Source organism: Gymnoscopelus microlampas, assembly GCF_963454915.1.
Source record: "Gymnoscopelus microlampas genome assembly, chromosome: 19".
Classification (NCBI taxonomy): Eukaryota; Metazoa; Chordata; class Actinopteri; order Myctophiformes; family Myctophidae; genus Gymnoscopelus; species Gymnoscopelus microlampas.
In genome coordinates, this window is record NC_139956.1 from 44,819,190 (window position 1) to 44,963,368 (window position 144,179).

The 144,179-nt window shown below is 40.8% G+C and overlaps 2 protein-coding genes across 2 annotated transcripts; both read left to right on the forward strand.

The window, feature by feature from the left end:
* Window positions 1–22,128: 22,128 nt before the first annotated feature.
* Window positions 22,129–93,170, forward strand: LOC311034540 (uncharacterized protein; the record flags this gene model as incomplete). Its single annotated transcript, XM_084042419.1, has 4 exons — window positions 22,129–22,250; window positions 26,212–26,674; window positions 77,570–78,160; window positions 92,507–93,170. The coding sequence occupies exons 1-4, from the start codon at window positions 22,145–22,147 to the stop codon at window positions 93,168–93,170; spliced, it is 1,824 nt and encodes a 607-aa protein (XP_083898545.1). The 5' UTR covers window positions 22,129–22,144.
* Window positions 34,495–37,937, forward strand: LOC311034669 (uncharacterized protein). Its single transcript, XM_084042606.1, has 2 exons — window positions 34,495–34,720; window positions 36,719–37,937. Exons 1-2 carry the CDS (start codon window positions 34,605–34,607, stop codon window positions 37,635–37,637), a joined length of 1,035 nt encoding a protein of 344 aa, XP_083898732.1. The 5' UTR covers window positions 34,495–34,604; the 3' UTR covers window positions 37,638–37,937.
* Window positions 93,171–144,179: the final 51,009 nt, after the last annotated feature.

The window sequence follows — 144,179 nt, forward strand, 5'->3', positions numbered from 1 at the left end:
ATATAACACCCCCACCCAACATCTGACCAAGTACGGACAGTCAGGCGTGCAGGAGCGTCCAAAGAAAGTTCTGAGACCACCCATCCGAAGTTAAAATGGTAAATGGTGCATTTATATAGCGCTTTTTAACCAAAGTGTTTTACATAGATTGTGCATTACATTCACCCATTAACACACACATTCATACACCGATGGCGGAGGAAACCATGCAAGGCACCAACCTGCTCATCGGGAGCAATTACAGTTCAGTGTCTTGCTCACGGACACTTCGACACTAACTCTGGGGGAGCCTGGGATCAAACTGGGAACCTCGCGGTTCCCATTCGGCCGCTCTACCGGCCACACTACCCCTGAGCCACTGCCGCCCCAAGTTCTTATTGACCTCATTTTGTTGTTATAATAACCTACCTAGTCCGGACAAAGTTCTGACGTCAGATGGAGCTATTATATATTTTTTCATCAATCATTTCATTAAATTATAATCGATTAGTTCAATTAAGTGTTATTACACCCCTACACTCAATGTCTGTCCATAGCGAGGTACATACGCACCAGTATCGAGCTCATCGTCTTCTTCGAGCTCATCTTCATGTTGCACTGGCTCCAGCTCCTCTTCCTCACACTCCATGACAAAAGCCGTCTCCATAATGCTGCGCGCGCGCACACACACACACACACACACACACACACACACACACACACACACACACACACACACACACACACACACACACACACACACACACACACACACACACACACACACACACACTAAGGTTTATAACATGCTGACATTGTATCTATCTATGCTAGTATGTTTTATTGCTGGTATTTTAATTGTGCTTCACACTCCTCAGAGCACAGGTCTCCACCAAGACGGGTAGGTTATTGTGGGCCAGCAATGTTCGGAATTTGCCAATCAGGATGGAATATGAAAGATCGGACGGATCCGTCTTGATCACTTGACTATAGAGATAATGTGTAACGATTTGCGTGATGTTTGGACAACATTACTGGGAATATTGAAATAACGAAGTTTTGCACAAATCGGCCACCTAGTGGCGCTATAATAGGGCAATGTTAAAAAGGTGGAATTTGTTCCTCAACGTAGTTCAAATGTGTGTGCAAAGTTTCACCGCTATCAGACGCTTGCGTTCATGATTTACGGAATTTTGTTCAAAACAAGCCACTCCTTCAAACTTTAGATGTCAATCTTAGCCAATCAGGATTGAATATGAAAAATCCAACAGATCCGTCTTGATCACATGACTATAGAGATCATGTGTACCGATTTGCGTGACATTTTGATAAAATGTGAAGGATTAATATCAAAACAAATGTTTTACATAAGTCGGCCTCCTGGTGGCGCTATAAAAGGCAGACGTGAAAAATACAGGGCAAATGTTTTATCTTGGACTCTAGGGAGTGCACATACAAAGTTTTACTCAGATCGGTGCAATCATGGGTAAAAACACGAATCGGCCTGATATAGCGCCACCATGAGGCTGATTAGAAAAAGTTCAAGTGGCATTTATTCCTCGGCCTAGTGGGAATGTGCATGCAAAATATCATGGTAATTGCATTCTGTGTTCATGATTTGAGGCATTTTGTCTGAAACAGAGCACACCTGCACACTTTGGAAGACATGTTTAGCCAATCAGCCAAACATCTGAAAGACTTCTTTTGTTTAAGGGAGACACGCCATGAATTTACTTTTTTTTATTTTTTTGGCTCCCCAGTGTCTCTTGTACCCCCAAAAATGTTTTTTTTTAACATTCCATCATTCATTCTCATTTCAGAGATTTTGAGAATGGGCGTGTCTGAACAGGCCATCTCAGAATGGCAAGTTTGCTTACCTCACAAAACTTTCTGCCCATGTATTTTGACAGGGGTGCTACTGAGCAATTCTGCTCAGTAGCACCCCTCTGCCCAACAGGACGTTTTGGTATTGCAGCTGAAAGTGCTTTATAAGCCTGAGAGAATTGACTTGGGATGAGTATATCTGAGTGTTGATTTAGGCTCAAACCTTTTGAAAATGGTTTGAGGGACATACACCATATGATATTAAATATCAAATATTTGTTTTAAATTCATGGTGTGTCTCCTTTAATGACTAGATCAGTGGTTCTCAACCTGGGGGTCGCGACCCCCATGGGGGGGGTCGCCAAATAATTTAGGGGGGTCGCCAGATTTTTGGGTGAATTAAAAAAAAAAAAAAAAAATGTTTACAAAATATTTCTTTATCTTATCATTAATTCATGTTTTATCATTTAATTTACTCAATTTACCCACTTTTTGCAAAAATATTTTGATAATAAACAATTATCAAATAACCTTTTATAATTAAATAACCTTTGCGCACGCGAACAGGACCGCGCGCGTGCACGCGGGGGGTCGCGGGAAATAATATCATTATTTTGGGGGTCACGGCCTGAAAAGGTTGAGAACCCCTGGACTAGATACTGTGTACCGATTTGCGTGATGTTTGGATAAAATCTGTAGGAGTACTGTCAAAAAATGTGTTTTGCAAAAAGTGGCCTCCTGGTGGCGCTGTAACAGACCCATGTAAAAAATTTGGGGCAGAGGTTCTGAATTGGCATCCGGGGACTGTGTGTGCACAGTTTCGCTGAGATCAAGCCAACAGTGCCGGAGATTAGCTGTCCAAAGACAGAATGACACACATACACACACACACACACACACACACACACACACACACACACACACACACACACACACACACATGGACGGAAGGACAGACGGACAGGGTGCAAAACATACTCTCTTGCCATGCACAATAACCACTTTAGCCCTATATTTAGGCCATTTGAAAATAGCAGATCTACAAGCTCTATCAGCTTAGCTATTTTCAACAAAAAAATGTATGCATTTTGAACTAGAACAAAATGAGTACTTTTACTTTAGGTAATTTAAGCAGAGCCGGTCCACCCTATACGCAGGGCCCCCTTTCCTGTATCCTGCTTAGGGCCCATGTGGAGTCTAAACCGGCACTGAGTTTAAGTATATTTTGATGCCAATACTTTTGTACTTTCAATCAAGTACATTTTGAATACCGGACTTTTATATGTAACGTATTAAGTATTTCTACATTGCAGAATTGATACTTTTACTTAAAGTAAAAAGAAAAAGTACTTTTTCCACCACTGATTTGAACCAACCTGCTGTATGTAGTTGTAGTTTGGATCCAGTTTGTTGTTGTTCATCTATCTCTCTGGAACAGGTTGCAGATCAGCTCCACAGCCACCAGGTGGCGCTCGCTGACAAACGCTCGCTGACAAACACTCTCTGACCCAAGCCTCAGCTGAGATGAATCACTTTGTTTCCCCAAAAAAACACATCATATCCTCTCTGACCGACGCCAGTAATTCATTTTCCGACGACTTAAGAGACTGTATTTTACACATTTTAAGTATTCTATTCTACATTTTCCACGTGTAAAGGTCTGTGTTAATAAATCCTCTTCATCAGAATCCACCAGAATGTAAACAAAACACACACCGACGCACAGCGTTCCGGGTCAACGTGTTTCGCGCATGCTCAACAGAATCCATTCCAGGCATGGTTGTGAATAGCCCTGAAACATGACTGTCATATCATGACAGGCATGGCGCAATTTGTTCCTGTTTTTTGTTTTATTTCCATTTACCACCCGACTTCTACATAAACGTTCAAATTCCAAATATAAAGTGCTGACCCCACGGCCAGAGATGTAACAAATTAAAACGCCTTGGTCTAAGTACCCGTATCTTCCGTATTGTTTAATAAAAAGCTTTTGAATCCGATTGGTGGCCATTTCCTCAAAATGTCCTTCAATTGCTTGCAACTACGCGACCTTGTCGGTTGGGAGGTGTATTGCACTCTGATAAATTATAACTAAAAAAAAAAAGGCCGCCAATATAATTAAAATATTTTGTATTGAACAATATGGAAGATACGAATACTTAGACCTAGGCGTTTTACTTTTTTACATTTGTGGCCGTTGGTTTAGCACTTTATATTTGAAATCTGGACGTTAATGTAGATGTACGGGTTGTAAATGGAAAACATTCAAAAGCCAGGAACAAGTTGCGCCATGACAGACGAGCGTCATGTGAACCATGGCTAGGTTGTGACATGTTGCCTATCGCCACCTGCTGGAAGAGGTAGGCCTATGTAAATATGACTGAATTACGTTTCCAACAAGGCTCTCCAAATGAAAATAGGACCGTTACATGAAAATACAGAAGCCGTTGTCTCTTCTCTATAGCAAGGGTTCCCAAACTTTCCAGGACCCCTTTTGCTATTAAGTGGCAGCGGTGGCCTTGATACCGGAAGGTCCCTAGTTCGATTCCCCAGTTCATCACATCGATCATGAATCACCGCTGAATAGCTCTTGAGCAAGGCTTCCATGCAGGGTCCGGCTGGAAACAAGTTTCGTACTTAGTCCGACACCCTGGGTAAACAACAAACTTTGCTTTGCTTTGCTATTATTTTAATGTTGTTTTATGCTTTTGCTTTTCTTTTTTTGCTTTATTGTTAAATTATTTGTACTTTTTCTGTAAAGCAATTGTGCTTTGTTCTTGCATTTCATGCCATGAAAGGTGCTATTCAAATAAAGTGTATTATTATTATTATTATTATTGTTATTATTATTAGTATTATTATTATTATTATTATTATTAATGGAAACAAGCCCCTAAATGGGGCTTTTTGTTGTAGTATTTGGGGCATTACATTTAGTTTGTTTGACTCAGTTCCACAGATAGATGTGAAAATAGCCGATATACAAGCTCACAACGCCTCGCACTTGCGAGGCGTTGTGAGCTTGTAGATCGGCTATTTTAACAACGTTTGCTTATTTCTTATGTAATATTTGTTAATTTGGCCAATTTATTAAAAAGGTCTTAAAAGACATTAAATTGTAACTTTAGAAATGTTGTTTGTTTACTGTTACTTGAGAAAACAATGTTATCATCTGGGGACCCCCCAAAATAATTTGGGGAATTGGGGACCCCGTTTGGAAACCACTGCTCTAGAGTATGCTATCCTAAAAGCACTGGTTCTCAAACCTTTTCATGTCCAGGAGGACCCCTCCAATTGACATGTATTTATTACAAAAATAGCAGATCTACAAGCTGTGCGCTTAGATTGGCTATTTTTGAATAGCCAAAGTATAACATGTCAACACATTTAGCTGGTGACCCCTGCCTGGAACTCTGGGGGGCACCCGGACCCTAGCCTGGTTCCAGACCATAGACCCCGCCCACTCTCTGCCACGCAGCTTCAGGCTGATAATCAGGCTACCCGGACCCCACTTGAAGAACCACTGGTTTGAAAAAAGAAAGGACAAATTTTTATGTCTTATAAAATAGCCTACTCTACCATAGTTTTATATAATTACTACTGTAATGTTATGCTTAACTGTATTTAAAAAAAAATGTAAAAAAAAAAATGTAAAAAAATCTATTTTACGTCTCACAAAAGAGTCGCAAGTCGCAAAGAAATTCACTTATGTTCAGAATGATAAAGGAGCCATACAGCTCTCATATCACTTCACTTGCTTGATTGCACAATAATGAAATACTTTTGTACTTAATGGACTTAAGCAATATTTTGAATGCAGGACCTTTAACGTAACCACTTAAGTTTTACACTGTTATTGCTACTTTTGCTTAAGATCTGAGAGTACTTCGTCCACCATTCGCAAACACTTTACTGAGTCTATGAAAGATAGCCAAAGTTTGGATAGTTGACGATGGCGGGTCGATTCCAAATGGCAACAGAATCGGACAGAAAAAGCCGCAATACCAATGGTGTAAAGTAACTACATTTACTCAAGTACTGTACTTAAGTACAATTTTGAGGTTTTTTTTTTTTACTTTAGTGGAGTATATCCAATTTTCAATACTCTTACTCTACTCCACTACAACTCAAAGGCAAATATTGTGCTTTTACTCCACTACAATTATTTGAAAACTTTAGTTACTTACTTTGCAGATATAAATTATCATATTACAAAACATACATTAACCACCTTAATGTTAATGTATACTACCCATATACTATACTACCCACGCTAGGGTAGTCTGAAAGGATGAAGATGGTGCTGGATGCAGCAAGATTTCTAAATGTTGTGGATGTCAGTCCAGTAGGCATATGCCTACTCCAGACCCAATTGCTTTTATGAACTTTACCATTCTCAAATCCAAACATTGTCCGCTCTAGAGCAGACAATGTTGGTATTTGAGAATAGGAAAGTTCATAAAATAAACCCACTTAGTCAATAGAATATAGGAGTTTTGTTTTGTTTTATTTTATTTTCTGCATAATAATAATAATAATAAGAAGAAGAAGACAAAGAAGAAGACAAAGAAGAAGAAGAAGAAGAAGAAGAAGAAGAAGAAGAAGGAGGCAGGAAGGGGGAAGGGCTGTAAACTGATCCTGTCGAAAATAGCAAATCTACAAGCTCACAACGCGCTGTGGAAGCGATGCGCTGTGAGCTTGTAGATCTGCTATTTTCAGCACGTAGAACTCACACAACAAACGCTGCCTCCCCGCCCCTGTTACCCAGCATGCATTTGTGCATTATGTTTTAGTTATTTTCTGTTTTAAATTATTAAATACTGTTTCATCACTTAAGAAGCAAATGTAATGATGCAGAAAATAAGCATGATTCAAACCATGTCCTTTTCACATTTTGTTTTCCCAATTGACACCATGACCTACATTGCTGTCCAGATAGAGACCAATATATAACTGTTTACGCATATTGTATAATGTGAAGTTGTTAAGTTGTGATCCCTGATGGTTAGTTACCAGTTGGTGAAATAGCCTGATGTGAAACTGACATGACTTTCCGTTGAAAACTCACTAAAAAGTGTGCATAGTAAGTTTGAATGAAGATGCATGTCATTCAGTGGAGGCTGAATGGCTTGCATATGCAAGCAAGTTTACTCTGTATCCCTTTTGACAGATTACAGTGTTCATTTTGACAGCAAATTTTGATTTAGTTTAGTCATGGTCTTTTGAATAAAATTTCATTTAGTTTTAGTCTACTTTTAGTCGACTAAATATCATAACATTTTAGTCGACTAAATTTACAGTTGATTTTTTTCCTCTTCTATAGACGGATTTCCGCGCGACGTCATCACAGAGCAGAATGCGCAATCTGCGCATGCTCGGGGGAAACGAATTGTTGCGCCGTTCACTCTGTTGTTATGTTCGGGAGTTAGATAGCCATAATTCTGCTATTATAGGCATAATAGGCATAATGCTGCTATTATATACAAACAGATCCAACTTCCGACAAATCATTTTTATTGAGTAAACAAGGTATTACAAACTGCATAATTTAATCTACTTTCATTAAACCCGGTGAAGATCATTTCTTTTATGAATGGACATTTGACCAGAGCTGCTGCGGGTAATGGCGCCCTCTATAGGCTTCCCCCTCCTCTGCGCGGTCATATCCTCTCATGTTTACTAACAGGAAACCTGTCTATAGGTGAACTTCAATCGTTTGATGTTCCAGGTCTTAATTAGGTCTGAAATTACTTTTTCTTTATCTTTTTTCTTTCAGTTTTTTTTTGTTGTAAATTCAAGTAAATTTAGCAATTTTCATAGTTCCATGAACTCTCACACACTAGTTTATGTTTCAGTTGTTTCACGTTTATATTTTACCTTCAGGCAACAGTCTTATCTGGAGCAAATTACACTGCAGTCTAACATAATGAAATACAACAGCCTACGGTATTTACTCCAAGTTTAAGTTAGATATCTATTTTTGAATATTTTCTTTATTATATATTTTTTGATTGAGCAATGAGCAATTTGCACATAATCTGGTGTGATTTTGTACTAATTTAGTATCATCCAGTAGGTGGCAGTGTTGGCTCATTAACTGGACAGTAGCTGTAACAGTGAAGGCACACATGAGCTGAATGAATGAGTCCAGAAATGCTCTTTTGATGATGATGATGATGATGATGATGATGATGAATAAGCCATTGGCATTTTTTCCATGTTGGTGTCCATTTGGTGTCTCCCCGGGAGCCTATTTACAAAAATGTATTATGAATGAATCACTTCAGTCCTAGTTTGAAATTAGTGTGCAACGCCTCGTGATCTCGTAGATCTGCTATTTTCGGGAAAATGTAGATTTTTGATTAATCATCTAATATCTAGTAACTAGTGACTAAAGCTGCCAAATAAATGTAGTGGAGTAAAAAGTACAACATTTGCCCCTGAAATGTAGTGGAGTAGAAGTATAAAGTATAAAGAAAGTGAAATATTCAAGTAAAGTAAAAGCACTCTATAGTACTTACTTTCCACCACTGGACTGTCTCTTTAGCTACTTGACATATCTGGGTTAACCACATGAACCCTAGCTTCCCTGTTCTGGACATGCCATAACAAAAACAACAGATCTACAAACTCACATGATGCTGTTTCCACCTGCCCATTAGACTGCTGAACATGGCCTGAACACACACACACACACACACACACACACACACACACACACACACACACACACACACACACACACACACACACACACACACACACACACACACACACACACACACACACACACAAGGGCGCCGATACCGTGGGTGCCTCGGGGCTGAAGCACCCACCTGAAATGAGGAGCACCCACTGGGTGCTGGTCCCAAAAAAAAAAAACGGGCCCGCGCGCGCGTGCATGTATGGCATGTTTGGGCACCCGCAGGTGTTTATAAATATCGGCGCCCTTGCACACACACACACACACACACACACACACACACACACACACACACACACACACACACACACACACACACACACACACACACACACACACACATTTTGTTTGATAATGCATCACACCATCATACGAAAAAGCATAGGGGAGAGTGGGGTAATGCGAGACATTTTTTACATTTTCTCCCCTCTAGGTGAGCTAAAATGTTATATCAGTAAAATGTTCACATTTCCCATACATTTGGGATGTTTCCTAACAATGGAAATTATCAGAATGTATTCAAGACAAAGGGCAGTGAAAATATGATTGTTTAAAAAAAAGTTTTTTGGTGTCTCACTTTACCCCAGGTCTGGGGTAAACCGAGACAAACCAGAAAAATCAATGGGGTAAACTGATCCACTTACTTTTTTCAGTTTAAAACTACCATAAAAACACATGTTCTAACAGTTAGAATACCGACAGCTAGCTTGACAACCACACATTCCAGAACTAATGTCAGACTAGTAACAGAATCATGGCAATTGGTCATTAAGCACATTTTGCTCTACACAATTGGAAGGTGTCTCACTTTACCCCAACCGAGACAAACCAGTTTTAACCAATCAAACCAATATTAGATTATCAAACCAATTGGATTATCAAACCAATATTAGATTAAACTATGTTTAAGTACTAAACTTAACTTTGAGACAGTTTCCCACTGTACCCCAAGCCATTTGTCTCACTTTACCCCACAGCCACATTTTGGTGAAAAGGACCACTTTTAGCAATTCTGGCTAATCTTCAATTAGCATTAATCACATGGATGTATAGGTTTGTAGTTCATCAACATGCATGACATACGTTTTTCTACCTGAATCAATTTTCTTTGACACAACAGCTGATTATGTTGACAGCCCAAAAAATTACTTTTACATGCAAAAAACATATTTTAGTGAAAAAAACATGCTTACTACAGCACAATGAGGTCCTCTCCTCCATGGTAAGTGGGAAATGGGAGGGGCTTCAACATCTAATGGTCATATGACCACACAGGTGTTGTGGTCAGGTGATAAGGGGGGTGTCTCACTTTACCCTGTGTCTCACATTACCTCACTCTCCCCTAACTTAATCATTAGTGTCAATCAGTGGTGTACAGTAACTAAGTACATGTACTCAAGTACTGTACTTAAGTACAATGTTGAGGTATTTTTTACTTTACTGGAGTATTTCCAATTTTCAGTACTTTTACTTCTACTCCACTACATCTCAGAGGCAAATATTGTACTTTTACTCCACTACAATTATTTTAAAACTTTAGTTAGTTATTTTGCAATTATCAATTATTGTCTCCGCCAGGCCGTAGGCATGGCGAGAGAGTATGTTTTACCCCCTGTCCGTCCGTCCGTCCGTCCGTCCGTGTGTCATTCTGTCATTCTGTGGACGACTTGATTGCAGCGAAACTTTGCACACACTCTCCCTGGATGCCAGAGCAGAACCCCTGCCCCACATTTTTCACATGGGCCTGTTGTAGCCTAACCCCATCCCTCAAAAAATGCAGTTCGCTGGGCTCATTTAAAACAGCCCTAAAAACTCATCTTTCTGGAGGCCATAAGAGGAGGTAGTACCATTTTCCCGGTAGACAGACAACCCCCCTCCCCCTTTTTTAATATATTTTTTATTTTTCATGATGCTTTTTTTTGTACATAGTGGTATTTTTTCTCTCTATTTTATGTTGATTTGAACTGTTTGGTTGCTACCATATATGTCTATGAAATTAGGCCCCAACGGAAACAAGTCCGCAAGGACTTTTTGGTAGGACCTTTTAGACAAAAGTATTATAAATGTAACTGTGTTGTTTTACATTCTTTTGCCTAATAAAAATTTCAATCAATCAATCAAAGCCTATGGTATTCTGTAAATAAATAAATGCATCACATCTTGACACATTGTGAGTTTGTTGATCTGCTATTTTCAAATAGCTTATGTATAACTGGTTTTGATTCTATTTTAACTACTGTAATCAAGGATCCCTGGGGGTCCCCGGACCCCACTTTACCACTTTGATAGGAGTGAGTCCATGGTTCCTTTCAACACAGACTGTTAACAGTCTACTAGCAGAGTGAGAACTGTACTTTTTAAACCAAACTATTATAGTGACACATTACAGTTGACTAGCAGAGTAACAACTGTTTTGGGGTTTAAAGATCAGTGGGTTAAATCATTGGTTCTCAAAGTGGGGTCCGGGGACCCCTAGGGGTCCTTGGGGGGATACCAGGGGGTCCCCAGCAAAATGTGTTAATATGGCATCACAAACATTTGAACCACTTTAACCATATTTCATACTTTAGCTATTCACAAATAGCAGATCTACAAGCTCATGCTTGTAGATCTGCTATTTAAAATCTTGAACATTTGTGCAAATCTTTGAATATATATATAAAGAGAACCTTTTAACTAAAATATTTGCTTCTAGTCTAGAGGTCCCTGGCACAAAACATTTTCAGATGGGGGTCTGCGGGAAAATATATATATCAATTTGGGGGTTCTTGATATGAATAAGTTTGAGAACCACTGGGTTAAATATCACTTACCAACAACAAAGCAGCATGCTATGTAAAGTTAGAAATCACTTGTGGACACGAATCCTAATTCAGGTGCCCACTCGTCCAGGTGCCCACATATCCCTAATGCCCAGATGGTTTTGGTGCCCACTTGTCCTGGTGCCCACCTCTCCAGGTGTCCAGTTATCTCCACCCCTAAGTTAAGTGCTCACTCGTCTAGGTGCCCATATGTTTCTAGTCCCCAAATGGTTTTGGTGCCCACTGCCCAGTTGTCCCTAGTGCCCAGGCGGTTTTGGTGCCAGTGTTGCCATGTCCACGTATTATACGCGACTTTGGGCTTATTTCTCTTTGAAGTTGCTTGTAAATACTGGTAGTTGTGGTTTGCGTTTTTTTGTCTCGTTTCTAAAGTGTAGTTGATTATTTGGTCTTATTTCTAAAGTGTGATTATTTGGCCTTGTTTCACATTTCTTTTAATTATTTTAACCAGTGGCTCTCAAATATTTTCATGTCAAGGACCCCAAATTAATATAATTTGTCTCGAACCCCCATCTAAAAATGTTTTGTGCCAGGGACCCCCGTACTAGATTTGTGGCACCAGATCGATTTTTTCTATCATTTTATAGTGTACTGTTCAAATCTTTTAATACTAGACTACTATATTTTTTTCTATCATTTTACAGTGTACTGTTTAACTATGTTTTCTCTATCTTAAAGGACAACTTTGTTTTTTTACAACCAAGGTTTATATTTTAGCTTGTAATTAAAGTAAATAAAAGATGAGTGTTATTTTTTTTTTCATTTACTGCTTTCTATAGTTTTAGCAATTTTCGCGATCATTTTTACAGTGGGTGGGGGCATTCTGTCCGGTGGCTAAATATGTATTTTTTTACACAATAAAAAAGGTCCTGTGGTCTTTGATGACCAGATGTGAGTTATTGGGGGCTAGAAGAGCTACTGTAAATAATAATAAAGAAAATGCGGGGTTATTGTGTAAAAAAAGACATATTTAGCCACCGGACAGAATGCCCCCGCCCACTGTAAAAAATATCGCGAAAATTGCTAAAACTATAGAAAGCAGTAAATTAAAAAAATATAACACTCATCTTTTATTTACTTTAATTACAATCTAAAACATAAACATTGGTTGTAAAAAAACAAAGTTGTCCTTTAACATTGATCATTTGACCTTTTTTTGGTATCCTTAATTATTTTGGGTATTTTCCCATTTTGTTCATGTCCCATTTTGTCCATTTTATTCTTTTTTTAACAGTACTTTATATTTGTCAAATAAACTCTTATATTGTGTTTTTGACCTAGTTGCTGTGTTGTGTTTGGGGGTTTAAAGAACAGACAGTGCCCAGTTGTCCTTAGTGCCCAGCTGTCCTGTTAAGTACGTTTCTGAACGTGCCACGGTATCGCGAAACAACCAAATCTCGTGATACGGCCGAGACAGAAACCAGTGTTGCCATGTCCACTTATTATAAGCGATTTATAATAGGCGGCTTATTTTTCTGTGGACTTGCTTATAGACCCCTTAACAGACGACGTCACACTGATAAGAACCAGTATGCGTGCAACCAGTATGCGCTAAATGAAACCCATTCTATCAGGTCTCGCCAGGACATGCCACACTAGCCAACACACAAGAGGGGGTTGGGGTGTGCTGAAACTAGCGCACCCCGAAACAACAGGTTGGAAATTGATTGCGTGAAACAATCACCTGCGCATCCAGTCTCAATGTTAGTAAACAATTAATTGGTCTATAAATATTGGCAGTTGCGGGTTGCGTTTTTTTTGGTCTCACTTCTAAAATGTAGTTGATTATTTGGGCTTGCTTCATATTTTTTTAAATTATTTTAACCAGTGGTTCTCAAATATTTTCAAGTCAAGGTCAAGGACCCCCAAATGAATATGTATTTGTCCCTAACCCCCATCTGTAAATGTTTTGTGCCAGATTTAAAAAAAACTTCCAAATATTCCACATTTTATTTCAAGGTTTTTTGAAAATAGCAGATCTACAAGCTCACAACGTGTTGCATTGCGACGCATTGTGACATTGTAAATTGTGTGAGCTTGTATATCAGGTTAAAGTGCTCATCATATCTTGCTTCTTTTGGGATTGTTTTCCTAGACCTAGACCTACCTGGTTGCTTATTTCTCTCACACAATCTGGCAACAAGACTAAAGAGTTTAGTCTTGTTTTGTTTCCTCGTTGCTTCAAACGGATTAAAACCTGGAGACTTGAAGTGGCGTCATTGATTGTTGAAGTTTATCAGGTAACATTCATGTTGTATCTTCTTGTTGTTTTCACTACAGAATGTGTGTTTGTGTTGAGAATGTTACTGCGTCACATATTAACCCACACCGTGGATAAGGACAATAAGCTAACCAGTTAGCATAGTGTGCTAGCATAGCTGCTACAGCAGTCCTAGCAGATCAAACGTGTGTTGTTGGAATGTGTTGTGGTCTTGTGGAATTCATGGTCATTGTAGAAGATTTTACAATAACATGACTGTTGTGACCTCATTAGGACCTACATTTAACACGCCATTCCTTCACTGGATGAAACAACACAGCCTCCCTTCACCATGGTTACTGCATTAACGTTAGCTGTAGTTTACAACCCTCGTAGACGTATTTACGATTCTGACGTCTTCAATCTACGAGAGTTGTAGGGTGCACCCCCCCATGGAGTCGAGCACTCTCTGCACTTTACCCCGTAGACACTCCAAACATGTACAAATTGAAAATAAAAGGTGCTTACCGCAAAGCCCCAAATGTTAACGACCTCGGCGGGGTAGTAGTGATCCCCGTCGAGGTATATCTTTCAATAAAGAAGTCTTTTAATCCAGCTTGTGTCGGAATCTTAACTGTTCTTCTTTTGTTTTAAATGAGTTTGAACTGCGCGGCAGCGATTTGGCGGTCGGGAGGTGTATTGCGCATTGAACACACAATGTATCAATACACCTCCCGACCGCCAAATCGCTGTTGCGCAGTTCAAACTCATTTTAAACAAAAGAAGAAGCAGTGCTTCTGTAAACTACAGCTACGTTAACGTGATGATCTGCCTCTCGCGAAACCCCGGTAGGCCTAGTGATTGCGCAAAAAGTTGTGTAATTACGGTAAGAGATGCTCAGTGGCCCGCGGGCTATGACAAAAGAGGGAAAGGTCCTGAAAGATACATGACGTATCTTATCCAATCTTTCTAATTCTCTATAATTTTTATCCCACGATTTTGTAACCCACATTTTTTCACCCAGTGCCAATTGCCTATGTAATCCTGGGCACTACCTACCCTCTGCCAGCCTAGGGAGAGCCCAAGCTGAAGCTCATGCCTCCTTCAATGCATGAGGAGCAAGCAGGCCGCTTCTTATCACCCGACAGGGGGGAGTTTCCCTGGTTGGACATAGCGCGTGGAAGGAACACGTTATTCCAACCAGTTCCCTTCTCCTCCATCAGGCGCCCCAGCTGACCAGGGGGAGGCAGTATAGTGACCAGGATTACTACATGTTTTTGTGAGGGTATTAACTACCCTAGGAGACACGGGGAGAACATGCAAACTCCACACAGAGTAGGCCCTTTCACCAACCCCACCTAGGGTATGGGCGCCGATGACGTGGAGGAGAGAACACGCCCCCAGCGCCCACAGCGTCCAATCTTTCTGTTTAACAACACTACATGCTGTACGTTTTACCTAATACTTGACCTGCTCTACAACAACCACAACAATATTAATAATTATTAGGCTATCACTTTGTTTTATTAAATCAGGGACATCATATGGATTGTATAGTCCTCATGTTTGACCTGTTTAATTATATATATATATTATATATATATATATATGTCATTTGTGTTTAAATTATTACTATTTTCACTGTACCAAGTGAAGGAATTAATCTTCCTCACCTCACCTTTATCACTGGTTCTCAACATTGGGTTCAGGGACTACAAGGGGTCCAAATGGACCCACTCTGAGAGTGTACACTTGGAACCAAATGGACCCTTACAGGTCTGTAACTCTGACAGAAATGGAACCAAATGAACCCTTACAGGTCTGTAACTCTTGAGTGTACAAATGGAACTAAATGGACCCTTACAGTTCTGTAACTCTTAGAGTGTACAAATCAGTGGCGTTCCCAGGAATTACATTTAGGGCAGGCGAGATTTTTTCTCTCGGGGGAAACAAGTTAACAACACTACACTCACTGACTACAAAACTGAAAAACGTTAACAAAAACTATATGCAAGTATAATCAATGTATGTATGTATTGCGCTGGTCCTGGCGCCGCCAAGGTCTTGGCAGCGGTGGTGAAAGCCTAAAGGTAGCGTCTCTTCATGTTGTAGTTTAGTAATGAATGGCTCAAGCTGCTCTCAGAGCCCCTTTTATGGCAGGTGAGTACAGGTGATGGCCCAGACCCCCACACCTGGCACTCCTGGCCCTCCATGAAGACAAAGGCATACATTTGCATCACTATAGGCGAGGGTCGCTCTGCTGAATGGATACGGTAGTGATTGGCTGCCTGGTGGGCTAATGGCCCGACGGACACTATTCTGTTAGGATTTTTTTCACTGCCTGTTTTTCAGTCAGTTTTTTACTTTATTTTCTAGGGGAGGCGATTTTAGTTGGGCAGGCGGCCGCCTGCCCTGCCTCTACGGTGGGTACGCCACTGGTACAAATAGAACCAAATGGTTACAGGTCTGTAACTTTTAAGAGTGGAGGCACGCATTGCTGCTTGTCTGACTGACATCTCGGAGTGGATGTCGACGCACCACCTGAAGCTCAACCTGGACAAGACCGAGTTGATGTTTCTCCCGGGGAAGGGCTGTCCGCACCAAGACATGGCCATCACCATTGATAATACTGTGGTGACGTCAACTCGGACTGCGAGGAATCTGGGTGTGACCCTGGACGACCAACTGTCGTTGTCGGCAAACATTGCATCGGTGATGCTGATTCCTCCTCTACAACAGTCCTGCTGATTCCTTCTCTACAACATCAGGAGGATTCGCCCCTTCCTCACAGAAAAGGCAGCCCAGGTGCTCATCCAGGCTCTTGTCATCTCCCGCCTGGACTACTGCAACTCCCTCCTTGCTGGTGCCCCAGCATCTGCCATCAGACCTCTGGAGCTTGTTCAGAAAGCTGACTGACTACATCTACAGACCTACTGACTGACTGACTGACTATACATATAGACTGACTGATTATTCTGTATATATTATAGACTGACTGACAGATTACTTTTCAACCAACCTTTTTTTCTGGTGCACTCTGTGTCGCTGTATTCAAGCAGCTAGGCATTGTGCATTTTATGGTATTGCTGCCGTACACAAAGTTATCTAGCTTTGTGAGGCTTCGCCTACGGACCGCAAGTCCCACTGGCTCTTTTCCATGATGCCTTGTGTCCGGTTATCCTGGGTGAACTTCTGCAACATAATATATTATAGATAAAAAAAACATAGACACTGCATCTATATCCTTTTTTCTTTACTTTTGCTGCAACCAGCAGCTCTTTAACTCACCATGTTGTTTGGTCGGTCATTCTATCTGTGGTTGGTTGGTCCAAAAAGATTCAATCTCTTTCACAGACACAGCTTTCACCCTAAGAAGCTTAAATGTGCCATGTAGCTCAAGTGTGTATGTGTGTGTAAATATATGTTTGTGTTCAGGCACATTTGAAAATGCAGGTTGTCAATGGAACAGTAACAGTTTTTTCCCTTGGAGGCTAAAGTTTGGCACAGAGGTCGATTGTGTCTGTGTGTGTTTGTGTTCAGGCCAATTGACTGGAGGGCCATCTGCTGTGAACTAATTTAATATAACATAATGAAATGCTGTATTTCCATTATTTGACATACTTTGTCTTTGTTACAGCCTGTGTGGCTGTCTGGCTGTATACGTGTTTATGTATTTCATAAAACATTGGGGCATTTCTTTACTTTTAAAATGACACATGCCCATTGTGGCTGATAATTATAATATTCTAATAGTATTATATTCGACAGAGAATTAAATGCTATCAGAGTGCCTTAATATGGTATTGTTACTGTGATAGCTACAGTATTTCAAATGTAGGTTGAATTGTATTTGTACTCCTATGTTCCACTGCTCCTATTGCAGTTTTATACAAATACTAGATGAATACATTTAGCAAGAAAGCTTTTTGCTTTATTCTTTTTCTTTTTGAAATGATAGTTAATTATTTCAAAAAGAATAAAGCAAAAAGCTTAATTCCTTTTGGTATCATTTCCCCATCATGTTCCTGGTAGAAATTAGTAATAAAATAATAGTTAATGTACAGCAGTGAATCTTTCTCTGAAGCTTCTGTTTTGCTCAGATATTGTTCTAATTTCTACCAGGAACTTGATGGGGAAATAATACCAAAAGGAATGTTGTTCCAGTCTTTGCAAAATCTTAGTGTGTGACAAATCCTTGTAAAATAGTTCCTTTGGATGAGGGCTAGGTAGACAGAATGACAAACCAAATTTTGCAATAATCCGGATTTATTTCTCTTAAGTTGTACAAAAATTATGTTCAAAAAAATAGTTTAAAAAAAAGTAATTAAAAAAAACACAAAACAATAAACTTACATGCTTCAAACAAGCAACAGTACAGAGAACTAACTGACTCTGTCAGACTGAGATAAAGGGCAGCGCCCTATCAGCAGCATTGTGCCCCATGACTTTTCCTAACCCAGGCCTGAGACTAGACTGACTCATATCATCTACCTGAATGGCTCTACTTAGTGGCCTCCACCATGTCCTAAAAGTTAGGTAACCTCAATCACATTCACCTAAAATACAAGTGAACTCAAACAAAGAAAACATTTTCCAAACTTTACAGAAATCATTCAAATCAATCAAAAGGTAAGTATTAATCATGTTTAACAACACACCAATTTTCAATCATAATATATCTTATACAGAAAATCCCACACTCCCCTGTCAAATGGTATGTCCCAATTCCCCTACCCTCCATATAAGGAGCACTGTGGTCATGTGTTACTCTTTTCAGATCCTCAGACCAGGAAATGGTCATGGCAAGTATGTGTGTTTGTTTGGTGTGGTGAGGAGCTTTAAACTGTTGAGATACAATAAAGTGGTTATGTTTTAAACAAACAATTGTCTCTGTGTTGTTTGTATAAATGAAATGAATATGAAATGAGTAGTATGATAAATGCATATATTAAACAGAAAATAATGAAAATAATGGAACATGTGAGGCTATAAAGGTAAAGTGTGAGAGTGTCGGACTTTAGTCATTTAACATTCTTGTCATTTATAAAGCACATTTAAAACTGAGATTGTAGTACATAGGAGGCATTATATGTCTCCATTATAGTGGATTAAAGCTTTTACACCACATTGTTAATAACTTTATTTATATAGCACTTTTCAAAAACAGGTTTACAAAGTGCTTAACAATACATACACTGGAAATATAAAGGCAATACAATAATGGAAAATTTAAAAACAAAAGGAAACCATACAAAAATAATAAGACCAAAAATAAGAGTGAAACCAGAGAGCTAGGTGACTATCTAGCTGAAGGCCATTCTAAAGTAATGAGTTTTTGAAAGATTTTTAAAAGTGGTCACCGAAGTGGCCTGTCTAATTTGCAGGGGGAGTTGGTTCCACAGAAATGGAGCCCTGGCAGCGAATGACCTGTCACCTTCTGTCACAAGGTTTGTTGGGGGGGGGTCAAGTAAACGTTTGTGTGCAGATCTAAGATTACGGGTGGGTTGGTGGGGAGACAGGAGGTCAAAAATATAAATAGGAGTCAGTCCATTCAGTGCTTTAAAAACGAATAATGTAATTTTAAAATCAATTCTGAACGCCACTGGTAGCCAGTGCAGTGAAGCAAGAACAGGGGTAATGTGATCAAATCTCCTGGTTCTTGTAAGGACTCTAGCTGCTGTATTTTGAATGAGTTGAAGGCGATTGATTGATGTTTTAGGGAGTCCAGAAAAGAGTGAATTACAGTAGTCCAAATGGTTTGTGACAAAGGCATGGATAAGTGTTTGTGCATCACTGAATGAAATAAATGATCTGATTTTAGAGATATTCCTGATTTGGAAGATGGCTGTTTTTGTAATGTTGGAAAAATGTTTAGAGAAATTGAGGTCTGAATCAAATATGACTCCCAGATTTCTCGCCTCATGAGTGCATTGTAACCCCTGAGAGAGTAATAACTGGCTTACACTGTCTCTATGGGTTTTTGGTCCAAACACAATTACTTCAGTTTTTTCATTGTTTAGCAAAAGAAAGTTATTTGACATCCATGACTTTATGGCAGAAAGACAGGCAATCAAAGGGGAAATAAGAGAAACCGGGGAAGCTGTGGATGGGACTGAAGGATCTAGGGAAAAATACATTTGTGTGTCGTCAGCATAAAAATGGAAAGAAACGTTAACATTTTGAATAACTTGGCCTAAAGGAAGCAGGTAAATTCAAAATAATAATGGGCCAAGAATTGACCCTTGGGGGACGCCACAAGTGACATTGGCCTGGCTAGAGGACGCGTTTCCGGCTGAACCCGTAAAGGTTCGGTCACTCAGGTAGGACCTAAACCAGTCCAGTGCAGACCCAGTCACACCCACCCAGTTTTCTAACCTATCTAATAAAATATTGTGATCTATGGTGTCAAATGCAGCGGAGAGGTCAAGCAACATTAATACGGTACAACGGCCAACATCTGAGTTCATCCTGATGTCACTTAGGACTTTCAGAAGTGCCGTCTCCGTACTATGGTGAGTTCTAAAACCATTTCAAAAAGTGAGTTGTCGTTTAAAAAAGTTAAAAGTTGAGAATAAACCACTTTCTCTAGTGCCTTTGAGAGAAAGGGTAGCTTGGAAATTGGTCTAAAATTGTTTAAATTGGAGATATCAAGGTTTGTTTTTTTCAACAGAGGTTTTACAACAGCTGACTTGAAAATTGAAGGAATAGTACCGGAGGATAGTGACTTATTAAATATTGCTAAAATATCTGGAGATAAAAAGAGGGAAACCTCTTTTAAAAATGTGGTGGGAAGAGCGTCTGCAGGAGTAGAAGAGGATTTCATGCTGTTAATGATATTCAAAAGGTCAGACTGGGAAACTAGATAAAAGGAACTTAGGTTTTGACATACCTCCCAGTGTGGTAAAATACACAAAGAAGGAATGATTTGAGCTCTAATATTCGAGAACTTGTCTATGAAGAAGGCCTGAAAGGCTTCACATCTCTCAGTGGAAATTAATTCACTGGTGTCAGAGGGACGACGTAAGAGAGAGTTGATGGTGCTAAAGAGAAGTTTTGGGTTATGGGGGTTAGAAGCAATAAGATGGGAGAAATAATTAGATCTTTCTTGTTTCACTGTGCTATTTAATTCTTTTAAAAGTGACTTCATGGTATTGTGATTTGAAAGATCATTAGAAGCCTTCCATTTACGTTCAGCCTGTCTACACGTCCTTCTTATGGACCGTACTCTGTCATTTATCCATGGAGGTTGCATCTTAGACAAGGATGAGGGTTTAGAGAGTTTGAGTGGGGCTACAATGTCCAGTGATGCAGTGCATCGCAGCATGAATTTAGCAGTCATCTCCTCAACAGAACAAGCTGGATCCAGCGGATCAAGCTGTTGAGAGGCCTGATAGGTGTTACAAAAGTTCTCCATGGTCTGAGGAGTAAAGGGTCTGAAATAACGAGGGGCTCTAGGGGTGGAGACCGCGGGCACTGAGGGAATCTTAAAAAGGATAGCAGCATGGTCGGAGACATGCATGTCCATGGTTTGGAGATTTACTGGGTTCAAACCGTAGGAAATGATTAAATCCAGGGTGTGACCGTGATCATGAGTAGGGCCGGATACGTGTTGAGTACAGTCAAAAATATTAATAAGCTCTAGAAAATCAGAAGCTAGCTTGTTGTCCTGAACGTCAACGTGGATATTTGTGTCCCCTAAAAATAGGGAGGCATGCGTTAATCCGACAGACCTTTTCTCCGACTATGTGGCATCCGCGTGCGGTTAGGGTTAGGGTGCGGGTTTGGTTCGGGTTTACTGTTTAATGTCGGAGCACTGCGCTGTCGGAGGAATGCGCTGTCGGACTAACGTATTGCACCCAAAAATATTGCTTTATTATGATTGGTAGTGATGATGTTGTGCTCTGCAATAGTTTGATTTGATTACATTAACGTAAAACTACCACTGTATTGTTGAAGCTCTTCAGTTATCTTCAGAATAAATCACACAGACACACAACCTCAGTTCATTTGTATTCAGGAAGTCCCATCCCAAACCCCAAATCCAGTCCACAGTTTCCAAAATACCAGTTAACGTCAGTTCCACAGTCAAGATTCCGTGAGTTGAAATGGTTAACTCCGAAAATACAAAAAGAAAAAGAAAACTCAAGTAAAATAACCCACGGCCTTTACCGTAGTGTGAGGCAAAAGTGTAATTGTGAGTGAGATGGGTTGGGCCACGCAGCCCAAGGAATCCACTCTGTGTCTTCCAAGCGACCGGCAAATGGTTTGTTTGCAAAACGGCTTGATCCTCTGCAACAGCGAGCCTCTGGGTGGATTTACCTCCTGATTAACTTGCTCGAAGTCCTTCAGGGCGTCGCATAGAATATCGCGGAGTTTCACTCGCGCTATGAGCTACCACTCTCGTCTCCACTACTATGACAGGATACAGAGACACGCCATGTTTGATTCAGTACATTCATAAAACGTAAGGTGAGCGTAACGTGGATGCAGGGGGTGTGTTGGGGACTTGCGCGTGCGTGTGCGTACGATAGCAGTTTGCTGAATGAAAACAAAATGTTTTATTCTCTTGGTGCTTTCCACAGATAACCACAGGGACAGAGGTGTACGCTATCAAGAGAGATGGCCTCCAAAAGATCATTAACAGAGGAGCGGAACGGCGAGATGAACCAGGGACATGGACTGCTTGATGCAATGCTGCAACCTGTAGTAAAGTTGTACAGGCTAGGTATGTACTGTTTTATTCACAGGTAGTTAAACTTAGAGTAAACCTCTTATAACAAAGACATAACGTGTCTCTTTTCGTCTTTAATGATTTAAGAACACTTCATTAAGTGATTAACAAATGTTGTTGGAAAAAACATTAAGTTACAGTTAAATAATGAAGAGAGTTGTAGTGTTACCTTGCGTTCATTCGATTCTCCTACACAAATCCTGACATTTTTGCCACTGAGCTATTACCCCCACCTGCTTACTCTGTAAAGACCTGTTTCATTTTATTTTGACCTTCAGGCAGTATCACTTGTCAACCAGTCATGTCAGACATAAGAGTTCTCAACAGGCCTGAAGGTTGCCAGTTGGCAGTGCCGGTGGCTCAAATTATAGCAGTGAGAGAGAACAGACTTATAGTTGCCGAAATGGCAACTTCACATGTCCAATAAAAATGTTGTAATTTATACTTAGATTTACAAACCCACAACACATAGCATCTGTGTTGCATTCTGGGCTTGCATATCTGCTATGTTCAGTGCGCAACACCGCCCTGTGCGGTGTTACGCACTGAACAAGTACAAATCAGGCTTTTGTCTGCCTCAGCGTCTGTCTGATTTATGACTCAAGTAAGTAACCTTTCACAACGTTAAACAGTACAACAGTCGCGCACCGAACACAGCAGCAGACCTGCATTCTGGGCTTGCATATCTGCTATGTTCAGTGCGTAACACCGCCCTGTGGCAAAATCCACTCAGGCTTTTGTCTGCCTCGGTCGGTGTCTGTCTGATTTATGACTCAAATAGGTAACCGTTCACAACGTGCTAGATCTCGATGTATTATGAGTTTCAGTGAGGTTGTAGATCAAATGGCTATTCAGTGCCTAACATCAGCGTACAATTAAGTATAAATCAGAACGAAGCTAGAGGCCCGGCTCGGCCCGACTAATTAGCGTACATTATCGGCCCGAAAACATTGGGTTCGGGTAGAAATTTGGGAACTCTAATCAGACTAGACCTATATAGATCTAAATGTCTCAATAGAAGAGCAGGGAGACCAAACACAACCACCCCAGTTGTATATGAATGAATATTTATTAATACATTTATTTCCGTGTCCACTGTCTAGACAATTTCTTCACCCATCCCACATGGGATTATCAGGCACATCAATTTAAAACAAATACAAACATTTCAGTGTATACCCAGCCAGCAACTCATGATACATAATGCAACCTGATTTTGAAGAAGACACATACAGTACATACATTCATATAGACCTGCACACGTATACATTAAGTTAATGAAAATGAAAGTTCATCTATTATAAGTCACCCTTCTCCTGTTACACACTTTTATAAAGACATTCTGTAAAAATATGACGATTAAATGTATTAAATTAAAGCACCATTCTCATAATCTATCAGGTTTAGATCAGGGGTTTTGATTTTTTTAAATAATATTTCTCTCAGATCATGATACAAAGGACAAAATAAAATACAATGGATTTCATTCTCGACCTCATTCAGATCACAGTATTCACATATTCTATCCTCAGCTACGCCCCTATATCTTCCTGTTTTTATATGTAGTGGCAGAATGCCACATATCTGCGCATAAAGTGACCTCTGACTTTTAGTAAAATTATACAATACATATTTTTCACATTTATAATCTTTTTTTAAACGGACAATTTGTTCTTAATTTTGGCTTTTGCCAAATGTCTTCTGCCCAAGCTTTTGCCCCCAAAAAACTAGAGATGCACCGATCAATCGGCCGCCGATTTAAAAAAGCAGGTTTTAGGTCAAACCGGCGGATCGGTGCTCGGCCGGTCACCGTCATAAATTCCGATTTTATGCCGGTCAAATTGATACTGCGTTGGCACTGCGCAGCAACAGCATGATGATCAAAGTCGTGCGAGTCGACTCAGTAAACATTAGCAAGAGAAGCCCACAAATGGTGCTGATTACCTTTGAAATATAAGGATACATATATTGAATATCTATATAATATGGAATATATTATATTCCATAATGCTGCGCGCAGTTATAGCCTTGTCAATGTCGTGACTGTCGGTTCGTCAATCACAGGGAATTTAAAGGCAGTAAGTGCGTCACCAGGCTTCTCAGTAGCTGCAGTATTCCTCCTACCTGCACGGTTACCTCTTATTCCAAATAAATTACTAGGCGCCATCTGAAAAGTCCTTAATGCTGTAAACAGCTTCCAACAACAACTCTAAAAGACGTTGTGATCATGGTCCACACCGCTGGTTTAATTCATGTGCCTACAGACGTCTTCTCGCCTATTAAAGCTTGTTAAGACTCGTCCGAAAGTTTAACAAAGTCCACTGAGCAACACAGAGCAGTGTAACATTTTTAGCCAGAGGTTAAAACAAGCCAAAACATTGACATAAGGTGAGCTGAGAGAGATGAAGCAGGGACCCCCTTCTATATTGTATGAAATTGAACTTTATTTTTTACTTGGTCTGCTCTTTTTCCCCCCCTCTACGCCTATATACCATTTTGCCAAAAATAGCAGATCTACAAGCTCCTGAGCTTGTAGATCTGCTATTTTTGGCTTTAGTCCTCCTCAGAAATGGGATGCTAGTGGTTAATGTAAAAAAATATCATATCACACAAAGATTTGGCGGCCCCCCCCTGTAGTAACTCTGAGGACCCCCTGTTGAAGACCCCTGGACTAGAGTGACATAAGATACATTTCTCACCTTGAAAACAATTAAATGCAGACATGTCCTGCTATGTGTCTGAATGGGAAAACCTTATTTGTTTATTTTTGCTTTTAGCGCAAATAAGAAAATAATTTTGCATTAAGATAAGATTTTTTTTGTTAAAAAATTACCATTTTTAATAAATAATAATTTCAATAACTGATCTCAATATGGACCCATAATAAGTTTTGCCAAAATCATGCAGCTCTATAACAGTGACAGCCATGACAGCAATAGTACAAATAAAAAAATAAAAATAAAATGATATAGGCTACAGTAGTATTCTTTTTTTTAATTCTTCTTGTTTTTGTAATGACTTTAGGCCTTTCGTTGCATAGTTAGGGCATCAATATTATAGCCATATCATGATATTAGACTGGATATCGTCTGTGATTTTGGATATTGTACTATTATGATATGGCATAAGTGCTCTTTTCCTTTTTTAATCTTATTGGTACTCTGTATTGGCAAATACACAAAACTAAGTACTACTGAAAAAAATCTAGTTAGAAAATAGAAAATCGGTAGGTCAGACTTTTAAAAAAACGGTAATCGGTATCGGCCAAGGATTTTGCAATCGGTGCATCTCTAAAAAAACATTTTGCACGTATTCTGTTTTTAAACTCCTCCACATTCACAGTTATTCTTTGGAAATACTATTCATCCAGACCACATTCCCGTAATAAATCAAAGATTTCAGAGACCCATTTATACTCGCCCCACCCCTCTCATCTGACCATGTCGGTGATGTGATGCGATGGTTAATAAAAGAAAACCTTTTTACCATGATTTAATTGGTTCTTGCCACAGACAGAAAGTGTGATCCCCAAGAGGAGCCATAGATTTTTACCGGCTTGCGAGCTGGTCTAAGAAGAGACTGACCACTAGACAGTCAACAGATTCTCAACAGATTCTCGACATGTTTTCAATCAGTGGAAATAAGCAAGAGGTCTAAGCCAATGGGTAGCCACTAGCAGTGTTGCCAGATTCTGCGAGACAAATCAGCAAGCTGGTATACATGACGTGTCATGTCTTGTTTTTTTTAGATGAATCATAGAATCAAAATTGAATGATGAACAGTTGAACCGTAATCAAATTGTGAGGCCAATTACGAAATACACCTGAAATACCTGTACAGAAATTAGTGTGAGATGCTTTTAATATTAGACCATTATCATTTGGTTATACAACACAACTTGCATGTTATTTCAAAACATTTTATGGTTTCCTTTTCCCCTCATTTTCCAATCCAGATATATTTAAACCCTACGACTGTGACCAGTGTGGGACAAGGTTCAAACAGAGCGTTGCTCTCAAACGTCACCAGAGAATTCATCATACAGGAGAGAAGCCCTACCACTGTGACCAGTGTGGTAGAACGTTCAACCGAAACTTTACTCTAAAATGTCACCAGAGAATTCATACAGGAGAGAAGCCCTACCACTGTGACCAGTGTGGGGAACGGTTCAGCCGGAGTAGTACTCTAAAAATTCACCATAGAATTCATACAGGAGAGAAACCTTACCACTGTGACCAGTGTGGGAAATGGTTAAGCACCAGCACTAATCTCAAACTTCACCAGAGAATTCATACAGGAGAGAAGCCTTACCACTGTGACCAGTGTGGGAAAACATTCAACCAAAACAGTCTTCTTAAACAGCATCAGAGAATTCATACAGGAGAGAAGCCTTACCGCTGTGTCCAGTGTGGAGAAGGGTTCAGCCAGAGCAGTACTCTCAAAGTTCACCAGAGAATACATACAGGTGAGAAGCCCTACCACTCTGACCAGCGTGGGGAAGCGTACAGAGAACGGAGGACCTTAAATAAGCAAATCCAAACAATTCACACTGAATTGAAGCCTTTCAGTTGGGAATAGTGCGAGAAGGGATTTAACCGACATAGTTTAAAGGCTCTTCAGCACATCTGTAGTGGATTTGCTGTTGTGAGCTTTGGAAATATTGTAATTTTTAATTGGTTTATTTCATGGACATTGCCTTTTGTGTGAACACTGTTCAGGAGGTGTTTGTTCCGCCCAGAACTCCTTGTCAAGAAGACACATTTAATAGTCACACTTCCTCCCTTTGGAAACGTTAAGTGGAAATGGATTTTTTTTTTGCATAACAAATATTATTGAATTGTCTATAAAGAATATTGCATTGTCTACATATGAATAATGCATAGCTTAAATATGAATATGTCTGCACTCGGGTGGCACACTGGTAAAGTCTGTTTGAATCCAACGTCGTGCATCCGGCTTTGTCAAGCGTATATACAAATACAATTGGCCAGTTTTCGGCTGAAGGGTGATATTTTGTCACTGCAAGTATTCCTACGGTCTGGAGTGGCACCTGTCAGCAGGGAGTCTTGGGCGGGAGGAGTAGGATGAAGGCTCTACAGCACCCTCCTGGTGGGGGCTCCTCACTGGCAGGTGAGTCAGTAGGATACAACAACAGTGACAACAAACACATGTTTGTAGGGGAGGAATCAATTGGTATAACGACTAAATTGGGAAGAAAAAGGGGCAAAAAGCACCATGCATTGTCTAAATAAGAATATTGCATAATCTCTTTATGGACATATGATTTGCAGACTAATTTCATTATAGTTGTAATCAGAAAGTAATGTTTATTGTGAGGTATATTTTCTTTTTGTGTGTTCATAAATGTTACACTACTGTTATGTTTATGTCATATGCATAATGAGTGAGTTCTTGTTTATTTTATATCTTTATGTATTAACAATTTGACGGTGGAATGAGGCTGATATAAGAATGTCGTGATTGAGCCAAATAAATCCATCAGCAGATGAAGAACAAGTGTGTTGTGTTTTGCCTGGAGGCAGTGATAATGACTCTCTGTTGATGAGCTCTGTGCTTATGTTTGTTGAAGCTCTTCAAGACAACACTGTAATGCAGTGCTTTTCATACTTTGTGTCCAAGGCAAGATCTTAGCACACACCTGTATTCACAGCTAAAATAACTGCTCAAGCTTGTAGATCGGCTATTTATTTTTTAAATTCTGAAAACAAAAGTAAATTAATAATTCAAATGTTCTGTTTATGACATGCCCAAAATAGGGTATATATATATGTATGTTGTATTACATTGAATTTACTCTTTTGTTGTAATATATCGGCCTTAAAATCCAGTCCTATATTGCGCTGATCAGAGCAATGGTCTCTTGGTTGTGGCCATTTGAAGTGTTAAACACTGCTGTAGCACTGTTGAGCAATGGTGTGGCTGTAGTCCCCGGGTGCCCCTGACGTGGTCCCTGGTGTCTATTCTCATGGCCAGACCCCTGAACAGTGTTTGTGGCACGTGTGGTGCGGATTGGAGTAACATGAGCCTGGGGACCCCTGAAGTGGTCCCTGGGGTCCACACATGGTCCCTGGTTTGTATTCTCATGGTAGACCCCTGAACAATGTTTTGTACCAAGTTTGGTGCGGATCAGAGCAACGGTGCGCCTCGCAAGTCCGGATCTTATGTTTGTGACACCCAACGGTCCACTGTCGACCCACCCTCTAAGCAATTAATATAAGATATTTTACACTAATAATATTGATAATATAAATCTTCATGGTATGGCATGGGTAAAATACATTTAGACAGGAGTCAAGATGTCCTTCTCTGTGTCAGTTTATTGTACGGATTGATCCGGGGAGTTCTCCAACAATCATAGAGCATACAGGGGATTATATACACCTCACTCACACATACAGGGGATTATATACACCTCACTCACATACAGGGGATTATATACACCTCACTCACACAAGAAGCTTTGTATCCATCTGGGATCCTCATTACAGGCTGGCCTTTACCTAACCTAGGTCGTATAAACAGACCTTTACCTAACCTAGGTCATATAAACCACCGGCTTCGAATGCTATCAATGCATTGAATGGGAGATTATCACGTTTTATCAGACCATTGAATGGGGCGAGTAGGTGAGGAGTAGGCGATACACGGACCTACCGCGATTTGTCAGACCATTCATTGGGCGTAATCAGGAGCTACTGACCTACTTTGGAGGCGGAGCAGTCCCCACAACAATATTTACGATTCTGTGCCTATCGGTACATAACTCCAACGGCGCTGAGTAGGCTCAGGCGAGCGTCGCACCGCTCAGGACGGCAACTCGGTCGCTTTAGCTCCCTCGGTGGTCCTTCCGCGGGGCTCCAGCTCGCCTGAGACTGCACGCCTCCGTCATGGTCCGAAACCAAAACAACCAAAAGCGAAACTGAACTATTTAAGTCGTCTCCGTAGGTAGGTCAGTATGTCTCGATAACACCCAATGAATGGTCTGATAAATCGCGGGTAGGTAAGTAGGTCGCCTACTTCGCCCATTCAATGGTCTGATAAAACGTGATAATCTCCCATTCAATGCATTGATAGCATCCGAATCAGGTGTATAAACAGACTTTCACCTAACCTAGGTCAAAGGTCATATAAACAATGAACTGTGTATCCTGAACTGAACCGTGTCCCATCAATGTGCTTTTTACTACCATGGCCGTGTTCGGCCGCTAGAGGGCAGCGTAAACCCATATAATGGATCAAGTGTATTGGTGGTTCCCAAACATTTTAGCTCAAGACTCAAAAGAGAAATGAGAGTTTGGCCCGGGACCCAAACTGGGGAAAATACAGAACTACAAGCTTGATCTACGCGTTGCAAGCTTGTGGATCTGCTATTTTCACTACTTCTAAATCTTATTTTACTTATTTTTATTGTATTTATTCTAGGGATGTCCGATATTATCGGCCTCCCGATATTATCGGCCGATATTAGCATAAAAATTGATATCGGGAAAATATCGGTATCGGTTTTTGAATTTTTTTTTTTTTTTTTTTTTGCTTTATAAATAAGTTACAGGAGTTCTTACTGTATATGGTGTGTGTGATATGAAATTTGAGCTTACCCTAATCACAATAATCCCCGCATATATCGGTATCGGTTGATATCGGTATCGGTAATTAAGAGTTGGACAATATCGGTATATCGGTTATCGGTAAAAAAGCCAATATCGGACAACCCTAATTTATTCATTAAACCCTGAGGAAGACTTTACTGACTTTTACTTTTTAATAAACTTTTTGCATTCTTTTTAATAAGCGTTTTGCATCGTGGCTAAGAGCTCTGTGGCCTCTTCCTTTGTCAATAAAATTATTTTTTATTCAGGAAATACTTTTGAAAACATCTTGGAATTGTTTTTTTTTTAAAAGATTTTTTTTGGGGCTTTTTATACCTTTTATTTAGAGAGGGACAGGGAAAGTAGGCTGACAGGAAATGGGGACAGAGATGGGGGGTGACATGCAGCAAAGGTCGTCGGGAACGGGAGTCGAACCCGCGACACGCTGTCAGGCTGGCATTGCAGCCTAGGGTGCCTGGACCGTCACGCTACGGCCCAGGCCTTGGAATTGTTTTTAATTGAAAAGTTGTGATTTCGTTTTTTAAATCTTTTGAAATAATTATTTTTGTTTTAATGTAGGAAAAGAAAGAAATATACCCACGACCCGCAACCCAAACATGGGTCCCGACCCACTGTTACTACAGACAAATTTTTTTCCCCCCAAAATCTGAAGATTTTGTCTGAAAATACACATTGACACCAACATAGTTAGTGAAGACAATGTGTATAATACACAACAACAACAAACAAACAAAACAAACATGTAATGTACCGATCAACACTGATCAACACTGATGTGCTGTTGAACAAATCTATAAAGCCATCAAAGCTGCATCATCATTTAGAGACAACTCATGGTCACTTAAAATAAAAACCTGTGGAATTTTTCTAAGCTGGTCTCAAATCTCTCAACAGTCATGATGAGACAATCAGCTAAATATGGAGAGCTACCTTTAGAAACCTTTTATCAAGTTGCATGGAAGGCTTTCTTTAAAATAGAATAAAAACAATTCCATACAATATAATGAATGGGTGTCTCTGCTTCATCTCTCTCTGCTAAGAGGTCCTTGGCCTGAACAAAAAAAAACATCTTTATCAACAGTGCTTCTCAAACTTATTTGTGTCAAGAACGCCCAAATTAATGTATTTGTCTTTGTGCAAGCCCCCCTGATACAAGATTTGTGTTGATACAATGTTTTCAATGTTTCACAATTCTTTTAAAATATCTGCTCCCCTGTTATGTCCGATTAGGGCTCAAGTGATTTAATGGAGAAAAAGGAACAATATGATTATTTATTTTGTATTCCAATATCCAGGCAGTTACTTGCTGCTATTTGGCTCCTGGCCCCTTGGGGGCAGCAGAGATCCTTGTGCAGAGGTAATGCAAACACAGTGAGCTTCATTCACCAATATGTGCTTGGAAATTATCTTACTTTGTGTGCAGATAGTACAAACTTAAGGATAGTCCAGTAGGAGTATCAGTGGCTAACACATGCATGGTAGACTGTTAACGGTTTGTGTTGAAAGGAACCATGGACTCACTCCTATCAAAGTGGTAAAGTGGGGTCCGTGGATCCCCAGGGATCCATGCAAAGTCTGTAACTAAAATAACAATGAAAAGTACAAAAGCACAATGAACGCAACAATAAAACAATAGACTTTAAGAGATGTGATATTATTCATCATACACCACTTCTGCTTGTATCAGTGATCATGTTGATGATACTATGAATGTATCTACAGCATCAGTCTGCTCACCATTGAGGGAAGACTTTAAAGTGAACCTGATAGCGCTGGGGACCCCTAGAACCCCCTCAAGGACCCCTATGGGTTCCAAGTTGGTTAAACTGAACCTGACACGACAATGTTTTTCATGTGAAGAAAATATTTTGTGGCAGGCACCCCACATACAAGATGTGTGTTCAAATGTTTCAAAAAATATTCCAAGATTATGTAAATAAATAAATGCATCACATCTTGATGCATTGTGAGTTTGTAGATCTGCTATTTTCAAATAGCTTATGTATATAGGGGATATATATACTTGATTAAACTGGTTTTGATTCTATATTAACTACTGTAATTTAGCTAGGGACCCCTTCAACCCCCTCAAGGATCCCTGGGGGTCCACGGACCCCACTTTACCACTTTGATAGGAGTGAGTCCATGGTTCCTTTCAACACAAACCGTTAACAGTCTACTAGCAGAGTGAGATCTGTACTTTTTAAAAACTATTATAGTATTAGTGACACATTACAGTCTACTAGCAGAGTAACAACAGTTTCGGGATTTAAAGATCAGTGGGTTAAATATCACTTATCAACAAAAAAGCAGCATGCTATGTAAAGTTAAAAAACACTTGTGGACACGAATCCTAATTCAGGTGCCCACATGCCTTAATGCCCAGATGGTTTTGGTGCCCACTTGTCCTGGTGCCTACCTCTCCAGGTGCCCACTCATCTTAGTGCCCAGTTATCTCCACCCCTAAGTTAAGTGCCCACTCGTCTAGGTGCCCACGTGTTTCTAGTCCCCAAATTGTTTTGGTGCCCAGTTGTCCAAATCTTGTCGAAATACTGGTAGTTGTGGTTTGCCTTTTGTCTTGTTTCTAAAGTGTAGTTGATTATTTGGTCTTGTTTCACATTTATTTTAATTATTTTTACCAGTGGTTCTCAAATATTTTCATTAATATTATTTGTCCCTAACCCCCATCTGAAAATTGTTTGTGCCAGGGACCCCCGTACCAGATTTGTGGTGTTGAATGATAGAAAAAAATGTCAAATAATCAATGTTAGGATAGAGGAACATAGAGGAACATTCTATGTGTACCATGTTTTTAACAGTAGGCTACTATTTTTTTATATCATTTTATAGTATTCTGTTCTATTTTTTTTTATACTAGACTACTATATTTTTTCTATGTTTTATATGCTATGTTTTCTCTATCTTAACATTGATCATTTGACCTTTTTTTGGTATCCTTAATTATTTTGGGTATTTTACCATTTTGTTCTATTTTTTAACAGTACTTTATATTTGTCAAATACACTCTTATATTGTACTTCTGACCTAGTTGTTGTGTTGTGTTTGGGGGTTTAAAGAACAGTGCCCAGTTGTCTATAGTGCCCAGATGGTTTTGGTGCCCACCTGTCCTAGTAAGTAAGTTTCTGAACGTGCCAAGGTATCGCGAGACAACCAAATCTCGCGATACAGCCGAGCCAGAAATCAGCGTTGCCATGTCCACTTATTATAAGCAACTTATAATATTATTATAAGCGGCTTATTTTTCTGTGGATTTGCTTGTTAATATTGGTAGTTGCGGATTGCGTTTTTTTTGGTCTCGCTTCTAAAATCTAGTTGATTATTTGGGCTTGCTTCACATTTTCAAAATTATTTTAACCAGTGGTTCTCAAATATCAAGGACCCCCAAATGAATATGTATTTGTCCCTAACCCCCATCTATAAATGTTTTGTGCCAGATTTAAAACCTCTTCCAAATCTTCCACATTTTATTTCAAGGTTTTAAAAAAAATAGCAGATCTAGTATAAGCTCACAACGTGTTCCAGATTCGCAACGCATTGTGAACTTGTAGATCAGCTATTTGCAATGTAGCATATACAGTATAGGTTAAAGTGCTCATGTCTTAGTTGCTTCTTTTGGGCTTGTTTTCCTACACCTACCTGGTTATAGGTTAAAGTGCTCATGTCTTAGTTGCTTCTTTTGGGCTTGTTTTCCTAGACCTACCTGGTTGCTTATTTCTCTCACACAATCTGGCAACAATCTTTGAAGAGTTTAGTCTTGTTTTTCTCGTTGCTTCAAACGGATTAAAACCTGGAGAGTTGAAGTGACGTCATTGATTGTTGAAGTTTATCAGGTAAATTTCATGTTGTATCTTCTTGTTGTTTTCACTACAGAATGTGTGTTTGTGTTGAGAATGTTACTTACTGTGTCACATATTAACCCACGCCGTGGATAAGGACAATAAGCTAACCAGTTAGCATAGTGTGCTAGCATAGCTGCTACAGCAGTCCTAGCAGATCAAACGTGTGTTGTTGGAATGTGTTGTGGTCTTGTGGAATTCATGGTCATTGTAGAAGATTTTACAATAACATGACTGTTGTGACCTCATTAGGACCTACATTTAACACATTCATTTATTAATATGAGCTGAGACACACATACGGGAATTTGAAATTAATTCAAGGACCCCAATGGAAACAAGCCCGCAAGGACTTTTTTGGCCGGACCTTTTAGACAAAAGCATTATAAATGTAACTGTGTTGTTTTACATTCTTTTGCCTAATACAAATTTCAATCAATCAATCAATCGGAGCGTGGTCGAATCCGCCATTCCTTCACTAGATGAAACAACACAGCCTTCACCATGGGAAATGAATGCACTGCGTAAAGGTCCTTGCACACTGGCGTTTTTTCGGTGCGTTTTTTCGGTGCGTTTTAATATCCGAAATTCGCAAAAAAAAACGGCACGCACAACATCCTTGCACACTGCAGTCCGATGCGTTTTATTTAAATTCGTGGCAATGTTTTCGCAGAACGAAAAAAATGGAGTCCTCAAGCAGTGATGACGATTTTGTGGTCCTGTCACTTGTGAAAAAAAGAAAAAGGAAAAGAGAATATTGGGTTCATCCTATCCTGACATTTCGTAAACAAGAAGGAGAGTTTCACACTTTGTACAAGAAGCTGCGGCTTTATCCCGTCCGTTTCCGAGTTGCTTTTAGGATGTCAGTGGGTCAGTTTGATGCTTTGCTAGCAACACTGGAGCCACATATTGAAAAGACCACCACAAACTTCCGTGAGCCCATAGATGCTGAACAGCGGCTGGCAGTATGTCTACGGTAGGAACACACACACACACACACACACACACACACGCACACACGCACACACGCACACGCACACGCGCACGCACACACGCGCGCACACACGCGCGCGCGCGCTAAAGTGCGCTGAATCTGCACTAGGCTATTCACTTCAGGATACACTTGACTACAGCCTAAAAACATGAAACATACAGACGAGATGGGTGTTCATTGTTGTCCTGTGATCAGCTTATCACATCTTTCTACCAAAACTGATAGTATAGGCCAGGGGTCTTCAACGTTTTTCAAGCCAAGGACCCCCTAGCAGAGAGAGAGAGAGAGAAGCAGGGACCCCCTCTATATTGCATACAATTGTGTTGCAGATTAAACTCTTTTTTTTGGGTCTGCTCTTTCCCCCCCATCTATACCATAGCCTATACCTCTTTGCCAAAAATAGCCTACCTACAAGCTCACAAGTCTCGCAGCAGGAGGCATTGTGAGCTTGTAGATCTGCTATTTTTGGCTACAATTCTCCTCAGTGGTTCAAGTGGTCAAATCAGTGGTGTCGTGGAGGCCACACGGGGTAGGACGGTAGATAGATCGTTCAAAGCAAACTTTTAGTTTCAGCTCTCTATAAATCATGGCATAGTAGTTTAAAAACGAGGCTAAAAAACATTTCCTATACAAACATGTTTCCTAATTTAAGGTAAAATAAAATGCGCGCGTGCCGTGTGCGCGCGCGGGACGTCATTAAAATGCCGTCCCTCCAGTAAAAAAAAATCACGAACCGCTGGGTAAAATATTTATATATCACACAAAGATTTAGCTCTGAGGACCCCCTAGGGGTACCGAACCCCCTGTTGAAGACCCCTGGTATAGGCTATCACATGTCACCTAGCTCCGACGGAACCTCTCCCTCCGTTGTATAGCTCCGAGATGAGGTTTGTAGCAACCACTAATGTAATAACGGCTCATACATTAGTGGTTGCTACAAGGTTCCTCGTTTCTTTCCACTTTACATGTTTCTTATCCCTTTCTGCACATCTTATCCAAAAAGTAAAGGTTTTCTGAAACGCTCACATATGTTTTAAGTTCTAGCTGGCAATAAAATCTATCCAACGAGTTGAAAAAAGTATTTAACTCGCTCCTGTCCTCATTGCGCAAGAGTTGCGCCCGTAGAGATAACATTACTGATTCCCCTACTGGTCAACTATTGAATTGCATCTTCTAGTGCAAAATATTATGGAACCGGCTGAGGACAGAGGCGAATTAAATACTTTTTTCGACTCGTTGGATAGATTTTATTACCAATCGACATCAAAATATACTTAAAGTACCAAAAGTAAAAGTACTCATTGTGCAGAATGTCCCATTTCACAGGTTCAAAATATATAAAAGATCTGCTATCTGCTTGTAGATCTGCTATTTTCAAATGGCCGAAAGGGCTGATGTGATTAGTGTGTTTTGTAAAACCATAATAATCAAAATCTACAAAGTAACTAAAGTTTTCATATAATAGTAGAAAAGTACAATATTTTCCTCCGAGATGTATAGTGAGGTAGAAGTAAAAGTATTGAAAATTGTAAATACTTAAGAAAGTAGAAAAAAAAATTATATGTACAGTACTTGAGTAAATGTACTTAGTTACTTTACACCACTGCTGTCAACAACACCCCAGTAGACCCAGTCATGCATAAAGAGTGAGTTCTCTCATTGCATAATGTGCACAAGCCATTTACAACATCTTGGCATCAATTTATGAAGCTTGTTGAAAACATAGAACATTCATCTTTTATAACAGGGGGGTATTCAACGTTTTTCAGGCCAAGGACCCCTTAGCTGAGATATAAAGCAGGTACCCAGTGGGCAAATGGCCAGCCCATCTGGTCTATTTATTAATAGATTTTTATTTTTTTATTTTATTACATATATCAAGTGGTTAAAATCCTCACATAAATATTTGGTGTCCCCCCTGTAGTAATTCTGAGGACCCCTGACTACCCCTGTGTTATAACAACATTTGCATGATTTCAGATATCTAAGCACTGGGGACTCCTTCACCACCATTGCCAACAGCTACATGATGGGCATCTCCACAGTGGGAAAGATAGTGAGGGAGACTTGTGACCAAATCTGGCTGCAGCTCAAGGATCAACACATGCCACCACCAAAACAGGAGATATTTCAGCACACGGCCAGGAGGTTCAATGAAAGATGGAACTTCCCTAACTGCATTGGAGCCCTCGATGGGAAACATGTTAGAATTGAGGCCCCTGCTAACACAGGTTCCCTTTTTTACAACTATAAACACACTTTTTCCATCGTCCTCCTGGCCTTAGTAGATGCCGACTACCGCTTCCTTGCCATCGACGTGGGGAGCTATGGTGGGAATAGCGACGGCGGCATACTCGCTGATTCTGCCCTGGGACAGGGCCTCCGGCGTGGAACATTGGGTGTCCCACCCCCATTGGAGCTACCTTCTGCACCTGAACTGGGGAGGGTCAATCACGTCATCGTGGCAGACGAGGCTTTTCCAATGAAGACATACCTGCTCCGACCCTACGGTGGAAAGCGCCTTGATGAGGACAAGCGCATCTTTAACCTCCGCCTGTCAAGAGCGCGTCGCATCTCTGAAAATGCGTTTGGCATCCTGACTCAGAGATTCAGGGTTTACAAAAGGCCATTTGAGTTGAACCCTGACCTGGTAGACAGCGTCATCAAAGCAACCTGCGTGTTATGCAACTACCTGCGCCCAGGGGTGGCTAGCCTGCACGATGACCGATTTGATGATGGTGAGGGCAGCGCGGCTCTGCAGGATCTCCAGAGGCCAAGGGGCAACCGGGCATCTGATGAGGCTTTTGACATTCGAGACACTTTTAAGACATATTTTGTCTCACCTGCTGGGGAGCTACAATGGCAGTACGACCGTGTGCGCCGTGGACTCACACTCTAGAGGACAGGACAAATATATCTCTTGGACACATGCAGCAATGTCATTAGAGATAGCTAGATAGATATTCATATTCAATGAACACAGTTGGCATAATTTCAAGTACTGTGAGCCAAGTCACTTTAGCTATATATTGTACACACAACACTGCAGACATTTTCAAATCAGTTCAGACATTACTATTGCCATTGTTATATTTTGCAGATTCAAAGCTGAACCACTAAAATGAATTGTTTTCACATTATTGTAATTTCTGTATGTACCACTGAATCAAATTGTTAGTTTAGTGTACCAAACTGATATTGTATGTTTATACACACACAGAAAATGTACTGTATATATACACAGTCACACACAATACATTCTGTACATTGTTCTGCATATTTAATGGTGTACATAAAGAAAAAGAGCAAAAGACCAATTAACTTGTTTCTTGTTTATTTTTAATTCATAAATACATATTTAACTTGCTGCTCAGAAGAGCAGAATCTGAACCAGTGCAAAGAGGTAAAAATACATGTTACCTTAGCCTAATAAATATGAATAAATAAATAGCTGATAAAATAGCATTTAAATGTGGCTACTCTAGCCTATATTAAATATTAATAAATAAATAGTTGAACAGGAATGATAAAATAATAGCATTTAAATGTGGCTACTCTAGCCTATATTAAGTATAAATAAATACATACATAGCTGAACAGGAATGATAAAATAATAGCATTTAAATGTGGCTACTCTAGTCTATATTAAATATTAATAAATAAATAGTTGAACAGGAATAATAAAATAATAGCATTTAAATGTGGCTACTCTAGCCTATATTAAATATAAATAAATACATACATAGCTGAACAGGAATAATAAAATAATAGCATTTAAATGTGGCTACTCTAGCCTATATTAAATATAAATAAATACATACATAGCTGAACAGGAATGATAAAATAATAGCATTTAAATGAGGCTACTCTAGCCTATATTAAATATAAATAAATACATAGCTGAACAGGAATGATAAAATAACATTTAAATTTGGCCTTTGGAATTTTTGTGAAAGAACTATTCAAACATTTGATTTTAACATAATATAAAGATATAAATAAGTCACAGAGAGCGATAGGTTGGCTCCTGGCCAAATTGCGGATAATAAACCCCTCCAAAGGCAGCATCATGAACCAATTCCTGCACCTTAATTTTTAGCATGGACATTTTCTCTGGGGGAAGTCTTCTCATGGTGGGGGCCAAGCTGTTGAGAAAAGTGGACACCTCATCAGTTTGCAGGTCCTGCCAGGTCTGACGCTGCTGTCGCTCACTCTCTCTCTCCTTCAATTTCATTTCCTCTCTTGTTTCTCTCCACTGAAGGTACCTCTCTAGGCTGTCATCACTCTCTGCCTGCCTCTTGCGTTTGGCACCTCCGCTACCTGAAGGGGTTGAGCTGCTCCCCCCTGAAGGGGTTGAGCTGCTCCCCCCTGAAGGGGTTGAGCTGGAGCTGCCCCTCCTCTCTGCCTCCATTGCTACACTGTTGTTCTCCCTCTCTGTCTGTGTGCTGTCACCTTCTTCCATTTCATTTTCCTCCTCCTCGTCATCATCATCATCATTCCCCTGGATGTTACCATCTGACCTGTTGAAAGTAGTTATGTGCTATCTGAGTTATGTGCAGCTAATACATTACACTCTGCTGTAAGCGTCACCACTGTTGTGGTGCATTTCTGGATAGCCTACGTTACCTTCTCTTTGCAGTACAAGCACTCAAGAAGGACAATGAGTCGAAATGCTTCCACTTCTTTTTTTTACTAGCCCCCTGTCCACTTCTGCCCTTTGCTGCTCTCTTCTCTCGTGTGTACGTGTCTTTCAGGTTACGCCACTTCTCCTTCACTGCTTTAACTAACGTCACACAAAATAGTACATTATATTAAAAGCCAATAAGCATGCAAGCAACTTATATGAACTGTTTATGACTAGCAACGTAACAACGGGTGTGCAATGAATAGCGATACCCCAAACGGGGCTGAATGAATTAATTAATAGCATTAGCAGCAAGCTAAGCTAAGCAATCAAGCTAGCCCTAGAACACAATCACTACTACAGTATATTGTACATCATTTGTTTTTCTATCAGTACCTACCATCCTGGCTTCCAAGCTCTTCTGCAATCCTCTGCCACAGTCTGTCTTTATACTCCGAGTCTTTATAGTCGGAACGTTGCTTTTCATAAAGCACTTTGTGCGGTTCGACGAGGTTTATAAGCTTCTCAGCCGACATGGTGGACTGGAGTCACAACAAGTATGGTGGCTCAGGATGGACACAACACTGCTCAAAAGGCGAACGACAGCTGCGGAAAACGCAAAATAATCGACCCTGGTCCGAAAAAAATAAATACGGACGAAATATTCGGCGGCAGTGTGCAAACGTCATTGACATAACGCGAGGTCGATTTTTTTTTTTACGTGCTCCGAAATTCGCCCCGTTATTCGGCCGAAAAGACGCACCAGTGTGCAAGGACCTTTAACGTGATCTGTCTGATCGGCCATCCGAATTTCGTTGCGCAAAACGTTGTGTAATTACGGTAAGAGATGCTCAGTGGCCCGCGGGGCTTTGATAAAAGCGGGAAAGGTCCCGAAAGATACATGACGTATCTTATCCAATCTTAATGTTTTATCAAATTTTATCAATATTAATAATTATTATTAAGCTATCACTTTGTTTTATTAAATGAGTGTCATCTTTTGGATTGTATAGTTCTCATGATATATATATATATATATATATATATATATATATATATATATATATATATATATATATATATATATATACATATATACGCACGCACGCACGCACACACACACACACACACTGTACCAAGTGAAGGAATTAATCTCCCTCACCTCACCTTTATCACTGGTTCTCAACATTGGGTCCAGGGACCACAAGGGGTCCAAATGGACCCTTACAGGTCTGTAACTCTGACAGAAATGGATCCAAATGAACCCTTACAGGTCTGTAACTATGAGTGTACAAATGGAACCAAATGGACCCTTACAGGTCTGTAACTCTTAGAGTGTACAAATCAGTGGCGTTCCCAGGAATTACATTTAGGGCAGGCGAGATTTTTTTTCTCGGGGGAAACAAGTTAACAACAACACTACACTCACTGACTACAAAACTGAAAAACGTTAACAAAAACTATATGCAATTATAATTAATGTATGTATGTATTGCACTGGTCCTGGCGCCGCCAAGGTCTTGGCAGCGGTGGTGAAAGCCTAAAGGTAGCGTCCTCTGGATGAATCTCTTCTTCAGCGGTGGTCTCTTCATGTTGTAGTTTAGTAATGAATGGCTCAAGCTGCTCTCAGAGGCGAACAGCGTATTACTCTAATGTCGAAGCAAGGCGCCCCCGCCCTCTTTCTTCTACAATAGAAGAGTTAGGAGGTCACATTCTAATACAACCGAAATACCCAATTTCGGCACCGGCCTCAGTGGCGCACCTCGCTAATCACTAGACTCCCAACCCACTACCACTGGTAGGCTGGGTTCGACTCCCGCTGTTAGCCTCTCAGAGCCCCTTTTATGGCAGGTGAGTACAGGTGATGGCCCAGACTCCCACACATGGCACTCCTGGCACCCCATGAAGACGAAGGCATACATTTGCATCACTATAGGCGAGGGTCGCTCTGCTGAATGGATACGGTAGTGATTGGCTGCCTGGCGGGCTAATGGCCCGACGGACACTATTCTGTTTGGATTTTTTTCACTGCCTGTTTTTCAGTCAGTTTTTTACTTTATTTTCTAGGGGAGGCGATTTTAGTTGGGCAGGCAGCCGCCTGCCCTGCCTCTACGGTGGGTACGCCACTGGTACAAATAGAACCAAATGGTTACAGGTCTGTAACTCTTAAGAGTGGAGGCACGCATTGCTGCTTGTCTGGCTGACATCTCGGAGTGGATGTCGACGCACCACCTGAAGCTCAACCTGGACAAGACCGAGTTGATGTTTCTCCCGGGGAAGGGCTGTCAAAGACATGGCCATCACCATTGATAATACTGTGGTGACGTCAACTCGGACTGCGAGGAATCTGGGTGTGACCCTGGACGACCAACTGTCGTTGTCGGCAAACATTGCATCGGTGACACAGTCCTGCTGATATCTCCTCTACAACATCAGGAGGATTCGCCCCTTCCTCACGGAAAAGGCAGCCCAGGTGCTCATCCAGGCTCTTGTCATCTCCCGCCTGGACTACTGCAACTCCCTCCTTGCTGGTGCCCCGGCATCTGCCATCAGACCTCTGGAGCTTGTTCAGAAAGCTGACTGACTACATCTACAGACCTACTGACTGACTATACGTATAGACTGACTGATTCTTCTGTATATATTATAGACTGACTGACAGATTACTTTTCAACCAACCTTTTTTTCTGGTGTGCTCTGTGTCGCTGTATTCAAGCAGCTAGGCATTGTGCATTTTATGGTATTGCTGCCGTACAAAGTTATCTAGCTTTGTGAGGCTTCGCCTACGGAACCGCATGTGTTCGGAACCGCAAGTCCCACTGGCTCTTTTCCATGATGCCTTGTGTCCGGTTATCCTGGGTGAACTTCCGCAACATAATATAGATAAAAAAAACATAGACACTGCATCTATATCCTTTTTTTCTTTTCTTTTGCTGCAACCAGCAGCTCTATAACTCACCACGTTGTTTGGTCGGTCATTCTATCTGTGGTTGGTTGGTCCAAAAATATTCTCTTTCACAGACACAGCTTTCACCCTAAGAAGCTTAAATGTGCCATGTAGCACAAGTGTGTATGTGTGTGTAAATATGTGTTTGTGTTCAGGCACATTTGAAAATGAGGGTTGTCAATGGAACAGTAACAGTTTTTTTCCCTTGGAGGCTAAAGTTTGGCATAGAGGTTGATTGTCTGTGTGAAGGTGTGTGTTTGTGTTCAGGCCAATTGACTGGAGGGCCATCTGCTGTGAACTCATTTAATATAACATAATGAAATGCTGTATTTCCATTATTTGACATACTTTGTCTTTGTCACAGCCTGTGTGGCTGTCTGGCTGTAGTGTTTATTTATTTCATAAAACATTGGGGCATTTCTTTTCTTTTAAAATGACACATGCCCATTGTGGCTGATAATTATAATATTCTAATAGTATTATATTTGACAGAGAATGAAATGCTATCAGAGTGCCTTAATATGGTATTGTCCTTACTGTGATAGCTACAGTATTTCAAATGTACGGTAGGTTGAATTGTATTTGTACTTCTATCTTCCACTGCTCCTATTGTGCAGTGTACAGTTTTATACAAATACTAGATGAATACATTTAGCAAGAATTAAGCTTTTTCCTTACACTTTTTGAAATAATAGTTAATTATTTCAAAAAGAATAAAGCAAAAAGCTTAATTCCTTTTGGTATTATTTCCCCATCATGTTCCTGGTAGAAATTTGTAATAAAATAATAGTTAATGTACAGCAGTGAATCTTTCTCTGAAGCTTCTGTTTTGCTCAGACATTGTTCTAATTTCTACCAGGAACATGATGGGGAAATAATACCAAAAGGAATATTGTTCCAGTCTTTGCAAAATCTTAGTGTGTGACAAATCCCTATAGCGTGAGAGTGTCGGACTTCAGTCATTTAAAATTCTTGTCATTTATAAAGCACATTTAAAACTGAGATTGTAGCGCATAGGAGGCATTATATGTCTCCATTATAGTGGATAAAAGCTTTCACACCACATTGTTGTGCTCTGCAATAGTTTGATTTGATTACATTAACATAAAACTACCACTGTATTGTTGAAGCTCTTCAGTTATCTTCAGAATAAATCAGAATAAATCACACAGAAACACAACCGCAGTTCAATTATTTGTATTCATGAAGTCCCATCCCAAACCCCAAATCCAGTCCACAGTTTCCAAAATACCAGTTAACGTCAGTTCCACAGTCAATATTCCATCAGTTTAAATGGTTAACTCTGTTTAAATACGAAAAGAAAAAGAAAACCCAAGTAAAATAACCCACGGCCTTTACCATAGTGTGAGGCAAAATTGTATTGTGAGTGAGATTTGTTGGGCCACGCAGCCCAAGGAATCCACTCTGTGTCTTCCAAGCGACCGGCAAATGGTTTGTTTGCAAAACCGCTTGATCCTCTGCAACAGCGAGCCTCTGGGTGGATTTTCCTCCTGATTAACTTGCTAGAAGTCCTTCAGGGAGTCGCATAGAATATCGCGGAGTTTCACTCGCACTATGAGCTACCACTCTCGTCTCCACTACTATGACAGGATACAGAGACACGCCATGTTTGATTCAGTCCATTCATAAAACGTAAGGTGAGCGTAACGTGGATGCAGGGGGTGTGTCGGGGACTTTACGTGCGTGTGTGTCTACGATAGCAGTTTGCTGAATGAAAACTAAATGTTTTATTCTCTTGGTGCTTTCCACAGACAACCACAGGGACAGAGGTGTACGCTATCTAGAGAGATGGCCTCCAAAAGATCATTGACAGAGGAGCGGAACGGCGAGATGAACCAGGGACATGGACTGCTTAATGCAATGCTGCAACCTGTAGTAAAGTTGTACAGGCTAGGTATGTAGTGTTTTATTCACAGGTAGTTAAACTTAGAGTAAGCTTCTTATAACAAAGACATAACGTGTCTCTTTTCCTCTTTAATGATTTAAGAACACTTCATTAAGTGATTAACACATGCTGCTGGAAAAAACATTAAGTTACAGCTAAATAATGAAGAGAGTTGTAGTGTTACCTTGCGTTCATTCGATTCTCCTACAAAAATGCTGACATTTTTGCCACTGAGCTATTACCCCCACCTGCTTACTCTGTAAAGACATGTTTTATTTTATTTTGACCTTCAGGCAGTATCACTTGTCAACCAGTCATGTCAGACATAAGAGTTCTCAACAGGCCTGAAGGTTGCCAGTTGGCAGTGCCGGTGGCTCAAATTATAGCAGTGAGAGAGAAAATACTTATAGTTGCCGAAATGGCAACTTCACATATCCAATAAAATTGTTGATACAAAACATGTAAAGTTGCGCACAAAATTACATAAAATCTTCGTCTTCACGCCTTACTCTGCAATCTCTGCCTCTCTCTCCCCCTGACTCACTTCACGCTGGCTGCTGCTGCCTGTAATTTATACTTAGATTTACAAACCCACAACGCATAGCATCTGTGTTGCATTCTGGGCTTGCATATCTGCTATGTTAAGTGCGCAACACCGCCCTTTGCGGTGTTGCGCACTGAACAAGTACAAATCAGGCTTTTGTCTGCCTCAGCGTCTGTCTGATTTATGACTCAAATAAGTACCCTTTCACAACGTTAAACAGTACAACAGTCGCGCACCGAACACAGCAGCAGATCTGCATTCTGGGCTTGCATATCTGCTATGTTCAGTGCGTAACACCGCCCTGTGGCAAAGTGCAAATCAGGCTTTTGTCTGCCTCGGTCGGTGTCTGTCTGATTTATGACTCAAATAGGTAACCGTTCACAACGCGCTAGATCTCAATGTATTATGAGTTTCAGTGAGTTGTTGATCAAATGGCTATTCAGTGCCTAACACCAGCGTACAATTAAGTATAAATCATGCAGCAAAGAAGCAACTTTTGTCTGCTGCCTGGATGTAGCCTCTCCATTAAACACGTAATCATCTGCAGTCACTGTCAGCGCAGCAGCACCACATGGACATCGCTGCTGTTCATAATTAATAAATACACAAAGACAGAACAGAATTATTATCATGAATATAATTATTATTACATTTGTATATTTTCACGAAGCCAGAGGCCCGGCTCGGCCCGACTAATTAGCATACATTATCGGCCCGAAAACATCGGGTTCGGGTAGAAATTTGAGAACTCTAATCAGTCTAGACCTATATAGATCTAAATGTCTCAATAGAAGAGCAGGGAGACCAAACACAACCACCCCAGTTGTATATGAATGAATATTTTTTAATACATTTATTTCCGTGCCCACTGTCGAGACAATTTCTTCACCCATCCCACATGGGATTATCAGGCACATCAATTTAAAACAAAAACAAAAACAAACATTTCAGTGTATACCCAGCCAGCAACTCATAATACATAATGCAACCTGATTTTGAACAAGACACATACAGTACATACATTCATATAGACCTGCACACGAATACATTAAGTTAATAAAAATGAAAGTTCATCTATTATAAGTCACCCTTCTCCTGTTACACACTTTTATAAAGATATTCTGAAAATGTAAAAATATGACGAAAAATTAATTACATTAAAGCACCATTCTCATAATCTATCAGGTTTAGATCAGGGGTTTGGACTTTTTTAAACAATATTTCTCTCAGATCATGATACAAAGGACAAAATAAAATACAATGGATTTCATTCTCCACCTCATTCAGATCACAATATTCACCTATTCTATCCTCAGCTATGCCCCTATATCTTCCTGTTTTGATATGTAGTGGCAGAATGCCACGTCTTCGCTGCGCATAAAGTGACCTCTGACTTTTATTCAAATTATACAATACATATTTTTCACATTTATAATTTTTTTAAACGGACAATTTGTTCTTAATTTTGGCTTTTGCCAAATGTCTTCTGCCAAAGCTTTTGCCCCAAAAAACATATTCTATTTTTAAACTCCTCCACATTCACAGTTATTCTTTGGAAATAATATTCATCCACACCAAGAAGATTTCAGAGACCCATTTATACTCGCCCCACCCCTCTCATCTGACCATGTCGGTGATGTGATGCGATGGTTAATAAAATAAAACCTTTTTACCATGATTTGATTGGTTCTTGCCACAGACAGAAAGTATGATCCCCAAAAGGAGTTCATAATATGAATTGAACTAATTGTATTATTAACAGATGAAAAACTAGCCATAGATTTTTACCGGCTTGCGAGCTGGTCTAAGAAGAGACTGACCACAACAGATTCTCGACAGATTCTCGACAGATTCTCAACAGATTCTCGACATGTTTTCAATCAGTGGAAATAAGCAACAGGTCTAAGCCAATGGGGAGCCACTAGCAGTTGCCAGATTCTGCGAGACAAATCAGCAAGCTGGTATACATGACTGTGTGTCATGTTTTGTTTTTTTAGATACAGTTGAACCGTAATCAAATTGTGAGGTCAATTAAGAAAGACACCTGAAATACCTGTGCAGAAATGAGTGTGAGATGCCTTTAATATTAGACCATTATCATTTGGTTATACAACACAACTTGCATGTTATTTCAAAACATTTTATGGTTTCCTTTTCCCCTCATTCTCCAATCCAGATATATTTAAACCCTACGACTGTGACCAGTGTGGGACAAGGTTCAAACAGAGTGTTGCTCTCAAACGTCACCAGAGAATTCATCATCCAGGAGAGAAGCCCTACCACTGTGACCAGTGTGGTAGAACGTTCAACGAAAACTGTACTCTGAAACGTCACCAGAGAATTCATACAGGAGAGAAGCCCTACCACTGTGACCAGTGTGGGAAACGGTTCAGGCGGAGCAGTGCTCTAAAAAGTCACCAGAGAATTCATACAGGAGAGAAGCCTTACCACTGTGACCAGTGTGGGAAATGGTTCAGCACCAGCCGTAATCTCAAACTTCACCAGAGAATTCATACAGGAGAGAAGCCTTACCACTGTGACCAGTGTGGGAAAACATTCAGCCAAAACTGTCAACTCAAAAAGCACCAGAGAACTCATACAGGTGAGAAACCCTACCACTGTGATCAGTGTGGGAAACTGAATTGAAGCCTTTCAGCTGCGAATAGTGCGAGAAGGGTTTTAACCGACATAGTTTAACCTTCAGAACCCAAGATATCGTCACCCGAAGATTTGCTGGTCCATTCACTTCTTGGTTAACTTATTACTTAAAAAGGCTGTATCTCGGCCCCTGTGTACTTTTTTTTTACTATGTATTTTTGGACCAGACATGTTATTTTCAAAGGCAGACAATTAATATCAACGAGGTCCCGATGACCTCGTTGACATTTGTGACCACACAGTGCAACCCTCAGTGATTAGCAACTAACAGGGGATCAATACTACTGTAGATAAATATTCTGTGACTACTTGAAAAGGGTAAGAAAATTTAAAAATCGCTGGCAGATATACAAGCTCATAATGCGGCACTCGGTGCCACGCTATGAGCTTGTATATCTGCTATGTTTGAATAGCCAAAGAAATCTCGAGTGACACAGATGTGTTCCCGGTTTGAATGGGTTGAAGATCTGGTACCATGTTTTTTGCACTTTTTCTGTTTTTCATGTGTCTATGAGGTTGATAGAACTTCATTACACTCCCTGTTGAGAGAGAGAGAGAGAGAGAGAGAGAGAGAGAGAGAGAGAGAGAGAGAGAGAGAGAGAGAGAGAGAGAGAGAGAGAGAGAGAGAGAGAGATCACGATCATGGGATACGTCGATTAAAATGAATTGGTTGGAATAAACACAAATGTATGTATTGGGTCTGACTCTGGAGATAGCATCCTAGTGAAGTATCCTACAGTGTGTCAGCCCTTGTCGGGGATCAATCGTGTTGTGATGACCACAACGATATTATGACAGCCGATTTCAAGAAAAAAACTCCTGCAGTGTGTTATGCTTAACGATCAGATGACCACCCCGAGCACTTTAAGGTCCTGCAGTGTGTACCTGCCTTAACTCTTCTCTCCTCCTTCTGTCTGTGTGTAAAGAGGTTTCATCTGAACATGAGGAGGAGAGGAGCCCCAGTCTGGTCCAGGAGAAACCACAACCTCCACAGATTGAACAGGAAGAGGAGGCTGAGGTGTCAACATGGACATTACCACATAGGAAGACCAAGTGCGACACTCTCTCAGGTAAATCACTTCATTAGTTCTAATCTAACAGGACTAAGGCCCTTGTTTCCTCCTGGCGCAATGTGGCCACATTCAGGTTACATTGTCAACTGCAATAAATAAACCATAAAGCAACATCATCCATTAAAACAACTACATATATGACGCAACCCGTTTGTTTTAGTTGACGACAATGCAACAGACTGCGTGCAGATTGTGTGTATAGTAGTAATCTACTGTATAACCAGGTGAGATCATTAGACTTACGCCTGGCCACATTCACATGTTATTTGAGGTTTTAATTGATTTTGCAGGAAGAATAAGCCACATAATTATGATATGTTTCTCATACGAGTGCCTCCGAGCAGACGTTAGATTCAGCGTACATAGCGCTTAACATCACGGCCAAAATGTAATGATGAATCAGACTCTGTTCGTGGAACGTGCATATTTTTGCATAAGTATCTGTATCTGTGCGTAACCAGGCTTAGTGAATCAGGCCCAATATACAATATGACGGGCAGCCATTCCTTCTTGATATGAAGTACCACAAGTACTGTACAAGCTAACAACGTTACCCACAACAGATATTTCCACTGAAAACACTTCTTTTCCATGATTGTTTTTTATGGATGTGTGAACAAGGCCGTAATTGTATCACATTTGACTTGCAATTAGCTTGCGCTATTGCACCCTTCTCTTTAATAAATAATTCAAATCAAACTCACAACAATAAAATATAAATGCACAATAAAGTGCTGGGTGCGTAATTATTGTGAGTCCAATCTGAATGTGTTTGTTTGTCGACTACGCCACTTTTGTTATAGAGGAAAGTCCTCATTGAATACACTTTACTTCTTTCACAGGCTTCACAGGTTCGAGTAACTTACTGGTAAGTTCAATACTTTGGTTTGAGAATACACACTTTAGAAATCCCTTGAGAAACTGGACACGGATACGATGGATCAAAGATAAGTAAATCATTTATTGTCCCTAACAAATGGCATCTGCGCCGTAAAAACAATTCAGAAATAAACACTATACTAATAAAACCTATCTAAAACACAAAAACAACAATTTACACAACAACTATAAAATAAATTATAAAATTGTGCAAATGCGCAGGCTGGGTCACCAGGGGTTCTGTTTAGCAGGGGTTCTGTGCAACAAATACTTCATAAGTAAAGTGCGGTGCCAATAAAGTGCTTTGGATACTAACACGGGTTTGGCTCAGGGGAAACACTGCATGTCCATATATGGGGGTAAGGGAAGAGGGCTTTAGGCCAGTCGTCTTTGTCTTCTTTTCTTCTTCTCTCCGTCTGCAAATGATAGAAACTAGGACCAGTTCACTGTGCATTTGGTAAAGTACATGCGCTGTCTCAATCGGTGGGTTTACAAGGATGAACGTTGCAATGGATCGGTACTTACGAACAGGCCAGGCTTTTACACCTGGCGCTGAGTCGGTTGCGTGCGCAACGTTATCGCCACTCTCTGTCTCAGCGCTCCTTTTATGGTCCGGTCTCGCTCTGTGTGGGCATCTGGTTGGGTTCTGGTCTCGCTCTCTTCCTCCCCTTCGGTTCGATCGCTTTCCCTCTTTGTCTCTCTCTGGTAGGCACACCTCGGCTTCCAACTCTCAGGTGGCTGGTGTGACTACACTCACGTTCTCATTCGTTCCGTTCCGTGTCTCTGTACACAACCTCCCCTGCTGCTGTCCTTCTCCCTTCTGACTCTCTGTCACTCTGGGGCTCTGCTTCTGCCATTCAACTGTCTCCTCTTTTGTACCTGGAAAACCACACCTTCTCTCCTGTCATTCGCCCGTGGTGACGTACTGTCTCGGGACATTGGCCATGACCGTGGCCTTGGGCGTGACCGCGTGACTGCCGCTCGGCCACTGAATGTCTCTCAATGAGTGAACCGGGGGAAAACAATTGTAAAATAATACAGTGCAAATATAATGACACAAAAATAATAAGATGGTGGGGTTAAATGAGGAAAATAGATATACATTAGGCACCAATAAAACAATTACAAAAGTTTTTAAGAACCCCTCATTTCACCCGTGTCACATTCCCCCCTACGTTTTCGTTGGCAGTCCCTGGCAACTGGTTCTAATCGTCATGCCCGTACCTCGCAGGTGGCTGTCCTAAGTTCGCTCTTCCAGAGCGTCGCGGACCTTCAGGTTCCCTAGGACCGGGGAAAAACCCTATATAAGGCGGCCATGATGGTCCCACCGGCTCTGACACTGGGGCAGGTGCGGGGCTCTCCATCGGGGACCTGGGGGCTATACACACTTTTAATGCATTCCTATGGATCGTTCTATCTCGCCCTCCTTTTTCAGGTCGGATCCTATATACTAACCCTGCATCCCCCACCCTCTCCAACACTACAAATGGTTCTGGGTCCCACCATGGGCCCAGTTTACCTTGACGGTTCCTGTTTCGCACCCATACTCTCTCTCCTGGTAATAGCGGCGGCATGCCAGCTCGGCGGTCATAAACCTGTTTAAGCTGCGCTGCTATATTCACCATCTTTTTCTCTGCTGTCCTATACGCTGTGGCCATTCGCTTCTGGTGATCCTGCACCCAATCTCCCACTCCCATTCGATTCTGTGCCAGTGGTACTCCTAATGTTACGTCTACCGGACGCCTCAGGTGACGACCGAACATTAAAAACGCAGGGGCATAGCCTGTAGCACTATGTTCAGTGTTGTTATAAGCATGTACCAACTCAGGTAGGTGTTCATTCCATCTCCCCTGGCGATCAGTATCTAAAGAGCGCGAGTTTGGTTAAACCTCTCCACCCCCCCATTACCAGCTGGGTGGTAAGGGGTGGTGCGACTCTTTGTAATACCGTAAGTATGACACAATTGCTGCATTAATTCGGATTAAAAATTTGGGCCTCGGTCAGAATGGAAACGAGCCGGGCAGCCAAATGGCTGAATGATATGTGTCCAAAGCGCACGGACAGTCGTGGGCGCAGTTTGGTCACGCGTTGGAATAGCCCAACTATACCGGGTGAATAAATCGGTTGCTACAAGAATATTCTGCCATGCCGTCATTGGGTCTACCTAATGTGAGAAAATCAATAGCTACCACCTCCATGGGATACGACACTTCAAAAGGCTGTAAGGGGGCCCTTGACTCTGTCCTGTCCCTCTGTAGGCTGCAAGTGACACAACCTCGCTGGAACTGGCGCACCTTCAGTCCGTGTCTCCACAACCGCTCGAAGACCTGGTCAAGGTGCTGCATGTGAGAGGAGAAGTCAGGTGAATAAACAATAATGTCATCAAGGTACACTAATAACGATTCTGTCACCTGGCCGCTCAAGCATCGCTGCATTAATCTTTGGAAGGTTGCGGGGGCGTTACATAACCCGAACGGCATCCGCTGGAATTCGAACAGTCCTAAAGGGGTGGTAAACGCTGTCTTTTCTCGATCCCGAGGGTCCATACCCACCTGCCAATACCCGCTAGCCAGGTCGAGTGTGGAGAACCACTGGGCCTTGGTCAGGCTCGTTAAAGTCTCTTCAATCCGAGGTAAGGGGAAGGCATCTTTGTGTGTTACTGCATTCAGTTTGCGGTAGTCGACGCAGAAACGCCAGCTGCCATCTTTCTTCTTCACCAGGACAATGGGCGCTGCCCATGGACTGCAACTTTCTTTTATCACTCCCTTGTCCAGCATGTCACTCAATAAGGTCTTCATTTCTCTATACATGGAGGGCGGCAGCGGCCGGTGCCTCTCACGAATGGGTGCCGCATCTCCAGTCGGTACTTGGTGTTGTACAGCGTCTGTCTGCCCGAAGTCCTCATCATGGACTGCAAACACCTTCTTCCATTTACACATCATCGCATGCAGCTCCTTCCTCTGCTGTTCAGGTAAGTCATCACGTCGGGTCAACTCCTCCATCTCCTCAGGTAAGGTCTTCACTGGTCCATCGTCTTCTATGCTCACCAGGGACACTTCCACTGCTCCATCGGTTCCCAGGGACAGGTTCAGGTCTCGCCTCCCACGGACGTCGGCCTCCTCCACCGGATACAGCTTCCCTAATTTTTGATGTCGGCCCACGGCCAGGCTGTACGAATGGGGGTTGCAGATGCGCACCGGGACTCGCCCATTACGCACGGTGACCAACGCTCGGGCCACTCCCAGGTCCTTCCCTTCCGGCATGGCCTCCATCAGGGCCTCGTATTCTGCTCCATTTGGGCCTTTCCAGGCACGGCCCCATACTACTAATTCACTGCGGGCGGGGACTCGGATTCTCCGTCGGCCGACAGGCCACACATAGCCCAATGCTCCATCTTCGTGGGTTACGGCCTCCACCCTCCTACAGGCGGCGAAGGCTTCTCTCCATGGCGTCCTCTCCTGTTGGCATGGAAACACAGACCTCCCAGGTAATTTAAATAGTGTGTGCCACACTGCGTGGACCACGTTCATTCCAATGATCAACGGCTGGATACAATGTTCATCTTTCACAATTACTATTCCTCTTCCAGGTATCCTCAGTCCTTCCAATTCTAAATCGAATATGGCATAGCCAGAGTATGGTAAATCAAGTCCATTAGCTGCCCGTAGGCTAAACAACAGAGGGCCATTTTCCATCTTTTCTTGCGAGAACCTTTCGTTAAACAGACTCTGCTGCATGAGCGTTACTTGGGACCCCATATCTAATAAACCCCGCAGTTTGACCCCCCCCATCATTATCCAATCGTCGGACATTCCCCAATAAACACTTCATTGGCCCTTAACTTTTTTCAGTGAACGTTGCACCTCTGCCCCCCGGACCTCGGCGACAGGGCGTACTAGTTTAACTGCGCGCGGTCAGATCTACAGAACCTCGCTATATGTCCGGCCTGTCCACACTGCCTACATATCGGCCTACCTCCTTCGTCCCATTCATATCGTTGAGAGGCCGTGTACCGTCGTTCAGGTGGCGGCGGAGTGCGCGGTCGTGCGTCAGCGGCGCCAGAGCGGAGGAATGGTCTGATTTCTTTCATGAGCTCCTGTGTGATTCCTTGCATTTGGGTCTTAACATCATCCATGATCTCCTGTTTTAGTTTTTCTCTCCAAGCAGGATCCTGAGAAGGTTTGGGAACAGAAATAGGATTAACAGCGTGGCACAGTATTTCAGTAGTTCCATGTTCAGCATCTAACAGACAGGCTTCTTCGCGTAGAGCAGCAAAGTCGTCATCGGGGTGTCGTCGAGCATATACTTTTAAAGCTTGGCCCAGAGGGCCCTCAGCTAAGCCCATAATAAACTGATCACGCAGAATGGCATCGGAGGGAGCGGTGCTTGGGTCGTGTCGCCGCAGCCCACAAAACAGCTCTCTAAGTCTCAGGATATAAGCTTGTACATTCTCTCCTGTGCGCTGTGTGCACCCATAAAATAAAGAGCGCATTTCTGCGACTGAAACAGTCTCTTTGTATAAAGTGTCTAAGTATGCGAAGATTTTTGCCACTGTGTCACATTCACCCTCATCAACCACACTAATTTGCCGTTTAGCTTCATTCGTGAGTGTTTTGATTACAATGTTAACTTTTTTTTACTTCTGTTAGTTCCTGGGTACTTAATAATCCTTTGATCTGCTCTTTCCATTCCTTATATCTACTCTCACCTTCTGTACCACCAAAAGTGGGCAACCACGGGGCACCGGGATACACAGGCATCATCATCATTTGAATCCGTTAAAGCAAAAACAAAAACAACAAAAATAACAAAATAACAGTACAGTTCTCTCAAGGCTAATTTCTGTGTGTTCTCAACCAGTCCTGCCGCGCTACGCCAAATATGTGAACAAGGCCGTAATTGTATCACATTTGACTTACAATTAGCTTGCGCTATTGCACCCTTCTCTTTAATAAATAATTTGAATCAAACTCACAACAATAAAATATAAATGCACAATAAAGTGCTGGGTGCGTAATTATTGTGAGTCCAATCTGAATTTGTTTGTTTGTCGACTACGCCACTTTTGTTATAGAGGAAAGTCCCGTTTGAATACACTTTACTTCTTTCACAGGCTTCACAGGTTCGAGTTACTGGTAAGTTCAATACTTTTGTTTGAGAATACACACTTTAGAAATCCCTTGAGAAACTGGACACGGATACGATGGATCAAAGGTAAGTAAATCATCTATTGTCCCTAACAAATGGCATCTGCGCCGTAAAAACAATTCAGAAATAAACACTATACTAATAAAACCTATCTAAAACACAAAAACAATTTACAATTTACACAACAACTATAAAATAAATTATAAAGTTGTGCAAATGCGCAGGCTGGGTCACCAGGGGTTCTGTTTAGCAGGGGTTCTGTGCAACAAATACTTCATAAGTAAAGTGCGTGCCAATAAAGTACTTTGGATACTCAACACGGGTTTGGCTCAGGGGAAACACTGCATGTCCATATATGGGGGTAAGGGAAGAGGGCTTTAGGCCAGTCGTCTTTGTCTTCTTTTCTTCTTCTCCGTCTGCAAATGATAGAAACTAGGACCAGTTCACTGTGCATTTGGTAAAGTACATGCGCTGTCTCAATCGGTGGGTTTACAAGGATGAACGTTGCAATGGATCGGTACTTACGAACAGGCCAGGCTTTTACACCTGGCGCTGAGTCTGTTGCGTGCGCAACGTTATCGCCACTCTCTGTCTCAGCGCTCCTTTTATGGTCCGGTCTCGCTCTGTGTGGGCATCTGGTTGGGTTCTGGTCTCGCTCTCTTCCTCCCTTTCGGTTCGATCGCTTTCCCTCTTTGTCTCTCTCTGGTAGGCACACCTCGGCTTCCAACTCTCAGGTGGCTGGTGTGACTACACTCACGTTCTCATTCGTTCCGTTCCGTGTCTCTGTACACAACCTCCCCTGCTGCTGTCCTTCTCCCTTCTGACTCTCTGTCACCCTGGGCTCTGCTTCTGCCATTCAACTGTCCCGCCTCCTCTTTTGTACCTGGAAAACCACACCTCCTCTCCTGTCATTCGCCCGTGGTGAAGTACTGTCTCGGGACATTGGCCATGACCGTGGCCTTGGGTGTGACCGCGTGACTGCCGCTCGGCCACTGAATGTCTCTCAATGAGTGAACCGGGGGAAAACAATTGTAAAATAATACAGTGCAAATATAATGACACAAAAATAATAAGATGGTGGGGTTAAATGAGGAAAATAAATATACATTAGGCACCAATAAAACAATTACAAAAGTTTTTAAGAACCCCTCATTTCACCCTTGTCACAGATGCACTCGTTTAAGATTCTTTCCTGGTGATCAGAGCTTGAATTACGCGCATTTTATGCTACAAACGCAAACACATCTGCACGCAAGCACGTGTACACACACACACACACACACACACACACACACACACACACACACACACACACACACACACACACACACACACACACACACACACACACACACCTACTGCTCTACTGCTTTAAAAATAAATAGCATTTGAGGCAGAATATCAAGCAGACAACAGAAGCCATTTACTGTATGCAAAAAAGAGAATAGAGGAGTTATGTTTTCTTTTTGTTTTTTTTCTTATAATTTTTATCCCACGATTTTGCAACCCTTTTTTTTTCAACCGGTGCCAATTTGCTAAGTGATCCTGGGCACTACACTCCCCCCACCAGCCTAGGGAGGCCAGGGCCGAGCTCATGCCTCCTTCAATGCATGAGAGCCAACTGACCTTCTTATCACCTGACAGGGGGGAGTTTCCCTGGTTGGACGTAGCGCGTGGAAGGAACACGTTATTCCAACCAGTTCCCTTCCCCTCCATCAGGCGCCCCGGCTGACCAGGGGGAGGCAGTATAGTGACCAGGATTACTACATGTTTTTGTGAGGGTATTAACTACCCTAGGAGACACGGGGAGAACATGCAAACTCCACACAGAGTAGGCCCTTTCGCCAACCCCACCTATGGTATGGGCGCTGGTGACGTGGAGGAGAAGACACCCCCAGTGCCCACAGCGTCCCCGGCAGGAATCGAACCCAAGACCTTCTAGCTGTGAGGCGACAGCGCAACCGACTGCGCCACCGTGCCCCCTAGGAGTTATGTTTTCTGTATGTGAGGTTGCTAAGTTTTTTTCTACTGGTGATTTCCACAGAGCGCAGGGAGAGGTCTACAGTATCTAGAGAGATGGCCTCCAAAAGATATTCAACGTTGTCAGAGGAACAGCGAGAGATGGACGAGGAACGTCGACTGTTCGATGCAAGGATGCAAGCTGTGGTGAAGTTGTACAGGATAGGTATGTAGTGTTTTATTTACTGGAGATTTAACCTACACCATGTAAAAATGACACAGTTCCAGGCCTTAATGGGTTAAACATGTAGTAAAGTTGTACATAATCGGTATGTACTCTTTTATCTACTGGTGACTGCTGCTGAGAGACGTCTGTGGTAAAAGGGAGACTCAAAGAAAGAAAAAAATCTACAATCTCACATAATGTGACATCGTCGACGGAAGGAAGTGCAAGGGTCTAAAGCAGTTCATAGTTGGTAGGGATGCACCGAATGGGAAATTATTGGCCAAAACTGAATGCCGAAAATGGAAAACCGAATACCGAATATGATTAATATATATACATGTATATGATGAAAGTATTTCAATATTCCACATTTTATTCCAAGATTTTTTGAAAATAGCAGATCTACAAGCTACAAGCTTGCTCGGCTAATTGCACCGAATATTCGGTGCATCCCTAATTATTGGTGTCATATCCAGCCATATGGGTATACAACTCATGTCACATCAACGTCCTTAAAGTTAAAGTCCTTTTTCTATTCCTTCATTCCAGACCAGTGTGTGGAGTCCAGTCTGCGGGTGAAGATGAGTTCTCCAGCCAGGACTGTTTCAATTAAACAGGAACCTGAAGACCACCTTAAACAGGAACCTGAAGACCACACAAATCTCAGTAAGTTTCAAGCTCTTTACAATTTAGGCAGGCACTCTTTATCCAGAGCAACTTAAAGTAAGTAAACGCATTCATCAAATGTATAGAGACAGTGTAGTGCCTCAGTAATCTAGGATCATACTGTAGGTAAACCAAGAACCTAGCATCAGTCTAAAAACTATACAAACTATAGGCTGCCAGGTAAACAAATTAACCTGACATTTGTTTAAATAACATCTAAATCAAATGTTAACCTCTGCATAAGACTGCATGGTTGTCAAGACTAAGTCAGAGTCTTAAGATTACAGCAGAAATGTTTATTTATTTTATTCTGTCACCAGGGGGTAAAGTTTGCCAGTACTAAGGGTGTAAAGATGAACCGTCCGATATGAATCGGTAATCGATTTTAACATTAACATTAACAATGTAACTACATTGATGCGTGGACCCCTATATCAATCTGAATGTACCATAAATTGGACTAGGTTTCAGATAAAAAAATTAGTAATCTGTTTCTCAACGTTTCCATCAGTCAGATCTTCATCAGGAGAGGAGCTCTCAGGAAAGGAGAGCGCAATAAAAATAGCGGAGCTTTTCTTACTGATGTGCATACTTTATTTTCCTTTGTTGAAACTGCAACCTGGGCACTGAAGTGGATGTGTGTGGACTAGCTTTTCATTAAACGGAGGAAAAGAAAAATGTTCAAACCTTTTCCGGTCTCTCATTGTATCTTTTTCCTAGATGTCCTGCACCTCCCTGTGTGTAAAGAGGAGGTTTCCCCTGAAGATGAGAGGAGCCCCGGTCTGGTCCAGGAAGAACCAGAGCCTCCACACTTCAAAGAGGAGCAGGAGGTGCTATTTCAGAGACCAGAAGAGGTTGATAGGCAAATGCTGACATTACAAGCAGTGAAAAGTGAAGATGAGCCTGTAGCCAGCACCTCAACTGAACACATGAAAACACAAGCTGATGTAGAGGACTGTGGAACATCACAACCAACTACTGATGACCAGCACCTCCCTTCACACTGTTCTGAATCTGACATTACTGAAGACAGTGAAGAATGGGATACCAGTGTAGATCAGTCACCTTTAAACACACTGAAGTCACACAAGACACACGTAGAAGGACAGAGATTGTCTTTGAGGGACAAGCCGTCCCAGCACCTGAAATCATCGAAAGAAACTCACTCCATGCGGAGTCACACAGGGAAGAAAGGTTTTAGTTGTACAGTCTGTTGCAAAATGTTTAATCACAAAGGAAATCTAAAAACACACATGAGGTCTCATACAGGAGAAAAGCCATTCACTTGTATAGTTTGTAGCAAAGGATTTAGTCAAAAGGGTGACCTAAAAACACACATGAGGACTCATACAGGGGAAAAGCCATTTGCTTGTAAAGTTTGTAGCAAAAACTTTGGTAAAACATATGTTCTAAAAACACACATGAGGACTCATACAGGGGACAAGCCATTTACTTGTACTGTTTGTAGTAAAGGCTTCGGTCACACAAATGTTCTAAAAACACACATGAGGACTCATACAGGAGAAAAACCATTCACTTGTACAGTTTGTAGCAAAGGCTTTATTGATTTGAGTACTCTAAGAAGACACTCAAAGACCCATACTGGGGAAAAGTCTGTCACTTGTTCAGTTTGTAGCAAAGGCTTCAGTCAAAAGGAATATCTGAAAACGCATATGAGGACTCATACAGGAGAAAAGCCATACAATTGTACAGTTTGTAGCAAAGGATTTAGTCAAAAGGGTGACCTAAAAAGACATATGAGGTATCATACAGGAGAAAAGCCATACAATTGTACAGTTTGTAGCAAAGGCTTCAGTCAAAAGGAATATCTGAAAACGCATATGAGGACTCATACAAGGGAAAAGCCATTTTCTTGTAAAGTTTGTAGCAAAAACCTTGGTTACAAAAATAGCCTAGAAATACACATGAGGACTCATACAGGAGAAAAGCCTTTTTTGTAAATGTACTTGTAAAGTTTGTGGCAAAGGCTTTGGTAGTATGGGTCATGTAAAAGAACCCATGAGGACTCAGGGGGGCAAACCCTTTAGTTGCAGTTTATGGTACATACAGGGAGGGGACCTTTTAGTTGAAATTTATGGTATATACAGGGGGAAAAAACTTTAGTTGAAGTTTATGGTACATACAAGGGATAAAACTTTTGTTGAAGTTTATGGTACATACAGGGGGGAAAAAACGTTTAGTTAAAGGTTATAGTAAATAACACCAGAGAATTCATACAGGAGAGAAGCCCTACCACTGTGACCAGTGTGGGAAACGGTTCAGGCGGAGCAGTGCTCTAAAAAGTCCCCAGAGAATTCATACAGGAGAGAAGCCTTACCACTGTGACCAGTGTGGGATATGGTTCAGCACCAGCCGTAATCTCAAACTTCACCAGAGAATTCATACAGGAGAGAAGCCTTACCACTGTGACCAGTGTGGGAAAACATTCAGCCAAAACTGTCAACTCAAAAAGCACCAGATAATTCATACAGGTGAGAAACCCTACCACTGTGATCAGTGTGGGAAACTGAATTGAAGCCTTTCAACTGCGAATAGTGCGAGAAGGGTTTTAACCGACATAGTTTAACCTTCAGAACCCAAGATATCGTCATCCGAAGATTTGCTGGTCCATTCACTTCTGGTTAACTTATTACTTAAAAAGGCTGTATCTCGGCCCCTGTGTACTTTTTTTTACTATGTATTTTTGGACCAGACATGTTATTTTCAAAGGCAGACAATTAATATCAACGAGGTCCCGATGACCTCGTTGACATTTGTGATCACACAGTGCAACCCTCAGTGATTAGCAACCAACAGGGGATCAATACTACTGTAGATAAATATTCTGTGACTACTTGAAAAGGGTAAGAAAATTGAAAAATCGCTGGCAGATATGCAAGCTCATAATGCGGCACTCGGTGCCACGCTATGAGCGAGAGAGAGAGAGAGAGAGAGAGAGAGAGAGACTCTCTCGCAGGGAGAAGGACTCAAAACAGATTGAAATCGGCAAAGAGAAAATAAAACACTTGCATCCGTTCAATAATAAATAAATGAATGCATTTGCGCAACTCAACAAAATGATTGATAGTAAGGAACCAAATGTACCCTAACATTGCCTACATATCTCAGAGTGTACAAATGGTCCATTTGGTTCCAAGTAAAAATATGAAAATGGTATATTAATATTATATAAATTATATATATACACACACACACACACACACACACGCATATAAATGGAACCAAATGGACCCATAGGGTGCAACTTAAACCTACGTATATGCATTGGCTATTTGAAAAGAGCAGATCTACAAGCTCACCAAGCGACACGCTGTGAGCTTGTAGATCTGCTATTTTCAAATAGCCAATGTATAGGTTTCAACTGGTTACACTGATTTTGATTCTAAACTAATTTTGCTGTAGACCTTCTGGAACCCCCTCAAGGACCCCTGGGGGTCCCCAGACCCCAGTTTGACAACCACTGCTCAAGAGCATTTTATAAACAACTGGGAAAGGCCATGGGCAGTCCTTTTATGAGGAGGAGGAGGGACTAGGACAGGTGGGTGGTCTTGTAGGAGGAAGCGGAGTGACTGGTTCAGGTGGGAGGTGCTAAGGTGAGAACTAGGTATACTTAATGAACTGGAGGCGTATCCACATGAAAACACTTTCTGTACACTATTTTGAAAAAAATCTTCCTCCAAGTATAATCATAATACCTAATAATTATGTTTTAAGTGGGGGGAAAATCACTGCAAATCACGGCACCCCGTCTTTAAAGTCTCATCAGCACATCTATAGTGGATTTGCTGTTGTGAGCTTTGGAAATATTGTAATTTTTAATTGGTTTATTTCATGGCCCCGATTCACTAAGCAATTTACGACCATATTTTGTACTTACCGGCATTTAAGACACAGTCAGATTCATCAATGTTTTTAGCAGCTGTAAAGCTGCTCTAGAAACAGGCTCAGACGTGGTCATACGCGACATGTATTTGTTCATTGGATGTCCTGGCTGTCCTTCACTACTTTAAGCCAATGGGGGACACTTCCCCGTTTAAGCCAATGGACGGCCCGTCCTTCGCAGCACCCGCCTCCCCTCCTGAAGGCAATCATAGTGAGAGGCTGAGAGTCATAAAGTCATTAAGTCATAAAAACTCGGCCAGCGGAGAATCTACTAATCATCTGTGATTTACAACAGCCGTTCTACTGAGCGTTACGTTCTACACGCTCATCACAATAGACATCGTCTCCCTTCAGTGTTGATTTAACTCTGAGGAGAAGTTCTTCTTAGCTGTGCTGATGACATGCAGTGGTGGAAAAAGTACTCAAATGTTTTACTTGAGTAAAAGTATGCATGCAGCTGCTAATAATATGACTGTCAAGTCAAATGTATTCTTGTTTTGTCTGTGTTTTGAGCGTGAGGTGCGCACGTTCTCAAGTCAGCCCGAGGGATCAAATGTGCGTATGTCTTTAGAATGCTTTATTCTTCATGCCAAAATCAATTACAACAGTGGCAAACCTCAAATAAAATATGTATGTGCTCAACATTTGTCAACACACATATATATATATATAACGATGTTGCTTCCTCAGCTTTTTTTTTCTTCCCTAGGCTATCAGTTGCATTTAGAGCTGACTTATTAGGTCCCTCAGAGTATTTGCCAGTGTCGGCCAAGCGGGCCATCTCAAGTGTCACGTAATAAGTAATCAATAAGCTATAGTCCATAATCGGATAGCAGCGTTCCACTTGTAGCTATGCCCTGGATTTCAACGTCATCTTTTTAACTCAGTAAAAGTGAGCAATGTTCAGTAGAAAAGGCTTATATAATATCCTTTCCATGTTTATAGTCTATTTATTATTTGGTGGTGGAGCTAGCTGTGAACTTCTTTAGTCTCATCACACATGATAAGAGCATTATGTTCAGCTGATCCCCGCTTCCAAACAGAGCAGATGTACAAGTTGACTGTCAAGGCGATGTGACGCCCACATCTGTTTTTTTTAGACGAGAGACGATGTTGAACTTCTCCGCCAGTTTTCCGCCAGAGATTTTGTGAGAAAAATAAGCAACCACATGTAGGAAAACAAGCCCCAAAGAAGCAACTAAGCCATTTAGGAGCACTTTAATTAAACCTATATACTGTATACATTGAAATTAGATACCGTAAACATTGAAAATAGCCGATCTACAAGCTCACAACGCTTCGCAATGTGACGCGTTGTGAGCTTGTAGATCTGCTATTTGTATTTATTTATCTTGAAATAAAATGTGGAATATTTGGAAGATTTTTTTAAACATTCTAATATTTCAAATATAACCGAATCCTGATGATGATGGCTCAGGTCAGTTGCCTCACCTGTTAATGATCACATTTTAATACGGATGGACAGAGACCATTTTACTCCTCTTTGAGCCGGATGAGTTTCCTTTTTTATACACATAGTAACCTGTAAATGTACCTTGTTTTCAAATAAAATACACTTTCGTGTGACGTTGACTCACAGTGGTTACTTTGTAGATTTTGATTATTATTACAAAACATACAATAACCACTTCAGCCCATACATTTCGGCCATTTGAAAATAGCAGATCTACAAGCATTGTGAGCTTGTAGATCTGCTATTTTCAAATTATTATACATTTTATACATTTGAAAAGTTTGTTTTTGCAGTTGGCTTTTAACATTGTTGATGTAATTCATTGGATGTGTCACTGTGTGTACTAGCTATATAGCAGTGTACACTGTTGGATGGGTCTGTAGACTGGTAGTGACCCAACCAACATGGTGAATCTTGGCCACGCCCCTCAAATCACTCCCCCACCCAAGCAAACTTTGCCAGCCCTATTGGCCAGTTTTCGGGTGAAGGGTGATATTTTGTCACTGCAAGTGCTCCTACGGTCTGGGGCGGCACCTGTCAGCAGGGAGTCTTGGGCGGGAGGAGCAGGATGAAGGCTCTTCAGCACCCTCCTGGTGGGGGCTCCTCACTGGCAGGTGAGTCAGTAGGATACAATAACAGTGACAACAAACACATGTGTGTAACACATGTGCCCCTCCTCTCGCGCGCGCGATTTTTTCCGCGGATTTCGCGGATTAGGGTGCTTTTTTCCCCGTTTTTTGTTACTTTATTTCGGTTTTAGGGTTAGGGGTAGGGTTAGGTTAGGGTGATAGATATATAATTTAAAAAAAAAAAAAAACCTTTTAATTTATTTTTTATTTTTTATTGGTGGCTTTGGACAAAACATTGGTGGCTATAGCCGTGAATTGAATTGAATTGAATTGAATTGAATTGTGTAGGGAGGAATCAATTGGCATAACGACTAAATAGGGGAGAAAAATGGGCAAAAAAGCACCATGCAGTCTAAATATGAATATTGCATTATCTCTATCTCTGTGTTCGTGAATTTTACACTACTGTTATGTTTATATCATATGCATAATGAGTGAGTTCTTGTTTATTTTAAGTCTTTATGTATTAACAATTTGACGGATTGAGGCTGATATAAGAATGTTGTGATTGAGCCAAATAAATCCATCAGTAGATGAAGAACAAGTGTGTTGTGTTTTACCTGGAGGCAGTGATAATGACTGTCTCTGTTGATGAGCTCTGTGCTATGTTTGTTGAAGCTCTTCAGGACAACACTGTAATGCAGTGCTTTTCATACTTTGTGTCCAAGGCACACCAATGGAAAAGTCAAGATCTTAACACACACCAGTATTCACAGCTAAAATAACTGCTCGAACTTGTAGATCGGCAATTTCTTTTTTAAATTCTGAAAACAAAAGCAAATTAATAATTACATATATCTGTTTATGACATGCCCGAAATAGGGTATATATATATGTATGTTGTATTATATTGAATGTATTCTTTTGTTGTAACATAATGGCCTTCAAATCCAGTCCTATATTGCGCTGATCAGAGCAATGGTCTCTTGGTTGTGGCCATTTGAAGTGTTAAACACTGCTGTAGCACTGTTGAGCAATGGTGTGGTTGTAGTCCCCGGGTGCCCCTGACGTGGTCCCTGGTGTCTATTCTCATGACAGACCCCTGAACAGTGTTTGTGGCACGTGTGGTGCGGATTGGAGTAACATGAGCCTGGGGACCCCTGAAGTGGTCCCTGGGGTCCACACATGGTCCCTGTTTGTATTCTCATGGTAGACCCCTGAACAAGATGTTGTACCAAGTTTGGTGCGGATCAGAGCAACGGTTCGCCTCGCAAGTCCGGATCTTATGTTTGTGACGCCCAACGGTCCACTGTCGACCCACCCTCTAAGCAATTAATATAAGATATTTTACACTAATAATATTTATAATACAAATTCTTCATGGTATGGCACTGGTAAAATACATTTAGACAGGAGTCAAGAAGTCCTTCTCTGTGTCGGTTTATTGTACGGATTGATCCGGGGAGTTCTGTTCTCCAACAAACATAGAGCATACAGGGGTTTATATACACCTCACTCACACAAGAGCTTTGTATCCAGGATCCTCATTACAGGCTGACCTTTACCTAACCTAGGTCATATAAACAGACCTTACCTAGATCATATAAACAGACCTTTACCTAACCTAGGTCATATAAACAGACCTTTACCTAACCTAGATCATATAAACAGACCTTTACCTAACCTAGGTCATATAAACAGACCTTCACCTAACTTAGGTCAAAGATCATTTAAACAATGAACTGTGTATCCTGAACTGAACCGTGTCCCATCAATGTGCTTTTTACTACCATGTTTTGTTGAAGCTAGAGGGCAGTGTAAACCCATCTAATGGATCAAGTGGTGGTTCCCAAACTTTTTAGCTCAAGACCCAAAAGAGAAATGAAAGTTTTAGTCTAGGACCTGGCTAAAATATGTATGCACTTAATTTAGGAGAGATTATGTCAACTGTTGGCTAATACCCCAAGGAACAACTTAGGAACTGTGACTAATTCTCTATTCGGGGCGAAATACCCGAAAATTACCACACCCTTTTAAAAATGACCACATCCTGTGTGCTACTTCCAACATAGCTGTATCTTCTAAACCGTTTGAGCTACAGATTACCTGAGGTGCTCAAAATGTTCAGAATATCCATGTCTAGAGGGACATAGAAAGGCTTAAAATGTATAATTTGATCTTTTATGAGAAAATGGCCAAAAACAGCTAAAAACACTTATTACATGAAACTATCTACATACAGTAACTGCCATACGTATTAACTTAATCTTTACAGGCCTATATTATCTGAGTCCTGCTACTTTAAGTGAGTGAGTACCAATCAATTTAAATGAGAGCACCAGGTAATACCTGGAGGGAGTGAGAGAACAAACAATTGAGTGGCACACCATCTTACTGAAGTCCAGCAAGAGACATGGTAAGACAAGCTTTCTCTCTTTCTTTTTATACCATCTACTGCAACTTCAATGTCATACAATATGACAATTCTTGCTTGCTACTTGTGAGCTTTTTGTTGGTAGACATGTAGAGCAAACAGTCTTAAATCTGTCCAGCAGTCTAATAGTTGAATAATTATGTCTTTTCAGGATGAGGTACCTCTCAATGCTCCTTGTGCTACTCCTAAACCAATCAATCTCAGCGAGTGCATCCTATGCCAGAAGAAAACATCCGGGTACCTCTGTAGTGGTGAAATTGGCAGACATGTTATACTTTCACTTGCTTAACAAGCAGAGTGTGAAGACTCTCGAGCTGCTAGGGTTCTTCAACTCACAGAGCAAGAGCAGAGTATCATGAAATACCACAGCTCATCTTGCTATAGAATATTTCAAAAGGATATGAAAAAGACTGACAGCATAACCAAACCATTAGAACAGGCAGAACCATCTCAGCAACAGTTGCCTATTCATGCTACATCTGAGCGACGCAGCAAGAGGAAGAAGTCCAGTGTAACTGTATTATTTGTGGTGCGGCTAAAACTACAGTTAAACAGAAGAAAATACACGTATTGTTCACAATCTGTGAAAAACCGATGGCCCAAAAACTACTAAATGCAGCCATGTTGTTCAAGGACCATGTGTACACTGAAACAGCAACAATATGTGCGGTAGAGGATGTTTTTGCGGCTGGTATCAAATATCATGATCATTGTTGTAAAGGCTATTTTAATAAATATCATGCTAAAGTTGAGGAAATACTGAAAAACATGTGGAAGTGGAGAATGACCTAATAGCCGAAGATAAATCCTTGAAAGCTAGATTTTTAGCCCTTGGGCTGGATTTGAGTAAGTCAGCACACAGACTTCCATCAGAGACAGGCTCAATGACGGTTCAGCTGGAATATGTCAAACCGAGCAGTAAAGCAGCTAATCATCAAACTGTATGGAGACACTGTCTGCTTTACATACCCAAGTAATAAAAGAATATCCCAGATGGTACTTTGTGCCAATAGTTCTCCAGTGACCTTGGTCGAGTCTCTGAGAGTGTCACCTGTCCAACAGGTTGCAACTGAGCTGGCACAGGAGCTGAAAGAATACAGATTCGGTCTGCAGAATAGCTTCTGTGAGCCCCAACACCTCCAACTGTCCAATGACATATTCATTAAGAACCGACCACCAAAATGGGAGGAGTTTTGCTCGCATATGTTCACGGGTAAAACAACTCCTCAGCTGAAGGTTGATGTAGTTTTTCAAATTCTGCACTACATGCTGACTGATGGCAAGGAACCAACACCTTTCCATGTCATGGTGGCACAAGGAGTCCACAGTCTGGCTCCATCAAAAGAGCTTTCAATTGATAATTGATAATGTATCTTAATCAAATGCTCATTTTTTTTTCTTTAGAAACAAATCCAAATTGTCAGTTCATGTATACTACATGAAATAAATGTCATATACATTTATTCTGTCTGTAAAGTTTAAGTTTATAAATACATTTTTTAAGCTATTTTTGGCCGTTTTCTCATAAAAAAATCAAATTATACATTTTAAACATTTAAATGTCCCTCTAGACATGGGTTTTCTGAACATTTTGAGCACCTCAAGATAACTGTAGCACAAACGGTTTAGAAAATATAGCTATGTTGGAAGTAGCACACAGGATGTGGTAATTTTTAAAAGGGTGTGGTCATTTTCGGGTATTTCGCCCCGGATAGAGAATTAGTCACAGTTCCTAAGTTGTTCCTTGGGGTCATATTAGCCAAGAACAGTTGAGATATTCTCTCCTAAATGAAGTGCATACATATCTTAGCCACGTCCCAGACTATTTGGCCCGGGACCAAAACTGGGGAAAATACAGAGCTACAAGCTTGATCTACGCGTTGCGAGCTTGTGGATCTGCTAATTTCACTACTTCTAAATCTTTTTTTTGTATTTTTTGTATTCATTAAACCTTGAGGAAGACTTGACTGACTTTTACTTTTTAATAAACCTTTTTGCATTCCTTTTTAATAAACGTTTTGCATCGTGGCTAAGAGCCGTGCGGCCTCTTCCTTTGTCATTACAATTATTTTGTATTCATGAAATACTTTTGAAAACATGTTGGAATTGTTTTTAATTGAAAAGTTGTGATTTCGTTTTTTAAATATTTTGAAATAATAGTTTGTGTTTTAATGTAGGAAAATAAAAAAAATCACACCCAGTGTGAAGTGAGCGGTGTGGTCATCACAGTGATGGAAGCTCACTCATGTGTCTCGCTAGCCAATAACAGAATAGAGTCAGCCAATAGAGTCAGCCAATCACAGTACAGCTAGGGGTGTACTAATGTAGAGGGGTGTGCTATTATGAGCCAATCACAGTACAGCGAAGGGTGTACTAATGAGGTGTCCCAACCCCACTTATAGGAGCGGCTACACCGCTCAAAAATTACTCACGACCAATAAAAATTGTTCCGCGACCCAAACATGGGTCCGACCCACTGTTTGGGAAACAGTGTATTGGAGTGATGTAGCAGGGAGAATAGTCTTGAATAGTCTTGTTGTTGTCTTGTTGTTACAAATACATACCAGTAGCTGATTGATTCCCATTGTGGGATGGTTTAGTTCATGGGTCTTCAAAAACAACAAAACAAACATGTAATGTACCGATCAACACTGATCACTGTGCTGTTGAACAAATCTATAAAGTCATCAAAGCTGCATCATCATTTAGAAACAACTCATGGTCACTTAAAATAAAAACCGTTGGAATATTTCTAAGCTGGTCTCAAATCTCTCAACAGTCATGATGAGACAATCAGCTAAATATGGAGAGCTATCTTTAGAAACCTTTTATCCAGTTGCATGGAAGGTTTTGTTTAAAATAGAATAAAAACAATTCCATACAATACAATAAATGGGCAGTACCGCGGGAAGTAGGGGTGCGGGGGGGGGGGGGGCGCCCCCTCCCCCCAGGTACCCGCCCCCCCATCAAAAAAAAAATATATATTTTTTGAGAATAAATCGGTAAAATCAGGCAAAAATATGAATTAAATAACATAACTCTAACCTAACCCTAATCCTAACCCTAAAACCGAAGTAAAGACACCTAAAACTGGGGGGAAAACGAACCGAACCCGCCCAGAACCGCGTAAAAAGAAGCACGCGCGCACGGGGGGTCCGCAGCGCGCGTGCATGAGGCGCGCATACCGCACCCCTAACCTAAAAGGTCTTCCCGTGGCTATGTAAATGGGTGTCTCTGCTTCATCTCTCTCTAAGAGGTCCTTGGCCTGAAAAAAAAAACATCTTCTCTATCAACAGTGCTTCTCAAACTTATGTGTGTCAAGAACGCCCAAATTAATGTATCTGTCTTTGTGCAAGCCCCCCTAATGCAAGATTTGTGTTGATACAATGTTTTCAATGTTTCACATTTTTCTAAATCTTTCACGATTCTTTGAAAATAGCTGCTCCACTCAAAGTTTATTTTTTATTCCAATATCCAGACAGTTGGACATACTTGCTGGCCCCTTGGGGGCAGCAGAGATCCATATATATTATATTTTATATATATATATATATTTGAAGATCTGGATCCGGATCCGGATACTTATTAAAAATGGCAAAATCAACAGGAAGTTGACTTTTTTATTTAAAAAAAAAAACAGTACTGGGTTTGGTGATGCTCTATATTGTCTGAATCAACTTTGTTTGCGTTCGTTTACGTGCTTAAAGAGTGACTTTGAGAGCTGTTTTACCGTACAATGTAAGTCAATGGGGAGCATATTTTAAATTATCAATTTCTAATCAATGGAGGAATTATTTTGGATTTCTTGTCCACCTTTGGAGTTACATCATGGCAAGGTAACTACACAACCCAAACCTCTACCAAAGTGGTCTTGCCCTTTAAGAGATGTGATATTATTCATCATGCACCACTTCTGCTTGTATCAGTGATCATGTTGATGATACTATGAATGTATCTACAGCATCAGTCTGCTCACCACTGAGTGAAGACTTGAAAGTGAACCTGATAGTGCTGGGGACCCCTAGAACCCCCTCAAGGACCCCTATTGGTTCCAGGTTGGTTAAACTGAACCTGACAGGACAAGGTTTTTGGCAGGGACCCCACATACAAGATTTGTGTTCAAATGTTTCGAAAATATTCCAAGTTCCTCTAAATAAATAAATGCATCACACCATGACGCATTGTGAGTTTGTAGATCTGCTATGTTCAAATAGCTTATGTATATAGGGGATGTATATACTTGATTAAACTGGTCTATATTAACTACTGTAATTTAGCTAGGGACCCCTTCAACCCCCTAAAGGATCCCTGGGGGTCCCCGGACCCCACTTTACCACTTTGATAGGAGTGAGTCCATGGTTCCTTTCAACACAGACTGACAGTCTACTAGCAGTCCCCAAATGGTTTTGGTGCCCAGTTGTCCCCAGTGCCCTAGCTGTTTTGGTGCCCAGTTGTCCAAATCTCGCGATACTGTATTATATATAGATATAGATATAGATATATAGATGTACAGTATTATACGCGACTTTGGGCTTATTTTTTCTGAAGTTACTTGTAAATGCTGGTAGTTGTGGTTTGCGTTTTTTTTGTGTCTAGTTTCTAAAGTGTAGTTGATTATTTGGTCTTGTTTCACATTTCTTTTAATTATTTTAACCAGTGGTTTTCAAATATTTTCATGTCAAGGACCCCCAAATTAATATAATTTGTCCCTAACCCCCATATGAAAATGTTTTGTGCCAGATTTGTACTAGATTTGTGGTGTTGAATGATAGAAAAAATGGTCAAATAATCAATGTTAGGATAGAGGAACATTCTATTCTATTCCATTTTTTTTAACAGTAGGCTACTATTTCATCATTTATAGTTATTATTTATAATTTTATAGTGTACTGTTTAACTATGTTTTCTCTATCTTAACATTGATCATTTGACCTCTTTTTGGTATCCTTAATTATTTTGGGTATTTTCCCATTTTGTACAGTATTTTATATTTGTCAAATAAACTCTTATATTGTACTTTTGACCTAGTTGTTGTGTTGTGTTTGGGGGTTTAAAGAACAGTGCCCAGTTGTCCATAGTGCCCAGATGGTTTTGGTGCCCACCTGTCCTGGTAAGTAAGTTTCTGAACGTGTCACGGTATCGCGAGACAACCAAATCTCGCGATACAGCTAAGCCAGACACCAGTGTTGCCACGTCCACTTATTATAAGCAACTTATAATAATATTATAAGCGACTTATTTTTCTGTGGAGTTGCTTGTAAATATTGGTGGTTGCGTTTTTTTGGTCTCGTTTCTAAAATATAGTTGATTATTTGGACTTGCTTCACATTTTTCAAATTATTTTAACCAGCGGTTCTCAAATATTTTCATGTCAAGGAGCAAGGACCCCCAAAATTAATATTTATTTGTCCCTAACCCCCATCTGTAAATGTTTTGTGCCAGATTAAAACAAATCTTCCAAATATTCCACATTTTATTTCAAGGTTTTTTGAAAATAGCAGATCTACAAGCCCACAACGCGTTGCATCGCGACGCATTGAATTTGTGACCTTGTAGATTGTGAGCTTGTAGATCAGCTATTTTCAATGTATACAGCATATAGGTTAAAGTGCTCATGTCTTAGCTGCTTCTTTTGGGCTTGTTTTCCTAGACCTACCTGGATGGTTGCTTATTTCTCTCACACAATCTGGCAACAATATTTGAACAGTAGTCTTGTTTTCCTCGTTGCTTCAAACGGATTAAAACCTGGAAACTTTAAGTGACGTCATTGAATGTTGAAGTTTATCAGGTAAAATTTATGTTGTATCTTCTTGTTGTTTTCACTACAGAATGTGTGTTTGTGTTGAGAATGTTACTGCGTCACATATTAACCCACGCCGTGGATAAGGACAATAAGCTAACTAGTTAGCATAGCTGCTACAGCAGTCCTAGCAGATCAAATGTGTGTTGTTGGAATGTGGTGTGGTCTTGTGGAATTCATGGTCATTGTAGAAGATTTTACAATAACATGACTGTTGTGATCTCATTAGGACCTACATTTAAATCATACATTTATTAATATGAGCTGAATGCTGATTATTTGAGACACACATACGGGAATTTCGGAGCGTGGCCGAATCCGCCATTCCTTCACTGGATGAAACAGCACAGCCTTCACCATGGTTACTGCGTTAAAGGACGACTTCACCACTTTTCAACCTATCTTCATATAATTGGTCCTCACTAAGACATATGATAAAATGGTACAATTTTTTTCTACTTGGTCTGTGTCTCATAGGAGGGCTGTGGACAGTCCAGAAACCTGTCTACCAGTGACATCATCGTTAGGCATGATTTTTTTTTCCAACAAGATTTCACATTTTTTATTTAGATTTTTATTAACACGAGAACAATGGCTTCTTTTATTGCATTGCAACTTTCCAGGAATAGAAAGCCTGCAGTTTCTATTAGCTTGGATTCCCCATTGATGATGTCACTGGTAGACGGGACTTTGAACTGTCCACAGCCCTCCTCTGAGACACAGACCGAGTAGAAAAAAATTGTACCATTTTATCATGAGTATTAGTGAGGACCAATTATATGAAGATAGGTTGAAAAGTGGTGAAGTCGTCCTTTAACGTTATCTGCCTCTCGCAAAACCCCGGTAGGCCTAGTGATTCGCCATCCGAATTTCGTTGCGCAAAAAGTTGTGTAATTACGGTAAGAGATGCTCAGTGGCCCGCGGGGCTTTGACAAAAGAGGGAAAGGTCCTGAAAGATACATGACGTATCTTATCCAATCTTTCTGTTTTATCAACACAATTAATGCAGCTGTACGTTTTACCTAATACTTGACCTGCTCTACAACAGCCACAACAATAATAATAATTAATATTAGGCTACTATCACTTTTTTTTATTAAATCAGTGACATCATTTGGATTGTATAGTCCTCATGTTTGACCTGTTTAATTATATATATATATATATATATATATATATATATATATATATATATATATATATATATATATATATATATATATAAAATTTGTGTTTAAATTATTATTATTTTCACTGTACCAAGTGAAGGAATTAATCTCCCTCACCTCACCTATATCACTGGTTCTCAACATTGGGTCCAAATGGACCCTTACAGGTCTTTAACTCTGACAGAAATGGAACCAAATGAACCCTTACAGGTCTGTAACTCTTAGAGTGTACAAATGGAACCAAATGGACCCTTACATGTCTGTAACTCTTAGAGTGTACACTTGGAACCAAATGGACCCTTACAGGTCTGTAACTCTGACAGAAATGGAACCAAATGAACCCTTACAGGTCTGTAACTCTTAGAGTGTAAAAATCTGTGGCGTTCCCAGGAATTACATTTAGGGCAGGCGAGATTTTTTTTTCTCGGGGAAACAAGTTAACAACACTACACTCACTGATTACAAAACTGAAAAACGTTAACAAAAACTTTTTCAGTCAGTCTTTTACTTTATTTTCTAGGGGAGTTGAGATTTTAGTTGGGCAGGCGGCCGCATGCCCTGCCTCTACGCTGGGTACGCCACTGGAACAAATAGAACCAAATGGTTACAGGTCTGTAACTCTTAAGAGTGGAGGCACGCATTGCTGCTTATCTGGCTGACATCTCGGAGTGGATGTCGATGCACCATGTGAAGCTCAACCTGGACAAGACCGAGTTGATGTTTCTCCCGGGGAAGGGCTGTCCGCACCAAGACATGGCCATCACCATTGATAATACATTGGTGACGTCAACTCGGACTGCGAGGAATCTGGGTGTGACCCTGGACGACCAACTGTCGTTCTCGGCAAACATTGCATCGGTGACACAGTCCTGCTGATTCCTCCTCTATGATCAGGAGGATTCGCCCCTTCCACACGGAAAAGGCAGCCCAGGTGCTCATCCAGGCTCTTGTCATCTCCCGCCTGGACTACTGCAACTCCCTCCTTGCTGCCGGGGCACCAGAGGCATCAGACCTCTGGAGCTTGTTCAGAAAGCTGCGGCTCGTCTGGTGTTCAACTGCCCCAAGTTCTCCCACACAACTATCCTTCTCCGTTCTCTACACTGGCTCCCCGTAGCGGCTCGCATCCAGTTTAAAACCCTGGTGCTAGCCTATAGGGCAGTGAAAGGAACGGCTCCTTCTTACCTTTGGGCTATGGTCGATGCTTACACCCCAGCCCGACCACTTCGGTCTGCTGCCTCGGGGCGACTGGTTGCCTCGTCGCTCAGTGGTCCTTCTGGCCGATCTACACGGTCACAGCTTTTTTCTGTTCTGGCCCCACAGTGGTGGAATGAACTCCCAAATGATGTCAGGACAGCAGAGTCACTGCCCATCTTTCGCCGCAGGCTGAAAACCCACCTCTTCAGGAATCACTACCATTCCTCCTCGCCTTGCCTACTCGTTGTTAACTAGTTGTACAAACTCTTGTTTTATTATTTTATTGTTTTATTGGATCTTGTTTATTCGATACACTTACTTGTTTTAGCTAATATAGTGCACGTTTACCTTAGCGCTAGGTATACTCTTGGTTGCTTTTATGAATGGACTGAATCAAACATGGCGTGTCTCTGTATCCTGTCATAGAAAACTAAATGTTTTATTCTCTTGGTGCTTTCCACAGACAACCACAGGGACATAGGTGTACGCTATCAAGAGAGATGGCCTCCAAAAGATCATTAACAGAGGAGCGGAACGGCGAGATGAACCAGGGACATGGACTGCTTGATGCAATGCTGCAACCTGTAGTAAAGTTGTACAGGCTAGGTATGTACTGTTTTATTCACAGGTAGTTAAACTTAGAGTAAACTTCTTATAACAAAGGCATAACGTGTCTCTTTTTGTCTTTAATGATTTAAGAACACGTCATTAAGCGATTAACACATGCTGCTGGCAAAAAAACATTAAGTTACAGCTAAATAATGAAGAGAGTTGTAGTGTTACCTTGCGTTCATTCGATTCTCCTACACAAATGCTGACATTTTTGCCACTGAGCTATTACCCCCACCTGCTTGCTCTGTGAAGCCATGTTTTATTTTATTTTGACCTTCAGGCACTATCACTTGTCAACCAGTCATGTCAGACTTAAGAGTTCTCAACAGGCCTGAAGGTTGCCAGTTGGCAGTGCCGGTGGCTCAAATTATAGCAGTGAGAGAGAACAGACCTATAGTTGCCGAAATGGCAACTGAACATGTCCAATAAAATTGTTGATACAAAACATGCAAAGTTGCGCACAAAATTACGTAAAAACCTTGTCTTCACGCCTTACTCTGCAATCTCTGCCTCTCTCTCCCCCTGACTCGCTTCTCGCTGGCTGCTGCTGCCTGTAATTTATACTTAGATCTACAAACCCACAACGCATAGCATCTGTGTTGCATTCTGGGCTTGCATATCTGCTATGTTCAGTGCGCAACACTGTTGACAAAGTACAAATCAGGCTTTTGTCTGCCTCAGCGTCTGTCTGATTTATGACTCAAATAAGTAACCTTTCACAACATTAGACAGTACAACAGTCGCGCACCGACAGCAGCAGATCTGAATTCTGGGCTTGTATATCTGCTATGTTCAGTGCGTAACACCGCCCTGTGGCAAAGTACAAATCAGGCTTTTGTCTGCCTCGGTAGGTGTCTGTCTGATTAATGACTCAAATAGGTAACGTTCACAACACGCTAGATCTCGATGTATTATGAGTTTCAGTGAGGTTGTAGATCAAATGGCTATTCAGTGCCTAACATCAGCGTACAATTAACTCATTTAGTGCCTATGACGTCTGAGACGTCACGTTTTTCATAAGCCCAGAGTGCCAATGACGTCTGAGACGTCATGAATAAAAAAATAATAAAAAAATATTTTTTTTTTTATTTTTATTTTTTTTTATTTTTTAAATGTTCAGAACCCAAGATATCATGGTTTGAAGATTTGCTGCTCCATTCACTTCTTGTTTAACATCTTACTGAAAAAAGCTGTATCTCGCTTCCTAAGCACTTTTTTTTTACAATGTATTTTTGGCTCTGGCACAGGGGTGATATAGCCAGAAATATTTTTGGCACTGAATTAGTTAAGTATAAATCATGCAGCAAAGAAGCAACTTTTGTCTGCTGCCTGCACGTAGCCTCTCCATTAAACACGTAATCATCGACAGTCACTGCCAGCGTAGCACCACATGGACATCGCTGCTGTTCATAATTAATAAAGACAGAACAGAATTTATCATGAATGTTATTATTACATTTGTATATTTTCAAGGAGCCAGAGGCCCGGCTCGGCCCGACTAATTAGCGTACATTATCGGCCCGAAAACATCGGGTTCGGGTAGAAATTTGAGAACTCTAATCAGACTAGACCTATATAGATCTAAATGTCTCAATAGAAGAACAGGGAGACCAAACACAACCACCCCAGTTGTATATATATATATATTTCCGTGTCCACTGTCTAGACAATTTCTTCACCCATCCCACATGGGATTATCAGGCACATCAATTTAAAACAAAAACATAAACATTCCAGTGTATACCCAGCCAGCAACTCATAATACATAATGCAACCTGATTTTGAACAAGACACATACAGTACATACATTCATATAGACCTGCACACAAATACAGTAAGTTAATAAAAATGAAAGTTCATCTATTATAAGTCACCCTTCTCCTCCTGTTACACACTTTTATAAAGATATTCTGAAAATGTAAAAATATGACGAAAAATAAATTTAATTAAAGCACCATTCTCATAATTTATCAGGTTTAGATCAGGGGTTTGGACTTTTTTAAACAATATTTCTCTCAGATCATGATACAAAGGACAGAATGAAATACAATGGATTTCATTCTCCACCTCATTCAGATCACAGTATTCACATATTCTATCCTCAGCTACGCCCCTATATCTTCCTGTTTTGATATGTATGTGCATAAAGTGACCTCTGACTTTTAGTCAAATTATACAATACATATTTTTCACATTTATAATCTTTTTTTTAAACAGACAATTTGTTCTTAATTTTGGCTTTTGCCAAATGTCTTCTGCCCAAGCTTTTGCCCCCAAAAAACATTTTGCACGTATTCTGTTTTTAAACTCCTCCACAGTCACAGTTATTCTTTGGAAATAATATTCATCCAGACAAAATTCCCGTAATAAATCAAAGATTTCAGAGACCCGTTTATACTCGCTCCACCCCTCTCATCTGACCAAGAAAACCTTTTTACCATGATTTGATTGGTTCTTGCCACAGACAGAAAGTGTGATCCCCAAGAGGAGTTCATAATATGAATTGAACTAATTGTATTATTAACAGATGAAAAACTACTAGTTTTTCATCTGTTAATAATACAATTAGTTCACAATTGTATCGCAAGCCGGTAAAAATCTATGGCTATGTTTACCGGCTTGCGAGCTGGTCTAAGAAGAGACTGACCACTAGTCATCAGATTCTCAACATGTTTTCAATCAGTGGAAATAAGCAACAGGTCTAAGCCAATGGGGAGCCACTAGCAGTGTTGCCAGATTATGCGAGACAAATCAGCAAGCTGGTATACATGACTGTGTGTCATGTCTTGTTTTTTTTAGATGCATCATAGAATGAAAATTGAATGTTGAACCGTTGAACCGTAATCAAATTGTGAGGCCAATTAAGAAAGACACCTGAAATACCTGTACAGAAATTAGTGTGAGATTATTTTAATATTAGACCATTATCATTTGGTTATACAACACAACTTGCATGTTATTTCAAAACATCTTATCGTTTCCTTTTCTCCTCATTCTCCAATCCAGATATATTTAAACCCTACGACTGTGACCAGTGTGGGACCAGGTTCAAACAGAGCGTTGCTCTCAAACGTCACCAGAGAATTCATCATACAGGAGAAAAGCCCTACCACTGTGACCAGTGTGGTAGAACGTTCAACCAAAACTATAATCTAAAATGTCACCAGAGAATTCATACAGGAGAGAAGCCCTACCACTGTGACCAGTGTGGGGAACGGTTCAGGCGGAGCAGTACTCTAAAAATTCACCAGAGAATTCATACAGGAGAGAAGCCCTACCACTGTGACCAGTGTGGGAAATGGTTAAGCACCAGCCGTAATCTCAAACGTCACCAGAGAATTCATTCAGGAGAGAAGCCTTACCACTGTGACCAGTGTGGGAAAACATTCAGCCAAAACAGTCTTCTCAAACAGCACCAGAGAACTCATACAGGAGAGAAGCCCTACCACTGTGACCAGTGTGGGAAATGGTTAAGCACCAGCCGTAATCTCAAACTTCACCAGAGAATTCATACAGGAGAGAAGCCTTACCACTGTGACCAGTGTGGGAAAACTTTCAGCCAAAACAGTCTTCTCAAACAGCATCAGAGAATTCATACAGGAGAGAAGCCTTACCACTGTGTCTGGTGTGGAGAAGGGTTCAGCTTAAGCACTACTCTCATATGTCACCGGAGAATTCATACAGGAGAGAAGCCCTACCACTGTGACCAGTGTGGGGAACGGTTCAGCCAGAGCAGTACTCTCAAAATTCACCAGAGAATACATACAGGTGAGAAACCCTACCACTGTGACCAGTGTGGGAAAGCGTACAGAGAACGGAGGACCTTAAATAATCACATCCAAACAATTCACACTGAATTGAAGCCTTTAAGTTGGGAATAGTGCGAGAAGGGTTTTAACCGACATAGTTTAAAGTCTCATCAGCACATCTATAGTGGATTTGCAGTTGTAAGCTTTGGAATATTGTCATTTTTAATTGGTTTATTTCATGGACATCTCTTTTGTGTGAACACTGTGCAGGAGGTGTTTGTTCTGCCCAGAACTCTTGTCAAGAAGACACATTTGGTAGTTACACTTCCTCCCTTTCACTTCCTCCCTTTGAAAACGTTAAAGTGGAAGTGGAAATGGATTCTTTTTTTGCCTAAAAAATATTTAATTGTCTAAATATGAATAATGCATTGTGTAAATATGAATATGTCTGCGCTCGGGTGGCACACTGGTAAGGTAGGTTTGAATCCAACGTCGTGCATCCGGCTTTGTCAAGCAAATACACACACAATTGGCCAGTTTTCGGCTGAAGGGTGATATTTTGTCACTGCAAGTACTCCTACGGTCTGGGGCGGCACCTGTCAGCAGGGAGTCTTGGGCGGCAGGAGTAGGATGAAGGCTCTACAGCACCCTCCTGGTGGGGGCTCCTCACTGGCAGGTGAGTCAGTAGGATACAACAACAGTGACAACAAACACATGTGTGTAGGGAGGAATCAATTGGCATAATGACTAAATTGGGGAGAAAAAGGGGCAAAAAGCACCATGCATTGTCTAAATATGAATATTGCATTATCTCTTTATGGACATATGATTTGCAGACTAATTTCATTATAATTGTAATCAAACAGTAATTTTATTGTGAGGTATATTTTCTTTTTGTGTATTTTACACTACTGTTAAGTTTATATCATATGCATAATAAGTGAGTTCTTGTTTATTTTATATCTTTATGTATTAACAATTTGACGGTGGCTTGAGGCTGATGTAAGAATGATTGAGCCAAATAAATCCATCAGTAGATGAAGAACAAGTGTGTTGTGTCTTGCCTGGAGGCAGTGATAATGACTGTCTCTGTTGATGAGCTCTGTGCTTATGTTTGTTGAAGCTCTTCAGGACAACACTGTAATGCAGTGCTTTTCATACTTTGTGTCCAAGGCCACCGGCTTCGAATGCTATCAATGCATTGAATGGGAGATTATCACGTTTTATCAGACCATTGAATGGGCGAAGTAGGCGAGCTACTGTCTACCCCGCGATTTGTCAGACCATTCATTGGGCGTAATCAGGAGCTACTGACCTACCGACGGAGGCGGAGCAGTCCCCACAACAATATTTACGATTCTGTCCATATCGGTACATAACTCGAACGGCGCTGAGTAGGCACAGGCGAGCGTCGCACCGCTCCGGACGGCAACTCAGTCGCCTTAGCTCCTTCGGTGGCCCGTCGCGGGGCTCCAGCTCGCCTGAGACTGCGCGCCTCCGTCATGGTCCGAAACCAAAACAACCAAAACCAAAACCGAAACTGAAGTATTTAAGTCATCTCCGTCGGTAGGTCAGTAGCTCCTGATTACGCCCAATGAATGGTCTGATAAATCGCGGGGTAGCTAGTAGGTCGCCTACTTCGCCCATTCAATGGTCTGATAGAACGTGATAATCTCCCATTCAATGCATTGATAGCATCCGAATCAGGTGTTTATATACACCTCACTCACACATACAGGGGTTTATATACACCTCACTCACACAAGAAGCTTTGTATCCATCTGGGATCCTCATTACAGGCTGACCTTTACCTAACCTAGGTCATATAAACAGACCTTTACCTAACCTAGGTCATATAAACAGACCTTTACCTAACCTAGGTCATATAAACAGACCTTCACCTAACCTAGGTCAAAGGTCATATAAACAATGAACTGTGTATCCTGAACTGAACCGTGTCCCATCAATGTGCTTTTTACTGTTCGGCCGCTAGAGGGCAGTGTAAACCCATATAATGGATCAAGTGTATTGATGGTTCCCAAACTTTTTAGCTCAAGACCCAAAAGAGAAATAAGACTTTGGGCCGGGACCCAAACTCGGGAAAATACAGAACTACAAGCTTGATCTACGCGTTGCGAGCTTGTGGATCTGCTATTTTCACTGCTTCTAAATCTTTTTTTTTTACTTATTTTTATTTTATTTATTCATTAAACCTTGAGGAAGATTTTACTGACTTTTACTTTTTAATAAACCTTTTGCATTCTTTTTAATAAGCGTTTTGCATCGTGGCCTCTTCCTTTGTCAATAACATTATTTTTTATTCATGAAATACTTTTGAAAACATCTTGGAATTGTTTTTAATTGAAAAGTTGTGATTTAGTTTTTTTAATCTTTTTGAAATAATTATTTTTGTTTTAATGCAGGAAAAGAAAGAAATATACCCACGACCGCGACCCAAACATGGGTCCCGACCCACTGTTTGGGAAACAGTGTATTGGAGTGATGTAGCAGGGAGAATAGTCTTGAATAATTGTGGGATGGTTTAGTTCATGGGTCTTAAACAGGTGGTCTTGGACCCTCAGTGGGCCCTCAGAGTTACTACAGCCACATTTTCTTCCCCCCAAAATCTGAAGATTTTGTCTGAAAATACACATTGACACCAACATAATTAGTGAAGACAATGTGTATAATACACAATAACAAACAAAACAAACATGTAATGAACCGATCAACACCGATCACTGTGCTGTTGAACACATCTATAAAGTCATCAAAGCTGCATCATCATTTAGAGACAACTCATGGTCACTTAAAATAAAAATCTGTGGAATACTTCTAAGCTGGTCTCAAATCTCTCAACAGTCATGATGAGACAATCAGCTAAATATGGAGAGGTACCTTTTAGAAACCTTTTATCAAGTTGCATGGAAGGTTTCTTTAAAATAGAATAAAAACAATTCCATAAAATATAATGAATGGGTGTCTCTGCTTCATCTCTCTCTGCTAAGAGGTCCTTGGCCTGAAAAAAAAAATCTTCTCTATCAACAGTGCTTCTCAAACTTATTTGTGTCAAGAACGCCCAAATTAATGTATTTGTCTTTGTGCAAGCCCCCCTGATAAAAGATTTGTGTTGACAATGTTTTCAACGTTTCAGATTTTTCTAAATCTTTCACGATTCTTTGAAAATAGCTGCTCCCCTGTTATGTCCGATTAGGGCTCAAGTGATTTAATGGAGAAAAGGGAATAATATGATTATTTATTTTGTATTCCAATATCCAGGCAGTTGGACATACTTGCTGCTATTTGGCTCCTGGCCCCTTAGGGGCAGCAGAGATCCTTGTGCAGAGGGAATTCAATTCACCGTGAGCTTCATTCACCAATATGTGCTTGGAAATGATCTTACTTTGCGTGCAGATAGTACAAACTTAAGGATAGTCCAGTAGGAGTATCAGTGGCTAACACACATGCAAAGTCTGTAACTCAAATAACAATGAAAAGTACAATGAAGGCAACAATAAAACAAGTAGACTTTTAAGAGATTATTCATCATGCACCACTTCTGCTTGTATCAGTGATCATGTTGATGATACTATGAATGTATCTACAGCATCAGTCTGCTCACCATTGAGTGAAGACTTGAAAGTGAACCTGATAGCGCTGTGGACCCCTAGAACCCCCTCAAGGACCCCTATTGGTTCCAGGTTGGTTAAACGGAACCTGACAGGACAAGGTTCTTCATGTGAAGAAAATATTTTGTGGCAGGGACCCCACATACAAGATTTGTGTTCAAATGTTTCAAAAAATATTCCAAGATTCTGTAAATAAATAATGCATCACATCTTGACGCATTGCGAGTTTGTAATCTGCTATTTTCAAATAGCTTATGTATATAGGGGATGTATATACTTGATTAAACTGGTTTTGATTCTATATTAACTACTGTAATTTAGCTAGGGACCCCTTCAACCCCCTCAAGGATCCCTGGGGGTCCCCGGACCCCACTTTACCACTTTGATAGAAGTGAGTCCATGGTTCCTTTCAACACCGACTGTTAACAGTCTACTAGCAGAGTGAGAACTGTACTTTTTAACACATGACACACAGTCTACTAGCAGAGTAACAACAGTTTTGGGATTTAAAGATCAGTGGGTTAAATATCACTTTCCAACAACAAAGCAGCATGCTATGTAAAGTTAAAAAACACTTCTGGACACGAATCCTAATTCAGGTGCCCACATGCCTTAATGCCCAGATGGTTTTGGTGCCCACCTCTCCAGGTGCCCACTCATCTTAGTGCCCAGTTATCTCCACCCCTAAGTTAAGTGCCCACTCGTCTAGGTGCCCACGTGTTTCTAGTCCCCAAATTATTTTGGTGCCCAGTTGGTTTTGGTGCCCAGTTGTCCAAATCTTGTCAAAATACTGGTAGTTGTGGTTTGCGTTTTTTTTTGTCTTGTTTCTAAAGTGTAGTTGATTATTTGGTCTTGTTTCACATTTCTTTTAATTATTTTAACCAGTGGTTCTCAAATATTTTCATCAATATTATTTGTCCCTAACCCCCATCTGAAAATTATTTGTGCCAGGGACCCCCGTACCAGATTTGTGGTGTTGAATGATAGAAAAAAATGTCAAATAATCAATGTTAGGATAGAGGAACATAGAGGAACATTCTATGTGTACCATGTTTTTAACAGTAGGCTACTACTTTTTATATCATTTTATAGTATTCTGTTCTATTTTTTTTAATACTAGACTACTATATTTTTTCTATGTTTTATACTATGTTTTCTCTATCTTCATTTGACCTTTTTTTGGTATCCTTAATTATTTTGGGTATTTTACCATTTTGTTCTATTTTTTAACAGTACTTTATATTTGTCAAATAAACTCTTATATTGTACTTCTGACCTAATTGTTGTGTTGTGGAACAGTGCCCAGATGGTTTTGGTGGCCACCTGTCCTGGTAATTACGTTTCTGAACGTGCCACGGTATCGCGAGACAACCAAATCTCGCGATACAGCCGAGCCAGAAACCATGTCCACTTATTATAAGCAATTTATAATATTATTATAAGCGGCTTTTTTTTCTGTGGATTTACTTGTAAATATTGGTAGTTGCGGGTTGCGTTTTTTGGTCTCGCTTCTAAAATCTAGTTGATTATTTTGGCTTGCTTCACATTTTTTAAATTATTTTAACCAGTGGTTCTCAAATATCAAGGACCCCCAAATTAATATGTATTTGTCCCTAACCCCCATCTGTAAATTATGTTTTGTGCCAGATTTAAAAAAAAAATCCAAATATTCCACATTTTATTTCCAGGTTTAAAAATAAATAAATAAATAGTAGATCTAGTATAAGCTCACAACGTGTTGCATCGCAACGCATTGTGAACGTATCTAGCTATTTTCAATGCAGCCTATATACAGTATGGTTAAAGTGCTCATGTCGCTTCTTTTGGGCTTGTTTTCCTAGATCTGCCTGGTTGCTTATTTCTCTCACACAATCTGGCAACAATCTTTGAAGAGTTTAGGCTTGTTTTCCTCGTTGCTTCTAACGGATTAAAACCTGAAGACTTGAAGTGGCGTCATTGATTGTTGAAGTTTATCAGGTAAAATTCATGTTGTAGGCTATCTTCTTGTTGTTTTCACTACAGAATGTGTGTTTGTGTTGAGAATGTTACTGCGTCGCATATTAACCCACACCGTGGATAAGGACAATAAGCTAACCAGCTAGCATATTGTGCTAGCATAGCTGCTACAGCAGTCCTAGCATTTTGTTGCGCAAAAAGTTGTGTAATTACGGTAAGAGATGCTCAGTGGCCCGCGGGGCTATGACAAAAGCGGGAAAGGCCCTGAAAGATACATGACGTATCTTATCCAATCTTTCTGTTTTATCAACACAACGCAGCTGTACGTTTTACCTAATACTCGACCTGCTCTACAACAACCACAACAATAATAATAATTATTACTAGGCTATCACTTTGTTTCATTAAATCAGTGACATAATTTGGATTGTATAGTCCTCACGTTTGACCTGTATCTTTTATTTTTTGTATGTATGTATGTATGTATGTATGTATGTAAATACACAATTTGCGTTTATATTATTTTCACTGTACCAAGTGGAGGAATTTCCATAACCACCAGGGGTCCAAGTGGACCCCTACAGGTCTTTAACTCTGAGAGTGTACACTTGGAACCAAATGGATTCTTACAGGTCTGTAACTCTGACAGAAATGGAACCAAATGGACCCTTACAGGTCTGTAACTCTGAGTGTACAAACGGAACCAAATGACCCTTGCAGGTCTGTAATTCTGAGTGTACAAATGGAACCAAATGGACCCTTACAGGTCTGTAATTCTTAGACTGGAGGCACGCATTGCTGCTTGTCTGGCTGACATCTCGGAGTGGATGTCGACTCACCACCTGAAGCTCAACCTGGACAAGACCGAGTTGATGTTCGTCCCGGGGAAGGGCTTTCCGCACCAAGACATGACCATCACCATTGATAATACTGTGGTGACGTCAACTCGGACTGCAAGTTATCTGGGTGTGACCCTGGACGACCAACTGTCGTTCTCAGCAAACATCGCATCGGTGACGCGGTCCAGCAGGTCCTGAGGATTCGCCCCTTCCTCACGGAAAAGGCAGCCCAGTTGCTCGTCATCTCCCGCCTGGACTACTGCAACTCCCTCCTTGCTGGTGCCCCAGCATCTGCCATCAGACCTCTGGAGCTTGTTCAGAAAGCTGCGGCTCGTCTGGTGTTCAACCGCTCCAACTTCTCCCACACAACTATCGTTCTCCGTTCTCTACACTGGCTCCCCGTAGCGGCTCGCATCCAGTTTAAAACCCTGGTGCTAGCCTATAGGGGGGCAGTGAAAGGAACGGCTCCTTCTTACCTTTGGGCTATGGTCGGTGCTTACACCCCTGCCCGACCAGTTCGGTCTGCCGCCTCGGGGCGACTGGTTGCCTCGTCGTTCAGTGGTCCTTCTGGACGATCAACACGGTCACAGCTTTTTTTCTGTTCTGGCCCCACAGTGGTGGAATGAACTCTCCACTGATGTCAGGACAGCAGAGTCACTGCCCATCTTTTGCCGCAGGCTGAAAATCCACCTCTTCAGGAAACACTACCCTTCCTCTTCGCCTTGCCTACTCGTTAACTAGTTGTACAAACTCTTATAATTTTAATATTTTATTGGATCTTGTTTATTCGACACACTTACTTGTTTTAGCTCTTACTCATTTCATTTTGCTATTTGTCTCATCTGTTTAAGAAAGTAGGTAGCTGATATATTGCACTTTTACCTTAGCGCTGTATACTCTTGGTTGCTTGTTTTAGAAGAAAATGCACTTATGACTTCTGGTGGTTAGTAGTTTCGTTCCCTACCTATGTTGCACTTATTGTAAGTCGCATTGGATAAAAGCGTCTGCTAAATGACCGTAATGTGTACAAATAGAACCAAATGGACCCTTACAGGTCTGTAACTCTGGGAGTTTGGGATCCCAGAGATAATAATGATAATGAATTTGTTTTGTATAGCACTTCCAAAACAGTTCCAAAGTGCTTTACAGAGCAAGGTTACAAACAACAGACAACAAAGCAAAATCAAAAAATTTTTTTGAATCAAATAACAATAATTGAGCGAGAACAATCACAGGTAGAACGGTTAAGAAAAACACTTGGTGTTATCGGTGGTATCAAATGGGTTGTCCTTGTAATTAAAAAAAGAGTGAGAATAATTGAAACTATACTGGAACCCTACTCTACACTATAAAAGCCTCAGTGTTTATTTAACTGAGAGTGCTCACCGGGCGCTGTACTCACTGCTCCTAATATAGTTTTAGGATTGGTAAATGAATTATGTGCAAACATCTAGTGAAAATGTATTATTATGTATTATTATTATTATCATTTCATTAAATGTAAACTAAATGGACGCTTGAGGCCCGAGGGTCCATTTGGTTCCATTTGTACACTCTGAGTACCGGTAAGGGTTAATTTGGACCACTGGTAGTCCCTGGACCGTTCAGACTTTCTGTATGATCAAATATTATTAATATAATTTAAATATAATTATACAATTTTGCATTTCACCAAACACATTTTTCAAAAGGTTAGTTCATGTAAACCATGTAAAAATGTTGAGAAGGTCATATTCTACAGCTAGTAAATATATGTTAAAATATTACTGTACCAAACTGGAGAAATATCAATTCAAAGTCACCTACAAGAACTCATATTAGGCTACTTAGACAAATTCTCTGAACTTAGAGCTTTCACCAGACAACTTCATTAATTGATGTGTTTACCAGTTCAATGGGAATCACTTAACAATGTTCTACTATACCTCTGATAACATTTTTGTAATATGAAATATAAAGTGAACAAATCACACGTGCATTTCAGGACTCTTGAATCTGTAGGGCTTCAAGGGTGGTGAAACATAGGTGCCACGTGTACTTTGACTTTTCTTTTTCCATTGTTCCTGGTCAACCCGGTAGCTCTTGAATATTGAAAAGGTTCATGTAAAGTTCATAAATCTTATCAAGTAGGCCACATCTACGTATATTTTTTCATTTATCTGTTATGTTTCTCTGTGTGAATTGACTTGACAGTCTGACTGACTGCATATACATGTATAGACAGAACTACTGACGGGCTGTGTGTGTATATAGACTGATTGGTTGGTTGTGCAAGTATCACTGATTCATTTTATAGACCGACTGACTACATCTACAGACTTACTGACTGACTGACTGACTATACATATAGACTGACTGACTCTTCTGTATATGACAGATTACTTTTCAACCACTTTTCTGGTGCGCTCTGTGTCGCTGTATTCAAACAGCTAGGCATTGTGCATTTTATGGTATTGCTGCAATGCACAAAGTTATCTAGCTTTGTGAGCCTTCGCCTACAGAACCGTGGAGAGGATGACTATAGGGTGACTGAGTACTGAGAAACACTATACAATTAAAATTCACAATGTAGGTCAACAATCACCTGGCATCTGTCTACATCTATACACTTCGGATATAGGCTTTATCATAGAGAAAGGTTTTTAATCTAGTCTTAAATATACAGAGTGTGTCTGCTTCATGGACTGAGACTGGGAGAAGGTTCCACAGCTGAGGTGCCTGAAACCTAAATGCTTTGCCTCCTTTTCTAACCCTTTTGGGGTTTTCCTGGAGCCGTTTTTTTTCATACTGTGGACGCAATGGTGTTCTGGCTGGTTTATAGGGCTCGATGAGTTCTTTGAGATACACTGGTGGCTGTCCGTTGAGAGCCTTGTACGTGAGAAGGAGAACCTGTAGAATTCTGTATTTAACCGGGAGCCAGTGCAAAGAGGCCAGTGAAGGAGTGATATGATCTCTTCTTCTGGTTCCTGTCAGTATGCGCGTAGCAGTATTCTGGACTAGCTGCAGGCTATTTAGGGACTTACTTGGGCAGCCTGATAATAAAGCGTTGCAATAGTCCAGCCTAGAAGTAATAAATGCGTGAACACGTTTTTCTGCATCATTTTGAGACAGAATGTGCCTAACTTTTGCAATCTTACGCAGGTGAAAAAAGGCAGTTATTGAAATTTGTTTTATGTGGGACTGAAAGATTCTTTACAGTGGCCCTGGAGGTCAAGGTAATGCCATCTAGGGTAAAATTCTCATCGGCTAATTTATCTCTAAGGTGCTTAGGGCCAAGTACAATAACTTCAGTTTTGTCCGAGTTGAGGAGTAGGTAATTACGGGTCATCCAACTCTTGATGTCTATAAGACATGTTTGAAGTTTAGCCAGTTGATCTGTTTCATCTGGTTTCATCAATACGTATAATTGTGATCATCTGCATAACAGTGGAAATGTATAGAGTGTTTCCTAATGATCTCACCCAAAGGAAGCATAGAGTAAATAGTATTGGTCCAAGTACAGAGTAGAGATGCGCCGATACCGTATCGGTATCGGGTTCCGATATGACTTAATTCACAAACACAAAACAAACCTTTAACTCAATAAACAGAATATATCACACAGAAAACATCAGTTCAATAATTTGTCCTATCCCAAACCCAAAATCCCGTCCACACTCCACAGTTTCCAAAATACCAGTTAACGTCAGTTCCACAGTCAATATTCTGTCAGTTTAAATGGTTAACTCTGTTTAAATAAGAAAACCCAAGTTAAATAACCCACAGCCTTTACCGTAGTGAGGCAAAAGTGTATTGTGAGTGAGATGGCATGGCCACGCAGCCCAAGGAATCCACTCTGTGTCTTCCAAGCGACCGGCAAATGGTTTGTTTGCAAAACGGCTTGATCCTCTGCAACAGCGAGCCTCTGGGTGAATTTTACTCCTGGATTAACTTGCTAGAAGTCCTTCAGGGTGTTGCATAGATCGCGGAGTTTCGCTCGCGCTATGAGCTACCACTCTCGTCTCCACTACTATAACAGGATACAGAGACACGCCATGTTTGATTCAGTCCATTCTTAAAAGGTAGGTGAGCGTAACGTGGATGCAGGGGGTGTGTCGGGGACTTGACGTTGAGAATGCAGATCTGCTGGTTGCTGAATGAAAACTTATGTTTTATTCTCTTGGTGCTTTCCACAGACAACCACAGGGACAGAGGTGTACCCTATCAAGAGAGATGGCCTCCAAAAGATCATTAATATGGTCAGAGGAACAGCGAGAGATGAACCAGGGCCATGGACTGTTTGATGCAATGCTGCAACCTATAGTAAAGTTGTACAGGCTAGGTATGTACTGTTTTATTCACAGGTAGTTAAAACTTAGAGTAAGCTTCTTATAACAAAGAAATAACATGTCTCTTTTCCTCTTTAATGATTTTAGAACACTTAGTTAAGCGATTAACACATGCTGCTGGAAAAAACATCAAGTTACAGCTAAATAATGAAGAGAGTTGTAGTGTTACCTTGCGTTGATTTTGAACTTCACATGTCCAATAAAATTGATACAAAACAGGGGGCACGGTGGCGCAGTCGGTAGCGCTGTCGCCTCACAGCTAGAAGGTCCTGGGTTCGATTCCCGCAGGGGACGCTGTGGGCGCTGGGGGCGTGTTCTCCTCCGCGTCATCAGTGCCCACACCCTAGGTGGGGTTGGCGAAAGGGCCTTTCTGTGTGGAGTTTGCATGTTCTCCCCCTGTCTCCTAGGGTAGGTACCCTCACAAAAAACATGCAATAATCCTGGTCACTGCACTGCGTCCCCCTGGCCAGCCGGGGCGCCTGATGGAGGGGAAGAGAACTGGTTGGAATAACGTGTTCCTTCCACGCGCTACGTCCAACCAGGGAAACTCTCCCCTGTCAGGTGATAAGAAGGTCAGTTGGCTCTCATGCATTGAAGGAGCCCTGGCCTCCCTAGGTTGGCAGAGGGAGGATTACACGCTTAGGCGGATTACACGCTTACACGCTTAGGCATTGGCACTGGGTGAAAAAATAGGGGTTACAAAATCGTGGGATAAAAATGTAGAGAAAAAAAAAAAGTTGCGCACAAAATGAGGTAAAATCCTCGTCTTCACACCTTACTCTGCAATCTCTGCCTCTCTCTCCCCCTGACTGTCTCGCTTCTCGCTGGCTGCCTTTAATTTATACTTAGATCTACAAACCCACAACACATAGCATCTGTGTTGCATTCTGGGCTTGCATATCTGCTATGTTCAGTGCGTAACACCGTCCTGTGGCAAAGTACAAATCAGGCTTTTGTCTGCCTCTGTGTCTGTCTGATTTATGACTCAAATAGGTAACCGTTCACAACGCGCTAGATCTCGATGTATTCTGAGTGTCAGTGAGTTTGTAGATCAAATGGCTATTCAGTGCCTAACACCAGTAGGGATGGAGCTCGTTAATTTTGTATTGATAATGAGCACCTTATCGATCCTGCTTAATGAGCCTAGCTTTTATCGAGCCCACTATTGATCTTTTTCTATTAATTTGTGGAAAGACGTGAGACGACAAATTCTGAACAGAACCGGTATCTTTTTTTATTGGCCACTTGTGACTGTTTTTGTCTGACCACCATCTAAAATTAAATGAAGATGACTAAAGTAAAACATATTTTTGCCTATCATTAAGTATTAGGGATAAGTGATAGTGTTAAATGGCTTTATATTATGAATAGTATGCCTACTGTAATAATTACTATAAAATCTCCATGTCTCTTCAGCTCTTTATATACATTTATACACATTATCTTTTCTATTCTTTTGTCTTTGTTTTACCCAAAATATATCACTTGCACAACATTTTACTATGGTCTTCAAATACAGTACTTTTGTAACAGAAGGCTAGTGACATGTTACTTTTGGAAAATAATATTGAAGAAACTGTTAACTGGTTAATGTGTGTACTGCTACTTTAAAAGCTTAATTTATACTTCATCGTACAACAGTGTCACGCACCAAACATAGCCGATTGCCAAGCTCACACGCGTCTGTTCGCACCACGTAGTGAGCTTGTAGATCTGCCATTTTCGCAAACGATAGACTGAGAAGACGCACATTGAATGTGTCACGCTTAGGCGACACTAGTCATTCATTCGCATGCAGGGAGATTTTAGAGTTTCCTAAACAGATTATTATCATTTGGATTAGTAAAATTGTCAACGGAGACAGAGGACGAGTGAAACTTTTGAGCGTTTCACTCGTAACGGCCGTTGTTCCACCGCACATGTAAACACAACGACGCAACCACCCGTACAAATGGAACTAAATGGACCCTTACGGCCCCCTTAAAGAAGCAATGTATCCAATAGTGAGCCAATACAATTCCTCGTCCTTGTTTCCCCTGGGCAGCATTGGTTAGCAGGGATCAATACACTTTTAGACCGACATCATGTCGGTCTAAAAGTAGCCTCTCCATTAAACACGTAATCATCGGCAGTCACTGTCAGTAACACATAATGCAACCTGATTTTGAACAAGACACATACAGTACATACATTCATATAGACCTGCACACAAATACAGTAAGTTAATAAAAATGAAAGTTCATCTATTATAAGTCACCCTTCTCCTCCTGTTACACACTTTTATAAAGATATTCTGAAAATATGACGAAAAAATAAATTAAATTAAAGCACCATTCTCATAATCTATTAGGTTTAGATCAGGGGTTTGGACTTTTTTAAACAGTATTTCTCTCAGATCATGATGCAAAGGACAAAATAAAATACAATGGATTTCATTCTCCACCTCATTCAGATCACAGTATTTACATATTTTATCCTCAGCTACGCCCCTATATCTTCCTGTTTCGATATGTAGTGTCAGAATGCCACATCTTATCTGCGCATAAAGTGACCTCTGACTTTTAGTCAAATTATACAATACATATTTTTCACATTTATAATCTTTTTTTAACCGGACAATTTGTTCTTAATTTTGGCTTTTGCCAAATGTCTTCTGCCCAAGCTTTTGCCCCCAAAAAAACATTTTGCACGTATTCTGTTTTTAAGCTCCTCCACATTCACAGTTATTCTTTGGAAATAATATTCATCCAGACCACATTCCCGTAATAAATCAAAGATTTCAGAGACCCATTTATACTCGCCCCACCCGTCGATGTGATGCGATGGTTAATAAAAGAAAACCTTTTTACCATGATTTGATTGGTTCTTGCCACAGACAGAAATTGTGATCCCCAAAATGAACTAATTGTACTTAACAGATGAAAAACTAGCCATAGATTTTTACCAGCTTGCGAGCTGGTCTAAGAAGAGACTGACCACTAGTCAACAGATTCTCAACAGATTCTCGACATGTTTTCGATCATTGGCTGTGCTTTAAGCCTTTAAGCTTTCCCATACTCTGAACGGGCGGTCTCGTCCTCCCAAGCTATGGCCTAGCAGTGTTGCCAGATTCTGCGAGAGAAATATGCAACAGGTCTAAGCCAATGGGGAGCCACTAGCAGTGTTGCCAGATTCTGCGAGACAAATCAGCAAGCTGGTATACATGACTGTGTGTCATGTCTTGTTTTTTTTTTTAGATAACTCATAATGAAAATTGAATGATGAACAGTTGAACCGTAATCAAATTGTGAGGCCAATTAAGAAAGACAACTGAAATACCTTTACAGAAATTAGTGTGAGATGCTTTTAATATTAGACCATTATCATTTGGTAATACGACACAACTTGCATGTTATTTCAAAAATATTTTATGGTTTCCCTTTCCCCTCTTTCTCCAATCCAGATATATTTAAACCCTACGACTGTGACCAGTGTGGGACAAGGTTCAAACAGATCGTTGCTCTCAAACGTCACCAGAGAATTCATCATACAAAAGAGAAGCCCTACCACTGTGACCAGTGTGGGAAAACATTCAGCCAAAACAGTCATCTCAAATGTCACCAGAGAATTCATACAGGAGAGAAGCCCTACCACTGTGATCAGTGTGGGAAAACATTCAGCCAAAACAGTAATCTCAAACTTCATCAGAGAAGTCATACAGGAGAGAAGCCTTACCACTGTGACCAGTGTGGGAAAACATTCAGCCAAAACTTTGTTCTCAAACAGCACCAGAGAATTCATACAGGAGAGAAGCCTTACCACTGTGACCAGTGTGGGAAAACATTCAGCCAAAACGGTCTTCTCAAACGGCACCAGAGAATTCATACAGGAGAGAAGCCCTACCACTGTAACCAGTGTGGGAAATGGTTCAGCACCAGCAGTACTCTCAAACAGCACCAAAGAATTCATACAGGTGAGAAGCCCTACCACTGTCACCAGTGTGGAGAACGGTTCAGCCAGAGCAGTAGTCTCAAAATTCACCAGAGAATTCATACAGGTGAGAAACCCTACCACTGTGACCAGTGTGGGAAAGCATACGGAGAACGGAGGACCTTACATAATCACATCCAAACAATTCACACTGAATTGAATTCTTTCAGCTGCTAATAGTGCGAGAAGGGTTTTAAGGATTTGCTGTTGGTTTGAGAGCTTTGGCAATATTGCAATTTTGTATTGGTTTATTTCATGGACATAGTCTTTTATGTGTACACTGTGCAGGAGGTGTTTGTTTCTACCCAGAACTCCTTGTCAAGAAGACACATTTAGTAGTTACACTTCCTCCCTTTGAAAGCTTTAAGTGTAAATAGATTTATTTTGCCTAAAAATAATTATTGCATTATCTAAAAAGAATATTGCATTGTCTAAATATGAATATGTCTGCACTTGGGTGGCACACTGGTAAAGTGGGTTTTAATCCAACGTTGTGCATCCGGCTTTGTCAAGCGTATACAAACACAATTGGCCAGTTTTCGGGTGAAGGGTGATATTTCGTCACTGCAAGTACTCCTACGGTCTGCGGCGGCACCTGTCAGCAGGGAGTCTTGGGCGGGAGGAATAGGATGAAGGCTCTACAGAACCCTCCTGGTGGGGGCTCCTCACTGGCAGGTGAGTCAGTAGGATACAACAACAGTGACAACAAACACATGTGTGTAGGGAGGAATCAATTGGCATAATGACTAAATTGGGGATAAAAGGGGCAAAAAAGCACCATGCATTGTCTAAATATGAATATTGCATTATATCTTTATGGACATTTGATTCATTATAGTTGTATTCAGTCAGTTATGTTTATTGTGAGGTGTATTTTCTTTTTTGTGTGTTCATGACTTTTACTCTACTGTTATGTTCATATCATATGCATAATGAGTGAGTTCTTGTTTATTTTATGTCTTTATGTATTAACAATTTGACGGTGGATTGAGGCTGATATAAGAATGTTGTGATTGAGCCAAATAAATCCATCAGTAGATGAAGAACAAGTGTGTTGTGTTTTGCCTGGAGGCAGTGATAATGACTGTCTCTGTTGATGAGCTCTGTGCTTATGTTTGTTGAAGCTCTTCAGGACAACACTGTAATGCAGTGCTTTTCATACTTTGTGTCCAAGGCACACCAATGGGCAAGTCAAGATCTTAACACACACCTGTATTCACAGCTAAAATAACTGCTCGAGCTTGTACAGTAGATCGGCTATTTATTTTTTAAATTCTGAAAACAAAAGCAAATTAATAATTACACATTTCTGCTTATGACATGCCCGAAATAGGGTATATATATATGTATGTTGTATTATATTGAATTTGCTCTTTTGTTGTAATATAATGGTGCGGATTGGAGTAACATGAGCCTGGAAACCCCTGAAGTGGTCCCTGGGGTCCACACATCCCTGGTTTGTATTCTCATGGTAGACCCCTGAACAATGTTTTGTACCAAGTTTGGTGCGGATCAGAGCAACGGTGCGCCTCGCAAGTCCAGATATTATGTTTGTGACGCCCAACGGTCCACTGTCGACCCACCCTCTAAGCAATTAATATAAGATAATACAATAATAATATTGATAATATAAATTCTTCATGGTATGGCACTGGTAAAGTTCCCAAACTTTTTAGCTCAATACCCAAAAGAGAAATAAGACTTTGGCCCGGGACCCAAACTAGTGAAAATACATTGCGACCTTGTGGATCTGCTATTTTAACTATTTCTTAAACTTTTTTTGTTTTCTTTTATTTATGGAAATATTTGTTTTTATTGCTATTTTGCTTATTACATCTTTTGATTTTATATATATATGTATATATGTATGTATGTATGTATGTATGTATGTATGTATGTATGTATGTATGTATGTATATATATATTGGAGAACCAGGAGGATTGAAGACAGAGCGCTCGTTTTTAGGCGCGGGGCTTCGGCGCGAGGCGGTGCTTTTCGAGAGGCGGGGCTTTGATTACGACGACAACAACAACATAGAAACCAGGAAGCTACACCAGGGGAACGCTGAGGAGCACTGAAAATAAAATGGATAATATGAGAGAAATATTCTATGACAGGTTGGATAATGAAGCGGTTGGCCAAACTGAGCAGAGCAACGCTGTCTTTTTAACTCGCGAGACGGAGAAAGACATTATCGATACGCTCGAGAGACCGCAGAAAACATGCCCGAAGGACTATAGGTTGAGAAAAAAAATACCATTTCATTTACTTTGGCGGCACAAAGAAGATAGCCAGGCAAGGTGTGGACACTGTACTTGTGGCCAAAGAGGACTTATTTGACAGAATACACGAAGCCCACATCAGAACTGGACACAGTGGTCGTGACATTCTGCACAAAGAGCTGCGTCGGTCATTCTACAATGTCACCCTGAGGAGTGTCAGTGTTTATTTGCGATTGTGTGAGGCATGTCAACTAAAACAAAAAAAAATGTAAAAGGGTGTTGTGGTCAAGCCTAGCATTTCCAACTACATGAACTCGCGCTGTCAGGTGGATTTAATAGACATGCAGAGCAATGCTGACCGGGAGTACCGTTTCATCATGGTCTATCAGGATCATCTGACCAAGTTTGTCTGTCTCCGACCTCTGAAAACAAAGCGAGCAGAAGAGGTGGCCGACCATTTACTTCACATCTTGGGTGGTTAGGCCCTAACTGGGACAAGTGAGATTCCTTACACAAACATAAAACTACGTTTTAGCAATTCATAGGGCCCCAACTCAACCAAAAATCAGGGCTGGTCTATTTATTACATATATATATTAATGAATAATGTATTATTAAAATGTGACCCTTTTAAAGATGTAGTTAGGTTTGTTATTAATACCACCAGCCAACTGGACAATAAATTAAGTCAACAAGAACAGATGAGGGTAATTGAGTTTTATCCTCTAATCTGTTATATAATACACTTTTAAACTCTGGGTCCTTTATAAAAACATCTGGGAACTTTTAGGACTACTAGCAGTGCACTTAAAGTTATTATACGGGTACACATATAACTATGGTACATGTCATAGAGAATAGTAGCAGAATAGTAGCGGTACACATGCTTGAGTTATGCTTCGTCATACAACAATGGTGCACTGCGAATATAGCCGATCTACAAACCCACAACATTGTAATTCTATGGACTTGTAGATCATCATCGGCTTGCCCCGGAAATGATTATAACCGGAAGTTAGGAGCACTGGTAGTTAGCCGTATATTTTGATTACGGAGGTAAATATGTCGTTTTATTACAGGAAAAAAAAAAAACGGAATGTCTTGTGGTGATATCGCCGCTGCATTATGTACACAGTTTGGAACAGCACTGGGTTTTTGCGACAGGAATGTGCGGAGGTGGTGTGCTGAGCAAGGGCTTGTGAGGGAGTACATTCCGGATAACCAACTTGAACTTGCAGTTGCTGAAGATGTGGTGAGGTAGTGTGAGGTAGTTTTTTTTATAAATTATTATTATTATTATAAACCGTACATGATTACCCCTTTTTTCACCGCAGTGGACATATACAGCTCCTTCTAAAAAAAATGAATATCATGTTTCTTTTCCGTAATATAATTTCAAATGTGAAACTTTTGGGGTTTTTATCTTGATGATCACGTTATACAGCTCATGAACATAAAAAATCCATATCTCAGAACATTAGATTATTATATAAGACCAATCAAAAAAGGATTTCTAATACACAAATGTCAACCATCTGAAAAGATCTGAAATGTCAATTTATGCACTCAATACTTGGTCTCGGATACTTCTGAACAAATGACTTCATCAATTTTGAGTGGCATGGAGGTGATCAGCCTGTGGCACTGCTGAGGTGTTATGGAAGCCCAGGGTTGCTTTGATAGTGCTTATCTGTATTGTTGGGTCTGGTGTCTCTCATCTTCCTCTTGACAATACTCCATAGATTCTCTATGGGTTTCAGGTCAGGCCAGTTGGCTGGTCAATAAAGCACAGTAATACCTTCTAATAAGCTTCTGAAGGCAGAGTGGGCAAAATGTTGTATTCATCAACCCTACCATATTGCAAGACACAGGTGATGTGAAACCTGTGATGTGACAATAAAGTTGATTCTGAGTATGATGTAGGGATTATCAAGTTTGTATAATAATGTTATTCTTACATTTTAGGGTGCCCGAAATCTGAACCGTATACCATATCATGCAGAATATATGGGTCACAAGCTGCATGTTGATCAAAATGAGAAGCTTGTTATGTTTGGAGTGACCCATGTAATGGCTATCGATGGTTTCAGCAAGAAGGTTGTCGGTCACTCCACCATGCCAATAAAGAACAACGTAGTCATCTATGAGGAAGTGTACAGGTAAAATAACTTTATTAGTGCCTTGCTAGTAGTAATGGTAATAAAGTCTTAGTGTATTGTGGAGTTAACACACACACACACACACACACACACACACACACACACACACACACACACACACACACACACACACACTGACTGTGTGTGTGTGTGTGTGTGTGTGTGTGTGTGTGTGTGTGTGTGTGTGTGTGTGTGTGTGTGTGTGTGTGTGTGTGTGTGTGTGTGTGTGTGTGTGTGTGTAGAGGTTAAACTAACTTAGATTTGTAATTATTTGAAAATAATTTACAACACACTTCATTTTATGAAAAACAAATGTAACTTTTAATGATCTTTTAAACATTGAATAAATCATACCATCTATTTTCCAGTTGTTATTGTTACTCTTTGTTGTTCCAATTTTGACAATATAGATTTGTTATTGTCACTTTGGTGATCTATGATTTCAACTAACGCTGTATGTTTAAAAGTTATACTGTATGTTTGTGATTATCCTCAGGCCTGCTGTGCTTTCCTGGGGCCTTTGGGACCAGGTCAGAGTTCAAGGTTGTACTTTATTGTTCCATCTTGTGTACAGGTACATGAAAGTAAAACTTATTTTGGTTCTGCTTCCTCAGGTCAGAGTTGACTGTGGAAAATAATTTTATCTGACATTATTCATCCAGGAAAAGCTGTCCGAACACAGACGCAATCGTCAGAGGCAGCCCTACCTTCAAACATCCTCTACAAAGGTAGTTAATCAATAACAACTAAATCAATGTGCATTTCTAATGAGGGCAGACTGACTGACACTATTCTTAAAACCTGCACAGAACCATGTGATAGAGGCAATGTGGTCTGAGGTGAATGCCAGAGTCAACTACCCTTTAAAGACAGCTTTGATACAGCTGCAGGACCAGGAAGAGGTGGACATGGAGGACAACACATCAAAGTGCTGTGTGTCAAACCTCACGTGCCAGATGGCCAGCATTGGCATCAAAAATGTCATAGAGGCGTGGAATGCACACCGGATCCCAGGTTTGGTTCATTGAATTTTAAATCTGCATTATGATCATGACTTCTTTAAATTGGTTCTTAAAATTCTAGATTTTAACATAACTGAATCCAGTACTGACTGAAACATTACAGTGGAGGGACATGATTTGTCAAGCTAAACCCATTCAGACCGGGGTAACCTGTTAAACTCTTAATCCCCATTTATTCTTCACCATATTGACAGAGTTGGATGCCTGAGCGTGTCTCGAATGAGAAGCGCTTGTATATCTGCTATTTTCCAGCATGTGACGTGGCACATGCTGAAGTATAAACAATGCTTTGAAGGTGTTTTTAAAATCATCCTTAGGTCTGAATGGATTAATGTAACTAGCTAACACATGTTTGACTTATCACACTACATTTTCTGTGAACGAAAGGGAATACCAAATCAACTGGCTCAAGAGGGGTGTCGTGCCAAAGTTCCAGGAGACCTTCTGCCTGTTGGTGACATTGCAGCTGACCTGTATCAGCAGGAAGTGGGGTCATCCAATTTTTGGATGTGATCCATTCCGCTCTGAAGAAGCCCAACAATGGAATGAAAGAGAGTTTGGTTCACAGTTTGACTTGTTATCTCTATACCAAAATGTGGTTCACCATAACCAAGCATGATAAACCCTATGACCATAACTATGACCATAACTATGACCCTTTTAAAGATGCAGTTAGGTTTCTTATTGATATCACCAGAACAAGTGTTACATAGAGACCTGTAATTATCAATGAAGATGCAGTATACTTTCAAAAAGTAACATTTATTGTCTCCGCCAGGCCGAAAGGCATGGCGAGAGAGTATGTTTTACCCCCTGTCCGTCCGTCCGTCTGTCCGTCCGTCTGTGGACAGCTAATCTCCCGCACCGTTGGCTTGATCGCAGCGAAACTGTGCACACACACTCCCTTGATGCCAATTCAGAACCTCTGCCCCAATTTCTTCACATGGCCCCGTTATAGCGCCACCAGGAGGCCGCTTTTTGCAAAACATATTTTTTCACCGTACTCCTACATATTTTGTCCAAACATCACGCAAATCGGTACACAGTATCTCTATAGTCATTAAACGAAACAGGTCTTTCAGATCTTTCATATTCCATACCTGATTGGCTAAAAATGGCTTCCAAAGTTTGCAGGACTGCTCCGTTTTAAACAAAATGCCTCAAATTATGAACACAGAATGTAATTTCCGTGAAACTTTGCACGCACATTCCCACTATGCCGAGGAAGAAATTCCATTTGAGATTTTTCTAATCAGCCTCATGGTGGCACTATAACAGGCCGATTCGTGTTTTTACCTATAAACTGCACCAATCTGTGTAAAACATGTATATGCACTCCCTAGAGGTCAAGGAAAAACCTTTGCCCTGCATTTTTCACATCTACCTTTTATAGCGCCACCAGGAGGCCGACTTATGTAAAACATATTTATTTACATTACTCCTTCAGATTTTATCCAAATTTCACGCACATCGGTACACATGATGTCATATTCCATCCCGATTGGCTAAGATTCACATCTAAAGTTTGCAGGAGTGGCCCGTTTAGAACAAAATGCCGCAAATCATGAATGCAGCGTCCGATTGCGGTCAAACTTTGCACGCACATTCACACTATGTTGAGAAACAAATGCTACCATTTTAACATTGGCCTGTTATAGCGCCACCAGCTAATTTAGCACAAAAAAAATTGGGACAAAATTAAAATCCTCAAATCATGAATGCAGTGTCCGATTGCCTTGCAAGACCTAAGAAGAAATGGTACCCTTTTTACATTGGCCTATTATAGCGCCACCAGGAGGCCACAATAACCTACCTGACCTGGCGGAGACCTGTGCTCCGAGGAGCACTTTTCCTAGTTACAAATTAAACTGTAAAATATTTCACAGTCAAATGTGAAATGTTAGGAACAATGTTTGCAATAAACAAAAAAAATCTTCAGTCTTTCTAGATTATTTTCATGTGACCAGCAACTCAAGAATGCAAGAAGTTAAGCATCACTACCAAAGTGTCAAGTCTCAGATGTCATGCACCAGATAATGCTCTGAATGAAAAACAAAAATAATCACATTCAAATAAGACCACTTCAACCCTAGCTTAATATTGTTCAAGTGATCTAGAAAGTGCTTTAGGTAAACATTTTCTACTGGAAACATGTTTTCTCTCAAACACAAAAATTTAACAGGGGTACACTAACCATCAACTAAAAGGAATCTTGGCATAAAGAAGCTTGGATGTGAACCTTCCCCTTTCAGAATGGGTTAATGGAACAATGACAAGTTACTCATCCGTTTCCTTGAGTCCTTGAGAGAAGACAAAGCATCATTGAGACCCTCAACTTGGTGTACATTGGAGTGAAAATCTACTGTGTTGCATTTCAGACACCGATCTGCATTTAACTGCCACTGTCGCACACAGGTTCGGCATCCAACCAGATATTCGCAGCATGTGGAAAACATGTCAAGTCAAGTCAATTTTATTTATAAAGCACATTTAAAAACAACCAAAGGCCGACCAAAGTGCTGTACATCAGGGTTAAAAACCACACAAAAAGCATCAAATACATACACATACAACTGCAAGCAAAAATACACTACAAAAACAAAACAAGAAGATCAACAATATATGCAAAAAAAGAAATAATACAAAAATCATAGCAAAAAGGCAAGTAGCTAAGGGAGCATAAAGGAAAAATCACACCCTGTGTGAAGGAAGCGGGGCTTAACTCATTTCAGTTCGTCCGTATTGGTGGTCTGAGTCCACTTACCAAATGTGGACTTGGTGGCATGCTGCAAACTGGAGTTATAGCTGTTTAAAATCCCATGCTCATCCCATGCTCATACGGGCGGACGGACATAACATACGCTGGGGGTCCCTGGACCCCTCTTTGATAACTGCATCAATTCATGCTCGTCCCTATTGGTGGTCTAAGTCCACATACCAAATGTGGACTTGGTGGCATGCTGCAAACTGGAGTTAGAGCTGTTTAAAATCCCGTGCTCATTCCGTGCTCATACGGGCGGACGGACATAACATACGCTGGGGGTCCCTGGACCCCTCTTTGATAACTTCATCAATTCATGCTCGTCCCTATTGGTGGTCTAAGTCCACATACCAAATTTGGACTTGGTGGCATGCTGCAAACTGGAGTTAAAGCTGTTTAAAATCCTGTGCTGTTTAAAATCCCGTGCTCATCCCGTGCTCATACGGGCGGACGGACAGAACATACGCTGTGGGTCCCTGGACCCCTCTTTGATAACTTCATCAATTCATGCTCGTCCCTATTGGTGGTCTAAGTCCACATACCAAATTTTGACTTGTTGGCATGCTGCAAACTGGAGTTATAGCTGTTTAAAATCCAGACATAACACACGCTGGGGGTCCCTGGACCCCTCTTTGATAACCAGTGGCACGTGTGGCCAATGAGAGGAGAGATGGCATAGGCAATCTCCAAGTCCGTGTGTGTGCGTGTGTTTGTATGTGTTGTTTCTTTGCCGTGCTCATCCCGTGCTCATAACATACGGACAAAGTCGCACGTAGACAGGTGTCCAACAGTTTCTCCATGGCAGGGGGTACTACTTAAAAGGCCTGGGAGAACATGTGTGTGTTTTTAATCTGGTTTTAAAAATGTCCAACGAGGGTGCAGCCCTGATAGGTGGCGGTAGGCTGTTCCACAGTTTTGGGGCAGCAGCCGAAAACGCACGTCACCTTTTGACCTCAGGCGGGTGTGTGGGACCTTGAGGAGCCCTTGATCCGCTGATCTAAGTGGCCTAATGTTATCGGGGGGAGGAAGCATCATGCATATCGTCGGTGTCCAGCCGGGAACAGCTAACTCCATTTTCAGGTTTTTTTTTTTTTTTTCATAAATCGACGCTATTGAACACCCTTCACATCTGTGTAAAAAATCTAAACATTTGAACCAATGAAAAGTATTAAAAAGCGCCTCAGACGAAAACTCCCAACTCCATTGGATCCTCAAACTGTCCGTCAAAAACAAACAACTCCCCCCTCTCCCCTACACAGTGCTACAGCACAGCATTAGCAGTGCGCGGTGCGCAGTGAACGAGGAGGAACAACACGTAAACAGACTCCCCGTAGTCTGTTAAAAACTATGCACTGTACCTGTTTATCAAACTTAGCACTGACGCTAATGTTATGAAAACAAGTAATTATATTTCTAAAATCTATGAAGTGTTTAATGAGGAGAGCATTGTGACAAGAAGAAAGACGTTCATAGCATTTCTGTCGCGCTAGTGTTCTACTACCTCTTAGCAGAAGTTATTGTAATATTTAAAGTCCTGTTTATTGTTGTAGGCCTATATAATAAGTGTCATGAAGCATCAGGGCATTCATTCACACGTTGTTGTGATGCATTGTGAGCTTGGAGATCCATTGTTAGCTTTTGGGAATCTGTACCCTTTTGAAACCTCTCTCAGCAGCGAGTGGAGCTACTGTGTGTTGTTTGGACACCTAACTCCATTTCAGCTTGATTTCTGCTCGTCTGAAACTTCTAACTCCACTCGCGCTGGGTAAAGTGTTGATTTACCCGCGATTTGGGTAAAGTGTTGATAATATAATGACACATGCAAGTATCTCACAATATATACAGTCACTATACCAACTTTGACGAGGTAGTATTGCTTTGTTTTAAAAATATAAGGTTTTCTTCATTTTCTGAAAAACGTATATTTTGTTTTTTCGTTTCCTGAACAATGAGCGTTTTGGAGTTAGCAGTTTCTGGCTGGACAGCAGAGATATGTAGGGCGGTGCCAACCCCTGGTGGGCTTTATAGGCGAATAATACATTTTTGAAATCAACTCTATATTTGACTGGAAGCCAGTGGAGGGACGCCAGAATGGAAGTGATGTGATCCCACCTTCTGGTGCCAGTCAAGAGCCTTGCAGCCGCATTCTGGACGAGCTGCAGTCTAGAGAGGGAGGTATTTGAGACTCCTGCGTACAATGAGTTGCAGTAATAAGCGGGAGGAGATGAGGGCATGAATTACTTTTTCCAGGTCGGGGGTTGATAAGAAGGTTTTTATTTTGCTGATGTGTCTTAGTTGGAAGAAGGCACCTTTAACAACGGAATTGATTTGCTTGTCAAATTTGAGGTCAGAGTCCGGGATTACACCCAAGTCAGTGGGCCAAAGGGAGGTGGTGATGATATTTGTTTTGTGAGGGGAGCCAAAGATGGGCACTTCCATTGTAGCTGCAAGGTTTAAAACAAAGAATACATTGATGCATTAAACATTTAATGATAACTTTAATCATTAAGAAAAAAGTCTGTTTTGTAGCCTGGCATTGGCCAGACTGATAACGTGGTTTCACTCTCACATTCCTCCCCGGTATCAGTCTGGACTTCGGCCCATAGGGAGTGAGTATGAGAAATCAGAAAATGATCGGGCCATGAAAAGCATCAAAATCATTTTCTGATATCTCATCCTTGCTCCCTATGGGCCGAAGTCCAGACTGATACCAGGGAGGAACGCGAGAGTGAATCTACATTATCAGTCTGGCCAATGCCAGGCTACTGTATATGTTTTGTACTACACAAGTACATGTACCTACTGTTACATATCGTATGTCACGGGGCAACCCGTGCCCTATATACACATACACACATCTGACTGCATTGAAAGTTATGGAAGGACTAATGGTTTTAAACTTGTGTATTGATAATGAAATGTTCACTGATTGTTTGCTGGTTGTCTCTCCTACACTGCTGGTGGCAATCCCCTTGATTGGGAAGGTGCCAAGTGCTGTGGAGGAGGGGTGTTTCATATGCTTTAGGAGTATTGTTTATTTAAACCGTCATTGAGTCTTTACCCCAAGTTATATTTGTTTAATTGTAACGCATCATTAGGAATGTTTAGGTTACTTTTATACTGTGGCACGGGGGAAGCTCTGGGAGTATTTATGGAAGTATTTGGAATTGTTGCTAATTGGTTCTGTGTCCTGTGGTAGGATCCACTCCCTATTTAAGGGAGGCTGCAGGGACAGACAGGTAGGTAGTTAGATATGGGCAGAAACACAGATAACATCACTGAGGGAAAGCTACAGGTCCTTGTGTGATCAAGGTTAAGCCTGAAGAGAGCTTTTATCCAGTTGGGTCTTGTTTATAGTGTTTGCCTTAAGTGCTTATTTATTGTTCTCATTGCTTTATTTTTGACTTTTAGGCCAGTATTATTGTTGCTACATGTATATATTCTTGCACTGGAGTTCGATGGAGGAGTGGGCGAAATAAAAAATCTCTGACTGTCTTTGGAGCCTTGGCCGTTCGAGCCTTTTCACAGTATACATGCATTACATTTACAAACGGGACAGTTGAAGGCAACATTCATAGGGTCCCTCAGAGAGGCTGATGTGCTTTTGATCTTCGCAAGATCAGACAGCTGGTTTAGTGCTGAAGTGATGTCTTGGAGGCCCTCAGCTGCTTGTTTCAGTTGGCCAATTTTAACAATGTCTTGTGCAATCAAACTCTCTATGAACCTTCCGCTTGAATGTGGGAACAGAAATTAAAGGATTCCATTTATTTGTTCAAATGGTTAAATCAAGTGTCAACCTATGAGATATTCTTACATTTCTCCATGTTCACAATTATGCTGAGAAAATCATGACAATAATGACTTCATTAATGATTACTCAAAAAACGGATTATAAACAAATAACAAAAAAGTGTATCTACACAATTTAACTCTAATAATTTAAATCAACATTTTTTTATTCATATGATGTTGCCTTCACATCTAATGTATTACCTGGCCTTTGCTTGTCTTCCATTCTGTAACTCCACAAACTCATCATAAGGCATGGTATAGATAACTCTGGTGTTGGATTCCCACCAATCTACGCCTTGGAGTAAATATTTATTAACTTCTATATTTTAAAACTGCATTAATTTGAAACCACAATTTATAAGCATGTGTCTGATCATACAACTTACTTCTTGAGCACTCTGAGTCCAGGATTTATTATCCTTTGCTGAGTCCAGGATTTATTATCCTTTGCTGTCCAACAGGGTAACTGGTTTATTGCTGCCTAAGGCATCCATCACCTTTGCTGTCATTCCTTCAACGGTTGCATCTACAAAGCGAATGTTCAGCGACCTTGCACTAAACAGCTTGCCATTCACGGCCTCTGCAACACTGATTGACCTGGGCATAAAATAATACATACATTTAAAAATCACACCAAAACTAATATGAATGAGAGATAACTTTTTCACAGCATAAATCAGTACATTTAACTACCAACCTCTGGGATGATTTTGTTGGGAACTTGGCCCTGGCTCGTGGAGTTCCAACCGAAGCTTGTGGTGTTTCGGTGGGAACTGCAGCAGAAGCAGAGGGTCGGCGCATGAAGGCGAAAGGAACACCAGCAGTGGGTGTGGCTCTGCTTGCAGGGTGCAGACTCTCATCTGGATTTCCATGGACCTCGTAATGACCACGGTGTACAAGATAGTTGGAGGCAAAATGTCCTGTTGCCTCTGCAAATATCGTTGTGTTTGTGTCATCTGTAATGTGGAGATTACTGGAGCTGACCTGTTTTATTGGACAGAATGAAAAATACCATAAAATGTCTTCAGATGCAATTACAACACCAACAAAAACATATAGGATATAGTTCACTTGAGTCATTGTATGAGTTAAAGGTAGTGATATGTTTGGGTTAAAACAAAATGTTTTGTGTTATAATGTGTCTCTTAATCTCTGTCTCTGTAATACACAGAAAACATTTTCAGATGGGTCGCCAATTTCCTCCAATATGAAGAGTGTACCCATTTATTAGCTTAACATTTCAGGTCCAATTTTCTCTGCTCTTTTCTTTGTGTTATCACTTCCAATTTCACTTGTGTATCCTGCATGAGTTCTCTCTCCTGATACATCTACGGGCTCACACAGCAACCTTTGTTTCCATATTAGGGCTTAACATTACTAAGTCAGGTTCTGATACCAGTGGTGTAAAGTAACTAAGTACATTTACTCAAGTGCTGTACTTCTGCTCGAGGTTTCCTCCTTTTTTTGTCTGCTGTCCCTCCAGGCCCATTTTCTCCAGAATAACCCTAATCACAGAGAGAAAACAATACATCATTTAAAGTTGAAGTAGGTGACATTATAGTACGATATTACAAATGGGCTTACCTGCAGTAGCTGCAGTAGCAATGTACTTCTGTTCAGTGAATAGCTCCTGGTGGTCCCTCCTCATTGCAATAGAGTGCTTGGTATAGGGTGGTGGCAATAATTACCTTTCAACTGCTGGCAGGCAAGGTGCAGAGTGTGTACAAGCTCATAGCGCGGCAATCAGTGCCGCGCTATGAGCTTTTGTATATCTGCTATTTTTGAATAAGTGTAAAATAATGCTTTTTAGCTCAAATCTAAAAATGACACAGATGCGTTCCAGGTCTTAATGGGTTAAGTTCCACTTCCATCTCTGGCAGAATGGTACCGATATCACTCCTCTCCTTTTTCAGTTTGTGACAGAAGGTACTCAACCGCAATACGCTCACCTGCTATTAAGAGAAGCAGGAAACACACAAACACACACACACACACACACACACACACACACACACACACACACACACACACAGATTGAAGTAGCATAATCAATGATTGCTATAACTTGACAGTGAGGTCACATAGATAATGTCTTGTTTCTTCTCTTTTTTTCTTTACAATCTTACGGATGGGTATTCCAGGAGGTATGCATTCTGGCAAGATGTTGTATCCAAGGACACTGCTGCTGAGGTCATTGACGTTGCTCATCAAATGTACACATCATAAAGTGTGTTACTAGCGTTTAACATTTGATGATCACGATCAATTTTCCACCAGCATGCACCCTCCACAATGTGCATCTGTGTATTTAGAGCATTGCATCTCCACCCTTGAAGACAAAAATATATAGATAGTTCAGTCAAAACATAAAATGCCATGAGGATGTTAAGTACCTGGAATAAAACTACACTGGTGCCAATGAAAAATCTCAAGTGAAGAGGAACCTCGGGCACACCTCAGGACATCTAGTTCACTTGTCTCCCTTTTGGACCTTGAATCCAGTCTTTACATAAAGCCGAATTCCAACTGGATCCTGGATGCTGTACCTTCCAGACATTGGCCATACTCTCCTGGTTGATGAGAGGAACACCTTGTGTGTCAGTCAGCTCTCACACGGAATCCAGCAGCTTCTGTATTTGGTCATGGCATGTTTTCATCTCGGGTTGTCCGGCGACAGTATTTGGCCTTCTCACTGGAGCTTATGTTTTGCAAAACCTCAGCGTGTGGGAACATAACCTGTTTTGTATTTCTTTTTTTTTTTTCGAGCTGAAATTTATTGTATTAACATTTTACTACAGCACTATTCTCACTTCTACGTTGTTGTGGTTGATCCCGACTGCCTGAATCATTGGTGGTAAAACACCAGGCTGAGGCCCTGTATGGTTAGCAAGTGCGGGGGCATTTGCGAACCTGATGTCACCACGATAATTCTGGGGTTGTAGCGCCACGTAGATTCTGTAAGAACCCCCGGCTAGATTCCAGTTGTTTACTGCGGCATTCCAGAGACCAACGTGGTTTGCTGGATCAGAGGGGGGATTAAAAATCCCCATCCGTATCCCTGCTCTTACCTATTGCCGTTTGCACCAGCTGATCGACATCGACTCTCCAGGGAACTTGGTGGACGAGATAACACCTTGCACCGTTCATGTACGAAAATCCAGCTAGTGCTGGTGTCTCAATTCTCACCCTCACTCTCACCATCTACTTCTCTTTCGTTCTTTCTTTGTGCGACCGTATTCACCGGGGTAGTGTGCTGGAGAGAGCATGCGATCTGCTGACCTGTTTTTACCAGGTGCTCGAAGAGCGCCGGGTCTACAGACAAGCTGGGACATAGTCCGACACCTAAGTGACACCTAAGTGTCATTGGCTGTCCTGGCTGTCCTTCACTCCTTTAAGCCAATGGCGACACGAATGGGGAGACGGCCCGCCCCCCGCAGTAACCGTGCTCCGCTCTGCTCCCCTCATTCACACAGACAGTGCAAGTTTTAACGCATGCCTCCCCTCAGGCAGGAGGGTTAGCCTAAATGCTAGCGTGCTTCATTAGACCTAGTTTGGCTATTAAGTTATTATTTGGCCATGTTCACACTGACTTCAATCTTCGCTATTGTTGGGAAGACCCGTGTGGTGTCAAAAAATGTTGCCACCACTTATATAAAAAAACATTATAGCGTTTAGCGTTGCAGATTATGTTGCCAGGTTTGGCGAGAAAAACAAGCAATCCGAAAAACAAGTAATCAGGTCTATGAAAACACACACACACACACACACACACACACACACACACACACACACACACACACACACACACACACACACACACACACTTGTTTTGTTTCTTTTAATGAGCTCTGCCCTTTTTGCCCCAGATGCTCGTAGTCCTCTCTGTCCCATTCAAAGATGCTGTCGGTCAGCTTGGAGCAGAATACCGTACAGTGGATGGTGCTCAGTTGGGCAGCCACGGGTGAAACGCATCATAAAATGGACAGAGTTTAGTCTTACTTCTGGTTTCCATGGGCAGAACCCATGGTAAGATTGTTAGCTATATCTTACCTGTATTTGTGCTGGTCAGAAGGAGACAAGCTGCTGTAGTAGTGCACAATCAACACATCTATGAGCTCTTTCTGTTGCTGACCTCCAGCATTTGCAGGAACCTGCATGATTGATTGAATACTTTAAAAAAAAAAAAGCATAGAGGTACAGTTTCATACAAAAGGATGCTAAAAGGATAAAAACCCAAGAAAGCACTATAGGCGTGTTTCCATTGGGGTCCTGTGTATTCAGTTCATCAAAAACCGTATTAGGCTCTTGATCTCCAGATGAAGCAAAGACTGGAACTCTGCAAAAACTTCCTTTTGCTTTGGAAACTTTTCTATGTCATAATAGACATCAGAGCAGAAGTCTTCAATGTATGACTGGAAATTAGGACTCAAAAGGGCCGTGGATGTATTGGAGACCATATGAACTGTGTCTCCACAGGGTTCTCCTTTCTTGCTAGTGTCTCCACTCCAGCCTTCATCCCTCTCATCACAGCACAGTTGTCCAGAAGAATACTGATGATTTGATTCCAGTTAAGGCTGTCGGACTCCAGAATATCAGTCAATTTGTTTGTGAGGGTTGATGCATCTGCAAAATGTGCTTTTCCAGAGGGCAAGTAATGTCACGACTTTCCCCAAATCCTAGTCATAAAAGCGCACCGGAACATTGAGCTGTCTGTCATTGTTCTCATTTGTGGCCTCATCAGCATTTAAAGAAAATTGCTAGACAACTCTTTTTTTTTAAGAGGAAATGCCATGAGTGCACATATAGGATGCTTGTGTGTTTGACACACTTAATCTGGCCAGTGCATACTTGTCCTGTGCAACACTCTTAATTAAATCAATAAAGTGCTGTGCGACGGTAAATGAAAGGTCATGTTCTGCAATAAATGTGCAGATGAGCACTGTATCATTGCAAACACGAGGTCATTGATTCGCGTGCGTCCTCTGTTGTTAATGCACCCAGTAGCACTGTAGTGTGTTGCAGAGCACTAACAGCAGCTTTGTGACCCGGTTCATTATTATGGTGAAAAAGCGCCTTTTTACCATTGGAGCCGTACAGCAGCTTTCTATTGCACACACAACAGAAACATGCTCCCGGTTCCCTCAGCTTTTTGCACCAGGACCTGAACGGCTTTCCCGTCTCAACCTTTTCATCTAGCCAAGCCCATCTCCATTTATTTTTGAGGGTGCCGTCAATGGCAGTCACGTCCGAGCCTTCTTTTACTACCAACGCCTCCGTGACTAATGATCGACTGACCACACGTGGGAGTATAATGCGAGAAACAGTGCAATTCACGGTGGATAAACCTCCGCCTACTGCCTTGAAAACAAATTTTGATACCGTCCCAAATGAAACACCGCCCAAAGTATTTATATTGACAAATCATGCGTGTTGAGTTTTATTATTTCACTCGTTCACTTAGCGACAGTAAATACACAATTTCACTGCATTATTACAATCATAGTGTGATGATACTGTTCTTGTTGACAATTGGTCCGCAGATATCACAGACATAATAATAATGATTATAATAATTATGCTTACTTACCAATTGTTACAATCCCTTAGTCTAGGAGTGAAGGATTGCGACATAAAGTTGGTGAGTGAAAATGAGCTTTATTGTTTTGACCTTTTTTTTCTGATTGCTGACAGAGTGACACAGAATTAATACCAACAAGTACATTACATTTAACTTTAAATTATATAAACTTTATAAAAGGACCACCGTGCAGGAAATCAATAAATAAATATAAGATGCTTACCTATTCTTTTTTAACCCCTATCTAACCTAATCTCTATTAAATCAAAAGTACATCAAATCCCTAATCTAATCTAACTTCCCTAATCTAAACTGAAGAAAAACAGGACGTTTACAAAACGCAGGCACTGGTGTCCAACACAAACACTCTTAACACTTATTTGTTACTCGATGCTGCTTTAGCAAGCTCATTCAAAACAGGGTGCCACTGACAGGGTTATACATGATACTGAGGGGTTACCAAACTTTCGGTCCCCAGAGTATTGACTTTTGCTACATTCAGTAGGACAGCATGTAACCGCACTGATCATGCATGTTACACACTGCCAATGTGCACAGCTGTTGACAGCTCTTTTAAAATGACAGGCGTCCTCTTGATTGGTCCATGATCTGATGGATGTCACCTCCTCCTCAGCCAGGTCTCCTCCCACATCCACATAGGCCCTGAGCTGATAAGCAGGAGTCAGTGGAACTGCCATTTATAGTACCACATACAATGATAGAAATAAAGAACCCTTGGATGTAACACCAATCAACAACGGTGTGGACCTCATCTACCGGTATCCCAACGAGCCGCTGGGGGTACAGTTGACTCTGGAGAATGCATCTCCACGATGGAATGGACACAAGCGACTCCGGTGAATCAAACACTATGCTGTATTCGCCGACTATGATTGCTTGGTCTGTTCGCTCATCCTTGCCTACATAGGCAGCTCTGATGCCTTTAGACGTTAGGAGTCTTGTCTGATCCTCCATAATTGATATTAATGGGCTAATGACGATTACGATTGCATTTTCCGCACCTCGATAGCCATCTCTGGCTAGCATGTCGCTCAACGTAGGCCAAGTTTGGTAAATTAGACTCTTACCAAATCCAGTTGGCAAACAAGCCAACACGTCCTGCCCTTTTGCTAAAGTGGCTAAACATAGCTTCTGCAAGGGTTTAAAACCATCGACGCCATGAACATGTCCCACATTTTCAATAAATTTGTCCAAAGTGAAAGTACTTAATGTAGCTTTTGTAGCTGCGGCCGCCATTGTTGTGTACTGCTGTTTGCCTCTCGTCGGACTGTTGCACAGCTCTCAGACCGGTAAGAGGCGTGTCCGCTCAGATTCTGAGCGGCCCACTCAGATTCTGAGCGGAAGGCTTATCCTGCCCACAAATACCAGGGCTCTGGCCCAGAAGTTCCTTCGCCCCTCCCGTTTGTATGCGAATAATGTACACAATATGTAAACAGACACACCTGTGTTCCAATAGATCAATACTGTATTCCAAAGTTATTAGAAAAAAACCTTCTGTGGTAAATTATTTATCAAACCTACAAACAAACTTACAACCTGGTATCCCCATGCTGGCCATTTTAACGACCAAACCTCTATTTCCATGGTGAGGGCCCAGGGTGTCTGGACTCGCTTCATTTCCAACAAAAAGGTGCGGAGAGGAATTGTATTTCAACTATTTATTTTTTATTATTTCCAGTAAATGTCCACAAGAATAATCAAACGTAAAAAGTCCAAAAAGAACCTCTCAATAAATAAATACGGTCAAAGACTGTATGCTCTTTCCATTGTTCCCAAAATCCAAGTCAAGTCACCTCAAACAAGCTACTCCATTTCCTGTCTAAGTGAGCCTTTCAAAATAACATGCAAAAAAATACAACAAACTGTTCAAAATTAGCTTAGAAGGGAAGTTTTTACTCTGAAAGGAATAGGAAATGCATATGGTCTAACTAAAATCAACATGACACATTCCAAAATTAAATTAGTGTTATTCCAAAAGGTGTAATTAGAGGTGGAGGCTTCTACATTTCAAATAATACATATTTTATATTTATAAATGTTTGCCATATAGGAACACAAAAAAATATTAAAACAAAACAAATAAAACATAAAACTGCCTCCAACACATTTCAAAGCTAACAACTATGTAATAAACTGAGATTAACCTTTGGATCTCTTCAAATTATACTCATTCATGCAGTGCATGGCATTTTTTTTAATATTAGGGAAATAAAATTAAAACTATTTTGCATTCCTAAATGCAGTTGTCCTGCCAGGGAACATACCTGCAGGTGAGACAAAATAATCCTGCATGATATGACGTTGCGTTTTGGCAACAACAAATGAACTAGCTCCAATTGGCTATTGGGCAATAGCATGCTGATTTGGTTTGTAATGGTCATAACACATGGGAAAGTGTGAAAAATAAAATAGTATAAACGCCCCAATATTGTGATCGGTTAAGCCACCTTAAATCCTGAGAGAGCCTCCCCTTGAGAAACATGTCCAGCGTTAAATGGGGCAGTACTGAAATGGGTTATTTTTTAGCTTTGAAGGGATAAAGCAAACTGCTACTGTACACATCTCCCACTGGACTTGAACCAGCGGGGTGGACCTTTTCGTTTGACAGCATCTCAGCACCATAAATCTCCTCAGATATGAGCACAGGTGGGTTGCGAACTTGCGATCCCTTCCTAGCCTCCTCAAGGGCTCTAAGGACCCTGTCCCTTCACTCCTCCATGTTCCATTAACTATGACGTGTTCTTTGGTTTCCCAGTCTGCAAAGCCTGGAGGCGTATATGCCCCAGACCTGCGCCCACGAAGAACATTATGGATGCACAGAGATGCCATGGTGATTGTGGTCACCCTGTCCGGCTCCAAACATATGGTCGACCTCAGCCTGTTAGCAAGAATGCCAAATGCATTTTCGACAATTCGCCGAGCCCTTGACAATCGGTGATTGAAGATCCTTTTAGGGTGGTCCATTTGCCGAAAAGGATACGGTTTCATGAGGTCGCACCTTAAAGGGAATGCCTCATCACCCACCAACATATAAGGCATCATTATATCAGTATTTGCCAATGGCTCAGGTGGAGGAAAGTTTAGCCGACCCCTCTCCATTGCCTTGAAGAGGTCGGAGTGCGCAAACAGTCCGCCATCTGGGACCCTGTACCAACACTGGCATAGATGAATTTGTAGTTTGCATCAACACAAGCCATCAATAACACAGAAAAAAAAAACTTATAGTTCCTTCCAGAAAACACTGCCACTGTTTACTGGAGGTTGGATGGTGATGTGCTTTCCATGCAAGGCAATGTGGAAATTGCCATCGGCTTCAAACTCCTGGGCTATTGTCCGCCATTCTGCCTCTGTTGTTGGTGTCTAGAGAAAACATCGATGAACATGAGTAAAACACAATTTGGGACAGATGTATACAATAAAAACGTTTAAAGTACTCTTTAATTAAGATAAAAATGACTTTGCAATATAATATAATTACTGTTACAATATGATTACATTATAACTATATACAAATATCAATAATTAAAGGACTATATAATTGTTTTGATGTGATTATAGGCCCTAATCATATAAAGTTTGTGTTTGTGACGTTAAACAGAGCATACCTTCAGGAATTAATTTTTCATGGCCTGATAAAGCGCCTCACAGGTCTCAAAAACTATTTTAGCGACAGTGCTGGTCCCAATTCTCTTCAATTTTCAATGAATCTAACAGGGTTAAAATACAGTTTGAAGTTATAATGGGTTTATGTAGGAAGGGTCTGATGAAATGAATGTCAAATATCTGAATATACTGAATCAACCAACTTAAAAACGGTTATTATTATTATTATAACTCTGGTTCTCGTTGTTGTCCTTCCTGACCCTCCAGGAGTACAGAACGTGGAAGTATGTGGAGCAGTTCAGGATGAGGTTCTCCAGGCCCTGGATCAGCATCTACTTATTTTGCCAATACGTAATGATTACAAAAAATGTCCTTTTGCACAGAACGGTGCGATCTCCTGTGCAATACGTTGGCTGTTACATAATGGACAGACAGTACACAGTTTGAATGTTAAGAACTGTTTTATTGTCCTTATGCAGGGAAAATGTGCAGTGCATACATCACTACTGCTTAAACATTGGAACAACAATAAAATGACATATAAAAAATACTGTGTCTTCAATTCACAAACATTTGACAGTTGAGGTAAAAGTCCTGAGAATCAGTGTTGTCAATAAAGTGCTATCTTACAAAATCGCAGATGCATAACGGCACATGAACATTCAACAGGTGAGGTACTGTACGTTGTAACAGAATGCATTTTCAGGTCTGGAAAATAATTATAATAGAACTGTTAGGATACAGATTAAACAAGTGAAATTGGAAGTGACGACCCAAAGAAATGAGAATCCAAAATTAGAACTGGAACACTGAAAATGAAGCTGATAAATGGGTACACTCCTAATTGGCTGAAAATATATTTTCTGTTTATTGGAGAGACCGGGAGACCCCTGTGACTGAACAAACACTATATAGAAATGATCACTATCACAATAGTGCTTAGACCTATGCAAAAAAAGGTTTTAACTGAAAAATAACTAGCACTAACTAATCATCTGGGGACCCCCAGTTTGGGAACCACCGCTCTTTTAGTCATCCTTACACATCCTCCCTGAAATGCTTGTCTGTGAAGGAAAACTGCCCATATTCCTGCATTCCTGAGGTAGAGCCAGATGTGTGGTAGTGTTGGATGCAGATGTGTTTGGTGTAGAATTGGATGGGAATGTGACCGGTGCTGCTGTGTGTAGTGGTATTGCTGATGAATACATGTGTCCATAGGGACCTCTGCTTTGATATGGTGGCATTGGTGGTGGCATGTTGAATTGTGGTGGTGGAGGTGGTTGTTGTATGACCTGTCTTAACAGGGAGAAGCCATCTGCAATGGAGCTTGCCAGTCTGTCAATGTTATTACTCAACTGACTGAAGCTATCAGACGCTCTCTTCTCTGATGCCTCCATCATGTCCAGCATTCTCTTCTTCATTTGCAGCTCCTTTTCAGCTATGTTCAGCATCTGATTCTCTGATGGGAGCCTTCTTTTCAGCCTGCGGTCTGTGTCCATCAAGTTTGGCCTTGAAAAAAAAAAGATTGAAAGAAATTGTTACAGCTGGCTTAAATACAAAAGTTAACCAACATACAGTAGACCACGGACATAATATAACACATTACAATCTACATACCTGAAGTAGGGCTCGTCGTTCCTTGACCGCTGAGGGGGTCAGACAGCTGCCATCTAATCAGACTCTTGCAGTGATCCAGACGCATCTGACGCTACCGTGGGTGTAAGTGAAGATGAGTCTCTGACACGGTTATCTGCAGATGGATCCACGCTGTTAAGAGCAGCCAGCTGGGTCAACATCTGCCGTCTCAATACCAGATGGAATGGTGGTAGTTGCAGGCGAATCACCCCAGATCTGCTCGCACAGTTCAAAGTAAATGAGAATTACCCTTCCATGGCCGCTCTTCCGACCGGCGTCAACGGCTGCCCTATATTTACCACGTATTGCCTTGAGCTTTGTTGTGATAATGGTCTTGGTAATCTCCTCCTTGCGATGAGGGTAGTCTGTGTTTGTCTCCGGTGGGTACTGCTCTAAGAACATAGCCAGAATGTCGGTATATTTTGTCATGCAAGACTCCCAGTCCACGTTTTCAAAGCTTCTGTTCACTTTGAACAACATTGAGGAATAATTACACCTCACTGTCAGTCCACACATAAGAATCCGCTTTCGCTTTTGGTGGCATTGTGGCAAAAAACAGTCTACAAACTATAACTATTTTTTGACTGTGAGCTAAGGAGCTATGACGTTGATATATTGCTGACGGAAACCGTAAAATGTAAACACGGAAATACTACCGGTAGTAGCTTTTCCTCTGATTGGCCAGTGCGGCTTTAGGGTACAAATATATCACCACCTGCTGGTGTGGCATGCTATTGACAGCGTTTTACAACGTTGTAGCCGTTGTCATGTGGACAGAGAGATTTTTGAAAACGGGGCCGTGTAGACGCAGAGTATATACCCATGTCCGTGTGGACGAAGCCTATGTCTCAATGGTGGGATATGGACAGTTCAGAAAACTGCCTCTAATGCCATCATTCTAAGCTAATATAGAAACTACAGCATTTCTGTCCCTGGAAAATTATGACGATGAAATACCATTGTTCTTGCATAATATATTATTGTATTACTATTTTTGATGAATTGAGTACAAAGTTGAAAAAAAGGCACTAATGCACCTCTAATGTGGCTTTCCATCACACAATGTGTTCTTCTTGTTCTGCAGTGGTGTAAAGTAACCATTTACTCAAGTACTTTAATTAAGTACAATGTTTGGGTATTTTTTACTTTACTGGAGCATTTCCAATTTTCAGTACTTTTACTTCTACTCCACTAGGCCTACATCTCAGAGGCAAATATTGTACTTTTACTCATTTCTTTGAAAACTTTAGTTACTAGTTACTTTTAGATTTTGATTATTATTACAAAACATAAAGTAACCACTTCAGTCCTATTCCTATACATTTTGGCCATTTGAAAATTGCAGATCTACAAGCTCACAATGTGTCGCGATACAACGCATTGTGAGCTTGTAGATCTGCCATTTTCAAAATATTTTTGGGTATTTAAGTACATTACATTTTGATTTTTGGATGCCTTTGGTACTTTCACTCAAGTATTATAATTGTTTTCAGACTTTTACTTGTAATAGAGTATTTCTACATTGCAGTATTGATACTTTTACTTAAGTAAAACATTTGAGTACTTTTACCACCACTGTTGATCTGTTATTGTTGTTGTGGTGGTATGCAGATATATTGAATCTTCAGTAGCCTATATTTGTTTAACTGACATAAAAATATAATTGTCATTGTTTAATGTTTAATGTTTGAATTGTTTGTTTCATGTCTGGATATCGTTTATTATTATATTATATTATATTATATTATATCACCACTGTTTCTACAGCAAAGAGCACGGAACTGCTTATATAGTGTGTGTTGCAAGGGGGACACGTAAAACTCGAGCACCAAAAATAGCTGATCTAAAAGCCCACAATGCGTCACATCTCAAAGCCTTGTGGGCTTGTAGATCGGCGAGATTCGGCACACGGAACCGTCAGAGGCAGTGTTGCCATGTCTGTTTATCATAAGCGATTCTGGGCTTGTTTTTCTGTAAAGTCGGTTGTAAATATTGGTAGTAGTTGCGTGTGGGGCTTGTTTCTAAGGTGTAGTAATAATACTACTAATAATAGGCCAAATAATAATGATGATGATGATGATGATGATGATGATAATAATAATAATAATAATGGTTGCTTATTTGGTTGGTTGGTTCTCAAACATTTTCATGTCATGGACCCCTGAATTAATATGTATTTGTCCCTAACCCCCATCTGTAATTGTTTTGTGCCAGGGACCCCCATTCAAGATTTGTGTTATTAAAAGTAATACTTTTAATTATTCAAAATGTGTCACTTTGTTCCCCTTAAAGATTAGTTTGTAAATAGCTTATCAGATTTTTGTTAAAAGGTTTTAGATTTTTTTTCTTCTTAAATGACTTGTCCCCAAGATTTGTTTTGAAAATAGCCGATGTATATACAGTAGGTTTAGTGCTCTTGGCCTAGGTTGCTTCTTTTGGGCTTGTTTTCATAGACCTTGCCGTCCAGCAAGGTCAGAGGTCAGAAAAGTGCCAAAAAGTGCAGCTTTCAGACAATAGTGGGCGCTGCACAGGAGACGGCTCCGCGAGGCAACACTTTGAACATACGCACGCGTTCAGGGAGACCTCCTCTACAACACCACACTCTCCGCTAAGCCGGACGGGGCTCAAACAAAAGGTGGCGGGTTGTCCTTCCTGACCCTCCAGGAGTACAGAACGTGGAAGTATGTGGAGCAGTTCAGGATGAGGTTCTCCAGGCCCTGGATCAGCATCTACTTATTTTGCCAATACGTAATGATTACAAAAAATGTCCTTTTGCACAGAACGGTGCGATCTCCTGTGCAATACGTTGGCTGTTACATAATGGACAGACAGTACACAGTTTGAATGTTAAGAACTGTTTTATTGTCCTTATGCAGGGAAAATGTGCAGTGCATACATCACTACTGCTTAAACATTGGAACAACAATAAAATGACATATAAAAAATACTGTGTCTTCAATTCACAAACATTTGACAGTTGAGGTAAAAGTCCTGAGAATCAGTGTTGTCAATAAAGTGCTATCTTACAAAATCGCAGATGCATAACGGCACATGAACATTCAACAGGTGAGGTACTGTACGTTGTAACAGAATGCATTTTCAGGTCTGGAAAATAATTATAATAGAACTGTTAGGATACAGATTAAACAAGTGAAATTGGAAGTGACGACCCAAAGAAATGAGAATCCAAAATTAGAACTGGAACACTGAAAATGAAGCTGATAAATGGGTACACTCCTAATTGGCTGAAAATATATTTTCTGTTTATTGGAGAGACCGGGAGACCCCTGTGACTGAACAAACACTATATAGAAATGATCACTATCACAATAGTGCTTAGACCTAGGCAAAAAAAGGTTTTAACTGAAAAATAACTAGCACTAACTAATCATCTGGGGACCCCCAGTTTGGGAACCACTGCTCTTTTAGTCATCCTTACACATCCTCCCTGAAATGCTTGTCTGTGAAGGAAAACTGCCCATATTCCTGCATTCCTGAGGTAGAGCCAGATGTGTGGTAGTGTTGGATGCAGATGTGTTTGGTGTAGAATTGGATGGGAATGTGACCGGTGCTGCTGTGTGTAGTGGTATTGCTGATGAATACATGTGTCCATAGGGACCTCTGCTTTGATATGGTGGCATTGGTGGTGGCATGTTGAATTGTGGTGGTGGAGGTGGTTGTTGTATGACCTGTCTTAACAGGGAGAAGCCATCTGCAATGGAGCTTGCCAGTCTGTCAATGTTATTACTCAACTGACTGAAGCTATCAGACGCTCTCTTCTCTGATGCCTCCATCATGTCCAGCATTCTCTTCTTCATTTGCAGCTCCTTTTCAGCTATGTTCAGCATCTGATTCTCTGATGGGAGCCTTCTTTTCAGCCTGCGGTCTGTGTCCATCAAGTTTGGCCTTGAAAAAAAAAAGATTGAAAGAAATTGTTACAGCTGGCTTAAATACAAAAGTTAAACAACATACAGTAGACCACGGACATAATATAAAACATTACAATCTACATACCTGAAGTAGGGCTCGTCGTTTCTTGACCGATGAGGGGGTCAGACAGCTGCCATCAGACTCTTGCAGTGATCCAGACGCATCTGACGCTACCGTGGGTGTAGGTGAAGACGAGTCTCTGACACGGTTATAGCAGATGGATCCACGCTGTTAAGATTCTCAATACCAGATGGAAGGGTGGTAGTTGCAGGCAAACCACCCCAGATCTGCTCGCACAGTTCAAAGTAAATGAGAATTACCCTTCCATGGCCATTCTTCCGACCGGTGTCAACGGCTGCCCTATATTTACCACGTATTGCCTTGAGCTTTGTTGTGATAATGGTCTTGTAATCTCCTCCTTGCGATGAGGGTAGTCTGTGTTTGTCTCTGGTGGGTACTGCTCTAAGAACATAGCCAGAATGTCGGTATATTTTGTCATGCAAGACTCCCAGTCCACGTTTTCAAAGCTTCTGTTCACTTTGAACAACATTTAGGAATAATTCCACCTCACTGTCAGTACACACATAAGAATCCCCTTTCGCTTTTGGTGGCATTGTCAATCTACAAACTATAACTATTTTTTGACTGTGAGCTAAGGAGCTATGATGTTGATATATTGCTGACAGAAACCGTAAAATGTAAACACAGAAAGACTACCGGTTGTAGCTTTTCCTCTGATTGGCCAGTGCGGCTTTAGGGTACAAATATATCACCACCTGCTGGTGTGGCATGCTATTGACAGCGTTTTACAACATTGTAGCCGTTGTCATGTGGACAGAAAGATTTTTGAAAACGGGGCTGTGTAGACGCAGAGTATATACCCGTGTACGTGTGGACGAAGCCTATGTCTCAATGGTGGGATATGGACAGTTCAGAAAACTGCTTCCTAATGACATCATTGATGGGGATTCCAAGCTATTATAGAAACTACAGCATTTCTCTCCCTGGAAAATTATGATGATGAAATACCATTTTTCTTGCATAATATATTATTGTATTACTATTTTCGATGAATTGAGTACAAAGTTGAAAAAAAGGCACTAATGCACCTCTAATGTGGCTTTCCAACACACAATAGTTAGTGTTCTTCTTGTTCTGCAGTGGTGTAAAGTACCTACATTTACATTAGCATTTCCAATTTTCAGCACTTTTACTTCTACTCCACTACATCTCAGAGGCAAATATATTACTTTTACTCCATTACAATTATTTGAAAACTTTAGTTACTAGTTACTTTGTAGATTTTGATTATTATTACAAAACATACAGTAACCACTTCAGTCCTATTCCTATATATTTTGGTCATTTGAAAATAGCAGATCTACAAGCTCACAATGTGTCGCGATACAACTCATTGTGAGCTTGTAGATCTACTATTTTCAAAATATTTTTTGGTACTTTAATTACATTACATTTTGATTTTTGGATGCCTTTGGTGCTTTCACTCAAGTATTATAATTGTTTTCTGACTTTTACTTGTAATAGAGTATTTCTACATTGCAGTATTGATACTTTACTTAAGTAAACATTTGAGTACTTTTACCACCACTGTTGTTCTGTTCTGTTATTGTTGTTGTTGTTGTTGTTGTGGTACGCAGATATATTGAATCTTCAGTATATTTGTTTAACTGCCATAAAAATATCATTTGTCATTGTTTAATGTTTGATATATGTTTGAATTATTTGTTTCATGTCTGGATATCGTTTATTATTATATTATATTTTATATTATGTCACCACTGTGCCTACAGCAAAGTGCACGGATCTGCTTATATAGTGTGTGTTGCAAGGGGGACACGTAAAACTCGTGCACCAAAAATAGCCGATCTAAAAGCCCACAATGCGTCGCATCTCAAAGCCTTGTGGGCTTGTAGATCGGTGATATTCGGCACACGGGACCGTCAGAGGCAGTGTTGCCATGTCTGTTTATTATAAGCGATTTTGGGCTTGTTTTTCTGTAAAATCGGTTGTAAATATTGGTAGTTGCGTGTTGTGTGGGGCTTGTTTCTAAGGTGTAGTAATAATAAAACTAATAATAATAGGCCAAATAATAATAATGATGATGATGATGATGATGATGATGATGATGATAATAATAATAATAATAATATAATAATAATAATAATAACAATAATATTATATTACCAGAAACACATAAAGAGCTAACCCTAATATACTATAAGTACAGTGGTCAAGGGACCTTAATAAACATAATAAATAATGTAACATTTGCCACGGACAAGGACAAGTCTTTGCCACTGACACATGTGTCCGTGTACGGACATATTGATGACCCCTGGTAGGAATGTACAAACCAGCAGAGAGGACTTTTACCCAATGGGTTCCCAGATTGTAAGAACCTGGACTACTGGTAGTTGTTTTTATTCTACAGGTGAACTGTAATCATTTGATGTTCCAGGTCTCAATTAGGTCTGAAATAACTTTACCCTCACACACTAGTTTATATTTCAGTTGTGTCACATTTATATTTTACCTTCAGGCAACAGTCTTACCTGGAGGAATCCACACTGCAGTGCAACATAATGAAATTATTATTAATTCATTATTTTATTATTTTATTTTTTATGAGCAATGAGCAACTGGAACATAATCTGGTGTGACTTCATACTAATGAAACATAGCAGAAAAGATCCAATAGATGGCAGTGTTGGCTCATTAACTGGACAGTAGCTGTAACAGTGAAGGAACACATGAGCTGAATGAATAAGTCCAGAAATAGTCTTTTGATGATATTGTAGATCTGCTATTTTTGGACCATTTAGAAGATTTTTGTATTAATCATCTAAATTTGCAAAGTAGCTAGTAACTAAACGAGATAAAGAGATGGTAACCATTTAAACCCAACTGTATGTGTCATTTTTTGTTTAATAAGCCTAACTGTAACTGATATGTTGGATCAATTAACAGGATGTGTGAGGTCACACCGGGGACTGCCCATTAGTTCGACCTCCCATTAGTTCGACCTCCCAATAGTTCGACCTCCCATTAGTTCGACCTCCCATTAGTTCGACCTCAGACCGGGTCGTACTATAGAGACGTCCTACAAGTCACAATAATCCGACATCTCTTTAGTTCGACCCATCAAACTTTCAGACTAAAGGGAGGTCCTGCTGGTTCAACCTCCCGTTATTTCAACCACTGTCTGTATTATTTCAACCACTGTCTGTATTCTGAATAAGGGGGAAAACGTATTAAACTTATTATTATCATTATCTTCATTAGTATTAGTATTAGTATTATTAGTAGTAGTATTAGTAGTAGTATTAGTAGTATTATTATAACCATGTTAATTGCCCGCAGTACTCAACGCAAATCTTGCGGTATTTAAATACCCGCGGTCGGGAATAGGTGGTCAAAATAAAACCTATGGCCCCGCTAAATCTTGCATCCTACCACAATAAACCAGATATAGAGCTTATACTTCTAGCAAGATATGAATATGTCTACATGCAGGGGAGAACGTAATTTCCTACTGTGCTGCTGCGACAAGTTACAACGCAAGCGGTCTCTCTCTCTCTCTCTCTCTCTCTCTCTCTCTCTCTCTCTCTGCACGTGTGTGCAGCTGGTCATGGTGTCACAATATAATATAATACAATATACCTTTATAAGCGCTGTTAGTTACAACACAAGTTACAACGCAAGCGGGGTGTCTCTCTCTCTCTCTCTCTCTCTCTCTCTCTCTCTCTCTCTCTCTCTCTCTCTCTCTCTCTCTCTCTCTCTCTCTGCGCGTGTGTGCAGCTGGTCATGGTGTCACAATATAATATAATATACCTTTATAAGCGGTGTTAGTTACAACACAAGTTACAACGCAAGCGGTCTCTCTCTCTCTCTCTCTCTCTCTCTCTCTCTCTCTCTCTCTCTCTCTCTCTCTCTCTCTCTCTCTCTGATCTCTCATCATGGTGTCACAAATGAATATAATATTCCTTCATAGTATATGTCCCGTCGCAATAGAAACACTTTCCCTATATCTGTGAGAAACTCCTCCTCAGAAATAAATAGACCCTCTCTCTCGAATGGGAGTTCCGTGGGCTCCACAAGACCTATATTATTATTATCATTATTATTACTATTACTATTATTATGCTATCATAGTTTGCGCATTCACATACAATAGAAGAGTATGCTCACAGTGTTTCAGCTACTGTAGGCATAGGCCTATCCATTGCACCAACTGTAACACTCGCCTATTATCTAATGATGCTGTTGATACCCAAATGACAGCTGTGACTGACGGCTGTCATTTGGGTATAAAGCCCACCATACCGCTGGAACTACTTTTGACCTGGAGGTGTTATTTGCGGTGGCACAGCGACCCGACCGTCAGAACACTAATAGTAGCAGCCAGCAGCTGTGCCACATGTGGCCCATCAGAACACACAATACAGTTAATGCTATTAAACTATCCCAATGTGCTCTTGCGCTCTGGAGTGATGGTGAGGAATTCAGAGCATGTGTCCAAGGTGTCCAGCTCCAGAATGTCACAAATATTAGTTTCTGAGCCATGCTGTAACTAGACAACCTGCATGTCTGACTGTTCAGAGCTTGTGCGCCCCGCGCGTAAAGTATAAACACGGGAAACAGGTTGGGAAACAGGTCGCCAGACGCTGACGCTGATTCGTGATGACAATAAAAAATAAAATGTTATTTTTATAAATAGGCCTATTTTATTTTATTCCCCAACCCAGTCACAAACTTTAAAATGAACTGGTTCAGTTTTTAGTTAATAATTCAAAGTTTTGAACTAAATGAAGTTTATAGGCTAGTTATTTTTCTTTAATAGGCTACGCTGCTGCAAGCTATTATTTATCAAAATGATTTGTACAGCCCATATAGAACCACAGACAGCAATGATTTTAACCGTTTTAACACTGAAACTATGCATGTGTCAGATTCATCTTTGCTATAGCCTTAGTCCTTATAGATCAAGACTAGATGTATTTTATCGATTTTAAATGTTTTATATCTACGAGTTATTATAGCTATATATTATTATTATTATGATTAGGCTATATATATATATATATATATATATATCCATTGCACCAACTGTACACTGACAGACAAGGACAATACGATAATGATAATTATAATATTATTAATATTAATCCTTCGTGTTCGTGTTGTGAGCTTGTAGATTTGCTATCTTTAAATGATTTTTATACATTTAATACATTTGAAAACTTGTGAAATGGGACCTTCTGCATAACAAGCACTTTAACTTTTGGTATTTTAAGTACATTTTGATACCAATACTTATGTACTTTTTGAGAGTATTTCTACATTGCAGTATTGGTACTGGTAAATATTGATAAAGTCAAACGCTTGAGTACTTTTTTTAACACCTGAAAAACCAGAGCATTTTACTACTTAGAAAAGTAGCGCAAATGAACTACAAATGACTAAATACTCCAATCATGTAAACATCCTCTGAAAACATCTGAACTGAATACAAGCAGATCATGTAAAAATATACACAAGTCAATAGGTTATGGTATAGGAATTTTTATTCACAATCCAAAATATGAATAGAAAAGATGCCAATCTGCAAGCTATTAGGCATAAGAAAAAATAAAATAAAAATACCCTCAAAAACATGTCCATCTCTCAAAATAAGTTGTGGAGGGAATATTGGATCTCATCCAAGTACTCAAAGATGAGCAAATAAACAGCCAATCTGCAAGGCATTAAGACAAAATAAATAAAAAATACCCTCCAAAAAAGGTCCACCTTTCTCAAGAAGTTGTGGAGGGAATATTGGATCGCATCCAAGTGCTAAAATATGATCAAATAAACAGCCAATCTGCAAGGCATTAAGACAAAATAAAATAAAAATACCCTCCAAAAAAGGTCCACCTTTCTCAAGAAGTTGTGGAGGGAATACTGGATCGCATCCCAGTAGGCCTATACTCAAAGATGAGCAAATAAACAGCCAATCTGCAAGCTCTTAAGGCAATAAGAAAAAAGAAAAGAAAAATACCCTCCCAAAAAGCGCATCTTCTACAAGAAGTTGTGGAGGGAATACTGGATCGCATCCCAGTATTCATCCAGTGTGCGGACTCCCTGATTATATTCGCGCTTCAGGCGCGTAATCCTCTCCTCCAGGCGCCTCCATTTCCTTCGTTGTGGTGGACGAGCCTCTCCCCTCTCAGCAGCTGCTGTTTGGACCTCCACGAGACGTTGGTGGTCTTTCAGTTGACGCAGGAAAATCCAGAGGGATGGATGTTGCCTCTGCAGTGCTGCGTTCCACTTTTGATGGAAACCTTTGATGAAATACAAAAACGTATTAGTGTATGTCCCATAGTTTTCTGTTACAGTTGCCTATACGAACATGTAATGCATTAAAACATTTATAATGAAAGGGTGCACCATTTCCTTTTTTTTGAACACTTTAACATTTTATGGCAGCCCTTGGATAATAAAATGGTCAGTATCTCATAACGAGATAATTCTCAAATTACAATGTGATCATTCTCTTACAATTGGAGAATTATGTTTTTTTTAAGACATGCAAATGTATCTGTAAATGCCTTGATCATACTGTTAATACGAGATAATGGTAAATCATTAATAATTAACTACTCAGAACTTTGCCAGTAGGCTAACTATATTATTTTTATACCTTATTGTAAAGTGTTACCCAAACTTCTTACCTTCAACGTAGTTGTTGGTGCGGTTGTCGGATGTCCTCCTGAAAACGTTCCACAGCCGTGGAGGGAACTGGCAGTTGTCTTGGATGTAATTGCGCTCCAGGTACTGAATAAATTCAGCCAGCCTGGGGTACCGCCGTCTCACCCGAGCAGTGTGCGCCGATGCTGCATGGATGATAAAATTCTGACGCACCAAGGCCAGAGGCAGGTACCCCATCGCCATGAATCTGCGAATGCACCGGCGCACACTGTCGTGCCTTCGGTATGGCCCTGCAAGGCCAAGATCCTGAACCCGCCTCCATAGGCTCTGGCAAAAGTGGAAATAACAGGCCGATGGCCGACTGTTGGGCAGCTCTGTCTGGATGGCCAGCAGCAGGGAACTTTCGAAGTCTGTGATGATGCGCCTAGGTCTCCACGGGTGCCCTGTCACGCGACGCACCCTGCGCTTCACATGGGCCAGGATTTGCCTGTACTGGCCGACGGTTTTTCCGGTCACCAGGCACATCACTAGTGGCACAACTCTACCCAGATATTTCCCATGGATGGTGACAAACTGCTGGTAGGGTCTGGGGCAACTTTTGAATGTGCCATCCATGTAAACATCCTGGCACCTGCTGAGCTTCTCAAAATTGGATCGCACTGCAAAAATCAGAACCCCCCAGCCATTGTCCTGGTGCGACAGAAACTGCCTCCCACGCCATGTCTCGGCCCACTCATGTTCTATACGAACATCATCCGTGGTGGGGAATAGGAGGGACAAGGGCCGCCCGGGTCCTGTTCAGTTTGGACCGAACCGCGTTAAACTCGGGCACCGCCTCGTCATCCTCAGCATCCCGAACGACCTCATCGTAGACCCTCTTCACAGGCCTTGAGGGGTCAGCTTGTATGGCCACGACCATCTGTTGTTTGATGGCGCTGGATTTTATCAGGCCCATGTCGCTGGGGTGGTCGTGCTCTGACACATTGAGGATGTGGATATCTACTCCTTCCTCGTCCAGGTCAAAGATCTGTGTATGCAGATATGCGCTGCACCCCTTCCTCCAACACCGCCAATATATTTTTTCCCCCTTAGCTTTGTTCTTGGTGTAACGGTACCCGTCATTAACAAGCACCTTCCCTCCGCGATTCCCTGGCTGGATGGATGCCATGACTGTATTTTTTGATGAAGAGGAGATTGATTGCCACGAGGTGCTGTCCTTATAAAGGCTACTAATTAATAGAGGTGGTGTGCGTAAAAGTGATTGCAAAACAGGTGGTGTGCTTAAAAAGTGATTGCAATACAGGTGATGTGCGTAAAAGTGATAAGGTCATTGCATTAATACAGGTGATGTGCGTAAAATTGATAAGGTCATTGCATTAGTACAGGTGATGTGCCTTAAATTGATAAGGTCATTGCATTAGTACAGGTGATGTGCGTAAAATTGGTAAGGTCATTGCATTAGTACAGGTGATGTGCGTAAAATTGATAAGGTCATTGCATTAGTACAGGTGATGTGCCTAAAATTGATAAGGTCATTGCATTAGTACAGGTGATGTGCGTAAAATTGATAAGGTCATTGCATTAATACAGGTGGTGTGCGTAAAAGTGATTACCAAAACGTATAGTTCTACGATATGTTTTACTGGATGCAGGCTCGGCTGTTACAGTAATGCGGATGGTTTGAGATCATACAATTGTGGACATATGGACTGTTATGGACTGATGAGCACCCCTGCTCCCCTATGCTATTTGTTCTTTCCATTTCAGTGTAGGGACGTATGACATGTAGTTGCTGTTCAATCATCATACCACACCATTAGCTGAAGATATGGGCCTGTTTATGTGCAAAGAGAGGGAGGAGTATTTCATCACCATGGACAGCGGCCTTAAAGATCTGGGGGGGAGGGGGTCTCAGCTAATAGATATAAAACAGCTTAGAGGATGTTTACATGATTGGAGTATCTAGTACTTTGTGGTTCATTTGCACTACTTTTCTATATGTAGTTAAATTATCGGGTTTCTCAGATGTTAAAAAAGTACTCAAATGTTTTACTTAAGTAAAAGTAGCAATACTGCATAGAAATACTCTCAAAAACTACATTAGTATTGGTATAAAAATGTACTTTAAAAAAAACGAAAGTAAAAGTACTCGTTATGCAGAAGGTCCCATTCATTTATGTATAAAAATCATTTGAAAATAGCAGATCTACAAGCTCACAACAGGTCCCTTTGCTATGCCTTGTGAGCTTGTAGCTATTTTCAAATTTTAAAAACAACAGCAAATCTCAAAACTGATGCTTATTAAATGTATATTTGAAACTTAGTGTTGATGTTTAAACATCCTCTGAGATTATGTGTATTAGCATAACTGCTTATAAGTGCATAATGTTTACCTTACTAGTGGTAAAGTGATCGATGGTCAAGTGGATGAAAGAAGGCGGAGGCGTTTGCGCCGCTGTCCGTGGTGCTGAAATTTGATTTCTTTTAAATTTCCACTGTATGTCTGCTTTTAGTCACTTTACACTTTTAATGATTAAGCCCTTTGATGAATCAAACCTTTATTTAACCTGGTGAATCTCGTTGAGATTAAGGCAACATGAAACAAACATGAAAAGCAACAATTGCCGTTTACAAAGCAGGCCCAAAAAAGCATACATTTCTGTGAGTCAGTATGGGATTAGATGAGCAGACAATGCCTTGATGCATGAACATGATTGACTTGGAATATAATTGAGTAAGACAATTCTAAAGAATATATATATATGTATATATTTCAATATATAAACAGCTGGCACACAGGGGCTCTCTTAGGAGGACTTTACACATGCACCTTATTTACACACAGTGGATTAACTTGGATTATGCGACATAATAGCCTAATTGCGTTTATCGTATTCTTTATTATGGTGAATAAATTGATGCTACTGAAGGATTAACATTAATAATATTATTATTATCATTATCATATTGTTCTTGTCTGTCGGTGTACAGTTGGTGCAATGGATATATATATATATATATATATATATATATATATATATATATATATATATATATATATACGGCCTAATAATAATAATAATAATATAGCTGTAATAACTCGTACATATAAAACATTTAAAATCGATATTACTCCCTCTCCGCATTACTGTAACAGCCAAGCCTGCATCCAGTAAAACATCGTGGAACTATACGTTTTGGTAATCACTTTTACGCACACCACCTGTATTAATGCAATGACCTTATCAATTTTAGGCACATCACCTGTACTAACGCAATGACCTTATCAATTTTACGCACATCACCTGTACTAATGCAATGACCTTACCAATTTTACGCACATCACCTGTACTAATGCAATGACCTTATCAATTTTAGGCACATCACCTGTACTAATGCAATGACCTTATCAATTTTACGCACATCACCTGTACTAATGCAATGACCTTACCAATTTTACGCACATCACCTGTACTAATGCAATGACCTTATCAATTTTAGGCACATCACCTGTACTAATGCAATGACCTTATCAATTTTACGCACATCACCTGTACTAATGCAATGACCTTACCAATTTTACGCACATCACCTGTACTAATGCAATGACCTTATCAATTTAAGGCACATCACCTGTACTAATGCAATGACCTTATCAATTTTACGCACATCACCTGTATTAATGCAATGACCTTATCACTTTTACGCACATCACCTGTATTGCAATCACTTTTTAAGCACACCACCTGTTTTGCAATCACTTTTACGCACACCACCTCTATTAATTAGTAGCCTTTATAAGGACAGCACCTCGTGGCAATCAATCTCCTCTTCATCAAAAAATACAGTCATGGCATCCATCCAGCCAGGGAATCGCGGAGGGAAGGTGCTTGTTAATGACGGGTACCGTTACACCAAGAACAAAGCTAAGGGGGAAAAAATATATTGGCGGTGTTGGAGGAAGGGGTGCAGCGCATATCTGCATACACAGATCTTTGACCTGGACGAGGAAGGAGTAGATATCCACATCCTCAATGTGTCAGAGCACGACCACCCCAGCGACATGGGCCTGATAAAATCCAGCGCCATCAAACAACAGATGGTCGTGGCCATACAAGCTGACCCCTCAAGGCCTGTGAAGAGGGTCTACGATGAGGTCGTTCGGGATGCTGAGGATGACGAGGCGGTGCCCGAGTTTAACGCGGTTCGGTCCAAACTGAACAGGACCCGGGCGGCCCTTGTCCCTCCTATTCCCCACCACGTGGATGATGTTCGTATAGAACATGAGTGGGCCGAGACATGGCGTGGGAGGCAGTTTCTGTCGCACCAGGACAATGGCTGGGGGGTTCTGATTTTTGCAGTGCGATCCAATTTTGAGAAGCTCAGCAGGTGCCAGGATGTTTACATGGATGGCACATTCAAAAGTTGCCCCAGACCCTACCAGCAGTTTGTCACCATCCATGGGAAATATCTGGGTAGAGTTGTGCCACTAGTGATGTGCCTGGTGACCGGAAAAACCGTCGGCCAGTACAGGCAAATCCTGGCCCATGTGAAGCGCAGGGTGCGTCGCGTGACAGGGCACCCGTGGAGACCTAGGCGCATCATCACGGACTTCGAAAGTTCCCTGCTGCTGGCCATCCAGACAGAGCTGCCCAACAGTCGGCCATCGGCCTGTTATTTCCACTTTTGCCAGAGCCTATGGAGGCGGGTTCAGGATCTTGGCCTTGCAGGGCCATACCGAAGGCACGACAGTGTGCGCCGGTGCATTCGCAGATTCATGGCGATGGGGTACCTGCCTCTGGCCTTGGTGCGTCAGAATTTTATCATCCATGCAGCATCGGCGCACACTGCTCGGGTGAGACGGCGGTACCCCAGGCTGGCTGAATTTATTCAGTACCTGGAGCGCAATTACATCCAAGACAACTGCCAGTTCCCTCCACGGCTGTGGAACGTTTTCAGGAGGACATCCGACAACCGCACCAACAACTACGTTGAAGGTAAGAAGTTTGGGTAACACTTTACAATAAGGTATAAAAATAATATAGTTAGCCTACTGGCAAAGTTCTGAGTAGTTAATTATTAATGATTTACCATTATCTCGTATTAACAGTATGATCAAGGCATTTACAGATACATTTGCATGTCTTAAAAAAAACATAATTCTCCAATTGTAAGAGAATGATCACATTGTAATTTGAGAATTATCTCGTTATGAGATACTGACCATTTTATTATCCAAGGGCTGCCATAAAATGTTAAAGTGTTCAAAAAAAAGGAAATGGTGCACCCTTTCATTATAAATGTTTTAATGCATTACATGTTCGTATAGGCAACTGTAACAGAAAACTATGGGACATACACTAATACGTTTTTGTATTTCATCAAAGGTTTCCATCAAAAGTGGAACGCAGCACTGCAGAGGCAACATCCATCCCTCTGGATTTTCCTGCGTCAACTGAAAGACCACCAACGTCTCGTGGAGGTCCAAACGGCAGCTGCTGAGAGGGGAGAGGCTCGTCCACCACAACGAAGGAAATGGAGGCGCCTGGAGGAGAGGATTACGCGCCTGAAGCGCGAATATAATCAGGGAGTCCGCACACTGGATGAATACTGGGATGCGATCCAGTATTCCCTCCACAACTTCTTGTAGAAGATGCGCTTTTTGGGAGGGTATTTTTCTTTTCTTTTTTCTTATTGCCTTAAGAGCTTGCAGATTGGCTGTTTATTTGCTCATCTTTGAGTATAGGCCTACTGGGATGCGATCCAGTATTCCCTCCACAACTTCTTGAGAAAGGTGGACCTTTTTTGGAGGGTATTTTTATTTTATTTTGTCTTAATGCCTTGCAGATTGGCTGTTTATTTGATCATATTTTAGCACTTGGATGCGATCCAATATTCCCTCCACAACTTCTTGAGAAAGGTGGACCTTTTTTGGAGGGTATTTTTTATTTATTTTGTCTTAATGCCTTGCAGATTGGCTGTTTATTTGCTCATCTTTGAGTACTTGGATGAGATCCAATATTCCCTCCACAACTTATTTTGAGAGATGGACATGTTTTTGAGGGTATTTTTATTTTATTTTTTCTTATGCCTAATAGCTTGCAGATTGGCATCTTTTCTATTCATATTTTGGATTGTGAATAAAAATTCCTATACCATAACCTATTGACTTGTGTATATTTTTACATGATCTGCTTGTATTCAGTTCAGATGTTTTCAGAGGATGTTTACATGATTGGAGTATTTAGTCATTTGTAGTTCATTTGCGCTACTTTTCTAAGTAGTAAAATGCTCTGGTTTTTCAGGTGTTAAAAAAAGTACTCAAGCGTTTGACTTTATCAATATTTACCAGTACCAATACTGCAATGTAGAAATACTCTCAAAAAGTACATAAGTATTGGTATCAAAATGTACTTAAAATACCAAAAGTTAAAGTGCTTGTTATGCAGAAGGTCCCATTTCACAAGTTTTCAAATGTATTAAATGTATAAAAATCATTTAAAGATAGCAAATCTACAAGCTCACAACACGAACACGAAGGATTAATATTAATAATATTATAATTATCATTATCGTATTGTCCTTGTCTGTCAGTGTACAGTTGGTGCAATGGATATATATATATATATATATAGCCTAATCATAATAATAATAATATATAGCTATAATAACTCGTAGATATAAAACATTTAAAATCGATAAAATACATCTAGTCTTGATCTATAAGGACTAAGGCTATAGCAAAGATGAATCTGACACATGCATAGTTTCAGTGTTAAAATGGTTAAAATCATTGCTGTCTGTGGTTATATATGGGCTGTACAAATCATTTTGATAAATAATAGCTTGCAGCAGCGTAGCCTATTAAAGAAAAATAACTAGCCTATAAACTTCATTTAGTTCAAAACTTTGAATTATTAACTAAAAACTGAACCAGTTAATTTTAAAGTTTGTGACTGGGTTGGGGAATAAAATAAAATAGGCCTATTTATAAAAATAACATTTTATTTTTTATTGTCATCACGAATCAGCGTCAGCGTCTGGCGACCTGTTTCCCAACCTGTTTCCCGTGTTTATACTTTACGCGCGGGGCGCACAAGCTCTGAACAGTCAGACATGCAGGTTGTCTAGTTACAGCATGGCTCAGAAACTAATATTTGTGACATTCTGGAGCTGGACACCTTGGACACATGCTCTGAATTCCTCACCATCACTCCAGAGCGCAAGAGCACATTGGGATAGTTTAATAGCATTAACTGTATTGTGTGTTCTGATGGGCCACATGTGGCACAGCTGCTGGCTGCTACTATGAGTGTTCTGACGGTCGGGTCGCTGTGCCACCGCAAATAACACCTCCAGGTCAAAAGTAGTTCCAGCGGTATGGTGGGCTTTATACCCAAATGACAGCCGTCAGTCACAGCTGTCATTTGGGTATCAACAGCATCATTAGATAATAGGCGAGTGTTACAGTTGGTGCAATGGATAGGCCTATGCCTACAGTAGCTGAAACACTGTGAGCATACTCTTCTATTGTATGTGAATGCGCAAACTATGATAGCATAATAATAGTAATAGTAATAATAATGATAATAATAATATAGGTCTTGTGGAGCCCACGGAACTCCCATTCGAGAGAGAGGGTCTATTTATTTCTGAGGAGGAGTTTCTCACAGATATAGGGAAAGTGTTTCTATTGCGACTGGACATATACTATGAAGGAATATTATATTCATTTGTGACACCATGATGAGAGATCAGAGAGAGAGAGAGAGAGAGAGAGAGAGAGAGAGAGAGAGAGAGAGAGAGAGAGAGAGATAGAGAGAGAGAGAGAGAGAGAGAGAGACCGCTTGCGTTGTAACTTGTGTTGTAACTAACACCGCTTATAAAGGTATATTATATTATATTGTGACACCGTGACGAGCTGCACACACGCGCAGAGAGAGAGAGAGAGAGAGAGAGAGAGCGAGAGAGAGAGAGAGAGAGAGAGAGAGAGAGAGAGAGAGAGAGAGAGAGAGAGAGAGAGAGAGAGAGAGACACCCCGCTTGCGTTGTAACTTGTGTTGTAACTAACAGCGCTTATAAAGGTATATTGTATTATATTATATTGTGACACCATGACCAGCTGCACACACGGTAACCGCCCAACTCACTCCAAATCCAACTCACTCCAAATCGCGCCCAACTCACTCCAGACATCTCACTCCACACACTTGCCCAACTCACTCCACACACTTGCCCAACTCACTCCACACACTTGCCCAACTCACTCCAAAAATTATTATTGAGTACAATATTGAGGAATTAAGTACAATATTGAGGAATTTGTTACTTTTAACTCTATTCTGTTTTAGGCTTGGTTAAAGTTTTAAATACTGTCTCTACAAAACAACTTAATGGTTCTGGGGGGGGGGGGGGGGGCACTTTGGCACTTGGAGTCCAGTGTTTGTTAGATGTCTTATTCTATTGTTGGTCAAATCAAGAGGTGTTGTTATATTCCTCGTTAAGGTTTTGGCCCTCCTCCACTGAGTTCACCCGCATAATCACCCTCCACCCAGGTTAGGGAATGGTTAGGGTCGGACTTCAGTGCTAAGCCTTTTTAGAAAGGTCATCCTTTCAGAAAAAGGCAGAGCAAGGAATTTTTGCTCTCGCCATCTTATTTTTGAAAGAAAGTCTTTTTGGGATCCTGCTACTCTTTAATTTTAAGGTCCATATCATTTCACATTCTGTTTAATTAAGTATTCCTTTAGACTACATTCTAAATCTTTGCCCCCCTAAATCTTTGGCTGTTACCCCTTTCCTAGAGGGAGGGGGGGAAAACATTTTTTTTCCAATTAGGGTTAACCATTTTACCTTTCTTTAAGGTTTAGGTTTTTGGGCATGTTTACAAACTATAACATGAAATAGAAATGCCAGTGAACTTTGTGAGAAATGTTCACTGGGGACTGTGCATGGCAGGTAAGTCCAGTCATCCTGAGTCCCACCTGGACCGCATACCAAAAAATCATCCATAATCGCATTATAAGAATGGTACAGGATTAGGACTCAATAAAAGATTTAAGAAAACAAATATAGTTTTGGACCATGACGGAGGCGCGCCGACTCAGCAGACCTTAAGGCTGAGGAGACGCGCCCGAGCGCCTCCAGGCGCGAGTGCCCGCGTCGACCAGCCGCTGGGCTGCTAGTCGACTCAGCGCCGTCCGAGTTATGTACCGATAGGCACAGAATCATAAATGATGTTTGTGGGGACTGCGTTTGCCCCAACTGACCTTCCCAGTGACTGCTGAGGGCAGGATTGTCCAGATTCCTGAGTCTTTTCTATATTAGACCGCATACCAAAAGGTCCTCTTTTAACTGGCTAAGTTTTCACATTTGCAAAAACATATTCCAACTCTCATGTTGATCCTATTTTAAATGGCTAAGTTTTCACATTTGCAAAAACATTTTATTATTATTATTATCATCCTCTCACCTCTCGGTGTGGAGTTCCTGTTTACAGGGAGGGACTTTTGAAGTACTCTCTCCCAGGTTAGGGTTAGGGTTTAGGGTTTAGGGTTAGGGTTAGAATAGGGTTAGAATGTAAGAGTCTCCACCGATTCAACCCACACACACGCACACACACACACACACACACACACACACACACACACACACACACACACACACACACACACACACACACACACACACTATAATATTATAATTTATAGCTGCAAAGTAACTAGTAAAACAAATACATTTAGTGGAGTTGTGACGGTGGCCAGGTTGTCACATGTAACTTGCCACTTCTTTTTAGAATGCTGACACTCTTTACTTTGTCTCAATAATAAATAAATAACAGTACACATTAAACTCACAACAATAAAATATCAGTTGCACGGTAAAGTGCGGGGTGCGTAATTACTGTGAGAATAATACTGTTTGTTAGGTACTGCAAGACTACGCCACCTTTTTATTTAAGAGGTAGGGTCCTCTGTAACACTCTTTCTTAGGCTATTCACAGGTTCGAGTTTACCCAGGTAAGTACAATACTTTTAAATGAGAACAACACTTCAACACATATCCCTTGGAGAAAGCTGGACGGAAACAGGTTTGTATAAAAAGGTAATCTATTTTATTAAGCTAATACAGTGGCGTCTATAAGCCATAAAATATTGAAAAGCATAAACAAAATATAACACTAATTCTAAAACCTCAACCTCCTAATGCGCCCACTAACTAACTAAAATACAGGAATACAGACAATCACCAAACACTAAAAACAGACAGGGCTTGTGCAAACTATAGCAAATAAATAATGAATTTAGCGTTAAAGTGCCAACTATTACTGAAGCAGTAACACCCGATCTACTATGAATCACCCCATTCAATGGAAAGGAATTGCTCCAAATGTTCCCATTCTATGGGGTGGAATTGTACAATCTCTGCAACCCCGCTCACCCAGGTTACCGAAATTACTTCTAAAACCCCATTTAATGGAAAGTCTTCTCCATTGGCTGTTCTCTCGGATACTCCGCCCACCTCTTTCAGACTCGGGTTACAAAAATTACTGCTGAAGTCCCATTTAATGGTATTGAGAGGTTGCCATGGCAACATGGGCTAAAAATGAACGGTGGTCACGTGACCGTTTCAATATTACGGTGGTTTTAAATGCATTTTGATTATATAACATTTATATTGTTGTCACATTTCTAATTTCTTTTTTATTTTCCCTTCCTTCAGTGAATTTATATGATTTTTTTTATAATGTATTTGTCTATTCATTCTTTAATTTATTTTTTGCTGACCGAAATTGCGTTGCCATTGTGTTTAATTATTAATTATTTAATGATATTGATAATGTAATTTGGGCCATCGTGTTTATTCATTATTAAATGATAAAAATCAGTTTATTTGTTAAGTTTACCAAGGACCCCCTTGGTAAGCCCCCTCCCCCCCCTCCCCCCCTCCCCCCGCCCATTGCCGGAAGTTCAACGGGGCGGAAGTTACGTCTCTCTGAAGTTGTAGCAGTTACCAGCGTTAACGCGTTAATTCCATTGAGTTAATAAACAGATTAAACATTGCCAATTACACTTTGACTTGGACTTGGACTCTTAGAAGCTAAGAGGTAAGTTTGTTTACCTTCTGTTCTGTAAGTGGATGACATGCTATGACATGCTAACGTTATTTTAGACGCAAAGCTAATGTTTTGTTTACCTTTGCTGCAGCCAGGTTAGCTAGAATGCTAATGAACGTGGGCCACGTTACTTCAGATCAAATATCAAAGCTAATGTTAGATACTGGTGTTAGCTGAAGATCTAATCTTGTTAACTATAGCTGCGTCATTGCGTGCACTCGCATATGTGGGATAACATTTACAAACGTCTTAAGTGTTAAAGGCATTAGCTAACGCTAGCTCCATTTTCTTATCCAAGAAATACTAATCAAACATACATGAGAACATGAATAGAACTTTTACTGTATGAAAGACCTGAAAAGTAGAGTTTGAGCTCACTTTACCCAAATACCTACAAATGCAAAAACCTTCATGCTATAATTGGCTCTGTTTTTGTGTGGAGCAACATAAAGCTATAAAGAGATTATTACGTTCATCCAATGGACTATATTATGTAAAAATGCCCATATTCTTAATTTGGTGTAATGTCCCTGTTAGGTTTTCCATGCCTTCAGCGCCTGTAATATTATTATGATTATAATTGTGTGTGTATTTACTGCTTATTTAGGATTATACCAGTGTGGTAGGCCGACATATAAAGGCATAGGTAAAATACATACATATATGAAGGTTAATACTGCCTGTTTGGGGTCATTAACTGAGGCATGCTCTATGGGGTCTCATGTTTTGGGTCCATTTCAGAGTGTGCAGGTCGTAAATTCCGTACCATTCCCTTATCTCAAAGAGGAGAGAGAGAGCCTATGTTATGGGGGAGGAGAAAGATACTTGCTAGGAGCTCATTGTATTTGCCCAGTGAGTAAAGGCACATATTGTGGGCCCTTGCTTAGATTTTCTGAGGGTTGTAAAAATTCCTTAAAGTCTTATCAGGAAAGAGAGAGAGACCCAGGCCACCTTGGGGGGTGGGCATGATCTCTGGTGGGAGGCAACATCCTTTGGGTGGGTCTGTGTGGCAGAGTCACTGAGAACTCAGTTTCGTTGAGGACTTGGGACGTGGTAGAAGTAAGTTGAGGAGACTTGATGATTATATGTGCTGATATGTTTATTGTTTATGTGAAAAGATTCGTGTTGGTAATATTGTCATTGTGTTTTCTGTGTTTATTTCCTAGGTTTATAACCTGACCTGGTTAGATCTTGTTAGTAGAATGTGAGCCTACTGGCAGGATCGTAGTTGACTAAGATAGTAGTTGACTGGCCGCTTAGCAGTACGATTGGCTGCTGGGTGTGTTAATGTATGTTTGTATTTGTGTAGTAAATAAAAACCATCAAAGGCACAGGTCTGAACAATAACTACTTGAATTCCTCCCAAACTCCTGGCCCAGTCAGAGGGCTGTAGCCAACCAGACGCATGGGTAGTTGCGCCTGGTTGGATTTCTGAACAGTCCCCTTTACCTGTGAAAAGAGTTATTCAGTTATTCTAATGAGCTATCTAATCACTTGTAGCTTATGGGCTTTGGGCTACATATACAAATATACTACATTCTTAGACTTTCTTCATTCTCACAAGCTCTCTCACTTTCTCACACTCTCTCTCTGTTTAACAAAGTATGTTCTATTTCTCATCATGTTATTCCTTGCAGAAAGATGGTTAAAGAAAAGAAGAAGGTGTTTGTCCAGTGGAAAACCAGTGTTGTTCGCCAGGGGAGGACTGTTAGGTCAGTAAGGAGGCACAACATCCTCCAGTCTCCTACCAGCTCTAGAGCTGGTCCTTATTCCAGAGTCACAGGTGGAGCAGTGCAGGAAGAGGCTGAACAAGCTCCAGAACCTTCAAGCTCCAGTGCCAGTGCTCCAGTGCCTTCCAAAGTACGAAAGCTAGAGGATGTGCAGGCATGGATCGAAATCCGTCCCAGCCTGCAAGTACCAGCTGTGGAGTCCCTCTGCCCACCCCTAAATCCTTTCTGCCACATATGCCAGTCGGATTTGAGTGTTGCAGAGATCTGGAAGTGTGGGGATTGTGACAGTCAGGCTACATTCTGCTCCCCATGTATCATTGAAGTCCACAGCAAGTTTAACATGTTGCATGGAATGGAGCTGTGGGATGTAAGTCTTTTCCACGTCTTCCCCTACGTTACGAATAATAGATTCTCAAATGTTCCTAGATGAAACCATTGTTTTGCAGAAAATGGCAAAGGGGACTTTATTCAAATCAATCAAGTTATTAACCATTTACTCAATGCATTTTACTAAGCATGAGGTATTTAGATGTGCATATAAATATTAACATGGAAGCTCTTTCTGATTTACAATAGGGTAACGCATATGTGAGGAGATTGCCAAATGGCTTCAGGTGGGAATGGAAAAGGCATGATGGACACACCTGCACGACATCATACAAAAGACAACTGCATGTGTTTGATCTGAAAGGTATTCCATCGCATAACCTATTCAGACAAATGTAAATGTGTCTAAATCTATGCTCTGTTGGGGGGGGGGACATGCATGGACATTTTCAATTTGTTGATATTTTACTTGTCTCTCTACGTCGTCCTCAGACGAGCCCTCCATCGGAGTCTCCAGTCATCTCGTTTCTCCATACATCTGGCCAGCTCCGTTGTGCTTTCTGCCATAGTGCCAATTGACATAATATGCAGTGCTTAACACCAAAACAGGAGCAATAAGGGTTAAACCCCAAAATCATAGGAGTTGGTTCCACTTTTTCCCCAGTTATCTCGAACAGAGTATTAACACATTAAAAACCGGGAAAGCATATTATTTTATATTTTAATGTTGGCTATTCAAAAATAGCATATCTACACACTGCGAGCTTGTACCTCTATTATTAAAAAAAAAACGAAAAAACATTTCAGACCATCACAATATGCAGTCGGAACAATTAATCTAACACTCTAATTGTATAACCCATCCACCTGAAAGATTAATCTTTTTTTAAATCATTTTTGTTGCAGCGAGAGTGCATGTTGTTCTGTGCACATTTTGTGTGTGCGAGTCAGAACATGCGACTCTTATCCGTGTGGGGTTGTGGCCAGGCTCACCCAGACGCCCACAATCAGCCATAGCCTTGGGTCTGATGAGGCTTCTTGCTGTTATGCAACTGGAGTGTGGCGTTTCCATCAGGGGGATGAGTTCTGCTATTCAGGAAGCCTTTCCTTCAACGCAGGTGGATGTTATGATTTGCATGTGGAATTTTGTATCACATTATCAGGGCTCACATTATTGGTGTATTATTGTTTAAATTCCTATTTTGTTTCATTGTAGGTGCTTGATCTCTATAGCATTTTAATAAAGGAATGCTATGAGGAGTACAGGCACTGGCAGTTCGTGCAGACAGCCTGCTCCGTATTGGCACCACGTCTGGCTGATGGAGCCAGTTGTCCCATGTGTCCAAAGGTAAACATTTTATGTGCAGGCATGTGGTTTTGCATGTACTTTATTATTTTATGTGCATATATTTAACCATTGCTTGTATATTATTAGGAAAATGGGACCCTCTGTGTGGCTGCCGATGCCCTCTTTGGCCTCCCGCGGAAAAAATCGTCTGGGCAAAGTTTTGAGGCTCCAAAACATGGACAACGATTTTTCCTCGATCAGACCGAAGTGGACAGTTTTATTGAGAAGGCATCTGCACAACCTGAGGTAGGACTATAATTTCCATCCTACCACATTAAAGAAAAGACGTTTAGCCTACATGTGATGTGATAGTTTAAGAAATGTATCTGCATTATTCATGTCAAATTAATGTAACGTGTTTAGTAATTAAGGTATTGTGTCTGTGTCTTCTGCCCTCAAAGGGGGGGTGTCCTGGATTCCGCGCTGGGAGCGCAATACGGTCCAAGGTCAGGTACAAAAAGCTGGATGAGACTGGGGTGTTCGGCCTCACCTGCAGGCATGAACATCCAGTCAAGTTTTTAAACTTGAAATATGGAGAAAGGTATTAAGATTTTTGTAAGAACTAATGCTAAATGTATGCTTAAATACGTAATTTATTGTAGTCATTCTAACAATCTTTCTGCTTAATTTATTCAGACTGTCTAACGCTGTCCTCCTACTGAAGGACATCAGTAGAGGGCAGGAGGAACGCCAGCTGAAGATAGTTTTCATGTACGACATTGCATGCAAACTGAAACCCCACCTTCAGGTAACACGACACATTCAAGTTACTAATGACAGAGCAAATGTGTGATATTTTATAATCACTGCATCTGTCATTGTGTGTCTCTCTGCATCTCTGTTTGTCTCTTTCTGTGAATTTCTGCTCATGTGTACGTGTCTCTGCCTGTCTGTCTGTTTGTCTGCCTCTGTCTCTCGGTCTCTGTCTCTCTGTCTCTTTCTTTCTGATATCCCCTTGATTTGATGGAAGCCAGATAACAAAGGATTTTACCTGGAACCGAGTGCAACCTTGTTGCTGTTGCAGGGTCAATTGGCTATATGTAGTTCTGAATTTAAACAATGTTTTACTTTTCTTTAGCATCACTATCCTCCTGAGCTGATGGCCAACAAGGACTTTGTCCTCCCTGTGTTCCATTCTTATGGACACAATCTTGCATGTCAGGTAACAAAGGTTTTCTATAACAAGTAATATCCAGGAACTTCACACAAACTAAACAATATTAATATTTGTTTTGTTTTATGTTGTGTTTACAGTTCAAGTTCAACACTCGGTTCCAGAAGGGAACTGGACTGGCTGATGGGGAGCAGAGTGAACGCTTGTGGTCCTACCTTCGTAAGTTTGGGAAAATCACAAAGGAGATGACCCCATCTCACCGCACTGACCTCCTAACAGATGCCCTGCTACACTACTCGGCCAAAGTGCAACGGAAACAAAGTGAGCATGTTTACACACACACACACACACATGCACCCCATTTTTCGGACTCCTGAATCCAAGTAACCACTTGGAAACACTACCCGACTACAGCATTTTGCTTTGACTGCAAGAAAAAACTATTGCATATGTTGGAATGAATGATAACCCACCTACCTTTCAATACTCTTAATATTATAACTTAAGAAATTATTTTCCTTTTTCTTTTTTCCCTGTAGTACCTCCACATATGCATCCCCAGTTTGGGAAACGATGCTCTACATAGAACAGTCACTAATCCAGTGATACTGGTTAAACTGTATTTATCTTTTTGTAGTCACAGGCATTCCTCAGCGACTTCTGAAGGCTGAGAAAATAAAAGAGGAGTCAATGAAAGAGTTGACAAGTCTCCTGAAGTCTCTGCCAGGTGTGTACACTTTCTGTATGTTCTTAATTATTGAGTACAATGAAATAACCTGCACACTGTCACAAACAGACACTTTCACAAAAAGAACAACTTTTATTAGGCGTAGGCAACGTTTGTTCAATAGACCTTCTTCAGGCATCTCTGAGCTGATCAGGTGTGCATAAGACATGTTTTTTCATGTTCTTAATTACTGTTATTGTCTGTCTTGATATTGTACTTACTTGGCCATTCATAATTTGGCCAAATTAATGTAGGGCTCATTGTTAATTTCTATCTCTACTTGAATTGGGTCAGAAATGCCTGATTGATAGGTATGAGAACTCAATATCTTTTGTGTCAGCATCCATGTCCTTTTCCAGGCTTGCTTTATAAAATGATTCAACCATTGACTGTTAACCATCACTGTTGGAGAAACGCAGAGCTAATTGACAAACTGTCTATTTGTTTTTGTTTTTACATGCAATTTTCAAGGGACCTCGGTTGAAGACATCAGGGGTTGGGGGAAGGATCTGGAGGCTTCACTGAAGAAGCAAGAGCTATCCTTTTCCTGGGAGGAGATGTATGTGGAAAATCTCCACCAGTTTCAGAGGGGACAGTAAGTAAATACAAATATTTTTATCATCTAATTTAATTTATGACATAAAACACTTTTGCGCACAGTACCCATTGCTTAAAGATTTTGTCTCCTTGCAGTGAACCTACAGTATGCTAACCCCAACCCCCCCCCCCCCCCCCCTTTCTTTCTCCTTTGTCTTAGGTCACAACTTGAAACATCTCAAGGAGGAGCTCAAGTTGTGGATTTGATCTCAAAAACAGAAAAGTAAGTGTTGTCATAATGTCAAAACAAATGTGCTTTTAGTAGCCAGGAAACCTGCTATTGCCTAGCCTGGTAAACCCTCCCTCCGGAAATCTCATTTCCATTTGATTTCAGGAGAGAGTCTGGTCTCAACCGCCTTTCTGCAATATTCGCTGTGGGCTGGAGTTGGGCGGGAGTAATACCGTTGACTGACAACCCCTTCAACCAATGATCGTTTTTCCCCTTCAGCCAATTGCAGTGGACTTTTACCACCTCCGTCACTAATATGACGCAACGGGACTTTTGAGATCCCCATGCCCAAAATAGGTTGCCTTATTGGGATACATGCGTGTCACAGCCCGCCCCTCCCGGTTCTCTGAATTTATATTTTTAAATAGGCTCTGTCATGATTAATTGACCACATATATTAAGTTAAACAACTAAATTCTATTCAAACGATATCTTAATAGTAAATTCCGTGCCTCCAAAGAGAAGTTTGAGACCGTTTTAAGAACTAAACTAAGAAGTGACGGCACTCGGACAACAACAATGGCTGCCCTTCGTCTTTTCTCGGCGGCACTCAGGCTGCACTCGGCATCA

What these genes read in the sequence shown, in the direction of transcription:
- LOC311034669 (XM_084042606.1), top strand. Translation starts at nt 34,605, where the DNA reads ATGTCAGTGGGTCAGTTTGATGCTTTGCTAGCAACACTGGAGCCACAT. An exon ending in CGGCTGGCAGTATGTCTACG is followed by an intron (nt 34,721 to 36,718) that starts GTAGGAACACAC and finishes GCATGATTTCAG; the next exon opens with ATATCTAAGCACTGGGGACT.